This window comes from Pristiophorus japonicus, chromosome 18 (genome assembly GCF_044704955.1).
Source record: "Pristiophorus japonicus isolate sPriJap1 chromosome 18, sPriJap1.hap1, whole genome shotgun sequence".
Classification (NCBI taxonomy): domain Eukaryota; kingdom Metazoa; phylum Chordata; class Chondrichthyes; family Pristiophoridae; genus Pristiophorus; species Pristiophorus japonicus.
The window spans coordinates 91,816,312-91,929,692 of record NC_091994.1 but is presented as its reverse complement, the minus strand read 5'-3'; the positions used below and the strand labels follow the sequence as shown (position 1 = coordinate 91,929,692).

The 113,381-nt window shown below is 45.1% G+C and overlaps 3 protein-coding genes across 6 annotated transcripts in view; 2 read left to right on the top strand and 1 right to left on the bottom strand.

The window, feature by feature from the left end:
* Positions 1 to 17,188: 17,188 nt before the first annotated feature.
* aldh4a1 (aldehyde dehydrogenase 4 family, member A1) lies at positions 17,189 to 52,428 on the top strand. Of its 2 annotated transcripts, XM_070860342.1 has the most exons (15): positions 17,189 to 17,352; positions 23,068 to 23,167; positions 26,928 to 27,020; positions 29,438 to 29,485; positions 31,856 to 32,011; positions 32,422 to 32,571; positions 32,985 to 33,059; positions 34,229 to 34,416; positions 37,462 to 37,535; positions 39,911 to 40,107; positions 45,566 to 45,613; positions 45,754 to 45,906; positions 46,079 to 46,200; positions 50,114 to 50,232; positions 51,268 to 52,428. In XM_070860342.1, exons 1-15 carry the CDS (start codon positions 17,303 to 17,305, stop codon positions 51,378 to 51,380), a joined length of 1,686 nt encoding a protein of 561 aa, XP_070716443.1. In that variant the 5' UTR covers positions 17,189 to 17,302; the 3' UTR covers positions 51,381 to 52,428. The 2 variants fall into 2 exon arrangements, with proteins under 2 accessions (XP_070716443.1, XP_070716444.1); XM_070860343.1 differs by lacking the exon at positions 45,566 to 45,613.
* An 11,574-nt stretch (positions 52,429 to 64,002) lies between these two features.
* Positions 64,003 to 81,592, top strand: aurkaip1 (aurora kinase A interacting protein 1). Of its 3 annotated transcripts, none has more exons than XM_070860340.1 (4): positions 64,003 to 64,153; positions 64,318 to 64,415; positions 75,229 to 75,686; positions 78,314 to 81,592. In XM_070860340.1, the coding sequence occupies exons 2-4, from the start codon at positions 64,355 to 64,357 to the stop codon at positions 78,428 to 78,430; spliced, it is 636 nt and encodes a 211-aa protein (XP_070716441.1). In that variant the 5' UTR covers positions 64,003 to 64,153; positions 64,318 to 64,354; the 3' UTR covers positions 78,431 to 81,592. The 3 variants fall into 3 exon arrangements, with proteins under 3 accessions (XP_070716441.1, XP_070716439.1, XP_070716442.1); XM_070860341.1 differs by lacking the exon at positions 64,003 to 64,153 and adding an exon at positions 64,171 to 64,188; XM_070860338.1 differs by lacking the exon at positions 64,003 to 64,153 and having other exon boundaries at positions 64,160 to 64,415.
* A 19,709-nt stretch (positions 81,593 to 101,301) lies between these two features.
* The window catches only part of acap3a (ArfGAP with coiled-coil, ankyrin repeat and PH domains 3a), a 355,855-nt gene continuing 343,775 nt past the window's right edge, over positions 101,302 to 113,381 (bottom strand). Inside the window, exons 16-24 of the mRNA XM_070860337.1 lie at positions 112,942 to 113,011; positions 112,753 to 112,847; positions 111,424 to 111,638; positions 109,832 to 109,930; positions 109,513 to 109,605; positions 107,997 to 108,217; positions 107,080 to 107,189; positions 103,677 to 103,787; positions 101,302 to 101,966 (exon numbers count right to left, since the gene is read on the bottom strand). Coding sequence (XP_070716438.1) covers positions 101,819 to 101,966; positions 103,677 to 103,787; positions 107,080 to 107,189; positions 107,997 to 108,217; positions 109,513 to 109,605; positions 109,832 to 109,930; positions 111,424 to 111,638; positions 112,753 to 112,847; positions 112,942 to 113,011 — 1,162 coding nt within the window. The 3' untranslated portion in view covers positions 101,302 to 101,818. The remainder of the gene's footprint in view (positions 101,967 to 103,676; positions 103,788 to 107,079; positions 107,190 to 107,996; positions 108,218 to 109,512; positions 109,606 to 109,831; positions 109,931 to 111,423; positions 111,639 to 112,752; positions 112,848 to 112,941; positions 113,012 to 113,381) is intronic.

The following is a 113,381-nucleotide window of genomic DNA, read 5'->3' as shown; positions in this document are numbered from 1 at the left end:
ATTCTTCATCATCCTCCGACACTGTATTGTCGGAGGATTCAGAAACCGTATCTATTCCTCGGTCGTGTCTTCGGGTTTGCGCTTTTAATTTATCCAAACATGGGTACCCTGGGAATTGATCAATACATTTTCCTTTTCCTATTACTGTCTCTTGACCTAATGATTTTTTCCATTCTTTAATTTCACCTTTAAGATCTTTAACTTCCGCTTCCAGCTTTTCAAGTTCAAGCTTTTTCTGTCGCAGCTGTGCACAAACTACTTGCAATTGATCCTTTGTACTGGTCAGTTCTCGATCATGTTGGAACGCATTATAATTTCATTCCGGTTCTGGCCCATAACCACTAGGGACCATCTAGTTCGCTCTTTATTTTTGATACGGGTCGCTTTTCCCCAGACCCTTTTAATCTCGTCCAAGGACCATTGTCCTTTGGAGGTTCCGTACTTTTGTTCGATCTTAATACAGGTTTTAGATAAGTTGAATTGTTGCTCTATGTATTCTTTCAACTGTTCGAGAATTAAATCTAGCGAAACTTCAGGTGGTGCCTGCCCACCTTTAACAGTTGTAGGCAATTCTTTGCTCTTATCTCCTGCTGCCATTTCTTTACTGGGGTCTCGAGTCGTAGGCTTTTAGCTGATCAATAGGTCGGTGATTAATTAACTAACACACCGCCGAAGTTTAGACGTCTATGGGACCTCGAGCCGACTACCAACCGGAGGGTTCGCAAACCGGAGGCTTTCGGAATCGCGTAGAAGGAGAGGCGAATTTAGACTTTTGACCGAGGACTTTTTTTTAAAAAAGAGGTGTCCTTACCTCAGTATGTAGGTCCGATGTCCAAAATTCAGTTTCTTTCCTCAGCATTCCTGTTCACAGCGCCAAAATTGTTAGATCTCTTAATTTTAATGAAATACGAACTCCGATGGTAGTTTTAACTTTTTGATCTTGGCAGAGAGTAACAAGTTGCTGGCTGATTGCCAGTTTCTTTGTCTTACTGAGACACATGGTCAAAATGGCTGTATTTTACACCGGGTTCAATTTACAGAAAAGAACTCGCCTTCTTTGACCTTATTGGCTCACTACCCAAGGTCCGAAAATGTCAAGTTGATTGATGACTTAACGCAATGTGGCTGAAATGCATGTAGCATCTCTGACTTGTTGTCTGTGAATTTTCACAGCCTGTCTAAATGCAGCCTGTTTGAATTCTCTATCACTGGTTACCACATTACAGGAAAGATGTGATTGCACTAGAGAGAGTACAGAGGAGATTTACGAGGATATTGCCAGGACTGGAACATTTTAGCTATGAGGAAAGAGTGGATAGGCTGGGATTGTTTTCTTTGAAACAGAGGAGGCTGAGAGAAGATTTAATTGAGGTGTATAAAATTAAGAGGGGCCTAGATGGAGTGGATAGGAAGAAATTAGGGATGCATGCAATAAAGGTACAGCAGTTATCATGGGTGACTTTAATCTACATATTGATTGGGCTAACCAAACTGGTAGCAATGCAGTGTGGAGAAGGATTTCCTGGTGTGTATTAGGGATGGTTTTCTGGACCAATATGTCGAGGAACCAACTAGGGAGCTGGCCATCTTAGACTGGGTGATGTGTAATGAGAAAGGGCTAATTAGCAATCTTGTTGTGCGAGGCCCCTTGGGGAAGAGTGACCATAACATGGTAGAATTCTTTATTAAGATGCAGAGTGACACAATTAATTCAGAAACTAGGGTCCTGAACTTAAGGAAAGGTAACTTAGATGGTTTGAGGCGTGAATTGGCTAGAATAGACTGGCAAATGATACTTAAAGGGTTGACGGTGGATAGGAAATGGCAAACATTTAAAGATCACATGGATGAACTTCAGCAATTGTACATCCCTGTCTGGAGTAAAAATAAAACGGGGAAGGTGGCTCAACCGTGGCTAACAAGGGAAATTAAGGATAGTGTTTAATCCAAGGAAGAGGCATATAAATTGGCCAGAAAAAGCAACAAACCTGAGGACTGGGAGAAATTTAGAATTCAGCAGAGGAGGACAAAGGGTTTAATTAAGAGGTGGAAAATAAAGTATGAGAAGAAGCATGCCGGGAACATAAAAACTGACTGCAAAAGCTTCTATAGATATGTGAAGAGAAAAAGATTAGTGAAGACAAACGTAGGTCCCTTGCAGTCGGATTCAGGCGAATTTATAATGGGGAACAAAGAAATGGCAGACCAATTGTACATATACTTTGGTTCAGTCTTCATGAAGGAAGACACAAATAACCTTCCGGAAGTACTAGGGGACCGAGAGTCTAGTGAGAAGGAGGAACTGAAGGATATCCTTATTAGGTGGGAAATTGATGGGATTGAAGGCCGATAAATCCCCGGGGCCTGATAGTCTGCATCCCAGAGTCCTTAAGGAAGTGGCCCTGGAAATAGTGGATGCATTGGTGATCATTTTCCAACAGTCTATCGACTCTGACTCAATTCCTATGGACGGGAGGGTAGCTAATGTAACACCACTTTTTAAAAAAAGAGGGAGAAAGAAAGCAGGTAATTATAGACCGGTTAGCCTGATATTAGTCGTGGGAAAAATGTTGGAATCAATTATTAAGGATGAAATAGCAGCGCAGTTGGAAAGCAGTGACAGATTGGTCCAAGTCAGCATGGATTTATGAAGGAGAAATCATGCTTGACAAATCTTCTGGAATTTTTTGAGGACGTAACTTGTAGAGTGGACAAGGGAGAACCAGTGGATGTGGTGTATTTGGACTTTCAAAAGGCTTTTGACAAAGTCCCACACAAGAGCTTGGTGTGCAAAATCAAAGCACATGCTATTGGGGGTAATATAATGTCGTGGATCGAGACCTGGTTGGCAGACAGGAAGCAGAGAGTCAGGATAAACGGGTCCTTTTCAAAATGGCAGGCAGTGGCGAGTGGAGTGCCACAAGGCTCAGTGCTGGGACCCCAGCTCTTTACAATATACATCAATGATTTGGATGAAGGAATTGAGTGTAATATCTCCAAGTTTGCAGATGACACTAAACTGGGTGGTGATGTGAGCTGTGAGGGGGACGCTAGGAGGCTGCAGGGTGACTTGGACAGGTTAGGTGAGTGGGCAAATGCAAGGCAGATGCAGTATAATGTGGATAAATGTAAGGTTATCTATTTTGGGAGCAAAAACACGAAGACAGAATATTATCTGAATGGCGGCAGATTAGGAAAAAGGGAGGTGCAACGAGACTTGGGTGTCATGGTTCATCAGTCATTGAAAGTTGGCATACAGGTACAGCAGGCGGTGAAGAAGGCAAATGGTATGTTGGCCTTCATAGCTAGGGGATTTAAGTATAGGAGCAGGGAGATCCTACTGCAGTTGTACAGAGCTTTGGTGAGGCCTCACCTGGAATATTGTGTTCAGTTTTGGTCTCCTAATCTGAGGAAGGACGTTCTTGCTATTGCGGGAGTGCAGCGAAGGTTCACCAGACTGATTCCCGGGATGGCAGGACTGATGTATGAGGAGAGACTGGATCAACTGGGCCTTTATACATTGGAGTTTAGAAGGATGAAAGGGAATCTCATAGAAACATATAACATTCTGACGGGACGGGACAGGTTAGATGCGGGTAGAATGTTCCCGATGTTGGGGAAGTCCAGAACCAGGGGACACAGTCTTAGGATAAGGGGTAGGCCATTTAGGACTGAGATGAGGAGAAACTTCTTCACTCAGAGAGTTGTTAAGCTGTGGAATTCCCTGCCGCATAGAGTTGTTGATGCCAGTTCATTGGATATATTCAAGAGGGAGTTAGATATGGCCCTTACGGCTAAGGGGATCAAGGGGTATGGAGAGAAAGCAGGAAAGGGGTACTGAGGTGAATGATCAGCCATGATCTTATTAATGGTGGTGCAGGCTCGAAGGGCCGAATGGCCTATTCCTGCATCTATTTTCTATGTTTCTATGTTTCTATGACCTATTTCCCTTAGCAGACGGGTCAATAACCAGGGGGCATAGATTTAAAGGAGTTGGCAGAATGATTAGAGGGGAGATTAGGAAAAAAAATGTCACCCAAAGGTGGTGGGGGTCTGGAACTCACTGCCTGAAAGAGTGATAGAGGCAGAAACTCTCATAACATTTAAAAAGTACTTGGATGTGCAGTTAAAGAGCCATATCCTACAGAGCTACGGACCTAATGCTAGAAGGTGGGACTAGGTTAGGTGGCTCTTTTTCGACTGGCACGGGCACAATGGGCTGAATGGCCTCCTGTGTCGTAATTTTTCTATGATTCAATGACATCCATAGACACCCGCCTATCTACCACGTTAATTATTAGGTTAGGGCTTTCTTGCGCTACTGAATAGACTTGAACATAAAAGAACACTTAATGACTCACCTTGTCTCGATGAGCAGGGTGAACCTGTTTGCTAGCACACAAATAGTGGAATCCCAGTTTAATTTTGGAGAATTTCAAGTCAGTTTCTACATTCAAGCGACTTATATACTTGATTTTGATGTAAGTAAACAAATTAAAACGCACTTCACACAGGTATGTGAGGCAAAAGTGAAGCCGCTCTTGGGACAACTCAGAAATCTTTTTGAGTTGAGAACCAGAACTGGTCAAGAGGCATGATATCAAACTTCTCTCTCCAGAGTCACTAGCAACCTCAATTAAATTCTCTTTTAGACTCATTGCACTCTTAGCCATTGCTATGAATTCCCCTGAAAATGGATTTTGAACTTGGGCAAAATCCTACAATTCATTCATCTCTTGGGTAAATATTTGCCTAAGTTTGTGCAAAACTGTGAGAAATGTTCCAGAATTACATCTTTAACTTCTAGAGCCATCCATAATGACGGGAACATTAGTTATATAGGGCTCAATTTTCCCGGGTCATTTGCGCCGTTTTTTGGGCATATTTTTTCCCAAGTTTCCCCCTGCGATTTGCGGTGGCGTACTGACTTAGTTACGATTTTTCTAGGCCAGTTTTTTTTTACGTCATGTCTACACTGGTTTTTATAATTTTTCGCAGTTTTGCCAACATTTTTTCCTCCTAGGTCGACGTATCTGGTCACTCCCGAAAAACCTTCTGGGCACTTAAGAAAACCAGCGCACATTGACAAAGCGCACAGCGCACAAAGACACCATTGTTTTCAAATCGAAGATTTTGGAGGGGATCAAGAACACTGTAAAAACCAATAATAAAGTTAAACTTTTTTTACCTGTCAACGTAGTAAATGGAAGTTTGTTGGATTTCAGAAGTTTTCTCTTTTTTTATGCACATGCCACCACCGAACGCCTTGAAGCAGGGCTGGTGGGTCATAGCTTTGGCCGCACCGGGACACGAGCTCGGGGCTCGGCTAGAAAACAAACCGTGGGGGCGGGGGTGGGTGGAAGGAGAGAGAGAGGGAGCGAGGTGCCGATAGGAGGGCTTTGAGCCTGGGGAGCGAGGTGCCAATCGGAAGGTTTCTGAAGACTGCAATGAGTTGGGGGGGGGGGGTGCGGGAGAGAGAGAAGGGGAGAAGTTACAAGACTGCAATTAGTTAAGTGGGGGGGAAAGAGGAAAAGTCACAAGACTGCAATTAGTTAAGGGAGGAGGAAAGAGAAGTCAAGTCATAAGACCTTGGGTGTGGTCCATCCATACAGACCTTGGGGAGAGAGAACTGTGAACCTGTCCTGTCTACTGTCCTGCAGTTTTTAGCTTCTTTCAAAGGTTAAATTTAAGTCGGGGGGCAATACTGACAATGCCATAGCTTGTGCGAGCCTTCTGCATCATGGTGCTACGTAGGAGACAATTGATTCGATGTCAGCGCATCAGGAACAACAGAGCCCGTAGGGTGCTGGGCAGGAGGCCTTACCCAGCTCGGGTATATCGAGACAGATGTTCGTACCTGCACCTGAGTGATGTAGACTGTGTCAGAAGACTGCGTTTCTGCAAAGAGGTTGTAACTGAGATCTGTGAGTTGGTCAAAGCAAACCTGCAACCTAGAAGCATCAGGAGGACTGCTTTGTCAGTTGAAGTGAAGGTTACAGTTGCACATTCATTCTATGCATCCGGCTCATTTCAAGCTACAACTGGGGATGTGTGCGCCATCTCTCAACATGCAACACATGTCTGCATTCGCCAGGTGACAGCTGCATTGTATGCGCAGAGGAATGACTTCATAAAGTTCCCCATGACCACCCAAGTAATCCATGATAGGGCTGTGGGCTTCTCCAAGATTGCTGGTTTCCCAAAGGTACAGGGCTGCATTGATTGTACCCACATCGCCTTGCGAGCACCTTTGAAGGATTCTGAGATGTACAGAACAGAAAAGGCTTCCCCTCCATTAATGTACAGCTTGTATGTGACGCTATGCATCGTATCATGTCAGTCGATGCAAGATACCCTGGGAGCACCCATGATGCGTTCATCCTACACGACGGTGTTAGATCGGCCATGTTTCAGCAGCAACCAGAAGGGCAGAGCTGGCTACTGGGAGACAAAGGGTATGGCCTCGCCACCTGGCTCATGATGCCCTACGCGTAACCCGGACGGAAGCTGACCGTGAACATAGCATGACGCGCAGCATCATAGAGACAACCATTGGCATCTTGAAACAGCGTTTCCTATGCCTGAACCATTCCGGAGGCTACTTGCTGTACTCCCCTGAGATTGTTGGTCAGTTCACTGTTGTGTGATGCATGCTGCATAACTTAGCCATCATGAGGCAGCAGCACCTGGTAGTGGAAGACCCACCTGCGGTGAGAGTGGCTGATGATAATGATGCAGAAGATGTAGATGACGAGCAGGAGGAGGACGAGGAGGAGGAGGACGACGAGGATGAGGAAGCCATGCAAGTGCCTGAGGCTGGAGCACGACGGCAGAGGAGGGTGGGCCATCATGCCCCTTTGATAGAGTATTCAAACAGGCTCATTTGGACAGACTGTGAAAATTTCACAGACCCCCAAGTCAAGGCTGCTACATGCAGTTCGGCATGTTGCATTAACTCATCAATCAACTTGACATTTTCGGACCTTGGGTAGCGAGCCAATTAAAACGTTAAAAGACTTTCAACTGAGCCAATAAGGTCAAAGAAGGCGAGTTCTTTTCTGTAAATTGATCCAGGTATAAAATACAGCCATTTTGACCATGTGTCTCAGTAAGACAAAGAAACTGGCAATCAGCCAGCAGCTTGTTACTCTCTGCCAAGATTAAAAAAGTTAAAACTACCATCGGAGTTTGTATTTCATTGGAAATTAAGAGATCTAACACCCTTTAACGATTGCTCGAGCCTTGTGCCAGCAGCTCATCCATGAATGCTTTACTGATGCCTGAGGGCTCAGCAACAACTATTCCACATGGACCATGTTTACTGTTTGGAGCTGTTCCATAATGTTGTGCTATGTTAATGGAACAAACAATGGAAATTATTCAATTCAATTTTAATGTAAAATATATTTTATTCAAAAGTTTAACAAACAAAGTTTGTTTAACAAAGTTTGCACTTAACTTTAATAACATTATTCTTGTATCAAACTTTACTTTAAGATCAGTCTTTAAGATCACTTAAAAACTTTAAGATCACTTACAAACTTTTAAACTTGTAAATTTGCATAACTTACAAAAAACGTTTAATTTGAAACAGTTACAACAGTAACAACAATAATAACAACAACAACAACTGCAAAGAAAGGCTGCACCCACCCATCTCTCCTCCACCTTACTCTAAGACTGCCTGCTGCGCATGGTCTTGAACATGCCACCGCCCCTGCCCACAGGCGGTGGCGCAGTGTTTCTGGGCTTGGTACCAATACCAAGCTTATTCTTTCTAAGATCTTGGGTACTGCGCACCTGTTGAGGTGGGGGTGGGAGGGGTGGGGCTTTGGCAATCGGCAAATTGGAGGGCCCGGCTTTGGGCTCTTTAGAGGCTGGTGTTGGGATTGGAGTGGGAGTGACGTTGATTCTGTCAATGGGCACGGGATCTGGGCGTGTTCCGTTATTGCAGCAGCTAACTCCAACATGTCTTCCCTCATGCGCCCTGACAGTGTCTCAACGACCCGCAACATTCCCTCCCTCATGTTGAGCAAAACTGTCTGAACTACCTGCAACATTCCCTCCCTCATGGTCAGTGACGTGGTTTGCACTACCTCTGACATTCCCTCCCTGATGGTAACTGACAGCGCATCAGCTACCTCTGAAATTCCCTCCCTCATGGCCACTATTCCCTCACTGATGGTCCCGGACATCGTTCCCATTTCTCGTGTCATTGCTATTACTTCTCCCGACAGTCCCGCCACCTCATCACTCACCCCACAGATGGCATCCAGGAGTGATTGGGTAAGGTCAATGCTCTCCACACTCAATGACATCATCTGAACCACATCTGTTAGATTCTGCACCTCAGGAGAGCCCAGCCGAGCTCTCCTTCCCCTCCTCCCCATGGGTGTGGCTTGCACCCGACCACTGGGACCCGCAACCTCGGAAGGTGGGAAACCATGGAATGGCCCACCAGCACTCAAACCACGTCACGGAAGGGAGTGTCACCACAATAAGCGGCACCTTCTCCAAAGTCAATAAAATAGTGGGGGCTCCATCCAACTCCATCCCCTCCCCCCCCCCCCCCCCCCTCCATGTTCTTGGTCTGGAGGGTTGGATTGGAAGATGTTCTCTTCAGGCTTGTCCGCGTCTGAATCTTCTTCTGCATCGTCAGGGTTGGCCTCAAGTTCTGCAAAATATAACAGAACAGTTAAATGGTTAGCAGCAGAGGAGGGGGCAGGGTGGGTGGCATGAGTAGGCTCACATAGCGCAGGCCAGGCAACAGGCAGATTTGAAGGACCACAATGAATTTTCAGGACTTACCCTCTCCCTCGAGTGTGGGCCCAGCTTGTGCAGTGGTGATTGCTTTTCTCCAGGCAGGACCCATCAAAGCAGCGACCCTCTCTTCCAATGGTGTCAGTGGGTGCAGATTTGCCGGGCCTCCTCCTGATCAAGTTCTTTCCCTTTTATTATGTACCACCTTCCTTTGCAAAGATGAAAACCTAACTTTTTAAGAGAGGGTGTCTTTCTGCTAGGTGGGACATATATAGATGGTCACATTTACAATTGCAATTCCAGTTAATAAATGAACTGCTTGACCAAGGTCCTGCCACTTCTTTTTAAACTGGCCTCCAGATCTCATGGTGGTCACCATTGCACAGTAATCTTCTGCAACTTGGTTCCAGTGTTTCTTCATTTCTTTTGGTGGAACTTTTATGTGACCTCTGCTGGTGTCCAGCTCCTGCCATCTGTTCTCAATCACAGTAACTAGTGCCTCCACTTCTCCCTGTAAGAAATTCTTGGTCCTTGAACCGCGTTGCATCTTGTACTATTGCAGCTGTGATTTTTCCAATGTTCTCACACAGCACTCAACGTTCTCACACACACAACTGGCTCTTTAAAAATGGCCGATTGCCAACTCGGAGCTGTACAGTGCGTCCATTGCAACGATGTCAGAAACTTAACTTTTTTTTCCTGCGCATGCGCAGAAGGTGCGGCATTGTATTTCGGTGCAGACAGCAGGCTCCATCCCGAGGCGACTGGATATGATGTGTGGTACCAAATTCGAATTATAAATCGGGAAAACATTGGCAAATTATTTCCGGCGCATTTCTGGCCTAGAAAAACGGGCGTAACTCTGGCAAAACACCAGAAAATGGGCTTGGGCAAAATTGAGCTCAAAGTCTTGTAGCAAAAGTTTTTGGGGAAAAGCTCTGTACTTTTTAATGCTTAATGAAAATGTTACAGTTCTTAGCTTGCACAGGAAGGTTACGTTCACTGAACTTGTCAAACATGTCGGCCAAATAGCCCTGTAAAACCTGGAAGCGCAGTTGAGGAGGCGATGAACTGGTGATTCAGAGTCAATCAAAAACATATGGCACTCCTAGTTTGCAGATTCTTGCCAAAACTTTATCATGAGACAGCCACCGAACATTTGAATGAAACAGAAGTTGCCAGTGTAAGTGTTACATCTGTAATACACTTATGAATGACTCCACGAGGCAATGTGTTGCACTCAAACTGTAGTGACCTTGGTCCTTCATTCGTAACTCCAGAGTGAGGCACAAGCATGGTGGGCAGCCTTTTATACTGGGTCCTGCACACCTATGCAGGTGACCCTCAGATCTCCCACTGCAGTACCCTCTGGTGGACAGCCTCTCCACAGGGGCAGGAAAACCCCGGTCTCCACCAGTTGCACCCTCTAGTGGTGCCAGCATAAAATATACTCAGTGTAAACCTTATTCATCGTACATTAGGTAACAAGTCTCCATCTTATGCAACAATAGAGTGACTACACAGAGAGTATATCAGTCTGCATATATAACAGTAAGGATCCCATTTCTTCATATTGCATTGAGAAGAGGCATGAGTTCAGTGGTCAAGCTTTTATGTGGTTCACAACTTCAATAGCAGCAATTTTGACAGACAGATCTTTTGACGTGGTATTTGCAGTTAGCGTCTCCCTGTGTATACTACAATCTTCTTAGGCAGTCCCCCAAAGTCAAGGATGACTTGTTTCCACACTAATGTGAGTTCTAAGTTGACTAATGAGTCCAATGCGGAATCTACAGACTCTGTCACAGGTGGGGCAGGTGGTGGTTTAAGGGATGGGTGGGTGGGGTGTTTGATTTGTCGTGCGCTCCTTCCGCTGCTTATACTTGGCTCCTGCGTGCTCCCGGCGGAGAAACTCGAAATGTTCGGCGCCATCTCGAATGCTTTTCTTCCACTTTGAGTGGCTCTTGGGCCAGGGATTCCCACAAGTCAGTGGGGATGTTACATTTTTCAAGGAAGCTTTGAAGGCGTCCTTGAAGCGTTTTCTCTGCTCTACTGAGACTCGCTTGCCGTGACAGAGCTCGGAGTAGAGTGCTTGTTTCGGGAGCCTTGTATCGGGTATGCGGACAGTGTGGCCCATCCATCAGAGCTGATTGAGCATGATTAATGCCTCGATGCTGGGTATTTTGGCCTAAGAGAGAACACTGATGTTGGTACGCCTATCCTGCCAAAGGATTTGCAGGATTTTGCGGAGGCAGCGTTGATGGTACAGAGGGGACAGAGTGTAGTGTAACAAAATTTGCAGATGACACAAAGATTAGTGGGAAAGCGGGTTGTGTAGAGGACACAGAGAGGCTGCAAAGAGATTTAGATAGGTTCAGCGAATGGGCTAAGGTTTGGCAGATGGAATACAATGTCGGAAAGTGTGAGGTCATCCACCTTGGGAAAAAAAAACAGTAAAAGGGAATATTATTTGAATGGGGAGAAATTACAACATGCTGCGGTGCAGAGGGACCTGGGGGTCTTTGTGCATGAATTCCAAAAAGTTAGTTTGCAGGTGCAGCAGGTAATCAGGAAGGCGAATGGAATGTTGGCCTTCATTGCGAGAGGGATGGAGTACAAAAGCAGGGAGGTCCTGCTGCAACTGTACAGGGTATTGGTGAGGCCGCACCTAGAGTACTGCGTGCAGTTTTGATCATCTTACTTAACGAAGGATATACTAGCTTTGGAGGGGGTACAGAGACGATTCACTAGGCTGATTCCGGAGATGAGGGGATTACCTTATGATGATAGATTGAGTAAACTGGGTCTTTACTCGTTGGAGTTCAGAAGGATGAGGGGGGATCTTATAGAAACATTTAAAATAATGAAAGAGATAGACAAGATAGAGGCAGAGAGGTTGTTTCCACTGGTCGGGGAGACTAGAACTAGGGGGCACAGCCTCAAAATACGGGGGAGCCAATTTAAAACCTAGTTGAGAAGGAATTTCTTCTCCCAGAGGGTTGTAAATCTGTGGAATTCTCTGCCCAAGGAAGCAGTTGAGGCTAGCTCATTGAATGTATTCAAGTCACAGATAGATAGATTTTTAACCAATAAGGGAATTAAGGGTTACGGGGAGCGGGCGGGTAAGTGGAGCTGAGTCCACGGCCAGATCAGCCATGATCTTGTTGTATGGCGGAGCAGGCCGAGGGGCTAGATGGCCTACTCCTGTTCCTAATTCTTATGTTCTTATGTACTTCTCCAGTGCTTTGAGGTGCCCACTGTATGTATACAACAGGAGCACTATACCCAGTGCAGTGCAACAGTTTTCACCTGAACAACAAGTCCACTGTTGAGGTTAGTCATGGCTTTTGCTCTCAATGTTTTTATCTGTCATGTTGCCATAAAATTTTGAACTATTGCTCAGTAGCAAACTAAAGTGTTGTCTTTGATTTGATGAGCTGATTTATTGAACAAAAACCATCATTTGTGTTACACTGGACCAGTCATTACTCTTAAATTTGGAGTGCGAAGAAAGGGCTTTGCATCGCTGCTTCGACTTACTGCTCCTCGACATCTGCTATATCAGGAATTTTGCGGCTAACCGTGTTGTCAAATAGTGGGATGAGACTTAGGTGATCATCAACTTTTCTTCCACATACATTCGATGCCATTTCAATCTCTGCTGGCAGTACAAGACTATCACCAATTGTATGACATTTTCCACTTCTTGGTATTTGACATGAGACAGCATAGGATGCTTCAAGTGCTTAGGCAGGGTGCTTTGATTGCACTTTGATTTTTTTAAATTCCTTCTGGGATGTGGGCATCGCTGGCAAGGCCAGCATTTATTGCCCATCCCTAATTTCCCTTGAGAAGGTGGTGATGAGTTGTCTTCGTGAACCACTGCAGTCTGTGAGGTGAAGGTCCTCCCACAGTGCTGTTAGGGAGGGAGTTCCAGGATTTTGACCCAGCGACAATGAAGGAATGGTGATATATTTCCAAGGCAGGATGGTGTGTAACTTGGAGGAGAACTTTCAGGGATGGTGTTCCCATGCCCCTGCTGCCCTTGGCCTTCTAGGCGGTAGAGGTCGTGGGTTTGGAAGCTGCTATCGAAGAAGCTGTGGTGAGTTTCTGCAGTGCATCTTGCAGATGGTACACACTGCAGCCATGGTGTGCCGGTGGTGGAGGGAGTGAATATTTAAGGTGGTGGATGGGGTGCCAATCAAGTGGGCTGCTTGTTCGTGGATGGTGTTGAGCTTCTTGAGTGTAGTTGGGGCTGCACTCATCCAGGCAAGTGGAGAGTATTCCACCACACTCCTGTTTTGTGCCTTGTAGATGGTGGGAAGGCTTTGGGGAGTCAGGAGGTGTGACACTCGCCACAGAATACCCAGCCTCTGACCTGCACTTGTTGCCATAGTATTTATGTGGCTGGTCCAGATTAAGTTTCTGGTCAATGGTGACCCCCAGGATGTTGATGATTGGGGATTCGGTGATGGTAATGCCGGTGGTTAGATGCTCACTTGTTAGATTTGATCATTGCCTGGCACTTATGTGGCACAAATATTACTTGCCACTTATCAGCCCAAGCCTGAATGTTGTCCAGGTCTTGCTGCATGCGGGCACGGACTGCTTCATTATCTGGGGAGTAGCGAATGGAACTGAACTCTGTGCAATCATCAGTGAACATCCCCACTTCTGACCTTGTAATGGAGGGAAGTTCATTGATGAAGCAGCTGAAGATAGTTGGGCCGAGGACACTGCCCTGAGGGACTCCTGCAGCGATGTCCTGGGGTGGGATGATTGACCTCCAACCACCACAACCATCTTCCTTTGTGCTAGGTATGACTCCAGCCAGTGGAGAGCTTCCCCCCACCCCCCCCCCCCCCCACCTTCTGATTCCCATTGACTTCAATTTTACCAGTGCTCCTTGATGACACACTCAGTCAAATGCTGCTTTGATGTCAAGGGCAGTCATTCTCACCTCATCTCTGGAATTCAGTTCTTTTGTCCCTGTTTGAACCAAGGCTGTAATGAGGTCTGGAGCTGAATGGTCCTGGCGGAACCTAAGCTGAGCATCAGTGAGCAGGTTATTGGTAAGTGCTGCTCGATAGCACTGTCAATGGCACCTTCCATCACTTTGCTGATAATTGAGAGTAGACTGATGGAGTGGTAATTGGCTGGATTGAATTTGTCCTGCATTTTGTGGGACAGGACATACCTGGGCAGTTTTCCACATTGTCACGTAGATGCCAATATTGTACTGGAACAGCTTGGTTAGAGGCACAGCTAGTTCTGGAGCACAAGTCTTCAGCACGACAGCCGGGATGTTGTCAGGACCCGTAGCCTTTGCTGTATCCAATGCGCTGAGCCATTTCTTGATTTTTAAAAAAATGTCAAAATATACTTTATTCATATAAAAATTTGTACAGTACATTCAAAAGCAGTTCAGTACATTTAGCTGCGGTCAGCAATCCCAACGGCAGTTCCGTTCGATACATTTCCTTGCTTTTCATTTCAAGTACAATTTGGTACAATATGGGATACATTGTAGTACATTCGACAAATTACATTACATGTGTCACTATACAGTACACGGAATGGGTAACGATACATTTACATTTTTTCTTTTCAACGTGCATTACGAAACAGACCTTGCAATGTACATGGCACTACATAGGTGTTTACTGATCATGGTGCTCCATGTACACAAAAAAGAAGTTACAAGTACAGCCCGAGGGGAGTTTTGTACTGCTTCCTGCCCCAGGGTTTACCGTGGCAGAAGGGCTTTAAACTGTGGCCCTTCCCCACCGTGCCTTTGCGGCGGCTGCACCAATTTTAAGTGCGTCCCTCAGCACGTAATCCTGGATCTTGGATTGCGCCAGTCTGCAACATGCAGACGTGGACACCTCCTTGCTCTGGAAGACCAGCAAGTTTCGGCAAGACCAAAGAACGTCTTTGACCATTTCTTGATATCACATGAGTGAATTGAATTGGCTGAAGACTGGCTTCTGTGACGGTGGGGACCTCAGGAGGAGGCTGATATGGATCATCCACTCGGTACGACTGGCTGAAGTTGAAAGAAATTTGAAAAAAATGTCATGTTTTTTTCTTTGAGGTCAGGATATTTGTTTTAAATTTAACAATTTGACATTAATATATTTGTATATCAGGGTTCTCATTTCTAATTGCAGTGTTGCATTCAAATGAGAATAAATATGATTTTTCCTTTTAATGCATTATTGGAACAGTTGAGCTTCAACAAAAAAGTTCTTCATTCATCGAAAACGCGATTTGTCTCTCGCAGAGACACAGGCTGACAAATACTTTATGAATTGTACAGAGACTTTCAAGAAGCACTATGGGGTTAAGATGATGAGAGTGCAGAAGTAAAATGTTGCCAATATTCCAGAAACCAATTTGTTGGTTTCACCTAAAATGCTATATATCTCCTCAATCTTAAGCTTTATACCAACTGGCACTGCTACTGTAATTTACTAAAAGGAAGAAAGCAACTCAAATGATAGAAATACATCAATTCCATTTCACCAGATTCTGAACCCTCCAATGCAATGGCACCCACTGATGCATCAAACTCTTCCCAACATTAACAGTATAGTTGGGGTTAAATCAGTGTTCTCCTGTCCTACTTCCAGAAGTCACCATCCCCATTGCTGAAACTAGGATTTCTCATGCGTGCAACTTTGTTCAATGTCTCTTATAGGCACTGCCTTTGATAACCATGGCTCTTGTACAATGGTAAATGTTGTGGGTGATTTTTTTTGTTAGATTTGTTTTATTGACTGTTGTAATCTTGATTTAGATAATAAATTGATTAAATGGATATGATTTCTAATTATATGTATAAAAACTAATGTTGTACCAAGGCATTACCCCATCATTGAAAGTCTGAGGTGCACAGCAGGTGCATCTTATCTATCTTTATCAGAACACTTGTATTTATATAGCGCCTTTAACGTAGTAAAACACCTGAGACACTTCATTATAGGCAGTCGCTCGAAATCGAGGAAGACTTGCTTCCAATCTAAAAGTGAGTTCTCAGATGACTGTACTGTCCAATACGGGAATGACAGTCTCTGTCACAGGTGGGACAGACAGTCGTTGAAGGAAAGGGTTGGTGGGGAGTCTGGTTTGCCGCACGCTCCTTCCATTGCCTGCGCTTGTTTTCTGCATGCTCTCGAGGTGCTCAGCGCCTGCCCGGATGCTCTTCCTCCACTTAGGGTGGTCTTTGGCCAGGGACTCCCAGGTGTCAGTGGGGATGTTGCACTTTATCAGGGAGGCTTTGAGAGTATCCTTGAAACGTTTCCTCTGCCCACCTGGGGCTCGCTTGCCATGTAGGAGTTCTGAGTAGAGCGTTTGCTTTGGGAGTCTTGTGTCGGGCATGTGGACAGTGTGGCCCGCCCAACGGAGCTGGTCGAGTGTGGTCAGTGCTTCGATGCTGGGGATGTTAGCCTGATCGAGAACACTGACGTTGGTGCGTCTGTCCTCCCTGGGGATTTGCAGGATCTTGCGGAGGCATCATTGGTCCTATTTCTCCAGCGATTTGAGGTGTCTACTGTATAGGGTCCACGTCTCTGAACCATACAGAAGGGCAGGTATCACTACAGCCCTGTAGTCCATAAGCTTGGTGCCAGATTTGAGAGCCTGATCCTCGAGCACTCTCTTCCTCAGGTGACCGAAGGCTGTGCTGGCACACTGGAGGCAGTGTTGGACCTTGTTGTCAATGTCTGCCCTTGCTGACACTAGGCTCCCAAGGTATGGAAAGTGGTCCACGTTGTCCAAGGCCGTGCCGTGGATTTTAACTACATCATCGTTCTAGCGAGGGATTGCAAGGACATACACAACACCCGCACCATGACAGGAGCCAAGGCGCTTCATAAGTGCGTTCTCAAACAAAATTTGACACCAAGCCACATTAAGTAGCTATCAGGACAGAAAGTCTTGATATCAGGAAGTGTGTCTTAAAGGAGGAACGAGAGATAGAAATGCGAAGCGGTTTAAGGAGGGAATTCCAGAGCGTAGGGCCGAGGCTGCTGAAGGCACGGCAGCAGAGTTTTGGGTGAGCTCCAGTTTACATAAGGTGAAAGCTGGGAGGTCGGGCAGGAGAGCGCTAGAATGGTCAAGGGAAGAGATAACCAAAGGCATGGAGGAAGGTTTCAGCAGCGGATAGGCTGAGGCAGCAGCAGGGTCGCGCTTCCCATTGGTCGGGTCCGGGTCCGCGCTTCCCATTGGTCGGGTCCGGGTCCGGGTCCGCGCTTCCCATTGGTCGGGTCCGGGTCCAGCGCTCCCACCCGCTCGGTGACTTTCTGACCCACTGAGGGCGGCGGGTTTTGTATCCGCGTTTCTTATTGGCTGCTGATATGAAAACGCGAATTCTATTGGTCGATGCGATTCGGCCCTCAATGCACGTGTTTCCGCATTTATCACGCGGGGCGGCGTCTAAATATAATCGGCGTCAAAAACAATTGGTAACCTGAGGGAGTGAAGGACTGACCCCGACAGTCGCTGTCTTCCCGGCCTGTGAGTTAACTCCCGACCAACCGCAATGGCCACCATGCTGAGTCTCAGGCGGCTTCTAGCTAGGAGCCACGCGGGGTGAGTCTCTGGTCCGCGGGTGCTGGGAGTAGGCGGCGGGCCGGTCAGCGGGCGCTGGGAGCAGGCGGCGGGCCGGTCAGCGGGCGGGAAAGGAATAGGTCCTCTCCCAGAACCATGTTCCGGTGCGGGCAGTGGGGAATCCACTCGCTACAGGGAGATACTGGGAAGTTGCACCACGGGAAGGACCGGCCATTCGGCCCAACCAGTCGCTGCCAGCATTTACCCTTCACTGAGCTCCCACCAGCCCTGCTCCCAGATCTCAAGGTCGTACACAGAAGCACAGCCAAAACACGGACACTGAGCCAACAAAAGTGATCTTTGGAGGAGTGATGGAAAGTTTGGTCGAAGAGGAATTTCATGGAGGACCGAATGGCGTGGGAGGGAATTTAAATGTGTGGCTGGCGGGTGGGTCGAGAGGTCAGATTCTGTGGGAAGGAGTGTTATGGATGGAGGGAGATAGGGGAAAAGAAAAATATTTGCATTTATATAGTGCCTTTCTTGACCACCGGTTGTCCCAAAGTGCTTTAAAGCTAACGATGAACTTTTTTTTGACGGTAGTCACTTGTAATGTAGGAAATGGACAGCCTGCGTCTGCACACATATAGAGGCCGCAATCCAGGACATAGTCGACGTATTTATTGAGGCATCCGAAAGCATGGGCCTTACGCTAAACATCCATAAGAGAAAGGTCCTCCACCAGCCTGTCCTCACCACACAGCACTGCCCCCCCCCCCCCCCCAGTCATCACGATCCACGGCGCGGCCCTGGACACCGTGGACCACTTCCCATATCTCGAGCCTCCTATCAACAAGAGCAGGCATCGACGACGAGATCCAACACTGCCTCCAGTGCGCCAGTGCAGCCTTCAGTCGCCTGAGGAAAAGAGTGTTTGAAGACCAGACCCTCCAAACTGCCACCAAGCTCATGGTCTACCGGGCTGTAGTAATACCTGCTGGGCTGTAGTAATACCTGCCCTCCTGTATGGCTCAGAGACATGGACCATGTACAGTAGACACCTCCAGTTGCTGGAGAAATATCACCAAAGATATCTCTAAGATCCTACAAATCCCTTGGGAGGACAGGCACACCAACATCAGCATCCTCACTCCGGCCAACATCCCCAGCATTGAAGCTCTGACCACACTCGATCAGCTCCGCTGGGCAGGCCACATAGTCTGCATGACAGACACGAGACTCCCAAAGCAAGTGCTCTACTCTGAGCTCCTTCATGGCAAACAAGCCAAAGGTGGGCAGCAGAAACGCTACAAGGACACCCTCAAAGCCTCACTGATAAAGTGCAACATCCCCACTGACACCTGGGACTCCCTGGCCCAAGACCGCCCTAAGTGGGGGAAGTGCATCCGAGATGGCGCTGAGCAACTCTAGTTTCAACGCCGAGAGCATGCAGAAATTAAGCGCAGGCAGTGGAAAGAGCGTGTGGCAAACCTGTCCCACCTGTGACAGAGTCTGTGGCTCTCGTATTGGACTATTCAGCCACCAAAGAACTCACTTCAGGAGTGGAAAAATGTCTTCCTCGATTCTGAGGGACTGCCTATGATTGGATTGAGGAAATGGAAGGGTAAAACCACAAGTTTTAAATATGATGTGAATTTTAAAATTTGAGTTGTTAGGGGGCCAATGTAGATCAGTGAGGGTGGGTGAGCGGGAATTGACGTGGGTTAGGACACGGGCAGTGAGTGTTGAATGAGCTGAAGTTTATGGTGATGGGAGGATGGCCAGGAGAGCGTTGGAATAGTCGGGGTCAAATAGGGTGCTGAGATTGCAAACAGTCTGGTTTAACTTGAGACTTTCTGGGAGGGGGGGGGATAGAATCAGTGGCAAGGGTAAGGAGTTTTTGTGGAGGCCAAAGATGATGGCTTCCGCCTTCCCAATGTTTATACGGAGCGGATTGGGGCTCTTCCAAGACTGGGGAGGAGTCCCGAGAAGTGTGCGGTAGAGTTCGGTGTCAATGTATATGTGGAAGCTGACCCTAATGTCTTCAGATGTTGTTACTAATGATGAAGAGGATTGGACAAAGCCTAGACCTTGGTGTGACTCTGGAGGTAATGGTGTGGAAGAGAAGTCATTGCTGTTGATACTCTGGCTACGATTTGATGGGTAAGAGTTGAATCAAGCGAGGGCAGTCCCGCTCAGCTGTACAGCGTGAGGAGAATCTGTCGAAAGCTGCAGAGCGGACCAGGAGGGAAAGGGCACCACACTCCGCCACAGTATGTCCTTTTGTGAATTTGATTGGAGCCACTACAGTGTTGGGGCAGAGCTGAAAATCTGATTTTTTTTTTAGAGATTCAAATGTGGAGTTGGGGGAACGATGGATACTGATTTGGGAGGTGATCATTTGTTCAGGAGCTTTGCAGAGGAAAGGAGGTTGGAAATGGGTGGTATTGTACAAAGACAGGTCAGCTTTTTTTGATCTGACGGCTGCTGTTTTGAAAGGGAAACATTTACAATGTCAGCCAGCATGCAGGTGTGGAAGGAAAGTTGGGTAGTTAGCAGTTTAAAGGGAATGGGGTCATGGAAACGGGTCCCCTGATGAGCTCAAAGAGGGCATATGGGGAAATAGGTGAGAAACTTGGAGGGCAGGGGGAAGCCTGGGGGAGGTTTGGCTTTCTGGTCCAGGGGTGAAGTGGCATGGGGCAGCTGAACAGTGTCTCAATGTTAGTTTTTTTTTAAAAAGCTGACATGCTCTTGTTGGAGTTGAGTGGAGAGTGTAAGGGAGAGGATTTTAAGGACATGGCTGGGAGTTATCTTTGCTCTCCAGGAAAGTCCTGGAATAGAGGGTGGTTTTGGCAGAGAATGAGGCCTGATAGTGCTTGATGTGGTTCAATCTGATATGGCAAAGAATTGCTAAACATGTGTGCCAAATAAGCTTGGGTCGGTGTCCCTTGGATTTGAGGAAGCGAAGATGGATCACTCCTTTCTTGATCACTGTTGTCCCATTGTCGAGGAAATTTTTAAGTTAAATTAACTCGGGCGGAGGCTTTCAGAGTCGTGCTTCGAGAGAATTTTATTTTAAAAAGCGAGATATCTCGGAGAGCCTGCTTGGACCGTACCAAGGCAGAAAACTCTCCTGTACAAGCAAATTGTCCCTATCTTTATACAGAAATAGAATACAGAAATAGAAAAGGAATCTTATTCATTAGTTCCGTGAGTACAAAGGTCGTCTCGGGAGGCACACACTCTATCTGTCCTTGCATAGTTTCTCCCTGTTCACAGTCTGATAAGCAGAATATCAGGAGACTCCCTTTTAATACCGGATAGCCATTTAATTACATTTCTAAGTTTCAAGACTAAAAAGTGTGGGTGTTGTTCTAGTCCTATTATTTCTTTAAATATAGCAAAAACAGAATTTAACCCTTCCCTTTACCATAAGCCATGGATTCATAGATTCTTTCTTCCACACCCATTTAAGTGAACAGTAAGAAATATTTTTTCAATGTGCAAGACCATAACCCCTTTGCCAGTTGTGTTTAGGCTCTTATAACTATAGTGAAAAAGAAGCTGTTGCTACACAGCAACTTGTATTTATATAGCGCCTTTAATGTAGTGGTCCTGTGAAGTGTCAAGCCGCTTCACAAGAGCATTATAAAGCAAAATTCGACAACATGGAGAGGGGGAGCGCGAGAGCGAGAGTGAATCATAGGTGCTCAATGCTCAAGAGGCCGGAGTTCGGGGGGGAAGGTGGAGGTCGGGTGAGGTCACAGAGGAATTTAAAAACGAGGATGAGAATTTTAAAATCCAGGTATTGCTTAACTGGGAGCCAATGTAAGCCAACCAGCACAGGGGTGATGGGTGAACAGGACTTGGTTCGAGTTAGGACACAGACTGCTGAGTTTTGGCTGGCATCAATGATTGGATGTTATCTGGTTAATAATTCAACCTAAGAGTGAACTAATCAATATATGATGCTTTTAAAATCGGTCGTAAAATGAAATGACCAGCTTTGATGTTTAGCAGACAACATTTCCAGGCATTTTGATATTGGGGCTGAAGAGCAGTGTTTAAAATGAAGGATGGGATTGACTAGATAGAAATCGACTGTTTCCAGAAACTGAGGGGTCTAGAACGAGTAGACACAGATATAAGATTCAGTATAAAAGGTTTGTGACCAAGTGGTGAGGCATGTGTGACGCACTCCCAAAATCAGTGGGTGAAGCAGAGAGCATGTCTGCGATTTAGATGGGTGGTTGAAGGAGAGGGGTATAAAGGGACATGGGGATGGGACAGGCATGTGGGATTCAAACACTGTTCATTTGAAGGATACACACCAACATGGCTTGTTTCCATGTTGTAATTTCTATGTAAAACAATCTGACCCAGCAAGAAACCAATTGGTTAGGTGATGAGCAGTTAGGTGGACTTTATAGTGATGACTGGGACCAATGCATGGTCCTGAAATAATAGAGATGCACCTTCTGAAAGCTTGACCAGTGTGTCAAAATTTTAGAGAGTAAAGCTGCCTATGCTTGTAATCATCATCATCATCATCATCATGGGCAGTCCCTGGGAATCGAGGAAGACTTGCTTCCATTCCTGAAATGAGTTCTTTGGTGACTGAACAGTCCAATACGAGAGTCACAGGTGGGACAGATAGTCATTGAGGGAAGAGGTGGGTGGGACTGGTATGCCGCACGCTCTTTCTGCTGCCTGCGCTTGATTTCTGCATGCTCTCCGGTGTTGAGACTCGAAGTGCTCAGCGCCCTCCCGGATGCACTTTCTCCACTTAGGGCGGTCTTTAGCCAGGGACTCCCAGGTGTCAGTGGGGATGTTGCACTTTATCAGGGAGGCTTTGAGGGTGTTCTCGTAACGTAACGTTTCCTCTGCCCACCTTTGGCTCATTTGCCGTGAAGGAGCTCCGCGTCGCGCACTTGCTTTGGGAGTCTCGTGTCTGTCATGCGAACTATGTGGCCTGATCGAGTGTGGTCAGTGCTTTAATGCAGGGGATGTTAGCCAATCGAGACTCTGCCTTTGACTCGAATGTTCTCGACTCCATCCCGCAGCATGCGACCCGCCACCACCTCAGTGGAACCCCAATGTTGCATGAGGTAGGAAAAGCCATAAGACAGCTCAAGGACAACAAGGCTATGGGAGCGGATGGAATCCCTGCTAAAGTGCTAAAGTATGGCGGAGAGGCGCTGTTGTCACGGATCCATGACCTCATCTCTCTCATCTGGAGGAAGGAGAGCATGCCGGGAGATCTCAGAGATGCAGTGATCATGACCATCTTTAAAAAAGAGGACAAGTCCGACTGCAGCAATTCGAGGAATCTCCCTATCATCAGCCACTGGGAAAGTTGACGCTAGAGTCGTCCTCAACTGTCTTCTCACTGTGGCCGAGGAGCTCCTCCCGGGGTCACCGTGTGGATTTCGTCCCCTACAGGGCACAATGGACATGAGCTTTGCAGGGTGACAGCTGCAGGAAAAATGCAGGGAGCAGCGCCAACCTTACAAAGGTCTTTGACACTCAACCGCGAGGGTCTATGGAGCTTGTATTATCAGTGCCTCGCTGTTCATCTGTATATAAAGAAAAATAATTGAACAGTTCAAGTATCCAATGCAGATAAAGCTGTACAACTGGTCTTTCATAGTATTTACTTTGTGATATGGAGCTGAGTTCATTTTGTTTTTTTGTTTAAATGTTAATGATTGGCCTATGGTTTGATATTTTTAAAAAAAAATCTGTAACTGTTTGTTGCAGGTTCCGGTTCCAGTTCCAACACACGGCTGCCGTAGCTGTGAAGAATGAACCGATCCTGGAATTCAAAGCAGGAAGCTCCGAACGGCAAGCCCTAGAGAAGGTCTGGTCATAAGCTTTACTTAACAAAAATAATCATGTATTCATTCTTCTTTGCAAATGTTTTACAAGTCCAACAAGAAGTACAAAAACTGCTTCAATATTGCAGCCAGATGAACAAAGCGATAAGCCGAACAATGGTACTGCTTTCAGAAAGAGATGCATCTTCGCACACTGACCTGAATAAATGTATATGCGGATCTGTGAACCTTCTCATGGTCAGCCTCTTGGCATCAATGCCGTCGGTCCAGCAGGGTTTACTGCAGCATTGTCCGCAATGGATTTTTACGCTATCGTCATTACACTGGGTGTTTTTTTTTTTACTAGTTCTGGGAATTTAGGTGTTGCTGGGAAGGCTGCATTTTATTACCCATCCCTAGTTTCCCCGTGAAGATGTCAGTGGGCTGCCTTCTTGAAGCGCTGCAGTCTGTATGGCGATGGTGCTCTTGTCACTGCTAATTCTTTTTCCCTATTTTTGAACACTGGAATGACTGGCACTTCAGAGAACATTTAGAGTCAACCGTGTAGGGTGGGAGTGGTCCCCTGTCGGAACCGCATTTGTTGGGTGTTTGAGAAGACAGCGCATGTCACGATTCTTGGTCTGGTACTGACCCACAAGTTAAATCCATTTTCACAACTTGCCGTTCTAAGTTGATAGTCCACTGCCATAGCCGCTACATGACCATATCAGATTATTTCTGCTGCATTCTGTTTTTCTAATTTTATGATTGATGCTCAAGATGCCTCCCATCCCACAGCTTCCAAAAGTCAGTTGAGTAGGACTGTCTGAGTGAGCTCATTTCCAATGGGCAGTGCTTAGAATCACATTTTACAGCAAGAGGTAGGCTATTGGATCCATCGGGCTTGTGCTGACTATCCACTTCGTTCCATTCTCCTGTACTTTCCTTATACCCTTTTTCAAATAATTATCTACTTCCCTTTTGGAAGCTTTTATGGATTCTGCTTCCACTGTTCCTGGCACCACATTCCTTGACTTAACAACTTCCTGTGTATGAAAAGAAAAATTCTCCTAACTGCTTCCCTTCATCCCTTTAGTGAGCACGAAACCATTTATTTCTCCCAACTGTCGTCAATTCTACTTAATGAGCCACCAAGAAAATGTATGGTCACGGTGGGAAGGCCAATCCTTTCTCACTCCCCACCCCCACCAGCTGTGGTGCCCTCGAGACATAGTGCTGTATCTGGTTGTTGATTTATTATTGCACTTTAATAGAAGGAACTTATTGATGTGCAGCCCTGGAACGCTCAACAAAGTACTTGGAAGATGGGTTGTCTTTTGTTTTGCTGCTTAAGGATTGTTACTTATTTCTTTGCTACCAAAAAACTCCAGGCTCCCCTGCACCACACTCCATTCTCCAAGCAACAAGCAGGTGACCACTCTTTCTAACAGTCATTGCTGGCATTGCCTGGTTCATTCATCAACTGACTCTCACCCATGCCCAAAAGATAGTTATTTTAGATCTCTAGACAGTAGCAGTCTTCATGGCTCTGATTTCTGCTTCTCTGCGGATTGAAACTGGTCTCGTAAAATACCAGATGTAACTCTGAGCATGTCGATGGCCCAATAATGAACGGTTTGGAAACCAATGACCTCCCCATAGTCATTTTTATAGATCTTCCAAATAGATATTACCAACAATCTGCTCCCAATAACCAGATGACTAACCAACTCTGCCAAAAAAAAAAACCCCTCCATTTGTAGAGCCACCAGATTAAAACTGAACCATGCAACTATTTGTCATGACATACTATTGGGGTGTTAGCAGCCAGCATTTTGCTCTTGAAAGCATTACACTTGTAGTATAGTGCCATGACAAATTGGTTGGCTTTGCTGACGTGCTGTGCATTAGAAGCTGACTACACCGAAATCCCCTGACCTCTTGAGAGTATTACAACCTTAGTGCTGCTCCTCAGAGAGATTGGTTGAAATTGCTAGGGAATGGATGTTCTTGCTTGCAAGTTTATAAGTATTTCCTCAAGCTAATAGAATTCAAAGGTATTTATTGTCTTTTGTTGGAATTAAGAATACAATGCCAACTATTAAAATTACACACACACACTTGCAGTACAAGATACTGGAGAATTAAAACGTTGCAGTTCTCAAGCTCGAAGGGTTAATGGCTGGTGAGGCCTTGTCAAATTTTGAAATATCTATTCTAACATGCCCACCAACCTTTCTTTCACTCTGATTATGAGAATCTGCAGGTTCCACATTATCTTGTCTAATTAGCTGCAATAACTTCAGTTTTTAAACAAGAATCACTCCCCAAGCCTTCACCCTGAATGAACTGTCAAATCAAGTCATTCAACTGGAGACAGTTACAGGAAACAAATGCTCTCTCCAGGGGCATTACACAGCTTTCCTTGGAGGAGCCACTGTCTGAAGCTATGGCTTTTTGATTGTCAAAATGTGTCCATAGATATCTCATTGCTGAGAGATCCATGATAGCTTTCAAATATGAGGGAACAAAGACAGTTATCAGAAAGTAGATGAAATCTGCGGACTATATTGCTAATGTATTATAATAGAAGAAACTCGAATTCCTCGTGGTTTCTTGGTATTGGAAATTTTTGATGGTGATTTCCAATAGGATTGCCTCTGTTGACAAAGCCAACTTATGTTGCTGTTGGTTGTGAACAAAGTTCCCTTGTTTTGGTGCATGGGTCCTTTAGTTGGCTGCGCAGCCCATTCACATTTTCGCAGAAGTATGGTTTCTCCTGTATAAACGGCAGTGAGCGGCCTGCGCAGGATCTCCATACGGCTGCTCAGCTTAGCTGAAACATTGGTTGTGAGTTGCCTTCCTTGGAATTCCTGATCACTGTTGCCAGCAAAAGGAGGAGCTGCAAGGTAATGTGACAATCCTATCTCCTGGCCAAGTGGAAAGCAAAGAAGAATAATTATTGGTATACACTGTAGTCAGCTAACCCTATACAGCACAAATAATTATGCTGTAAACTTATTCCAGTTCAACAACAGCATCTTTGTCCCCTACCATCAATTCTGCTCTTTTGGCATTGACTCTATCCTCCTCTTGGGCATCGTCTTAGGCTGAACAACATTGTTCACAGTCTTGGGATACTATTCAATCCTAAGCTGAGCTCTGAACATCACGTCCTCTCTGTTATCAATGTCACTTCTACCTCGCAACATTGCCTGCCTCTATCTCCGTGCTTCCACTGCTGAAACTCTTTTACGTGCCAATGTTTCCTCCGCATTCAACTAATCTTAACGCTGTCCTTGCTAGCCTTCCCTTTCAGCAACCTGCATTAATTCCAACTTGTTTAAGACTCTGCTGCACATATCCTGTGCTGTAATAAGTTCTGTTCACCCATCGCACTGTCCTCACTGACCTACGTTGGCTCCACCAGGAGTTAGGCAAGGTAACTGAGGACATGGTCGAGAAGTTTTGAAGAGATTTTTGAAGGTAGCAAGAGATGTGGCAAGTTGTAGGTGTTTAGGAAGAGAATTTCAGAGTGCAGGGCCATGATGGCTGAGGGTCCTGTAATTGATGATGGAATAGCGAGCAGGGGAGGAAATGCAGAGTAGGTAAGAATCAGACGACTAGGTGCCGGGGGCGGGTGGGGGGGGGCTGCTGAACTGGGATGCAAGGCTGGATTAGGTTGCAGATTTGAGGTGGCGCTTTTTGTTCCTGTGTGAAGTGCAACAATCTCCGATTTGGGTATGAGATGTGTGCTATCCCATGCTCTGTCCTTTGAATTTGATGAGATTGTCTTTTTGTCAGGTTCTGAATGATCTGAAGGGACAGACACTTGAGGTCCCCTGTGTGGTTGGTGGAGAAACTGTCTGGACCAATGAGATACGGTACCAGCTATGTGTAAGTACCTGTATCAAAGGATTAACATTGTATTTAATGTGAATGAAACATTTTTTCAAAGAACGACTGAAATTTATCGTAGAACTTGCTTCACTCTGCAGCAACTCCACTAAAATTCTTTCTGTTGTATTCTATATAAATTTGAACTGTTTGATCTTAGAACTCGTATGAACTTAACTGAGAAACCTCCAATATTTAATTTATTCAATCAAATATTTTATTTTTCTTGATATTCTTTACCAAACACTCTGGAGCAGGTTGAAAGGATGCCTGGGTCATCTTGGTCCTCCTGATGGTTTCTCAATATCTCCTGTATGGGAAACCTTGGGGCATTTAACTGGAACTCAATATGACTCCTGCAAATGTACACTGTGTTGCATTAATAACCAGACAAAGACTGATAACTCATTAAGAGAAATGTGAACGTGATTGTCATCTTTTACTGGCATTTGATTCTGATCCTTGAAGTGCTGAGATATACAGGCCTGCCTTCTACCTTTTTACACGTTTTTTTTTCCATACACTCATTTACTGTCAATCAGTAAGTGAAATGCCTCCACTCTGATCTGAAATTGGAATCTTTTGATGTCTGTCATTCTGAGCTGCGATACCTTGGGTCTAATGAATAATACATTGCTTACTGGAGTTCAGTTAGAATTCCCACTATCTCTTCAGTCTCTGACACCAACTTAGTGCAGGCTATAGTAGTTAATCGAATTTATTTAGAAATGAAATTATTTACAGTCGCAAAAATATTGGGCAAATGCTATATAGCGCAAGTAGTATTCCTGGCGTACTATTGAAATGATAGTCTCTTGTCTTGATTGTAAAATTTTATGAGTTTTTTGAAGTGGTTGATTGCATAAAGGGAATGCAGTAGATGAAGTGTATATGGATTTTCAGAGGTTTATTACAAAAATAATCGGGTATGGTGTAAGGAAACGTAGCAGCATGGGTAGAAAGTTGATTGGTTGACTGGGAACAAAGAGTTAAGGTAATGAATGTTGCTCAGATTGGAGAAAGGTTGGAAGTGGTATACCTTCAGGGTATACTGGTTTCACACTTGTTTTTGATGCATAGATGATTTGGACTTGCGCATAGGGCGCATGTTCTCAAAACTTGTTGCTGACACTAAAGTAGAGGTTTGGCAAACAGTGGCAAGGACATGGGTTAGTTAAATGGTCAGACAGGTGGCAGATGTCATTCAATACAGAGGAATGTGAGGTGATGCATTTTGGGAGGAGAAAGAAGGAACGGGATATACACTCAATGGAAAGACCCTGAAAGGTACGGATAAACAGAGACCTAGAGGTTCAAATACATAATTCATTAAGTGCGGGTAGATAGAGCAATTAATTAAAAAAAAATAACGGGATACTCTAGCTGGTCTAACCATTGCTTTGTACAAATGTATTACCCATTTACTCTTGAACTCAGTGTCCTGATATTGGCTGCTTTTTTTTAAAAAGTACATTAAAGCTGTATCGTATACACTGTAGACTTTCCAGAATGATACCAGGGCTGAGAAACTATTAAATCTTGCACTCATACAACGAGCAATTAGATGCTGAAATGGAGGGGCTATAGGGACTTTCTGGATGGATGAATTAAAATGGCCATCGTCCTTCATAATTATCTTATGCAATCTCCACTTGGCCTTCTCTGCTCCAGTGGAAATAGTCTCCTGGTATGCCATTAGTCCCTTGAGCCTGTTCTGCCACTCGAGGCGATCATGCTGATCTGTACCACAACTCCATTTACCCACCTTTGATCTGCATCCCTTGATACTCTGGCCTAATAAACAATCTGTCGATCTCCGTATTGAAAATTTCAATTGTCCCAACATCTGTGGACTTTTGCGGAAGAGAATCCAAGATTTCCACTACTTTGTGGAAAAAGTGCTTCCTGATTGCACTTTTAAATGGCCTAACTCTAATTTTAAAGTTATGCTCCCTTCCTCGGGGCTCTCCCACCAGAGGAAATCGTTACTTCATATCTATCCGACCTTCTGTGGTAGTGAGTATGGTGACTAAATCAAATTTTGTTTGCAGTTTGTTGATAGAGGAGATGAAGTAAGGTGGGAGGAGGCAAGCATGGAGCATAATGTGAGCATAGACTGTTTGGGCCTGGTGCTGTGCTATCATTTCTACGTAATACACCTGGATTCATACCTCTGTTTCAGGATCAAATTCCACATTTCAATTTTTCATTATCTGAAATGACAGCCTTGATGATTGCTTTTGACTGGACTCGCTCATGTGTATGAATGTTGCAGGAAATATCTGATTTCTTTTACATTGGTATGAATCAGAAATGTCCTTGTTTTCTTTCTTTTGACCATTTATTCTTTTACTTAGTTTTACACAGCTACAGAACATAGTCTTCGTATGAATTGAGAATGTCTTTTTTTGTTTTAGCCATTTAACCATTCACACAAAGTGGCCAAGTTCTGCTACGCTGATAAGGTAAGCTGACCATGTTTTGTTGACTTTGGAAGTTACTGTATTAAGATCTATCTCGTGAGTAGCACTCTCGCCTCTGGAGTCAGAATATTGTGGGTTCAGGCCCCACTCCAGAGACTTGAGCCCAAATTCCAGGCTGACGCTCCCCATGCAGTACTGAGCGAGTGCTGCGCTGTCAGAGGTGCCGTCTTTTGATGAGATGTTAGACCAACTCCCCCCCCCCCCCCTGCCGCTGATGGATGTAAAAGATCCATTTATGACTTCCCTTCTGTTTCTTGGCCAATATTTATCCCTCAACCAACCACATTTTCAAAACCAAAGGAAGCCTTTTATTTGGTCATTTGTCTCATTGTTTTTGGGACCTTGCGCTGTGCAAATTGGCTGCCACATTTCCGGACATTACAACAGTATCAAAAAGTACTTTGTTGACTGTGAAGTGCTTTGGAACATACGGAGGTTGTAAAAGGCACTATATAAATGCACGCCTGTTCTTTATTGCATTAGAATGCCTCTTTGGGATACATTCATCCCCAAATTCCAGAGGTGATGTGAGAGTGACTGCCCTTGACATCAAGGCAGCGTTTGACCGAGTGTGACATCAAGGAGCCCTAGTAAAATTGAAGTCTATGGGAATCGGGGTGGGGGGGGGGGGGAACTCTCCACTGGCTGGAGTCATACCTAGCACAAGCAAAGGTGGTTGTGGTTGTTGGAGGCCAATTATCACAGCCCCATGCCATTGCTGCAGGAGTTCCTCGGGGCAGTGTCTTAGGCCCAACCATCTTCGGCTGCTTCCCTCCATCATAAAGTCAGAAGTGGGGATGTTTGCTGATGATTGCAGTATTCAGTTCCATTCGCTACTCCCCAGATAATGAAACAGTCCATGCTTGCATACAGCAAGATGACGTTCAGGCTTGGGCTGATAAGTGGCAAGTAACATTCGTGCCAGGCAACGACTTATCTCTGACAAGCAAGAGTCTAACCACCAGCACCCTGACATTCAACGGCATTACCATTAACGAATCCCCCACCATCAACATTTGGGGGTTGGGTCACCATTGACCAGAAACATAACTGGACCAGCCATATAAATGCTCTGGCCACGAGCAGGTCAGAGGCTGGGTATTCTGCGACGAGTGTCTCGCCTCCTGACTCCCCAAAGACTTTCCACCATCTACGAGGCACATATCAGGAGTGTGATGGAATACTCCCCACTTGCCTGGATGAGTGCAGCTCCAACAGCACTACGAAAGCTCAACACCATCCAGGGCACAGCAGCCAGCTTGATTGGTACCCCATCCACCATCTTAAACATTCACTGTCTCTATCACTGGCACACCATCCACATGATGCATTGCAGCAACGCTCCAAGGTTGCTTCGACAGCACCTCCCAAATCCGTGATCTCTACCACCTAGGACAAGGGCAGTAGGCACATGGGAACATCGTCTGCAAATTTCCCTCCAAGTTGCATGCAATCCTACTGTGGAAATTTACCACTGGGTCAAAATTCTGGAACTCCCTAACAGCACCCTGGGAGTACCTTCACACTGACTGCAGTGGTTCAAGAAGGTGGCTCCCCACCACCTTCTCGAGGGCAATTGGGGATGGGTAATAAATGCTGGCCTTGCCCATGCCCCAGGAATGAAGTATTTAAAAAAAAAAAAAAAAAAAAAAAATTTTTTTTAAATCTCTTGCCTTAACTGAATTTAGATAATTTTCTTCAATATTGTCTGATCCGTAGTAAAATGTCCAGGGTTTGGGAGAGCTGATGTTCATTGGGAAGGATGCCATCTGTTAGATCAAAGTAGAAGAGTAGACTCAAACTCGTTTCTTACACTGGCCTTTGCTAGTCCTGGTTCCATAGGCCATTGGTAGAGTATGCATTGCTGTTAAAATTTCTCTGGCTGTTTTGTAAAGCATTGACCAGCAGTAAATGGTATGCAACTGTTTTCAATGTTCTGGTTAGTGGGTAGTAACCATGGTCCACTAGCAGAACGGATGACCTTGACTATATTCAAAGATTTATTCGTGAAGAAATGAGTATCTGAGAATGTCTGTCTGGAGTAGTACCACTCAAAATGAGGGAACTGGTCCAGACCTACAGGAGACCAAATTGAACCAGAGGCTGAATGCAAGGTTGTTGAGCCGAGGTGGTCATTGCTCACTTCCTTATTTCAAACATTCGGATTAATCCTTTGCAATCATGGCACGTCAGTAAAATAGTCGTTTCTGAATCTGGAATGCAAGAATTTTGTTTTCTTCAATTGATTGCTGTTTAGCTTAAAATAAATGTACATGCAAGTGATATTGATCATTTGTATTTGTTATTTTCACTCTGAAATAGAAACTAATTCTCCTCCTCTCCTTTTTACAGGATTTGATTAACAAAGCGATTAATGCAGCACTGTCTGCCCACAGAGAATGGGATCTTAAACCTGTCGAGGATCGAGCACAAATATTCTTTAAAGCTGCTGACTTGATTAGTGGGTCGAGACGTGCAGACCTATTGGCCAGGACTATGTTTGGACAGGTATGTAGATTAGACTCCCATCAGTAGGAAAATAAAGAACGTTCATTTCTATAGCACCTCTCGGGATGTCCCAAAGAGCTTTCCAACCAATGAGGTACTTTTTTTTTGTAAGTGTAGTCATTGTTGTAATGTAGGAAATGTGGCAGACAATTTGCGCACAGCAAGGTCCCATAAAATAGTCAACGAGATAATGACCAGATAATTTGGTTTAGTTCTATTAGTTGAGGCATAAATATTGTCCATGACACCAGGAGAGCTCCACTGCTTTGAATTCGTGCCATGGGATCTTGTACATCCACTTGAGGGCAGACAAGGTCCTCGGTTTAACGTCTCCTCTGAAAGACGGTAATCTTTACAAATTTCTAATGATGGAATACACTAATATTGGACATTTGTTTTTGTTTCTTCAGGGTAAAACAGTAATTCAAGCAGAGATTGATGCAGCAGCAGAACTAATCGACTTCTTTCGATTCAATGCTAAATACGCGGTGGAACTTCAACATGAACAGCCGATCAGTGAATCACCAAGCACCAACACAACACTGTACCGGAGCCTGGAGGTGAGTGTATGTGAGGGTAAGGTGAAAGGAGAGACTGGCACAAGAGATTGTCTTTTTTTTTTTAAAAACATATCAAATCGTAGGGGGTAATATATATCTTCATTTCTTATGCAGTAAACTGGCAGTGTGTCGTGGCCAGCCCATTCTCAAACCCACTGTCTGCCCGCCTGTTCTAGAGCTCATCTGATTTTAATTTCTATTGATTTCAATGGAGATGAAATTGGGGCAGGTTCTATAATGAGATTGGTGGTCTGCTTCACCAGTTTGCTGCACATGTGATGGTGAAAATCACCCAACCGTGTCTGGCTGAGATCAGCACATGTATAGCAGTAAGTGATCAATAATGGTATTTAATGCATTGAGTTCCGATACTGCACTTTTATCACTTTATTTTTTTAATCCTCTTCTTCCAGGGCTTTGTAGCAGCTGTTTCTCCATTTAACTTCACTGCAATAGGTGGAAACCTGGCAGGAGCTCCAGCACTAATGGTGAGAAACAAAGATCAGCAATTTCTTTTTTTTTAACTTTACAAAGTGGATCGGGCTCCGTATAAGGGAATCTCCTGTGGACAGATCCAAAGAGCTTTCATAAATATCAGTTCCATAAAAATCAATGGATGGATTTGTTAACTTTTGAAGAACTGAGTCACAAGCAGTAATGTAATCTAACTGAACCCAAGGGATTATTTCCTGTTGCAATTGGTCATCGGGTTTATTTATGCCTCAACTAATAGAACTAAACCAAATTATCTGGCCATTATCTCATTGACTATTTTGTGGGACCTTGCTGTGTGCAAATTGTCTGCCACATTTCCTACATTACAACAGTGACTACACTTACAAAAAAAAAGTACCTCATTGGTTGGAAAGCTCTTTGGGACATCCCGAGTGGTGCTATAGAAATGAACGTTCTTTATTTTCCTACTGATGGGAATCTAATCTACATACCTGTCCAAACATAGTCCTGGCCAATAGGTCTGCACGTCTCGACCCACTAATCAAGTCAGCAGCTTTAAAGAATATTCTGAGTTGGTAATGGTTTAAAGTTCCCTTGTTTGTAAATGTCCGGATCTACTTCCAGCTGGGAATTAATCATTCAAGGTGTTACCGAAGGTGGAGGTGTGGAGCAGTTGAACTCAGTCCCATACAGGGCTTGGGTCACCAGTTAGACCAAATAATACCACCGGAGTTGAGTCCTTTGCTCGGTGATGTAGACGTCGTGTTTGCTAAAGAAGAATTATAAGAGTGAAATTGATTAGAATGCTGTCCTATCATTGGAGACATGGCTTTGAATTCAGCTTGGATTCAGGTTAACTTGTTAGTGGATATGATCGGACAGCAGCGAACTATCCAAAATCAGCACTAAATTCAGATCCTTGCTCACCGGTCACAGGAATGGCTGGTGTGGAGCATGTCCACATTGCTGAAGTACTGGTGCTTTTCCATGGTTGGTGTAGCATACAGCAATTTTACTCTACATTTATCCTGTGCCATGCCTGTCTTGGAACTCTCAAAATGACACCCATGTTATTAAAAAAATATATATATTGCCATGGGTTGATGTCTATCACTTTGAGCATATCCACATTCTATTTCTTTTGTGTATTGTAGTGTTGTGAATTTCCAGCAGAATAGCAATCTGTTGGGTATTGCTTTAGGGTAACGTGGTGCTCTGGAAACCCAGCGACACTGCTATGGCTGCGAGTTACACTGTGTACAAAATACTTCTTGAAGCCGGACTGCCGCCGAATGTCATCCAATTCGTTCCAGCTGATGGGCCAATGTTTGGAGATACCGTTACGGACTCTGAGCACTTAGCAGGAATCAACTTCACCGGCAGTGTCCCGTAAGTAATGACAACAGCAACTTGCATTTATATAGTGGCTTTAAGTAGTAAAACGTCCAAAGGTGCTTCAACGGAGTGTTATCAGACACCATTTGACACCAAGCCAAAGGAGACATTAGGACAGGTGACTAACAGCTTGATGAAAGAGAGAGGTTTTCAGGAGCTGCTTAATGGAGAGGTTTGGGGAGGGAATTCCAGAGAGTTGGGCCACGGCAGCTTTAGGTGTGCCCTCCAATGATATGAAGAGAGTGGTGGATGCACAAAAGGCCAGAATTGGAGGAGCGCAGAGCTCTGAGGATTGTGGGGCTGAAGGAGGATAGAGAGATTGGGAGAAGCCATGGAGGGATTTGAACACTAGGATGAGAATTTTAAAATCCAGGAGTTGCTAGACCGGGAGCCAATGTCGGTCAGCGAGCAGGGGTGATGGGTGAATGGCACGTTGTGAGTTAGGATGCAGGCAGCAGAATTTTGGATGAGCTTAAGTTTATGGAGGATAGAAGATGATGGTGGTCAGGCTGTGATTGCGCGGTATTGATAGCTGCAGAAGTATTGTGGCAAATGGAGGGCCAAAGGCTAGACAGCTGGGAGTTTGAAAGTGCTGCTGTAAGTGACTTGTTTTTTTTTCCTGGAGGGGGGGGGCGGGGAAGACACAAAATGAAGTTGGGTTGGAAGGGAAATGAGTGGAGAAGGATACAAAGAAGTGATCAGAGATGGCCTTATCTGTGATTGAGACGACAGTAGTAGAGAGGCCACATGAGATAGTGAGGTCAAGGGGGTGGCTGCGAAATATGGGTAGGAGAGTTTATATTAAGGGAGAGGTTGAAGGAGGGCAGTAAACTCAGGAGAGAGGGCAAAGTGAGTAGAGGTGGAGGTTGAAATCACCAAAGATGCGAAGTCACTCGGTGCAGATACTGAGGGAGGAAAGCAGAGAATATATGTGAAACTAGGCTTTGTACTTGCACGGGCAGTAGAGAACGGGGATTTTAAAGGCGATCCATGAAGGGTGGAACAAGGTAAGGTGCTCAAAGGAGAAGATACCAGAGGGAGGGGGGCAGATCAAAGTGGGATTTTGTGATAGCCACACTGCCACCGCGACGGTCTAGGCAGGGCAGGTAGTGGCAAGTACAGCCAAGCAGGGAGCCTTCAGTAAGGGGGAAGGTGTCATCATGTGAGCCAAGTTTCCATCAAGGCCATGATGTCGATGCCATCATCCATAATAACCTCTTTGTTAGCAAGGGCCTTACTCGAAAGTGAACAGAGAATCTAGAAGATGCCAAGAGGGTCAGTAATTGTTGATCCCCAAAGTCCTAGGGATCTGCGGTGGGAGGGATGAGTGGGACAGAAAGGAGGTTGGCAAGATTAGCCCCCATTGGGCTGGGTGGGAAGGTCGGTAGCGAGTAGGATGGGCAGTTGGGGCTGCTGCTCGTAAGGAGGTAGTGACGAGTGTCTCGATGGTCCCTTTAGAGAATGCCGATAAGAGGCACAAAGGGAATCTATGGACTTGTACACAAGAGATTGTGAAACTTTGGTTGGTGGCAGGAGAGTCAGAAGGTTGAGGAATAATGAAGGTTTGGGGTAGGGATTTGGGAGTGGGGGGGAAAAGTACCCGAGAGGGGAGAAATGAAAGGTGGCATGACCGGGTAACGGGAGGGGCAGGAGATGGGAGAGAAGGCACTGAGGGGTAGAGAGAAGGCACTGAGGGGTAAAGAGAAGAGAAAGAAAAAGGGAGGTGGAAGTAATGGCCTTGGCTCTGGAGCGGCAGCCGAAAGTAATAGAGCAGGTTACCAGCAACCAGGGCCACCATAATAGGGTGCAATTCTGAGACCATAACATTTCTGATCTTTAATATGGAACTTGATTTTCTTTTTAAAAAGATCTCCTCCCTGAAAATTGGAGCATCTGAATATGTATAAAGCACTTGTAAACTAATCTCCAAAAGGAGTATTATAATTTCCCATTTATATTAACTGTCCCAAGTAAGGGAATGGTAATATGTGGGGAAGCAAAAAGGTTGAGAACCCCCTGATTTAAAATATCCACCAGTATGGGACAGGGATGGGTAGTAGGTTTGTCAGCAGTTTTGTTGGAGTATGGTCAGAGGTTGTGGGGAACTTGGGAGAAGATTTGTCTGAGTGGGAAGGGGGAAAACAGCAGAGACAGCTGAATGGATAAAGGATGGCCTCAATCTTGGTGACCAAGAAGTCTATGAGCTCCTTGCACTTGAAGGTGAGGGGGCAGGGGAGAGGGGCTTAAGGAGATCCTGGAGTACTGGTTGGTTTTGGCAGAAGACAATGAGGCCCTTGATGTAGTCCAGTCAGATCTAGCTATGGATGGCTGAGCCAGATATGTTGAAGTCTCCGCCCCTTGGCATTGGAGGGAGTGAAGGCGAGGACCGTACGAGGGAAAACGACCAGGATGGGTGAGAGTAAAAGTTTTACTGCAGACCAGGTCATCGGTGGTGGAGACGAAGAAGTGCTTGAGCAGTTTGACAGCTGCAGAATTATTGTGGTGAATGGAAGGCCAAAGCCTAGGTAGTTGGCTGCTTGAAAGTGCAATTGTAAGTCACTTGGAGAATTTTTCCAGGGACAGATGCAGAAAGAATAATTGAATACTGAAGTGAATGTAGAAATGTGATGGGGTGGGGGTGGGGGGAGAATCTTCTTGTGGAGGATGACCGTACATAAATAATTATTTTGCGCCATTCTTTACAAATGATGTTAGAAGTGAGGATGAAGGTTACCAGAGGAGAGTGTAGAAAATTGTTTAGGATTTAGTTCTGAATAAAAATAGCCGAGCAAAACATTGAGTTCTGAGGACATGCACTTTAAGCTGTTGAACAAAGTCAGTGAGGAGATCCAGAGGCTCTTGACAGTTTATCTATCCTCAGATATGCAAATTGCAATGTGGAACTGGAGAGCAGCCAATGTAATATATTTGTTCAAGAAGGGAGAGAAGATTAACCTGACCCAAGTATCGAGCAGTTAGTCTAATATACATTGTTTTTTATGTATCTTTATCACTTGGCTATTTTCCCTCCTCCTTCAGAACATTTAGACATCTTTGGAAGCAGGTGGCTGAGAAACTGGATAAATACCGTACCTTTCCTCGCCTGATTGGAGGTAGGAACATCTTTCCCGAACTCTAACACACCCTAATCCTTCGACATTTGCAACACTTCCAAGTAAATCCACAGAACTAAATATTTTCCACACAAGGTATCTACATGGTCAAGTAAAAGTTGTATTCATAAAATCAGTTGTGGAAACTGAATTACAAATCTGTACTGACTGATTTCTCCTTCAGGGTAGATTTTATTTCAGGGAAATGTTATTGTATGTACAGTCCCACTAGAATAATGTGACGGCAGGCTCCTGGCCTGATTTGCTCTAAGCCATGTGAAATGTTCCTTCTCCTACATACGAACAACGATGGACAGGTAAACGCCCTCTAGTCCATCAAGCCTGTCCCGCACAATTGCGATACCTTGTGTATCACAATATATACACGCCACCTCACCTGAAACTATGTGATCTCCTGGGAGACATTGATAAAAACAGATTTTTAAAAAGGCCAATTTCGGGGAAAGAAATCTGGGAATTTCTCCCCAAACCCATCTATGCGATAAACTATTTCAGGAGATCACTGGCCTTGAATTCCCTGTCCCTACCTCTGCCCCATCCAGAAACGGGTCCATCTCTCGTTTGAAGGAATTCAGCAATCAGCATCCACTGCACGAGATGGCAGCCTGTTTCAGTGGTCCACTATTCTTTGGGAAAAGAACCACCTCCTGACATCTAAGCCAGATCTGGCCTTGTACAACTTAAATTTGTGACCCCTGGTCCTCCCTAACCTAATTACTTGGAACAAACTGTCAACTGGAATACAATCTATTCCCTTCATTATCAACACCCTATTTGCTCTAGCTATATCACTTTGTGGCATTGCTCTTGTACCTTTTAGAGATGTATGCACTAGAAATATCACCACCTTCTGTAATGCTTTTCCCTGAAGGGTGTATGAAGATTGAGCATTTGCCCTGTCCACATGTATTTATCCAATATATAAATCATTTGCCAGATATGAGCCCAATCTCCCTACTCTTTAAAATCTGCTTGAAGCAGTCGAGCATTCTCTACAGTGTTGACATTCGCACCGATCTTAATCATCTGCAGGTTTGTAGATCGTGTCCCCAACACCCATATCCAGATCATTAATAAAAATATAGAGCAACAGTCCCAACACCAATCCCTGCAGGACACCACTGGTGACTGGTCTCCAAATAGATCCAAATCCATCTATAACTAGTTTTTGCTATGCCAGTTCTCAATCCAGCCCACTATATTGCCACTACTGCCAGAGGCTTCAATCTTACGGATAAGCCTCTTGGGCGGTACCTTTTTATCAAAAGCTTTTTGGAAATCTAAGTAGACATTGTCTACTGGGCTTTCCCTCATCCACCAACTTTGTAACTTCTTCAAAAAATACATTTAGATTTGTAAGACATGACCTTTTTTTCATGAAGCCATGTTGGGTGTCCCTAATATGTATCCCTCCCCCCCCCCCCCATTCAAGCATTAATATATTGCAGGAGGTATCCCCTGGTAGTACACAAGGATAATGAAGAAAAATTCCAGCCCAAAGATAAACTGTTAAGTGCCCAATAGCACAATAGCATTTGCACAACGAATGGCTCAACTGAAAGTAGAGGCTAACACCACAGGAAAACATGAATTATGAAAGCTCGTAAACAATATAAAAGTGCTTGGGACTTGCTATGAGTTATTCCTCGATTGTGAACAATGACTCAAATCATGATGTGGTTCTTTAACTAACTAAAAGTCTGAATTATATCACTGCTGTGAAATTAGCATTGGTCACGCCTGCACCATAGGTGATGAAAGGTGCAACTACAAAAATTAGACTGGTGCTTTTTCTTTCAACTGTTTTTGGCGAAAGTTGGAAGGGAAAATATATTGAGGTCTGGTCAACATACAGAAAAGTTCTCGACCTCCTTTTTAAAAAAAAAAATGGTTGAATAGTGATCTCTCCTCTTAATGGCGTTAACAATGGGAGGCTCATTTGCTCAGTGTCGACAGTCTTAAAATGGGTGTTTTCACTTTATATCTGAGGTGATTATTTGCAAATTCTCAGTCTGTAAGATAGCTGGAGGTACTCTGATCCAGTTGTTATGCTTCAGAAATTATCACCCAGTGTTCTCTTCAGGAATCCCTCCTGCTTGAAAAGATGCAAACTTTAACCTGGCCTGCCTTTTTCCTTGCTTGCTGTTATTGCGCTACTTTTGTGTACCTGTCAGAAAATTTAAAACTGGAACCTCGTCAAACTGTAACCAAGGAGATTTTGTCTGCTGCCAGGTTGGAGGATCAGAATGATTTAAGATTTTTGTCCTAGTTGGCTAATCCTTGCCTGCTGGTCACTCACATTAGCAAGTCTCCAAAGCAAGTGTATTTCTAAAGGACAATTCTTGTTTTTACAGAATGTGGTGGTAAGAACTTTCACTTTGTGCATAAATCGGCTGATACTGTCAGTGTGGTAAATGGTACCATTCGGTCTGCCTTTGAGTATGGAGGGCAAAAATGTTCAGCATGTTCAAGGATGTATGTGCCTGATTCATTGTGGCCTGAAATTAAAAAGAATCTCTTAGAGGAGCAGAAGAAAATTAAAGTGGGAAATGTAAGTAAGACCAAGATAACATTCAAACAAATTTTCCTGTTTTTTTTTTAATAATTGAGAATCCCGAGCGAAAGGCCAAAGCCCATAATGCAGGGCACCAACAAGATTGGAAATAGTAACCGAGCACGAGGTAAATCACGAAGTAGTGATTAGATGAAACTAAGCGTGTGCTTTTAAAAGGCTTGTGGATTGTAGAAGGAAGGTTTAACGACACAAGTGCTTTTGCTTAGTTTTGGCTTCGTGGCTATACCTTGAGTCTCAAAACACCAGCTGCAGCCAGAAGCCATGTCATAACCTAAAGCAATGCAGATATTACACTTGTTTTGTTTGATTATCTCCAAGGTTACAGGCTTGAAAGAGAGGAAGCACTTTTTGGACTTTGAAATCTGCCTCATTGTTTGCAGATCACTCCATCCTACCCCTGCAACCTCCCTCACCCTATGTTCCACCTCTCTCAATCTGTTCTGAGTCTGGACTGTTGTGTCTCTCTTCCCCACCCCCTCCACCAGCTGAATGTGCGGGGCAGAGACTGAAACCATCACATCCCTGAACTCTGGAATTCTCTTCCAGAATTCCTCTACCTTGCCGTGTCTCCCCTCTCTTCAAAGGATCCTCAAAAGTTTGTTCATTGGTCACCCCTCATAATTTTTCTCCCAATTGCTGCTCGCTGTTGATCTGATCCCTTGAGATTCCTTGGATGTTTTGCTTCATTATTGGAACTTTATTTTAAAAAACTGATTTGGTAACTGCCTCCGGATATTGGAACATCCTGTGAGACTTAGCAATGTCCATGATTACTGTTTTTAAAAAAAAAAATGATCTAGTGTTATACGAGCAACCATTTCCAACCTTGTATTGATAAATAACTAAAACCAAAGACTCTCAGGTGTATTACACACTTCCAAAATCAAATAGAATAACATTTTAAAGCTCTCTGAATTCATAGATTATCAAACATTTGGGCAGAGATTGGATCTGTTCAAGTTAATTGCATAAATGCAAAACCAGATTGGCTTCATAAAGCTGCCCTAAATATAGGCCTCATGATCTGTGAAAACAAGAAGGAATACAGAAAGTTCAGTGGGACATAAGCTAACCTTCAGGTATACCCAACATTCCATCACTTTTACTGCAGGAGAAAAAGCCTGAAGTACAACGGTGTAAGTTTGTCGCAGCGGTGGATTCAAAACCTGCAGAAGGGTGATGTGAAGCTAACTGCATGAGATTGATTCTCTTGGGTGATCTGGGGACATCTCTAGAAAATTTTAATTTTGACACTTTATTTAATACTTTTTCTGACATTTTGGCACCTGCTGTCATTCTGCAGTGCAAGCCAAAACTAATTTCTCCTGGAAGGGTTTCGGGTATATAAATCAAAGTAAAAGTAGCCTTGGAGACTTCGCAACAGAACTTGACAACGATTCATAAATGTGACCCCATGTTAATTTATGAATTACAATCTTAGAACAAACAATTGCAATAATCCCAAGCAGCTATGTTCTATATGCAGAAAACAAACCGGCTCACTATCTGCCCCTGTCTCAATCCCATGCTAGCCCTGACATAGATGCAGGATTACATGAACTGTTTAGAATAAACTACTTTTATTTTTAAGTGGCTTCAGTGAGGAATAAAGATGCGTGTGCATCATTGAAACAGTGCGGTAGAACTGAGTTCTAATGAAGGGTCACACCCGAACATTAACCTGGCTTTTGCTCTCTTAGATGCTGATCAACCTCTTGTCTGTTTCAAACATTTTCTAATGTAAAGCTAGAAGTTACTGTTGGTGATAATAGCAGACAAATGCTTAACATTATTGTATAACATTCCTCTGTCCACTTTTTTTTTTAAACAGAGGAATTAACCTAATTAAAATGAGTGGAAGAATGCCCTGCATTAAAATATCAGACACAGGAATGTTGTATGAGCACAGTTAGCTATTACCACCAACAGTAATTATTGGTCTATATTACTGGACTCTTTGTACTGGAAGTAAAACTCATTATACATTGTAATCGCAAAACTAAAATTCACAAAAATATGGTTTGCACCATTTTAGAGGGCTGAATTTTATGCTCAGATTAACCTGACTGCAGTCTGGGATTTGCAATCTGTTATAATATTGATAATTTTCACATTTCTCCCTGGATGATGGCTGCTCTAATATGGATGACACAAGCTCGTTCCTCAATTACCACACAGCAACAAAGTGACCTTCGCCACAAATATATAAATCAATTGAAAACTGGTTTCAAAGATCCAGGCCCTAGTCGGCAACTCCAGCTCACCACAAACAGGTCAACATTAGAGTAGTAAGCTGTAGTAAAATCCTAAATATGTGGATATCCATGTAATCCTGTAAATGAAAACCATCTTGGTACCATTCCGACTCAAGTCCTCCTTTCCAATCACTGGTAATTCTGCACATGTAGCATCCAAAATACTGAAATAAAGCTAGTTAATGTATTCACAGCAGGAACAACCTCCTTGTCTCAAACTTCTGCTCATCGTGAAGAAAATAAACCTTCAGACAAGACAATTTTGGACATACTCATTTGAAGACCATTTAAATGCTTTAACTTCAAGGACAAACCCTAAAGCTCTGATTTTAACCCGCGTAGTGAGCACTGGGCCTAAGCAATTTTAACTCCCAGGCCTCATTCAAATAATCAACCCAACTCCCGGCATCAATGACCTGAAGCTGGTGGGCGGGAGTCTAGTGAGCGCGGCAGGCCAGCAATGGACCCGCGGGATTGGACCCAGTAAGTGGATCATTGAGAGGTGGTAAGTGATTGCAGTTGGTCGGAGGGAAGCTGGGGCAGGGGAGGCCCACGATTTCCTTCTCGACCACACGGAAGCCTTTAAAAACTCAATCATTTGCGTTCTATGCCGCGTTCTGGACCTGCTGTTCCTTGGCACTGGGTTTCACTGGCGAGGCCGGTACCAAGCGCCAACCTCCCCACGCAAAGTTAAAACAGCATTGAAGTCTGACCCCCACCGTTGCATCTCAATAGGCCCTTGCCAACCAAAATATCCCTGTGTAAAATGGCGTGAGGTCAGCAAGAAAACAGTAAGTGATTTGCTGCCGGGATCTTGATCCCCGCATCCGCTAATCTCGGGGGTTACATTAATACATCTGTAATTGCAAACCATTAGCTGATCTGAAAACATTTCTGCCTTCAGTTCATGTGGCTGGGGCTCTTTTTTTTTTCTAGAAAAGAGAAGACAGAGGTGACCTGATAAAAGTCTTTAAAATTAAGAAGGGGTCGACGTAGAGAAGGTGTTTCCACTTGCGGGTGAGACCAGAACTAGGGGCCATAAACATAAGATGGTCACTAATAAATTCAGGAGAAACTCCTTTACGCAGAAAGTAGTTAGCACATGGAGCTCACTACCACGGAGTAGTTGAGACGAATAGCGCAGATGCATTCGAGGGGAAGCTAGATAAGCACATGATAAAGGAATGGAAGGATATGTTGATGGGGTGAGATGGAGGGGTGGGATGAGGCTTGTGTGGAGTATAAACACCGGCATGGGCCTGTTGGGCCGAATGGCCTGTTTCTGTGCTGTCCATACTTTGTAATTTATTCTGTTTTTCCTCAAAAGTTGCAGTGCCTCAACCACTCCCTATGACAAAGCATTCCATGCTCCAACAACTCAAGACATTTCTCCTAACCTCTCTCCTTACACTCTTGATGATTTTAAGCTGATGACCTTTCATCACTTAACACCCCAACCAGAGAAAATAATCTCTTCCTATTATCAAAATGAGAGAAAAAGAAAAACTTGCATTTCTATAGCACCTTTTTATAGCCTCAGGATGTCCCAATGCATCTTGCAGCCAATTAAGTACTTTTGAAATGTGATCATAAGAACATAAGAATTAGGAACAGGAGTTAGGCCATCTAGCCCCTCGAGCCTGCTCCGCCATTCAACAAGATCATGGCTAATCTGGCCGTGGACTCAGCTCCACTTACCCGCCCGCTCCCCGTAACTCCTACATCACTGTTGTAGTGTCGGAAAAGTGGCAGCCAACTTGTGCACAGCAAGCTCCCACAAACAGCAATGAGATAATGTTTTTAGATGGTGATTGAGGGATAAATATTGGCCAGGACTCCTGGAGAGCTCCTCTTCGAAATAGTGATGGGGGATCTTTTACATCCACCTGTGCTTTTTTTTTTTGTGCTCCAATCTCCAGAATGGAACTTGAATGCACAACCTTCTGACTTCGAGGCGAGATTGCTACCACTAAGCCACAGCTGATCCTTTTTATTTATTCTCCTTTTCACCTTCCCTGCACCATTGAAAGTAATCCCAATGTCTCCAGTCACTCCTCATCGATGCATTTAAGGGGAAGCTAGATAAACACACGAGCGAGAAAGGAATCGAAGGATATGCTGATGAGGTTAGCTGATAGGGTTCGTGGGAGGAGGCTTTTGTGGAGCATAAACAACGGCATAGACCAGTTGGGCCAAATGGCCTGTTTGTGCTGTTAATTCTATGTAATAACCTTGCACTGATTTTCTGACCCCTGTCCTCTCTATCACACAAAGATCATCTAATTTCAGCTTATCTCCACGTGTATCTCAACCCATCTCCTGTTGCAACCTTCATCCATGCCTAGCTCACCTCCAGACTCGCCTATTCCAATGCTCTTCTGCCCAACCTTCCATCCTGCACCTTCCATAAACTTCAACTCATCCAAAACTCTGCTGCCTGTACCCTTTGCCACACAAAGTCCTACATATCTATCATCCCTGTCCTTGCTGATTTGCATTGGCTCCCGGTCTACCGGCCCCTCAAACTAGAAATTCTCATCCTTTGTGTTTAAATCCCTCTGGCCTCGCTCCTCCAGCCATACACCCACTCCAAGCGTTCTGCTCCTCCTGACTTTGGCCTCCTGCGCATCCCCTTCACCTCACCATTGGCAGCCATGCTGTCAGCCTCTGAAGCACCTTGGGGCGTTTTCTGCGTTAAGGGCACTATATAAATGCAAGTTGTAGTTGTAGTAATAGCATGCCCTAATTAACCTCCATAAAGCATCTCCTAATACACTAATGTAGCATTTCCAGTGGCCACACGAGCAATCCTGTGGTCTTTTCCATTTGACCGTGTCGCTGCTATAAATGACATTGGGGCTGTGCAAATAATTTTCATTTGGGACTCTTACAGTTGGCAAAGGGAGGGAGCTATAATTCTATTGGTCGAAGTTAGATCTAAACACACTCCTGGGGGAACGGTCAGTGTCGTAATCCGATCTTTTTCCCAACTGCCAGAGCCCAATAAACCATGTATAGAGATTTGCCAAATGATTTTTCTTCTTGCAGGACTGCAGTATTTCTGGGTCATGTTGCAATGTATGGTTCTTGCATTAGCTTTGCACTGCGAGTTGAATAATGAGCCAGATTGAGTTGCATTGTAGTATTAATCTGTACTTGATGTTTTTTGTTTCTTTTAGCCAGTTGATGACTTTGAAACATTCTTTTCCGCGGTCATTGATAACAAGGTAAAGACTATTACTAGCGGTACAATATGCCCCATTCTTAATCAATTAGAGAACATTTCACCCTTCATCTCTTCTGCTTCTGTCTTATTTGTTGCAACAAAATAATTTTCTTTTTAAAAAAAAAAAAAATTCTCTCTCAGTCCTTTGCTCGGAATAAGAAATGGATTGAACATGCACGGTCCTCCCCGAATCTAACAGTAATTGCAGGTGGGAAGTGTGATGATGGGGTTGGTTATTATGTGCAGCCATCAATTATAGAGACAAAAGACCCTCAGGATCCCATAATGAAAGAGGTAAGCGAGTCACCAAACATAGAATTTCTGTTACTAATAAGGAATAGCTGACTTTCAAAAGAAAGTTATGTAGTTGACATTGAGCCTCTTTAAACTGATTACATTGTTTATATCCCATATCAGGAAGAGCATAACTGAATTATAATTGAATTGCTTTTTGTTTTGTTTTCAGGAAATTTTTGGACCAATTGTGGCTATATACGTTTACCCTGAAAACAAGTACCAGGAAATTCTCCACTTGATTGACACAAGCACCCCTTATGGTCTCACTGGTGCTGTCTTTGCACAGGATAAGTGAGTTTTCATTAGACTGGAGAGCATATACAGGTGCAGCGTCCGAATCCAGACTTGGCGGGCGGCGAGGTCCGAAATCCAGCACGGATTCGGTCCTAATGATTCTGGATTTCAGACTTTGTACCTGTACTGATAATACGATCAATGCCAGTAAGCGTTCCAAGCGGTGTACAGATAGTAGCCTGTGCCAATCCTCATTGTTTAGAAAGCAGTATTTAAAATCACTGGCAAAAGTTTTATTTTTTAAATCTAGCGATATCTATGTTTTGAAATGCATCCGTCACATTTCGGACATTACACTTTTCAAACTTCAAAGAGGAAGCCAGTTATTTTTCTGCTAGTTTCTTCTGACCTGAGGGGTAGGGTTCCCACCCTCCTGGAATCGAGGGTTTTTCCACCCCAGCAGCCGGAAGGATCAGCAATTTAAATTTCTCACTGCTGTGCACCCAGGGCTTTGTGACATGTGGAGTGGTGTGGAATGTGTCTGAGCAATCGGGTGTATCGGTATTCGGAAAGTCTCGGAAAATGGGGGTTCCTCGATTTTCCCCTCTTAGTCTGCCCCCGGACGGTCTCCTTGTTGGAATCATAGAATGAAGCAGCACAGAATGAGGCCATTCAGCCCATCGTGCCTGTGCCGGCTTTCTGAAAGAGCTATCCAATTAGTCCCACCAATCGGCTCTTTCCCCACAGCCCTGTAAAGTTTTCCCTTTTGGAAGTTGTCTGCTTCCACCACCGTATTCTAGATCATAAACTCGCTGCGTAAAGAAAAAAATCCTCATATCGCTTCTAGTTCTTTTGCCACTGACTTGAACTCTGTGTCCTCTGGTCACTGACCGTTCAGCCACTGGAAACCATTTCTCCTAGTTTCTCGTTATACTCTGTCAAAACCATTCATGATTTTGAACACCCCATCAAACCTCTTGAGCTTCTCGGCTCAAAGGAGAACAACCCCAGTCTCTCCAGATAACTGAAGTTCCTCATCCCTGGCACTGTTCTAGTAAATCTCGTCTGCACCCTCTCTAAGGCCTTGACATCCTTCCTAAAATGTGGTACCCAGAATTCTCCAGTTGGGGTCTAATCAATGTTTGATAAAGGTTCAGAATATTTTCTTTCTTTTGTACTCTTTCTATTCATAAAGCTAAGGATCCCGTATCCTTTTTTTACCAACCATCTCAACTTGTCCCGCTACCTTCAAAGATTTGAATATGTACACTCCCAGGTCTCTCTCTTCCTGCACTCCCATTAAAATGATACCATTTAGTTTATATAGTATTTCGGTTTTTTTTTAATGATTGTTCCAAACTGTTTTGTGGGATCAGCAAAACACCATCATAAACTTTGAGGTGTTATACTTGGTTAAATATTAGGTTCAGTTTTATTTTGAGTACTGCCAATCTTAAGTACCTCCCCTTTATTTTTATCCTATCCAATATTGCAACTACCCCCTCCTTTACTGCTACATTGGCAGCATCCTCTTCTCTAGTGAAGGCAGATGTAAAGTAGTTATTTAGTATCTCAGCCGTGCCCTCTACCTTTTTGGTCCTTAATAGGCCTCACCCTTTGATTATATTTTTTTACTATTTATACTTTTGAGTTCTCTTCTGTTACGTGCTAATCCAGTCTCATACTCTCTCTTTGCCCCTTTTATTCATTTTTTTTAATCACCCCTATACTTTGTTCATTTTGGTTCTCTGCTATACCATCAGCCTTGCATTAGTTATAAGCCTCCTTTTTTCTATTTGAATCGGCCATGCAGCCTGTTATAGGGACTGTGCAACCCAAAAAAATGAGCGGGAACATTAGTCTCCATATTATAAAAAGGATATAGATGCACTGGAGAGAGTGCAAAAAAGATTTACTAGAATGATGCCAGAACTGATATATAACTATCAGGAATGATTGAACAGGCTGGGACTTTCTTCTTTTCTCTGGAAAAGAGAAGATACAGGGGTGACCTGAGATTATGAAAGGGTTTGTTAGGGTAGACGTACAGAAGATATTTCTACTTGTGGGCGAGACCAGAACTAGGGGCCATTAGTATAATATAGTCATTAATAAAGCCAATAGAACATTCAGGAGAAACATATTTTACCCAGAGAGTGGTTAGAATGTAGAACCCACTACCACAAAAAGTAGTTGAGGCAACTAGCATCGATGCATTCAAGAGGAAGCTGAATAAGCACATGATAGAGAAAGGAATAGAAGGATATGTTGATGGGATTTGATGAAGAGGAGGCTCGTGTGCAGCACAAACACCAGCATGGAGCTGTTGGCCCGAATATTTTGTACTTGATGTGATCACTATTCCCCAAATGCTCCCCAACTGAAACATGCTCCACTTGCCCCACTTCATTTCCCAGATCTAGATCCAGCACTGCTTCCATCCTCATTGGCCTAGAAACATGCTGATCAAGTCCTCCTGTACACATTTCAGGAATTCCTCCCCCCTCGCCCTTTACACTTGCCTAATCTATATTCCTCCCCCACACATCAGTGTTCAGCTCTATTCACTTAATAGTTTTACAGTCTAAATAATGTCCCCCATTATTACTACTCTATTCCTTTTACATCTTTACGAAATTTGCTCCTCTGTTTCCTTCCCCCTATAGCACACGCCTAGCAGCGTAACTGCTGCTGTTCTGCTTCTTAACGCTAACCAAATAGGTTCTATCTTTGAACTCTCAAGCACTTCATCCCTTTCCAGGGCTGCAACTGTATCTTTGATCAATACTGCTCTTATTTTTCTTTCCCTATGATTGAAATGGGAATTTAGACTGCAAAACTGTAGTGAATAGAGCTCAATACTGGTATGTGGGAGAGGGTTTCTTAGCATTGTTGCAGCTTATTAGGTGCTGATCATCTCAGCTGGTTTTTTAAGATTGTTGGGAACATTTTTACAGGGCATACAATGACCAATTTGGTAATAAGGACAGCTGATTTACAGATTTCACTGTACTTGATCAGTGGGAATGGTAAATTGGAGAGGGGGAGTTATGTGGGAACTTTGATTCAACTGTTGATTACAAAGAAGCAGTATTGAGATAAGAACCTTCTTGCCTGTCTTTGAGCTTGGTGACTAGTATAGGGAGAGCTTGTGTGGGAGTTAGTGTTTGTGATGCATGCAGATGTATTATTTATGAAGTTCTGCATCTGATGGAAATGCGACTGTCCCATAGTATATTCTAGAGTACTAAAATTCTAATTAAAATGTTATTTATACATTTGGACAACGTGGTTAGGAACGATTAAGAACAACCTGTAATTAATTTCCAATATAAATACATCAAGGTTAAGAAACAAAAACATTTCATATAACTTGCCAGTTACGAGTGATGCTAAAATAGATCTGCTAGTGTTGATAAATGGTGACTGTATGGCAAGACAATGTTAGGAGATCCCGGATTCAGGGCTGCTAACACCTTGGGGGCAATTTTAACTATTGACGGCAGTGCACAGCGGGCAATATCTGATCCACCGCACATTATACATCTCTCCCAATTTTTAATTTGCATCAACTTCAATCGGGAAAGATGTTTAATGCCCGTTTTACACTTGTCCAAAGTTAAAATGACCCTCCCCCTTTTCTTTTTCAATCTTCCCTGTAATTTATTTTTGGGTGCATGGCCCCTTTAATGGAGAGAGATTCTTGACCTTGTTGCAGCTGATTAGGTGCTGATCATAATCTCAGCTGGTTCTTCAAGATTTTTTTACAGGGCATACAATGACCAATTTGGTAATAAGAATACCTGCAAAAATAAAGACAGCTGATGCGCGGTTTCCCCATTGAGAAACCAGCAAGCGGCCTGTGCGGGAGCTTCAGACCGCTGCATGGCCGTGCAGATAAATGGAAACTTTGCCCCCTTTACTTTAATGCAAAAGCTGTTTTTTTTTTTATAAACCTGTTTTGTTACAGAAATGTTGTCGCTGAAGCGTGTAAAGTTCTGCGGTATTCTGCTGGAAACTTCTACATCAATGACAAGTCAACTGGCTCAGTTGTTGCACAGCAGCCATTTGGAGGAGCTCGTATCTCTGGTAAATAGATTGAGTTTAGCTGTTTGGCTAATTATGCCATATTTCTGTTGGACAGTCTTATCTCTATCTCTATCTCTATCTCTATCTCTTTTTGGTACTGAATCCTCTAAGGTTGCAGCCTGAATGTGGGTACACTGATCAGTCTACTCTGCACCTCGTTGAATTTGTTGTGGGGGTACTCCAGTTTTTACATACTGGAAACTATTTTTCTCACTCTTGACCAGTCTGTGCCTGCCCGCTGCTGCTTGCAAGGGTCTTTCCTGTTGCCTATCTCATTCAGCGTTAAAAGTTCCCCTAAACTTTTTTTAATTCTATAAAAGGGAATTACACAGACCTTTAAGACCTATCTACGATTGGGGATTTAAAAAAAATAAGAGAGACTTGTATTTATATAGTGTCTTTTACAACTACCGGACGTTCCAAAGCGCTTTGCAGCCAATTAAGTAATTTTGAAGTGTAGTGACTGTTGTAATGTAGGAAACACAGCAACGAATTTACGCTCACCAAGCTCCCACAAACAGCAATGTGATAATGGCCACATAATCTGTTTGTGCTGTTGATTGAGGGATAAATATTGGCCAGGACACTGGGGATAACTACCCTGCTCTTATTTGAAATAGTGCCATTGAATCTTTTACGTCCACCTGAGAGGGCAGACGGGGCCTCAGTTTAACGTCTCATCTGAAAGACAACACCTCTGACAGTGCAGCACTCCCTCAGTACTGCACTGAAGTGTCGGCCTAGATTTCTGCGCTCAAGTCTCTGAAGTGGGACTTGAACCCAATACCTTCTGACTCCGAGGCGCGAGTGCTGCCCACTGAGTCACTGGCTGACGTAAATAAATGTTTGTTTTAAATCTTGCAAATCAGATATTACTGGCAAAACAGAATTTAAACTTTATGCTAGCATTACACAGGCACACTCCACGGATACTTAGTAACTCCGCTCTGGTCTTCCAAGAGTTAGTAAACACCAATTGTGATAAAACAAATGGAGACACCATTAACTACGATGTTCTTCTTCTCCTTTTTCAAGGAACTAATGACAAGGCTGGAGGTCCCCACTACATCCTCCGTTGGACATCACCACAATCTGTAAAGGAGACGCACGTTCCCTTGACTGGATGGAGATACCCTTATATGAAATAAATATTCAAAGCAGTGTTAATATGTTCCAATGAACATTTTTACACCTGCAGCTGTTGAGCCACTACCTGAAGTTTATTTCCAACTGTGCATTTGGGAAGTGCTCCTTCTGACCACTGTCCTTTCTAGAATTTCTGTAAAAGACTACATTCTCAAAAGTCTGCTTCAGCAAAGGGCTAAACCAATGGCAAGGTTTTTAAATAAAAGACTGGAGAACATGTGAGAACAGTTTTTAAGAATTGTGCATGTATTTTTAATGAAACCCTGTGCATTATTATTTTATAGTTAAACTGTATTCACATTTAACAGCAAGATTTTATTGCAAACATTTCATCGGAAATGAAATCCAGTTCAATGCACTGACAAAAGGTATGAATACTTGTTTGTTTTTGATCTTATTTCTACTGTATAACTGCTCCACAAATCACAGTCTGCAAAAATCAGATGATTAATATAAATCTGCCACTCAAACTGCATTGTAGGGTACACTGTTACAATTATTGCAAGTGTATTTAATCATATGGATCACTAGAAATGTTGACATGGTTGTATAAGATTGGAGAGTAGTTCTGAAGGCAAACTAGCAATTTACTGACTTGAGAATATTGTTCATCGGTTGTCCTTTTTCTCTGATGAATTTTCAGTACACTTTCTTTTAGATTTGTGTAATTTGGTCTATTTCGATCTTTACTTAAAAGTACATTATTTTGTGCAGTCTGGAATCCTCAAGAAGGAGCAGTGTGTGAAAGTTATTTTAGAATTGATTTAACTTATTGTATGTCTGTGTGCTTTGTTAGCAATAACTAAAAGCACAGCAGAAATCTTGATTGCAAAAAAAATATTCAATTTGTAATATAGCCAAATGGTGATTCAGAATTAAAGTGCTTGACAGAAAAAATATTCAACAATGAATGTAAATTTCAGTTTAAAAGAACATGTGGTACTTGTTGTTTGTGTGAGAGAATGTGAAAATGATTGCATTGGGAAATAGCTAATCAACTGATGGTTATTTTCGTTGCTGACTGCGATTAAACATGATCTGAAATGGAAATCTCCTGCTTGTCTTGCATTCTTGACTCTGATGATCAAACCGAATTCAATCCCAACTTTTTCCTGTAAACACCATGTCTGGAAATGTAAGATTCTATAACCAGTGTACAGAATACCAATGGAATCTGCATGAATAAATCCCACTGTATTCTGTGTACATCAAGTAGAGAATACCACCATGTTCTAGCCCTGAAAGTCATGAGCTAGGGAGGAAAGGGTCATAACTACTTTTCCCAAACCTAAAGTGTCAATTTGTTACTTAAGACATACAAAGGATAGATCTATTTATTTAATACTAGGGTCTGTTTGTATTCTGTGCAGGATATATGTATTACAATCACTTTCTCATCTCTGCCTTTGATGTCCTTGTCCCCAGTAAAACCCTTGCTCTTTCCAGTTCTGATCATTCTCCTTGGTATGGTCCTCACCATCACTCCCAGTCCAAGTGGGCACAGACTTGGAACATATCAGATGCACAACACTTTTAGCATCCATTGCCAGATCTGGCTTTGAACATGTTGTCACCTCCTTAAACTGGCACCCATTTTTCCTACAACTGGAAAGATTCAAACAATCAGGTTTCTGTCCCTGCCACAACACTGAAACAGCCCTAATCAATGTCACAAATGAAATCTTTTGACTGTGACCGTGATGTACCATCCCTCCTAGTCCTTCTCAACCCCTCTGCAGCTTTTGACATGGTCAACAACACCATCCTCCTCCAACACCTCTCCATTGACCATCTGGGTGTGACTGCCCTTGCCTGGTTCCACTCATAGCTAGCCAATTGTAGCCAGAGCATGATCTCCAGCAATGATTTTTTTTTTGCCCTGCACTGTTACCTCAAGTCCCCCTAGAATTTATCCTTGGGGGTGGGGAGGCCCTTTTCCTCATCTGCATGCTGTCCTATAGTGACATCATCTGAAGACACAGGGCCATCTTCCACATAAAGGCTGGAGACACCCAGTTATACCTCCCCACCAACTCCTCCATTATCCCTGCTTGTCAGATATTCAGTCCTGGATGACCAGCAATTTCCTAGTTACATAGGATCTACAGCACAGAAACAGACCATTCAGCCCAAGTCCATGCTGACGTTTATGCTCCACTCGAGCCTCCTCTCATCTTTCCTCATCTAAATCTATCAGCATAACCCTCTATTCCCTTCTCCCTCATAGGCTTGTCTAGCCTTTCCTTAAATGCATCTACACGATTCGCTTCAACCACGCCCTGTGGTAGCGAGTTCCACATTCTCTCCACTCTGGGTGAAGAATTTTCTTCTGAATTCCCTATTGGATTTCTTGAAGACTGTCTTGTATTGATGGCCTCTAGTTATGCTCTTCCCTACAAGTGGCAATACTCTATCAATACCTTTTCATATTTTAAAGACCTTGATAAGGTCACTCCTCTGGCCCTCAAGAGAAAAGAGACCCAGTCTAACACTCCAGTGTATACCCTCGCATTTCTCGTATCATCCTTGTAAATCTTCTCCGCATCCTCTCCACTGCCTCTATATCCTTTTTATGATATGGCGACCAGAACTGTATGCAGTACTGTTAAGTGTGGTTAAACATTGGGAACTCTGAAGCCATTGTCTTTAGCCCCTGCCACACTCAGTATCCTCGCCACTGATTCAATGCCCTTCCTGACCACTGACTCAAGTTGAAGCTGACTGTTCATAACCCCCAGCAAAAAAGAAATACTTGCATTTATATAGCAATTTTTACATACACAGGATGCCCCAAAGTGTTTCACAGCCAATTAAGTACTTGAAGTGTAGTCACTGTTGTAGGAAATGGCAGCCAATTTATGCACAGCAAGGTCCCACAAACCATAATGTGATAATGACCAGATATGTCGTCTTGATGTTGGTTGAGGGATGAATATTGACCAGGACAGTGGGAGTATGCCCCTGTACTAATTCGAATAGTGTCATGGGATCTTTTATATCCATCTTTGAGGGCAGTCACCTCATCTGATAGTGAAGTACTCCCTCAGTACTGCACTGGAGTGTTAGCCTAGATTTTGTGCTCAAGTCTCTAGAGTGGGACTTGAACCCACAACCTTCTGACTCAGCTGCCAGAGTTCTCAGGCAGCAACCCATTGATGAGAGATGCTCATGAATGTTCTCTCCCTGCCCCAATGCACCAAACAATCCTTCCATCCACCTAACCCAGTTCTCACAACTACCATCTGAATAGCCTCATGCAGTCTAACTTCATGGATGTTGTCGTTGGATGACTATCAATAGTAACAGCAATCCAAGATAATGTTTTGGTGTACCAATGTACTTCACTCTTCAATTGAAAATAGCTTATAATGAATGTAGAAAACTAAAAATCACTGTCTTCTGTGCTCACTTACCTATTCTAGCGCTCCTATGAAGTGCATCCCTAGTGGCTACGGCAGGAGCAATGGAAAGCTGCTGAACCTCCATTGAGGAGTGTGGTGGGTGACCTCTGGCAGCTCTGGCCATAGAGGTCCCAGCTGCAGACTACAGTACCTCAGCAACAGCCGGGGCAGTCTGGCCCATCTTGCTCGCTGGCACCAACAAGGTGGAGAGTGACGGGGACCAGATGTAACGTCATCCTGAGAAAGGGCAGCCTCTGCCTCTCCCATTGAGCTAATGGCATTCTCATGGCTTCAGCACTCCAGCTGCTCTGCACGAAGACAGAGTGCAGAACTGATGAGACACATTCAAAGACCTAATCAACTCTGTCCTTCATGCCAAGATGGCAGTAGTCTGAGCTTTTGTCAGAGCTGCATTCGAGGTTCCATCGTTTTGGATCCCAATGCAGTGCTCATAGAGTTGACCACTTGTCTATAATTGATTGCATGGTCTGGATGCTGTGTGCAAACTAGTTGGAGTTGGACTGCCCATGCTCTCTGCCATTGTGTGGAAGCTCACAGGTAAGCTGCCCAGTACACTGCAGAGTTTGTGTTGTATCGCCAGCAGTTCTCTTCTGTAGGCTGAATCCTCAATGTCTTCATTGCCTCCCTCTGCAGCAGGGCTAAAATGCAAGATTGCCTCTCAGCAACATGCTTTTGCTTCTGTGCACATGAATCATAGAATATTACAGCACAGAAGGAACTATTCGGCCTGTCGTGCCTGTGCTGTGCTGTCCAATTTAGTCCTCTTCAAGTACATGTCCAACTGCCTTTTGAAAGTTCCTGTGGAATTTGATTCCAGGAAAGGGAAGGAGTGGGGGAGAGGGAGGGAGAAAAGGGAAAAGGAGGGAGAGAGAGGAAAGTGAAGGATTGGGAGGGATGAAAGGGAAGGAATAGGATGGAAGGAAGGGGGAGAGAGGGGGGAAAGAGAAAAGGATGGAGAGGGAGGAAAGGGAAAGGAGTAGGATGGAAGGAAGGGGGAAGAGAGGCACTGACGCTATTCCAGCCAGCGACAATGGCTTCCTAGTATCCGAGGTTTAATTACACTTATATGTGGACTTTTGATCCAAATGTAATGCCCCAAATAGTACCTAGCCTGGCAACCTTAACTTCTTTAAAACTTCTAATGCTCTTTTTTAGTAATGGATGACACATTAACAGAAATCAAAACATTGAACCAACAAATTTTACATGTTTTTAAATGTTGAAATCACTGATAGTCAGGGAGACACAGATTCAATGTCTGTGGAATCATTAGCAAAGGTAACCTCAGGTTACAGGACATTTTTTTGCACCATATTTGAAATATTTTTAGTTTTACTTTACTTGTCTTCATAATGTAGTCTATTTTAAAATCATTATTAATAATTGCACTCTATCAATACCATATGTTCTTTTCCCTTAGCAAGTGGGACTCCAGAATTCCCATACAATATTTCCCCAAAAGTATCATGCACAGTAAAAATACTTAGAAAATTAGAAAAAATATCTGTGAATCATTTTCTATTATTGGACTGGGGTAAGGCACTTTGGTTGGCCCTTGCTGTCTTCTGGGGAGCTCTGTCCTCTGTCGCTTCAGGAAGTCAAAGTGGATCGAGCTACAATTTGCAAAGTCAGTGAAACCTTGGGATGGGCGGATCCAGTTACACATTCCAGTGAAACTTCAGGGTGTGGCTTATCCTCCAAGGGGACCAGTCATAGACAAAGGTGGAGCACATGCCATTTTGGCAGTACAAATAAGCGCATCCGCACATTAATGGAGGGGGAGATATCGGCTGGGAGAAGCACACGAGTGCTCAGGAGCAGGCAGTGGGGTGAGGGAGTGAGGCATTAACTATTTCATATAAATATAATATATAAAAATTCTGTCCTAATATCTCCTTATGTGGCTTAGTGTCAAATTTTGTTTGATAACGCTCCTGTGAAGCTCCCTGGGATGTTTTACTACATTAAAAGCGCTATATAAATGCAAGTTGTTGTTGTCAATTGTGGCTTAAGTGGGAGGCAGAGAGGGAAACTGGGGAATGGGTTGGACGGGGGTCAATATTTTCTGCAGAGCTGGGAGAGGAGCAGCGATGTGGTGAGTGGGAGTGGTGCCGAGAGAGGGGCAGACAGTAAAGGGGCGAATGGAAGCGGCACTAAGACAGGGGTAGCCAGTAAAGGGGTGAGTGAAACCTGGGGCCCTTACTGTGGATATATAAACATCCCCAGCATCGAAGCACTGACCACACTTGATCAGCTCCGTTGGGCGGGCCACATTGTCCGCATGCCGGACACAAGACTCCCAAAGCAAGCGCTCTACTCGGAACTCCTTCACGGCAAGCGAGCCCCAGATGGGCAGAGGAAACGTTTCAAGGACACCTTCAAAGCCTCCTTGATAAAGTGCAACATCCCCACCGACACCTGGGAGTCCCTGGCCCAAGACCACCCTAAGTGGAGGAAGAGCATCTGGGAGGGCGCTGAGCACCTCAAGTCTCGTCATCGAGAGCATGCAGAAAACAAGCGCAGGCAGCGGAAGGAGCGTGCGGCAAACCAGACTCTCCACCCACCCTTTCCTCCAACGACTGTCTGTCCCACCTGCGACAGAGACTGTAATTCCCAAATTGGACTGTTCAGTCACCTGAGAACTCACTTTTGGAGTGGAAGCCCTCGATTTCGAGGGATTGCCTATGATGATGATGGTATTGGGTCAAGACCGAGAATTCCCACTGGACGAACCAAGGGGGAAGGGAGAGGATCTTGAACTCTGGGCCTTTAGTCCATGGAATGCTTCACCACAAGTGGCTATTGAGGCAAATTAAACCAAAATGTAAAAGGGAATGGGATAAACATTTAAAAAGGAGGAATATAAAGGGATCTAGGAGGGAATGGGGTTACAGGAAAGAGCACCAGGTCCAACAAAGGCCTCTCCCTGTGCTGTAATGTCTATCATTCTATGGAAATTTATCAAGTCCGAGTTCAGGCAGTGGGTTAGAAATGTTGATACTGAACTGAGTTACAGATGATGTGCCCTGTGACAAGTGCCCCAAACACTGGGCCCGCTGCCCTTTGTGCGATCTGTTCGTTCGGTTCAGTTTTACTGGACGGCTTTGATGTGTGACGTCCACGTACAGGTTCTGACTGAGGCTCGCAGCTCAGAGTTGTCATCTTCACACAGAACTCAAAGTCCAAGCAGATAGGCAGAGAGATCGGGCCTATTAAAAGTCAGAGTGTCTGTCGACACCACTATGGCAGCCGATGAGTTGAGATGGGGCGGGACTTACGGCAAACATGACCGAAACTGCAGTGACTTCTGCCGACATAAACAGGGTGATTTCGACAGCAAAATGCAGTGAGTGTATGATAGTTACATACAAATTATGTGCATAAAATTAATCCCGGTCATATACAGTAGTGAATTACCAAATCATCTTCATTCTGGCCGGAAATAGTGGTGTTATTATAGGCAGCCCTCAGCTCATCTACTGTTGAACCCTCATCCATGCCTTTGTTACCTCTAGACTTGACTATTCCAATGCACTCCTGCCCGGCCTCCCACCTTGTACCCACCGTAAACTGGAGCTCAACCAAAACTCTGCTACCCATATCCTGACTCGCACCAAGTCCCGTTCACCCATCACCACATGCTTGCTGACCTACATTGGCTCCATTTAAAAATTCTCATTCTCGTTTTCAAATCCCGCCATGGCCTCGCCCCTCCCTATCTCTGCAACCTCCTCCAACCCCATAACCCTCCGAGATCTCTGCGCTCCTCCAATTCTGGCCTCTTGCGCATCCACAATTTCCTCCCAACATTGGCGGCTGTGCCTTCAGCTGCCTAGGCCCGAAGCCCTGGAATTCCCTCCCTAAACCTCTCCACCTCTCTCTCCTCATTTAATGTGTTCCTTAAAACCTATCTCTTTGACCAAGCACCTCTCCTAATATCTCTTTATTTGGCTCGGTGTCAAATTTTGTTTGGTAATCGCTCCTGTGAAGCGCCTTGGGACGTTTTACTACATTAAAGGCACTATATTAATGCAAGTTGTTGTTGTTGTAGTTATTTATGAAATCAAAGTTCCTCCAACCTCTGGCTTTCCGTAGGTGAATTGCTCCCCCGCCCTCGGTTTCCCCTCTTCACCTGCTCACAGGCGGCCCCCTGTTGCTTGTACCTTCTCGCACAACAGTTAATGGCACGAAGCCATGAGCAAAAACACTCAACTACAGGGGACCCAATCTCGAGAAGGTAAATACAGTACCATTTGCAAATGCAACGTGATCAGATGACACGTGGTCAGCGTATCATGTGCCCGACCTCCACCTGAGTTAGGCGAGTGTTTCAAACGTCCGAGAAGCAGCAGCATTAAAAATGGCCACAAGTGATAAAAGTCACAGTAAATGTAACATTTGGGTTTTCAGTCCCATCGCGTCCCGTTTCATAAGAACATAAGAAATAGGAGCAGGATTAGGCCATTTGGCCCATCGAGCCTGCTACGCCATTCAATAAGATCATGGCTGATCTGATCCTGGACTCAGTTCTGTTGTGTATCTGTAAAGCATGCATTCCCATGTTCCGCAACCAGGGAGCGCATCCCCTGAAGTCCCAAGGGATCCCAGCATCCCTTGGGAGCACTGTATATAAGCTGGCCCCTAAGGCCTGTTACTCTGGAGTATCTTAATAAAGACTGAGGTCACTGTTACTTTAACCTCCCTGTGTGCAGTCTCATCTGTGTTGGGAACACAATAACTGGCGATGAGTACACGAATCCAACGCAAAGATGCAGCAAACTGTGGGCATCCTGGAGAAATTCTCGGAAGGTGAGGACTGGGAAGCCTAAGTCGAACGGTTAGACCAGTACTTTGCAGCCAACGAGCTGGACGGAGAAGGAAGTGTTGCAAAAAGGAGAGCGGTCCTCCTCACGGTCTGCGGGGCACCGACCTACAGCCTCATGAAGAATTTTTGGCTCCGGTGAAACCCACAGATAAGTCGTACGAGGAGCTGTGTACACTGGTTCGGGAGCATCTTAACCCAAGGGAAAGCGTGCTGATGGCAAGGTATCGGTTCCATACGTACCAGCGATCTGAAGGTCAGGAAGTGGTGAGCTACATCGCCAAGCTAAGGCGACTTGCAGGACAATGTGAGTTTGATGACTACCTGGAGCAAATGCTCAGAGACTTTTTGTACTGGGCACTGGCCACGAGACCATTCTACGAAAACTTTTGACTGTAGAGACACCGACCCTCAGTAAGGCCATTGCGATAGCACAGGCGTTTATGTCCACCAGTGATAACACCAAACAAATCTCTCAGCACACAAGTGCTAGCAATGTTCATAAATTAACTGGAACTGTGTTTGCGAGCAGAAATGTACAGGGCAGAAACCACGAGTCTGCAACTGCCAGCAGGCCTCAGGTGACCCAGATGACTCAGAGTCCGCAACAAAAGATGAATGCAAGGCAATTCACACCTTGTTGGCGTTGTGGAGGCTTCCATTCAGCCTATTCATGCCACTTCAAAGGGTATGTTTGCAAGAGCTGTGGAACAATGGGGCACCTCCAACGAGCTTGCAGCTCTGCTAACCACCACGTGGCAGAGGAAGATCGGTCCATGGTGGACCAAAGCAATTTTGAGCCTCAGAGAGAGGAGGCAGATGCTGAAGTACACAGGGTACACACATTTTCGACGAAATGTCCACCTATAATGCTAAATATAAAATTGAATGGCTTACCCGTAGCCATGGAACTGGACACTGGCGCTAGCTAATCCATCATGAGTAAAAAGATGTTTCAGAGACTGTGGTGCAACAAGGCACTCAGACCAGTCCTGAGCCCCATCCACACGACACTGAGAACGTACACCAAAGAGCTTATGACTACTGTCCTGGGCAGCGCCATGGTCAAGGTCAGCTGCAAGGGCACGGTGCATGAACTGCCACTCTGGATTGTCCCGGGCGATGGCCCCACACTGATTGGAATGAGCTGGCTGGGCAAAATCCGCTGGAACTGGGATGACATCCGAGGGCTATCACATGTCGATGAGGCCTCATGTACCCAGGTTCTTAAAATTTCCTTCCCTTTTTGAGCCAAGCATTGGAAACTTTTCCGGGGCGAAGGTGCGGATCCACTTGGTCTCAGAGACACGACCCATTCACCACAAGGTGCGAGCGATACCTCACATGATGAGGGAGAGAGTGGAAATCGAGCTGGACAGGCTGCAACGCGAAGGCATCATCTCCCCAGTGGAATTCAGCGAGTGGGCCAGCCCGATTGTTCCAGTACTCAAAAGTGATGGCACGGTCAGGATTTGCGGCGATTATAACGTAACTATTAATCGTTTCTCGCTACAGGACCAATACCTGCTACCTAAGGCAGACGACCTTTTTGCGGCGCTGGCAGGAGGCAAGACGTTCACCAAGCTCGACCTGACTTCGGCCTACATGACGCAGGAGCTGGAGGAGTCTTCGAAGGGCCTCACCTGCATCAACACGCACAAGGGACTGTTCATCGACAACAGTTGCCCGTTTGGAATTCGGACGGCTGCAGCGATCTTCCAGAGAAACATGGAGAGCCTACTCAAGTCAGTACCACACACGATGGTTTTTCAGGACGACATATTGGTCACGGGTCGGGACACCGTCGAGCACCTACAAAACCTGTAGGAGGTCCTCCAGCGACTGGATCGCGTAGGGCTGCGGCTGAAGAGGTCGAAATGCGTCTTCATGACAACAGAAGTGGAGTTTTTGGGGAGAAAGGTTGCGGCGGACGGCATTCGGCCCACAGACGCCAAGACAGAGGCTATCAGGAACGCGCCCAGGCCACAGAATGTTATGGAGCTGCGGTCTTTCCTGGGACTCCTCAACTATTTTGGTAACTTCCTACCGGGGTTAAGCACCCTCTTAAAGCTCCTACATGTGTTATTGCATAAAGGTGAGAACTAGGTATGGGGAAAAAAAACAAGTAATTGCTTTTGAGAAAGCCAGAAACATTTTATGCTCCAACAAGCTGCTTGTATTGTATAACCCGTGTAAAAGACTTGTGCTAGCATGTGATGTGTCGTCGTACGGAGTCGGGTGTGTATTACAACAAGCTAACGTTGCGGGGAAGTTGCAATTTGTCGCCTATGCTTCCAGGAGCTTGTCTAAGGCCGAGAGGGCTTACAGCATGATTGAGAAAGAAGCATTAGCGTGTGTGTTCGGGGTAAAGAAAATGCATCAGTACCTGTTTGGCCTCAAATTTGAGCTGGAAACCGATCACAAGCCCCTCATATCCCTGTTCGCTGAAAACAAGGGGATAAATAATAATGCCTCAGCCCGCATACAAAGGTGGGCACTCGCGCTATCAGCGTATAACTATACCATCCGCCACAGGCCAGGCACCGAGAACTGTGTGGATGCTCTCAGTCGGCTACCATTGCCCACCACTGGGGTGGAAATGGCGCAGCCTGCAAACTTGTTGATGGTGGCGCAGCCCGCAGACTTGTTGATGGTCATGGAAATGTTTGAAAATGATAAATCACCTGTCACGGCCCGCCAGATTAGGACTTGGACCAGCCAAGATCCTCTGCTGTCCCTAGTAAAAAAAACTGTGTACTGCATGGGAGCTGGGCCAGCATCCCCGTTGAAATGCAAGAGCTAATCAAGCCGTTCCAGTGGCGAAAGGACGAGCTGTCCATTCAGGCAGACTGCCTGTTGTGGGGTAACCGCGTAGTGTTACCCAAAAAGGGCAGGGAGACGTTCATCTCAGATCTCCACAGCACGCACCCGGGTATAGTAATGAAAGCGATAGCCAGATCCCATGTGTGGTGGCCCGGTATCGACTCTGACTTAGAGTCCTGTGTACGGCAATGCAGCGTGTGTGCTCAGTTGAGCAACACGCCCAGAGAGGCACCACTAAGTTTGTGGTCCTGGCCCTCCAGACCATGGTCGAGGATCCATGTCGACTATGCGGGCCTGTTTCTCGGTAAAATGTTCCTGGTGGGTGATGGATGCTTTTTCAAAATGGATTGAATATGAAATAATGTCGGGAAGCACCGCCACCGCCACCATTGAAAGCCTGAGGGCCATGTTTGCCACCCACGGCCTGCCTGATATACTGGTCAGTGACAACGGGCCATGTTTCACCAGTGCCGAATTTAAAGAATTCATGACCCACAATGGGATCAAACATGTCACCTCGGCCCCATTCAAACCAGTCTCCAATGGGCAGGCACAGCGGGCAGTACAAACAATCAAACAGAGCCTCAAATGAGTCACAGAAGGCTCACTCCAAACCAGCCTGTCCCGAGTACTGCTCAGCTACCGCATGAGACCCCACTCGCTCACAAGGGTGTCCCCGGCTGAGCTGCTCATGAAAAGGACACTTAAAACCAGACTCTCGCTGGTAAACCCCAATCTGCATGATCAGGTAGAGAGCAGGCGGCAGCAACAAAATGTAAACGATGGTCGCGCCACTGTGTCACGGGAAATTGATCTGAATGACCCTGTTTATGTGCTAAACAATGGACATGGTCCCAAATGGATTGTGGGAACGGTGATAGCTAAAGAAGGGAGTATGGTGTTTGTAGTGAAACTAGACAATGGACAAATTTGCAGAAAGCACCTGGACCAAACGAGGCTGCGGTTCACAGACTGCCCTGAACAACCCACAGCAGACACCACCTTTTTCAAGCCCACAACACACACCCAAAGGATCAATGACACCACCCCATACCAGGAAATCGAACCCATCATGCCCAGCACGGCCAGGCTCACCCAACAGCCCTGCAGGGCCAACAACACACCGGCCCAGCGAGGGCACAGCCAACACACCAGAACAGACATTTGTACCGAGGCGGTCCACCAGGGAAAGAAAGGCTCCCGACCGCCTCACCTTGTAAATAGTGTTCACTTTGACTTTGGTGGGGGGGGAGTGATGTTGTGTATCTGTAAAGCATACACTCCCATGTTTCGCTACCAGGGAGTGCACCCCTGAAGTCCCAAGGGATCCCAGCATCCCTTGGGAGCACTGTATATAAGCCAGCCCCTAAGGCCTGTTCCTCACTCTGGAGTGTCTTATTAAAGACTGAGATCACTGTTACTCTAACCTCCCTGTGTGCAGGCTCATCTGTGTTGGGAACACAATAAGTTCCACTTCTCTCCCTGCTCCCCGTAACCCTTTACTCCGTTATCGCTCAGTTTTTTTCTAGGCGTAGAGGGTTGATACTGCCCCTGGGCGGAGAACAATATTGGGCCTGGAGATTTTGTGGCCCGTGTCTGCGCCCATGAAGAAAATCTGGTTTGTGAAGCGGAACCTTCGCTCCGGGACCGCGGATCCGGGGGATGAGTTTGCGCGTTGTTACCGGAAGTGCGGGATGTTCTGGATTGGGTGAGTTACCGGGAGGCCCGGAGCCCCGAGGCCCAGTATGGTTTATCCGTCGGTCTGAACTCGGGTTCTCACCGCGACCTGGCCACTTCCCCTCCCCCCAGGGTGTATCTGCAAGAAATGATCTTTCAGAGGGACTGAGACTAATTGACACTTTCTTTTTTCAGATACATCTGAGGATTCTCTACACTTGCTCCTGAATGAATGAGTATAATGTTTCTGTCACGATTGGCTTTGCAACTAGCGAAAGCGCCCAGATTTCCAGGTAAGCTGAAGTTTAATAGAATCAGAGACATTTTAGGACAGAAGGGAGCCATTTGATCCGTCAGGACTGTGCTAGTTCTATAACCACAGAACCAAGGACATTTACACTTGGCTCTTTTCTGAAATGAATCTCACTGCTCCACTCTCCCCATCGCCCAGTATATTTTCTGTCACAGACATTTCTGTGGCAAAAAATATAATGCTCCAACTCTTTGTAAAGTCAGAGCCGATTTTGTCTCCCTGACCATCAGTATCCAATGGGGTGTTGCCTCCCAGGTGTTGGGGTAAGAGACATCATGAGAGTGAAAAATATTCTGAAAAGGGAGGGAAACCAACCAGAAATTGTGGTTCATATAAAAGCCAATGACATAGGAAAGAGTAGCAGGCAGATATTAAGGACTTTGGTTCCAGATTAATTTGTGAGGCATTGATGGTAATCTCAGGATTACTCCCAGTGCCACATGCTGGGCTAGTTAGGGAGAACAGATTAGGCATGTCACTATATGACTAGAAAGATGTTGCAGAAGAAAAAATTTCAGATTTCTAAGATATTGGGACACTTTCTCGATAGAGGCAAACTGCACAGAAGGAACATGCTTTACCTGAATCAGAGAGGTACCTTATTGAGAGGGTAAATAAGGAAGGTGGAGATGCAAAACAGCAGACCTAGAAAGCGGGAAAACAAAGAGTGATGGGGAATATTTGAGAGACTATGATCCTGAAAAAAAATTAATTGCCACTTGAAAATTTTATAACTGAATGAAAGTCAGTATGGATTTGTTAAAGATCAATCATGTTTGACTAACTTGATTAAGTTCTTTGAAGTAACGGAGAAGTTGAATGAGGGTAGTGCAGTTGATGTTGTGTATATGGACTTTCAAAAGGTGTTTGATGAAGTGCCACATAACATACTGGTTAGCAAAATTAAAGCCAATGGGATCAAAGTGTCTGTGTGGATACGAAATTGGATAAGGGACAGAAAGCAGAGAGTAATGGTGAATGGTTGGTTTTCAGACTGGAGTGGTGTTCCTCAGGGCCACTACTCTTGACCTGCACTTGGGTATACAGGGCATAGTTTCGAAGTTTGCACATGACACGAATCTCGAAAATGTAGTAAACAATGAGGAGGACATAGATAGACTGGTGAAATGGGCAGACACATGGCAATTGAAATTTAAAGCAGAGAAGTGTGAAGTGATGCACTTTGGTGGGAAGAATGAGGAGAGGCAATATAAGCTAAATGATACAGTTTTAAAGGGGGGACGGAGAGACCTGGGGGTTGTAAGTTTCTCGAACTTGACACCATTTCTTCGTTGCAAATAATCTTCAGTTCGACTGAGTTATGACACATGCAATGTCTTAAGTCGTACAGTGAAATAAACAATATTATCCCTTTCTGTCTGCATAGAGACAAAACATCATCGATTCTTTCGTTCTTGTCTCTCTGAATTGTGAAGAAAAGCTTAAGATCTTTATAGGACTGTAGTCAATACACTCATTCCTTGTAACCTTGATGAATCATTGGTGTGATAAAAGTTTTTTTCAGTTTTCCGAACTAATCTGTTGATCATTTTCTTGTTTGTTTGTAATTTAGGTTACCCTCTTATCGGGAAGTCTGTGACCCCTTATTTAAGCATTATTGCTAACAAAAGACCTCTTCTTACTGACAAGGTTTTTTCTTGCTAAATGTCATCCATATCCTGAAGCATTCTGGGAATGAGCAACTTGACCATTTTATTATTTCTAGCTACAAATGGGGAACAAAGAAATGGCAGACCAATTGAACAAATACTTTGGTTCTGTCTTCACGAAGGAAGACACAACTAACGTTCCAGAAATACTAGGGGACCGAGGGTCTAGCGAGAAGGAAGAACTGAAGGAAATCCTTATTAGCCAGGAAATTGTGTTTGGGAAATTGATGGGATTGAAGGCCGATAAATCCCCAGGGCCTGATAGTTTGCAGCCCAGAGTGCTTAAGGAAGTGGCCCTAGAAATAGTGGATGCATTGGTGATCATTTTCTACATTCTATTGACTCTGGATCAGTTCCTATGGACTGAAGGGTAGCTAATGTAACATCACTTTTTAAAAAAGGAGGGAGAGAAAAAAAAGGGAATTATAGACCGGTTAGCCTGACATCAGTAGTGGGGAAAATGTTGGAATCAATTATTAAAGGTAAAATAGCACATTTGGAAAGCAGTGACAGGATCGGTCCAAGTCAGCATGCATTTATGAAAGGGAAATCATGCTTGACAAATCTTCTAGAATTTTTTGAGGATGTAACTAATAGAGTAGACAAGGGAGAACCAGTGGATGTGGTGTATTTGGACTTTCAAAGGGCTTTTGACAAAATCCCACACAAGAGATTAGTGTGCAAAATCAAAGCGCATGGTATTGGGGGTAATGTATTGATATGGATAGAGAACTGGTTGGTAGACAGGAAGCAGAGAGTCGGGATAAATGGGTCCTTTTCAGAATGGCAGGCAGTGACTAGTGGGGTGCAGCAGGGCTCAGTGCTGGGATCCCAGCTATTTACAATATACATCAATGATTTAGATGAAGGAATTGAATGTAATATCTCCAAGTTTGCAGATGACACTAAACTGGGTGGCGGTGTGAGCTGCGAGGAAGATGCTAAGAGGCTGCAGGGTGACTTGGACAAGGTTAGGTGAGTGGGCAAATGCATGGCAGATGCAGTATAATGTGGATAAATGTGAGGTTATCCACTTTGGTGGCAAAAACATGAAGGCAGAATATTATCTGAATGGCGGAAGATTAGGAAAAGGGGAGGTGCAGCGAGACCTGGGTGTCATGGTACATCAGTCATTGAAAGTTGGCATGCAGGTGCAGCAGGCGGTGAAGGCAGCAAATGGCATGTTGGCCTTCATAGCTAGAGGATTTGAGTATAGGAGCAGGGAGGTCTTGCTGCAGCTATACAGGGCCTTGGTGAGGCCTCACCTGGAATATTGTGTTCAGTTTTGGTCTCCTAATCTGAGGAAGGACGTTCTTGCTATTGAGGGAGTGCAGCGAAGGTTTACCAGACTGATGCCCGGGATGGCAGGACTGACATATGAGGAGAGACTGGATCGACTGGGCCTGTATTCACTGGAGCTTAAAAGAATGAGAGGGGATCTCATAGAAACATATAAAATTCTGATGTTGGGGGAGTCCAGAACCAGGGGTCACAGTCTAAGGATTAAGGATAAGGGGTAAGCCATTTCGGACCAAGATGCGGATAAACTTCTTCACTCAGAGAGTTGTTAACCTGTGGAATTCTCTTCCGCAGAGATTTGTTGATGCCGGTTCGTTAGATATATTCAAGAGGGAGTTGGATATGGCCCTTACGGCTAAAGGGATCAATGGGTATGGAGAGAAAGCAGGAAAGGGGTACTGAGGTGAATGATCAGCCATGATCTTATTGAATGGTGGTGCAGGCTCGAAGGGCCGAATGGCCTAGTCCTGCACCTCTTTTGTATGTTTCTATGTTACAAGCTATTTATAAGTGAAAAGAAAGCAAAACCTTAATCATATGAGATTAAATCCTAATCCTATGTATATATGTATATAGGAATAGAGTTTTTTTTTTTACAGGGTGTATGCACACAATTCTTTGGTGCAGGGAAGGTTTAGAAGGCTGTTTTTATTTAACTTTAGGCCTTAGAGACGGTGCAGAAGGATGAGGGACCAGCTATGTGGAGAAGCTGGGGGCTTTCTCCTTGGAGCAGAGGCGATCAAGAGGAGATTTGATAGAGGTGTTCAAAATCATGAATGGTTTTGATAGTAAATAAGGAGAAACAGTTTCCAGTGGCAGAAGGGTCGGTAACCAGAGGACACAGATTTAAGGTGATATGCAAAAGAACCTGAGGCATCATGAGTAAACTTTTTTTTTATGCAACAAGTTGTTGTGATCTGGAATGCACTGCCTGACGGTGGTCGAAGTAGATTCGACAGTAACTTTCAAATTGGAATTGGAGAAATACTTGAAGGGGAAACAAATTACAGGACTATAGGGAAAGAGCAGGCGAGGGGGACTAATTGGACAACTCTTTCAAAGACCTGGCACAGGCATGATGGGCCGAATGGCCTCCTCTGTGCTGCATCATTGTATGATTCTATACGCTCCTGCATTCTCCTTCTGAGCCTGGCCAAATCTTGTCCCCTCAGCTTTCTGTTTAAAGCCCGTCTCTGTCCCTATCTTTAATCTCCCTGTGTTCACAAGCACAGTGCCTGGGACCTTCCAGTGTGAGATATTTATCAATTACCAAAACAGACCAGCAAATTGAATATTATTTGTAGTTTTTGGGCGGAAATAGACATTTTAACCACTTTTTGTCTCTGCCTTTTTTCAAAAAAAGCTAATGGAATTCTAGGTTTTACCACAAGAACATAAAAACCAAGCGGTGATGATGAGTCTTAATAAAACCTAAGTTAGAATATGGTTCAGTATTGGGCTTCACGCTATAGGAAGGATATTGTGGCTTTAGGGATGGTACCATGCTGCCCGGTATGATGAAATACAAAGACTTTAGAACAACATGGATTATGGGGAGAAATATTAGAGGTGTTTAAAATTATGGAAGGATGGGACAGGGTTTCAGCATTAGTGGTTGAGACAGAAGAAGAAAGAAAAAAGAGCTTGCGTTTACGTAGCGCCTTTCATAGAAACATAGAAATTTACAGCGCATAAGGAGGCCATTTCGGCCCATTGTGTCTGCGCCGGCTGAGAAAGCCACACTTGGTCAGCAGCCCTAAAGGTTACAATGACGGAAAGGCAAAGAGCACCCAGCCCAAACAGTCCGCCTCACACAACTGCGACACCTCTTATACTGAAATATTCTACACTCCACCCCAACTGGAGCCATGTTATCTCCTGGGAGAGGCAAAACCAGATAAAGACCCAGGCCAATTTAGGGAGAAAAAAACCTGGGAAAATTCCTCTGCAACCCATCCAGGCGATCGAAACCAGTCCAGGAGATCACCCTGGCCGTATTCTATTCCCTGCAGTACTAACCATTATATCTGTGCCGTCCAACAAAAGGTCATCCAGTCTAATCCCAATTACCAACTCTAGGTCCTGCAGGTTACTGCACTTTAAGTGCCTGTCCAATCATCTCTTAAAAGTGGTGAGGGTTTCTGCATCCACCACTCTTCCAGGCAGCGAGTTCCAGATCCCCACAATCCTCTGCGTAAAGAAGTCCCCCCTCAAATCCTCTCTAAACCTTTCACCAACCACCTTAAAACTATGCCCCCTCGTAATAGACCCCTCCATCAATGGAAATAGACCGTTACTATTCACTATGTCCAGGCTCCTCAATATTTTGTACACCTCAATGAGGTCTCCTCTCAACCTCCTCTGTTCCAATGAGAACAAACCCAGCCTATCCAATCTGTCCTCATAACTAAAATTCTCCATTCTCAGGCAGCATTCTAGTAAATCTCCTCTGCACCCTCTCTTGTGCAATCACGTCCTTCCTATAATACGGCGACCAGAACTGCATGCAGTACTCCAGCTGTGGCCTAACCAAAGTATTATACAATTTAAGCAAACCTCCCTGCTCTTGTATTCTATGCCTCGGCCAATAAAGGCAAGCATTCCGTATGCCTTCTTAATCACCTTATCCACCTGGCCTGCTACTTTCAGGGATCTGTGGGTTCAGTCCCACACTCCTGATCTTTGGGCACCCTGTGCGGAGGGGAGCGGGTAGGTCCGAGGGCCTCCTCGTAGGACTGCTCCTGGGCACGGCCAAGGGTGCCATCAGCCGGTCCAGGCAGCGGGCGGTCGAGGGGGTTGTTCAACCTGACTGCCTGCCTCTCTTCCGCGCGTACATCCGCGCCAGGGTGTCCTTGGAGATGGCGCACGCGGTGTCCACCGGTACGCTCGCGGCCTTCCGCGAGAGATGGGCACCGGAGGGACTGGAGTGCATCGTCACGCCCGGCAACCAAATTTTAATTTGATTTTATGTTTTAAAGTTTAATTTGTTTTAATTGCCGGTATTTTTAGTGTCCCCCTCCCCTTTTATAGGGGGCACTTGGAGAAAAAAAAATATCTGATTTTAGTGCCCCAAAAAAAACTTTAAAAAAAACAAAAACACAAAAAAAAACACAAAAAAAGGGCCTTGGAAATGTTTGGTGCGCCCCCCAGATCGGCGGGACACGATTTAATGATTTAATGTTTTAATTTTCTCACAAAGAGTTCTGTGGACAAGCACTCCAAGGTCCCTTTGTTCATCTACACTATTAAGTGGCCGCCTGCTTAATGTGTATACCTTTTTCTTATTAGCCCTCCCAAAGTACATCACCTCACTTCTCTGAATTAAAATCCATTTGCCACTGCTGTGCCCACCTGACCAGTAGATTGATATCCTCCTGCAGCCCATGACTTTCCTCTTCATTATCAACAACACAGCCAATTTTAGTGTTGTCTGCAAACTTTTTCTTAATCATACTCCCGATATTCAAATCTAAATCGTTGATGATATATGCCACAAAAAGCAAGGGACCCAGTACTGAGCCCTGCGGAACCCTACTGGAAACATCCTTCCAGTCACAAAAACATCCATCAATCATTACCCTTTGCTTCCTACCTCCAAGCCAATTTTGGATCCAACTTGCCACTTTACCCTGTATTCCATGGGCTTTAACCTTCATGACCAGTCTACCATGCGGGACCTTATCAGAATTCTTGCTAAAGCCCATAGATACTACATCGTGCATATTACCCTCATCGACCCTCTTGGTTACCTCCTCAAAAAATTCAATCAGGTTAGTCAAACACGATCTTCCCTGAACAAATCCGTGCTGGCTGTCCCTAATTAATCCTTGCCTATCCAAATGCAGATTTATCCTGTCTTTCAGGATTTTTTTCCAATAATTTTCCCACCATTGAGGTTAGGCTGATAGGCCTATAATTACTCAGCCTATTCCTTTTTCCCTTCTTAAACAAGGGTACTACATTAGCAGTCCTTCAGTCCTCTGTCACCATGCCCAGATCCAAAGATGACTGGAAAATTATGGTCAAGGCCTCTGCTATTTCCTCTCTTACTTCGTTCAGCAGCCTGGAATGCATTTCATCCGGGCCTGGGGACTTATCTACTTTCAAAGCTGCTAAATGTCTTGATACTTCCTCTCTCACTATATTTATTTCATCCAGAATATCGCACTCCTCCTCGATAGCAGTATCTGCATTACCTCTTTCCTTTGTGAAAACAGATGTAAAGTATTCGTTAAGAACCCTACCAACATCATCTGCCTCCACACAAAGATTACCCTCATGGTCTCTAATAGGCCCTACCCTTTCTTTAGTTACCCTGTTACTCTTAATATATTTATAGAACATCTTAGGGTTTTCCTTAATTTTACTGGCCAAAAATTTCTCGTGCTCTCTCTTAGCATTCCTAATATCCTTTTTGATTTTGCCTCTTAACTTCCTATATTCCTCTAAAGATTCTAAAGTATTTAGCCATTGGTATATGACATAAGTGTCCCTTTTTTTCTTAATCCTCCCCTGTAAGTACGTAGACATCCAGGGGGTTCTAGAATTATTTTTCCCAGCCTTTTTCTAAAGGGCACATGTTTGGTCTGAGCCTTCCCGATCTCCTCCTTGAATGCCTTCCACTGTTCCGACAAGTAGTTGGTTTCAGTCCACTATAGCCAAATCACTCCTTAACTTAGCAAAATTAGCTTTTCTCCAATTTGGAACTTTTATTCCAGGCCTATTCTTGTCCTTATCCATAAACAACTTGAATCTGACTGAATTATGGTCACTGGCACCCAAGTGCTCTCCCACTGCCCAGCTTCATTCCCCAAAACTAAATCCAAGACCGCCTCCTCTTGTGTTGGACTTGCTACATACTGACTAAAAAAGTTCTCTTGATTGTATTTCACACTATACCCTTCACACTAAATTTGTCCCAATCAATATTTGGACAGTTCCCTACTGTTACTACCCTATGGTTTTTGGACTTCACAGCAATTTGCCTACATATTTGCTCCTCTATCTCCCTCCCACTGTTTGGGGGTCTATAATACACGCCCAGCAGTGTGATCACCCCTTTTTTATTTTTCATTTCGGCCCATATGGCCTCATTTGATAATCCCTCCAACATATCATCCCTCCTCACCGCTGTAATAGTTTCTTTAATCAGTACCGCAACCCACCCCCCCCCTTTTTACCCCCCTCTCTGTCTTGTCTAAGAATCCTGTAGCCAGGAATATTGATCTGCCAAACCTGCCCCTCTTTCAGCCATGTTTCTGTAATGGCTATAATGTCATACTTCCAAGTGTCTACCTGTGCTCTTCCGCCTTATTTGCTATACTCCTTGCATTAAAGTATATACCATTCATCACAGGACGACCTGTGCTTACTACATACTAAGCCCTGTTTCCTCTGTCTTACAGATTCGCTTTCTAGATTCTTGCTATCCAATTTCTGCTTTACTTCCTTCCCTTTTGAATTTGGACTCTGGTTCCCATCCCCCTGCCAAGCTAGTTTAAACTCTCCCTAACAGCATTAGCAAAACTCCGAGGATATTGGTCCCGGCGCTGTTGAGGTGCAACCCGTCCGGTTTGTACAGATCCCATCTCCCCCAGAAACAGTCCCAATGCCTCAAGAATTTAAAACCCTCCCTCCTACACCAACTTTCCAGCCATGTGTTCATCCTCTCTATCCTTCTATTCTTATACTCATTAGCACGTGGCACCAGTAGTAACCCTGAGATTACTACCTTTGAGGTCCTACCCTTTAATTGTCTTCCTAGCTCCCTGACCTCACGACCTCAAGAAGTCTCAAAGTGCTTTATAGCTAATTAAGTACTTTTGAAGTATAGTCACTGTTATAATATGGGAAACGTGACAGCCAATTTAAACACAGCAAGCTCCTCCAAACAGCAATGAGATATATGAACTCCCCTGCTCCTCTTCACATAATGCCGTGGGATCTTGTATGCTCACCTGCGAGGGTAGTCGGAGCCACGGATTAATGTTTCATCCAAAAGATGGCGACAGTGCACAGAAGTGCTTGCCTCGATTATGTGCTCAAGCCTCTTGAGTGGGACTTGAACTCTCAATCCCTGACTCAGAAATGAGGGTACTACCACTCGGCCAAGGCTGACCCCGTATTATGTGATGCACTATTAGAAATCATGTCAACGTTCAGGATTAGATCAGATAGGTGGATGAAGGAAAAGGGAATAAAGAGATGCAGGAACAGGGCAGGTGAATGAGATTGGGACTATTTTTTCGTGTGAAGGGTAAACGCCCACACACGCTGGTTGGGCCAAATGACCTGTTTCCATGTTGTAGCTTCTGTGCATTTCTATGCAGACTAAGTTCCAGAGTCTTTTGCAAAAATTCTATCGTGTACTTCCTTCAGATTGTGCCAGCGATTGTTTGCCATTTTGCAATAACAAATTTGAATTTGATAACCATTAACTACCAATCACACAAGATTTCCAAGTCAGCATTTGCAATGAGCAATAATCTGCTGAAATCTAGACCATGACTAGTTAATATTGGGAGTGTCAGTGGTTCAATACATGTATTGTAATAAGATGCAGTTCCCTGTTTTGCACAACTGCACATGTTACACCAGTGTTGCAGTTGTTTTATTCACAATTTGTCTCTGACAAGTATGTAAAATGTTAGCACTTTTAAAAGCTCTCGTTCATGGTCTTGGTGTAATCAACTAGTGAAACATTCTTGTGCTCGTTTTTAAAACCACATGACTTTCAGGAGATTGTATCAGCTCCACACCATGTCTGTCACTGAACTCTTCAGCTCACAGAATAGTACTTCAGAAACTGCTTATTCAGATGTTATCCAATTCATGCAAATATGCAGCCTTTTCCTGTGTAAATTATTAATGTTTCAACCAAGAAAGTTCAGTAACAGAAGCATTGGAAATTTCCAGTGGTTATGTCTCCTTTGCTTTTTGGGGACAGCAAAAAAAGATTTTTTTCTCTGAGCCAACTTGTGACATTTTATTTAAACAGTATTAAATAAAAAATGTAGTGGGAATAAGCGTTTCGACAGCAGGAAACAATGCATTGATAGATTTTCTGAATACACACGTGGCAAAAAAAGGCACACATTAAAAAATATTGCAAAGAAACAGGTCGTTTGGCCCATTTTGCCACTGAGATTAGCAGAAAAGCTGTCTGGAGCAAAGGCTTCACAAAATGGCCAGCCTCTGTTTATTTTCAGACTAATGAGTTAATTGTGTCTCGTAGTAAGAAGGAATTTTGCATAGAATCTTGTTACGGCACAGAAGGGTGCCATTCAGCCTATCATCCCTGTGCTGGCTGAAAAAGAGCTATCCAGCCTAATCCCACTTTCCAGCTCTTGGTCCGTAGTTGTAGGTTTCGGCACTTCATGTGCATATCCAAATACTTTTTAAATGTGATGAGGGTTTCTGCCTCTACCACCCTTTTCAGGCAGTGAGTTCCAGACCCCCACCACCCTCTGAGATTTTTAATTCTATTTTATATTTAAGTCTTTTGTATTTTCTGTAGAATTTTATTTTTCCTATTCCTTTCCCAATGATGCTCCTGTCATTGGACAGAAGGGGAAAATACATTGTGGATTTTGATGCTGGCACTTATGGGCTTGACCAAGGTGCAGTAGTAAGAAGGTGCTTTTGAGCAGTGCAGTAACAAAATCTTCAATGTCTGTTTGTCCTTCTTCCCTGGCTTCATGCCTGAAATTGTCACCATTTCTCGAACAGTCAAAACTCGGACTTGAAATGGGCTCTTCAATCAGTTCAGTGCTCTTCCAGAAGACTTATTTAGATTTTATACAAACTTTATTCTTTCTTTTTTAGGGACGCAATCTCTCTTTAGCTCTGCTATTCAGCAATGCAGTGCATTATCCAGAGATTGCTACACACAGCCTCGTCAAAGTAAAGTGAAACCACAACGTTGGTGTGCAGTGGATCATGAGCTGGAGGAGCTCCTCATTCCACGGAAATTGTCCATTAGTCCATTAGAAAGTTGGCTAACAGTTCGATACCGTGTACCCAGATTGGATCCAAACCGTGAACAAAGTATCGGAATAATTCTGTGGCAGCCTTCTCAGCAGTATGACTGCCCTTCTACTGAGGGAACTCTACATATTGGAGAAAATGGAGAAGCAATGAACTACAATATAGACATAATCCAATGTAAAAACGTACTAAAGATTCGCAGGAGAAAGATGAACAGACACAAGTACAAAAAATTGCTAAAACGTACAAAGTTTTTACGTAGACGGATCAAGGACAATCGCAGACGAAGGCGGCAGGTAAGTTGGCCTTATAGTGGTTACCCATATCTAAAATGTCTGGCGTTTGTCTACAAGGCACCTGGTTGGATTGGGATAATTCCTGTGTGTGAGCAGGGTTTAAAAGACATTTTAAGCAAGCATTTTAAGGATGAATTTTATGCATACCTAATAGTTTCATGTTATGTACACATTTTATATCGCTGCGTAAGTGAATTAAAGTGCATTATTGTACCACTATTGAAGCATGTACATACTTTCCATAACATGTTGGGTGCAATAAGCCATGCTCCTCTTGATAAATGTGTTTAAAAAAAAAAAATGAATGGACACACAAGTATGTTCCCCCGCCCACAGTTTTCTCCTGCCACCTCCTCTCTTTGTCCTGGCGACAGTGGGGTGGTATTTCATGGATGGCAACAGACCTCCAGCATCGCAGACAAATGGCCATTCTTCATGTGTCAAACTGGACTGAGAGTTGTGGCTGGATTATTTGAATGTTTGTGATAAGCACATTTATCAAGACGAGCATTGGCTTATTGCACCCACCATCATCATCATAGGCAGTCTCTCAGAATCGAGGAAGACTTGCTTCCACTCCTGAAGTGAGTTCTTTGGTGGCTGAACAGTCCAATACAAGAGCCACAGACTCTGTCACAGGTGGGACAGATAGTCATTGAGGGAAGGAGTGGGTGGGACTAGTTTGCCGCACGCTCTTTCCGCTGCCTGCGCTTGATTTCTGCATGCTCTCGGTGTTGAGACTCGAGGTGCTCAGCGCCCTCCCGGATGCACTTTCTCCACTTGGGGCGGTCTTTGGCCAGGGACTCCCAAGTGTCAGTGGGGATGCCGCACTTGATCAGGGAGGCTTTGAGGGTGTCCTTGTAATGTTTCAGCTGCCCACCTTTGGCTCGTTTGCCGTGAAGGAGCTCCACGTAGAGCACTTGCTTTGGGAGTCTCTTGTCTGTCATGCAAACTATGTGGCCTGCCCAGCGGAGCTGATCGAGTGTGGTCAATGCTTCAATGCTGGGGATGTTAGCCTGGACGAGGATGCTGATGTTGGTGCGTCTGTCCTCCCAGGAGATTTGTAGGATCTTGCCGAGACAGCATGTTATGGAAAGTTTTTTGGGAGAGGGAAGGGACCACATCTTCACTTAACCTTATGCTCACCTGATGTGCATACAGTTACTGCCATGTGCCATTGGATAGCAGTTAGAAGCAGGGGCGTTAGATCAACCATCCCTCCATTTTCTAAGGCCAGTTTACTTCCCACCTGAGGTCAGCTAAAGCAGTCCAGACCAGCGTTTGAATTTCATATACATGGCTGCCTGTGTCCTAACTTGCACCAAGTCAGGCTCACCCATCACCCCTGTGCTCGCTGACCTACATTGGCTCCCGGTTAAGCAACGCCTCGATTTCAAAATTCTCATCCTTGTTTACAAATCCCTCCATGGCCTTGCCCCTCCCTTTCTCTGTAATCGTTTTCAGCCCCACAACCCCCGCTCCCCCCCCCGCAAGATTCCGCGCTCCTCTAATTTTGTCCTCTTGAGCATCCCTGATTATAATTGCTCAAACATTGGTGGCCATGCCTTCTATTGCCTAGGCCCTAAGCTCTGGAATTCCCTGCCTAAACCGCTCCACCTCTCTACCTCTCTTTCCTCCTACAAGACGCTCCTTAAAATATATCTCCTTGACTGAGCTTTTGGTCACCTGCCCTAATTTCTCCTTCTGTGACTCTGTCAAATCTTTTGTCTCCTAATACTCTTGTGAATACTCACTACGTTCAAGGCGCTATATAAATACAAGTTGTTATTCCTGCCCTGACCGGCATGGCTCAGTACTAAACCAGGTGTTGCGGTTGCCCCGTAAGCATCAGCAGCGTCCAGTGTATTTTTAAAACCTTTGGGAAAGAAGTTTTTTAATTTTTGTAAGCAATCATATTTATATTGTGCCCATAGATATACTGTCATTTTTTTTAAATAAAGTTTGGAAGCAATTTCAAACATCATATGTGTTTCTCTTAACGTCCAGTGTAGTTCATCATCATAGGCAGTCCCTCGAAATCGAAGACTTGTTTCCACCGTAAAAGTGAGTTCTCAGGTGGCTGAACAGTCCAATATGGGAATTACAGTCTCTGTCACAGGTGGGACAGACAGTGGTTGAAGGAAAGGGTGGGTGGGGAGTCTGGTTTGCCGCATGCGCCTTCCGCTGCCTGCACTTGTTTTCTGCATGCTCTCAGTGACAAGACTCGAGATGCTCAGCGCCCTTCCAGATGCTTTTCCTCCACTTAGGGCGGTCTTTGGCCAGGGATTCCCAGGTGTCGATGCACTTTATCAAGGAGGCTTTGAGGGTGTCCTTGAAACGTTTCCTCTGCCCACCTGGGCCTCACCTGCCATGTAGGAGTTCAGAGTAGAATTCTTGCTTTGGGAGTCTTGTGTCAGGCATGCGAACAATGTGGCCCGCCCAGCAGAGCTGGTCGAATGTGGTCAGTGCTTCGATGTTGACCTGATCGAGAACATTGACATTGGTGCGTCTGTCCTCCCAGAGGATTTGCAGGATCTTGTAGTTGAGGAGAGCACATACCTGTGATTAAATTACAATTTTCTATCCTGAAGTTTTAGACATAATTTTATTGCTCTGTGTTTTCACAGATACAGTTTGAGAGGGATTTGAAACAAATCTGGAAGAAAGCTGGACTGAAGAAACCACCAGAAGGCTGGCAGGCACCAAAGATATTTGTGAAACGATACCATGGAAAATCTGAATGACATTGGAAACAAAGCAGCTGTGTTCTATATAGAGTGAAGCAAAATGTTTTGACGAATAGCTGTCTGGAGTCTTATTTTAGATAAATAATCTAATGATTCGTATTGCTTTTGTGTAAAGAGGAAATTGGTCACCTATAAGATACAATACATGTATGACTAACAAGTTAAACCTTGAATTTAGGAGTTAGTTCTTAGCCTCAAATATTGATGTATTCATAACAACAACATGCATTTATAAAGCGCCTTTTGAAGTAGTAAAATGTCCCAGGGTGCTTCACAGAACCATTATCACACAATTTGACACCGATCCACATAAGGAGAAATTAGAACAGGTGACCAAAAGCTTCGACACAGAGGTAGGTTTTTTAAGGAGCATCTTAAAGGAGGATAGAGAGAGGTTTAGAAAGGGAATTCCAGAGTTCCAGTCCCTTCTGTTGGATATGCACTGCAAGTGTGAGAGACTGGATTCAGTGCTGTGAGAATCTGTCCAGTAGTCACAAAATTGAGTCTCTATTAGCTGTAGGAGTGGGTTCCTGCAGAAATAGCTTCAATATTTTGGTTCTATAAATTCAGGTTCCAATAACGGTCAAGGTGTGGAATTGAACAACGGTTTTAAATTAGGAGGAAATATTTATAATTGTGGAGAGGCTTCATTGAAGAGTTTATTTCATGTAATTTTGACCTTGTACTGAGACCGTTCTGTAAATCTTACTACCTGGTACAAGGCCACATCCACATTGAATAAACCCTTCAGGATTGGTATGCTTATTGCAATTGCTTTCTACACACTATTATTAAACTCTCGTGATTTAAACGGATGTTGCATTTATACATCAGGTTTGCAGTCAGGGACCCAATCGTACAAAATTAAATAACTAAGTGCTTTCTAGAAGATTACTCTTTGAAAAGTATTGCCAGCCCTCTGGTTCCTTGCCATGAAGATATCCTCATGTGAGCCTGGCCAATGAGCACTTGGCATCCCAGCCACATCCCAATCTTGGCCTTGTGATCTTTACACACATGAACTTTCCCAGAGGTGTCACTGGATATTCATCTGGAATTGAAAAGGAGTCTTTCTGAAACTCAAGGAAATAGTTCTTTGAGGCCCCCAAGATTGAAGGGAACTCTTATTGTGGTGCAGTAAAAGAAAGACTTAGATTTATATAGCGCCTTTCATGACAACCGGACGTCTCAAAGCGCTTTACAGCCAATTCAGTACTTTTGGAGTGTAGTCACTGTTGTAATGTAGGAATCGTAACTACTGTACCATGAAGATCAAGCAAGTTCTGGGTTCAGTTCTGACCTGGGTTGAGTTAGCAAATCTCGGCCAGAGTGCAGTGAGATTATAATTGTTTTTGATGTTCTGAGGCTTTAGTGATGAAAAATCAGCCACATTTCTTACTTGTAAGAATCCAGTGGCAATCTGCCTGCAGGCAGCATTTACTTTCCCTTATTGTCACTGAAATGGCACTGAATGTGTTTTCATGCTACACAATGAATCTCACACTCCAGTTTATGATTCTGTTAAGATGCATTGTCAGTAGAATGGTGGGCTCCTGGACGTTAAAGCTGCCAAAGTCTTTAGATATAAGAACAGAAGAAATAGGAGCAGGGGTAGGCCAATCAGCCCCTCAAGCCTGCTCTGCCATTCAATAAGATCATGGCTGATCTACCTCAACAATTTCCTGCACTATTCCCATATCCCATGATATGTTGAACTTTGATTCCTTTTGACATGGCTACCAATTCCTTAGCGTGCTGCTCAGTCTTTGTGTTTGGAAGTCAGTGTTACCTGGTTCTTGTACTGGTCCCAATGCAATCTTGCCACATCCAGTTGTGAATGGTGGTGGTCAGTTAAACAGCTAACAGGAGGAGGCAGCGCCCGTGAACATCCCCATCCTTGACGATGGCAGAGCACGTGAGTACACTACCGTAAACATTCACTCCCTCGACCACTGTGGCTGCAGTGTGTACCATCTACAAGATGCACTGCAGCAACTCGCCAAGGCTTCTTCCACAGCATCCCCCAAACATGCAACCTCTACCACCTAGAAGGATAAGGATAGCATAGGAACACCTCCAACTCACACACCATCCTGACTTGCACATAGATCGCTGTTCCTTCATGGTTGATGGTGAGAGTCACTGGTGATAGGGACATGTGAGCAGGGGTGCTATTGTACCTGATTTTTAAGTAACGAGATAGTAGAGCAGGTCAGAGTCAGAGAACCCTGGTGACAATCGTGGCGTTTATGTTGGGTTGAAGAGGGAAAAGAGAATACCATGGAAATATTCAACCTCAGAAAGGCAGATTGTGAGATGATGATGGAAACTGCACTGACAGCACTCAGGGCAAAAGTGTGAGAATGTAGGAACAGGAGGAGGCCATTCAGCCCATCGAGCTTGTTTTAACATTCAATTAGATAATGGCTGATCTGTATCCTAACTCCATGTACCTGCCTTGGCTCCGTATCTCTTAATATCCTTAAATAGGAAAATCTATCCATCTCGGATTTAAAATTATTAATTGAGCTAGAAAAGTGCATCATGTTTAGATATATTACACAGAGTACATAACATACTGTTAGGGAAGGTGGATGAAGTAATGCGAGGAAGAAAAGGAAAAACATTCTGATGTCCATTTAATGTACTAATTGTAATGATAGAAAATTCACGGGTTGGGAGTGAGCAATTCTGCATGTTGCAGGAGTGGGTGCATCGGAGTTTTTGGCCCATGCATTGTCCTACAGGTAGCACAATGGACAAAGACACACATAACATCCAGGCTAAAGAGCTTAAGAAACTGGTCAGACGAGCTCAGACAGGAGCAGGAAGGCTCGCCCTCACCACCATCCGCAATTTGGGCTGGATTTCATATCTGACTGGATATGGGTTCTGCCCCAAATTTCAGCATCTGCCTGCCCTGTGCCCTCCCCCAGCCCTGGAATTTCAACTAAACAGCTATTCTGCGAAGGCCGTGCTCCCATTATTTCAAAAGAACATCTCAACATCGGTAAGGAGAAAGAGTCAGCAGTTGGAATGTATTGTTATTGTAAGTGGCAACTGTCAGATCAGACACACAACATGTACAACACAAAAACACACCAACACTGGTGTTTTACAACAAATCAGTATTATTAAAGAATGTCTATGGATTCTCTATACACGTTGCAATGTTTTATATGAATCACTTTTGTACATAGAATAACAGAATTTTACTGCACAGGAATGGGCCATTCGGCCCAACAGGTCTATGCCGGTGTTTATGCTCCACACGAGATTTTCATTAAAAATACTACTTCCTACTTCCTAAACTGCATGTACATTATGTACAAGGTTGGATTTATAATTGGCAAACTGCACTTTCAATCCTTCATAATACACCAACTGCCCTGTAGCATGCTGCAAAAAGGCAAAAAAAATCTGAGAAGTATTAGTCCCTTAAATCATAGAACCATAGAACTTTACAGCACAGAAGGAGGCCATTTGGCCCATCGTGACTGCCAGCCGAAAAAGCTATGCAGCCTAATCCCACTTTCCAGCTCTTGGTCCGTAGCCCTGTGGGTTACGGCAATTCAAGTGCGTATTTAAGTATTTTTTAAATGCTGTGAGGGTTTCTGCCTCTACCACCCTTTCAGGCAGTGAGTTCCAGACCCCCACCACCCTCTGGGTGAAAAAGAATTCTCCTCAAATCTCCTCTAAACTTCCTACCACTTTAAATCTATGCATATATAAATAAGAGTTTATAATAAATAATATTTTATTTAGAAATCCATCAGAAAGTGCTGAACAACAATGTTATTCATCCAAAACAAACAACACATCTCCCTCCTCTCCCCTTTCTCCCTGCTAATTCCTTCCCCTTTTCTCCCCTCCCATCACAACAATAACGTATGTTGGAGTCGAGCTCCACCAACAATCCTCTGAGTCCACAGTCAACGAGCCATTGTTCATGAATTGTGGCAAGAATGTTCAACCGCACAGGTCATTAGAGTGTAACCCAACCCTGTTCTCGCCTGAAATACTCTTTGCAGTGGGATTCATTGTTAAAGGTGACCAGGAATGGGAAGCCCTAACAGGTTTTCCTCCTCTCTAGTCCAGAGGTGCTGAGGCCAATTGTAGCTGCCACATCTGGCCTTCAGCACGGATCAGGGAACAAGCCTGGGACCTGCCTGTGGCCCAGAGTCGTTACCAACAGAGCTAGAGGGAACGTTTTAACTTTCAAGTGTCAGTAATGTCTTAAACTCTAACAGACAACAATTGAGTTAGAATCTGCTTAATAAGGTTGCTGTTTTGCTTTGACAGGGAGGGGATTGAGTACATTGGCATTGTCCGTCCAAGCTCATTGGAATGGGTAATACTCATTGAGAAGCTACAGACAGTCCTGCCTGTTCTACCTTAACAAGTGGAGGCAGATGGTCTGGCATGGGGAAGAGCTGGGTGAGGGAGGAGGAGAGTATAAACCTCACTTAGGACTAATACAGCTGGAGGCAGCTTGATATGTCGACCATGTTTCAACGGGATGGCCTCTACCTAAACCAAACCTGCATGACATGATCATTTTAGAGATTACACACTTTTACAAATATTACACAGTATTGCACAAGTATTACAGAGAGTCAATACAATAGAATACAACATAAGATGAGGATTGGTATAAAATCACCAGTATATACCAGAAACTTTGCATCATTAAACATCTTTACCCACCCAAAACATCACTGTACCACAAGGACTACCCTTGGATTGGGTTAGTTGGGGGGGAGGAGAACTCACAGTTCTATAGAATCAAGAACGCTGGGTTATCATGTCAGCTTAAATTATGTTCCTCCAATTTTCTCCCCTAAAGCTGTTGGCGCCTGCTGGGGTCTGGTTCAATGGCTGACAGCCTCTCATTTCTCTCTTCCACCTCACCCAAATAGCTATTCTTTAGAGGTGAGTCTAGACAGAGAGTTTCAGCCGGCTATTGGGAGGCATCGCAGCCACCATCATCATCATAGGCTGTCTCTCAGAGTCGAGGATGACTTGCTTCCACTCTAAAAGTGAGTTCTCAGGTGACTGAGGAGTCCAATGCGGAACCTACAGTCTCTGTTACATGTGGGGCAGACAGTGGTTGAAGGAAAGGGTGGTCAGGGAGCTTGGGTTGACGCAAGCTCCTTCCGCTGTCTATGCTTGATTTCTGTGTGTTCTCGGCGAAGGGACTCGAGATGCTCAGCTCCCTCCGGGATGCTTTTCCTCCACTTTGGGCGCTTTTGGGCCAGGAATTCCCAGGAGTCGGTGGGGATATTGCACTTTGTCAAGGAGGCTTTGAGGGTGTCCTTGAAGCATTTCCTCTGCCCACCTGGGGCTCGCTTGCCGGGTCGAAGCTCCGCCTAGAGCGCTTGCTTTGGGAGTCTCGTGTTGGGCATGCGGACGATGTGGCCCATCCAGCAGAGCTGATCGAGCGTGGTCAGTGCTTCGATGCTGGGGATGTTGGCCTGAGCAAGAACACTGATGTTTGTGCGTCTGTCCTGCCAATGAATTTGCAGGATCTTGCAGAGGCGTTTTGAGGTGTCTGCTGTATATAGTCCACGTCTCTGAGCAATATAGGAGGTCGGGTATTATTACTGCACTGTGGGCCATGAGCTTGGTGCCGGATTTGAGGTCCTAGCCTTTGAACACTCTCTTCCTCAGGCGACCGAAGGCTGCACTAGCACACTGAAGGCGGTGTTGGACCTCATCGTCGATGTCTGCTCTTGCTGACAGTAGGCTCCCGAGGTATGGAATATGGTCCACGTTGTCCAAGGCCTCATCGTGGATTTTGATAATCAGGGGGCATTGCAGCCAAGCATAATCCCACCCTCACCTGACCTCGTGGCCATTGGCTAACAGGAGCTGCGAGATGGTGATCAGAAAGAGGAGCCTTGTACTCCACCTAGCCCAGGACAAAGACCTTGGCTATAACTAGTCAATCCAACATGAATTGAACCTGAGAACTTCCTGAATGGTTCAGTTCCACACCAAATGGTGCATGTATCAACTAAGACAAGAAGGGGTGAGGTGGGAAAGCTCATCTATAAACATCTTTTACTTCTGTTTTACATCTGAAAGCTACAAGTTGTGGTGCTTCTGGGAAAAATATAAAAATTGTCAAGTGCTCTGGGTCCCACCAGGAGCCTGGAATATATCCATGTGTCCCCAGGGCCTCGGACATGGATCACATTTTCTAACCGAGTGACCGTCCCGGTCAGCGGGCGAGCAGCGTGCGAGTCTCCGGGGAACCTGCTCGCAGGCTGGAGGAACAACTTCCCGAGTTATCTGCAGGAATGGCTGGCATGGAAACTTCTCCTGTTGAGTTTCTCAGGATTGTTGGATGCCATGTGGGAAAATTCCCTAAAAATGTCATGATAGGTTTCATCACCTGCAAGAAGAACAAATGCACTTAGAATTAAGAGATGGAATGAGATCATAAGAGGTACTGATAGATTTTTATAAGGTGATGGTTAGGCCACAATTCGAGTACCACGTGCCGTTTAAATGCTCCATTATTGATAGGACATTAGCGCCATAGTAAGCATACAGCATCGATTCATCAGGATGATGCCAGCGATGGGAGACTTGAGATAGTGAGACTAGTTCAAACTTGAGCAGTGCGAGCTCAGAGGAGATTTAATAAATGTTTTTTTTAATTATGAAAGGCTTTAATAGACCCAATAGGAAAACATTATTTACACTGGTTGGCGAGTCAGTGACAAGAGGTCATCTATTTAAAACTGTTACTAAAGGAGTGAGGGGCGAGATTAGGAGAAATTTATTTACACAGAGAGTTGTTGGAGCGTGCAATTTTTACCAACAGGGAATAGTTAGGCAGAGATTATTGCATCTTGTAAAGGGAAAGTGAAGCAGAAGAAGATACCTGGCTGTGGGGAAAGAGAGCAGATGGGTGAGGTTAGTTTTTTGTTTCTGCATCAAAGAGCCAGCACAGAAGAAGTTGGGTTGAATGGCCTTCTTCAGTGCTGTAAAAGTCTCTGGTCCTGACAGTAAGCAGTGTTCTGTTTCATAAACATGTCTTCCAGTTTTTTCCCTTCCAGGGGCACTGGATAGCAAGGTGAGGTATGGTTCCAGAGACACTGGATACCAAGATGAGATATGGTTGCAGAGGCACTGGATATGGAGATGAGGTATGGTTCCAGAGGCACTGGATAGCAAGGTGAGGTATGGTTCCAGAGACACTGGATACCAGGGTGAGGTATGGTTCCAGAGGCACGGGATATGGAGATGAGGTATGGTTCCAGAGGCACTGGATATGGAGATGAGGTATGGTTCCAGAGACACTGGATATGGAGATGAGGTATGGTTCCAGAGTCACTGGATATGGAGATGAGGTATGGTTCCAGAGGCACTGGATACCAAGATGAGATATGGTTCCAGAGGCACTGGATACCAAGGTGAGGTATGGTTCCAGAGGCACTGGATATGGAGATGAGGTATGGTTCCAGAGGCACTGGATACCATTGTGGTCCCCTCTGGTACCTCACTCAAGCTCAGTGGATGATTACCCAAAGTAGCCACCATTACTTAGCATTAATGTGGCACAAATGGTATCTGACAATGTCAGCCCCGTTTCAATAGCACTGAGGTCGATTCCTAGATGTTGTCCAGAATGAGATCTATTAACCCAGCCCAGTTCTTTTAGCTCTCCTCTCCATTTGTTAGCTCAAATTTCTGTCATGAACCCTAATCTCGGCCCTGCAGTTAGTGGTGAACTGCAGTCTTGTCCTAAGCTCTGACACCTGTGTTATTCTGCTGACTGAGCAGCAGGGGGCAGCATTTACTCATCTGCTGCTGATCGACAAAGAGCAGCCCACAATTTACACAATACAAGAGAAATATAACACAAGCAGAGACAAAACAGTAAGTATGTTTTTCCCCTGGTGCCTCAACTGTGCTATGGCACATGACACGAGAAGATCGACTCTGGGGAACGGGGAGAAAGTAAATTTTTTCAAACTCCATTTACAGGCTCAATTATGTTTTAGTACCAACTGTGTCTTAAATTAACTTGTTATAAATGGCCTCTTGTGCCAGGCAGGAGGTAATCGGGCAGCTTTCCTGCTCCTGTCGCTGTCTAATTGCCCTTGCAGGAAAGCATGTATTTGTAGATGAGGGCAGCATGGGGCTGGGCTGTGCTGCACCTCAAGGCCGAACAACCTGCTGATACTCGAGGGGGTCATTTTAACCAAATGGAATGACATGGAACACTGGTTTTACAGCCCCTGCCCAATACATAGAAAATAGGTGCAGGAATAGGCCATTCGGCCCTTCGAGCCCGCACCACCACTCAATATGATCATGGCTGATCATTTTTGCAACCTTAGTACTCCAATCCTGCTTTCTCTCCATACCCCTTGATCCCTTTAGCCATAAGGGCCACATCTAACTCCCTTTTGAATATATCTAATGACCTGGCCTCAACAACTTTCTGTGGTAGAGAATTCCACAGGTTCACAATTCTCTGAGTGAAGAAGTTTCTCCTCGTCTCAGTCCTAAATGGCTTACTCCTTATCCTTAGACTGTGATCTCTGGTTCTGGACTTCCCCAACATCGGGAACATTCTTCCTGCATCTAACCTGTCCAATCCCGTCAGAATTTTATATGTTTCTATGAGATCCCCTTTCATTCTTCTAAATTCCAGTGAATATAAGCCTAGTTGATTTAGTCTTTATTCATATGTCAGTCCTGCCATCCTGGGAATGAGTCTGGTGAACCTTCGCTGCACTCCCTCAATAGCAAGACTGACTTTGATGGAGAGTAAAATCGGGTGGGGTGTAAGTCCAGTGCAGCAGCCACTCCCATTAGTATACCAAAAGATGGATTGGATTAAAATTGCCCCCCCGAGGCTCACACATGAAGAATAGGTACTAGGGCCCAATACCACAGGGCAGCCAGCACTCCTGGGAGCTATTCTGCAGCATGAGCCAGCACCTTACAGTGATAGATTTGGTGGAAACAGATGTCACAATGCCTAGAGATGAGAAGGATGGAGTTAGCCTCATGCTGTTAGGACCAGACAGCAGCTGTGGGAGAGGCTGTGACTGTCCACATGCTGCAGGTAAACCCTACTGAGCACCAACTGGAAGATCCGGCCTGTAAATCCGCTCGGTTCCTCACACTGTTGGGTTCAGTTGCCCAGTGATGTCATTAACACTCACTATTAAACAAAACTATTTAAAAGAGAAACTGGAGAGAGAAAGGAGTAAAATGGTGTTGAAGCTAATGATCATTGATTTTGAAATGATCCGCTACTGGTGATGCTCAGAGTTTGATTACTTGTGAAAATGTTGAATTAATTCAGGTGGTTATGTGTGACCAAAGCACCACCACCACCGGCACACCATGGTTGCAGTGTGTACTATCGACAAGATGCACCACAGCAAATCGCCAAGGTTTCTTCAACAGCACCTCCCAAACCTGTGACCTCTACCGGCTAGACGGACAAGGGCAGCAGGTGCATGGGAACACCACCACCTCCAAGTTCCCCTCCAAGTCACACATCACCCTGACTTGGAAATATATCGCCGTTCCTTCATCATTGCTGGGTCAAAATCCTGGAACTCCCTCCCTAACAGCAATGTGGTAGTATCTTCACCACACGGACTGGAGCAGTTCAAGGTGGCAGCTCACGTTCTCGAGGGCAATTAGGGATGGGCAATAAATGCCGGCCTTGCCAGCAATGCCCACATCCCATGAACGAATAAAAGAAAAAAGGTGTCCAGCAACATTGTAATGTGATTTAAATTACAAACTATCTTATGTGACTTGTCAGAATTCTTCCATTCCTTTAATGTGGGCAATGGACAATTTGGAGACTGAAGACCTGTGGACAGTCTGAATGACCGGCTTTCTCCCATGGATCAATGGGCAAATGCCTGGTATCATAGAATCACAGAAATTTACAGCACGGAAGGAGGCCATTTCGGCCCATTGTGTCCACGCCGTCCGACCAAGAGCTATCCAGCCTAATCCCACTTTCCAGCTCTTGGTCCGTAGCCCTGTACATTATGGCACTTTAAGTGCACATCCAAGTATCTTTTAAATGTGGTGAGGGTTTCTGCCTCTACCACCCTTTCAGGCAGTGAGTTCCAGTCTCCCATCACCCCTCTGGGTGAAGACATTTCCTCTCATATCTCCTCTAAACCATCCCCCAATTACTTTAAATCTATGCCCCCTGGTTGTTGACCCCTTTGCCAAGAGAAATAGGTCCTTCCTAGCCACTCTATCCAGGCCCCTCATAATTTTATACACCTCAATCAGGTCTCCCCTTAGCCTCCTCTGTTCCACAGATAACAGACTCAGCAACTCCAATCTTTCCTCATAGCCCAATGGTATGATAGTGAGTTAAAAGGATCAGCAAGGTCCCAGATGAGTATATGCTGCGTTATCTGATTTCAGGCACGGGCATGACCCCTGGCCTTGGGAGGGGGAATTGAAGCAACCATTGAGGGCATTCAGTCGCCCCCTGGTGGAAAGTATGTGTGTGGGTGAGGAGTGAGCAGGACCAGGCTCGGCGGTGGTATCATTCAGGGTTGAAGAGCCTGCTGAAACCCACCGTGTGATTCACACATGTGTCGTCAGTTTGGCAAAGTCCTGGAGGGTCTGCAAGCAGATAGAGAACGATAGCCTGGCAAGATTCAGGGCCTGCAGGAGCGGACCGGACTAGGAGAGAATATTGGAGATTCTGGATGGGAGTGACTTTAGATCAGCGAGAAACTGAACAGATTCGGGTCCTGAGAGCTAACAGAGATAAACTACAGAGAACAAGCCAGAATACGTTTGCGCTTAAAGTACAGACTTTAAGGGTGGTGGAGGCGGTTTCAATTGTGCCTTTAAAAAGAAAATTGGCTAAGTACCCGAAGGAAATAATTTGTAGGGATGTGGGGAAAGGGCGGGGCAGTGGCACTCGCTGAAGTGGTCGAGCAGAGAGCCGGCACGGGCTCGACGGGCTGAATGGCCTCCTTCTGTGCTATAACCATCCTATAATTCTATTTATTGATAGATTCATGCAAAGATTTAACAGTAATACTTTAATTGTAAAGTGCACCTCAGTAACTCTGTCCATTGCCTTCTGAATATATAACAAGACACTTGCTAGCACTGCTGCACTGGGTTACAATATATTTTGCAACGTGACATCTCAAGATATCACCAGTTTAATATGTCAAACTTCATTTAATTTTTGCTTCCTGTCTGTTTCTCGTTTAACTAGGTAGATTTTGTTTACCACAAGCTTCTTAGCTATTCATTATTTTGCAGTTTCCCTTTTTAATGCCTCTTCAGCATGAGGTTTGCGGCCAGCCCCTGCAGTGATACCCGAACAGCCAGCGACAAGCCTGAAACACTCGAGTCCAGGCCCTCTCCCCCAGCCCAGCAGTAAAGTCAAACATGGCTCAGCTCCAACTTTTCACTTTGTAAGTACCCAGCAAAGATCACTTCTGGCCTACTGCCACCAAACAGACCAAATCTGACGGGTTCTGAGTCAAGCCCGGCCTCTGGTTTCCATGACTACCATCACCTACGATGCTTTCATTCAGCCAACATCAGGTGCTTTCCCTAGTGGACCAGGCGAGCAGCCTTACAACGCGCAGTTTCCCATCGACCAACTGCCTGAGAAATTTGCCGCATTTGAGGTGAAATCATTTTAAACAGGAAGGTCCCGTCACCTCTCACAGAGATGTTTTTGTTCTTGGTCGACCCCACAAGCTTTGCGATAGAGGCCAATCTATAAACCGTTTGGAAAAGGAGAAGGGAATGTTTCATTTTGATTTACAGTCTTGTGATACTGGGACTGGGCAGCATATGGCGCAGCTCTGTGTACATGCTGAAAATGCTGGGGGAATGCACAGGGTCTGAAAGAGAAAGAAAGGTTAATGCATGAGGTGTAACCCATCAGCAGATCTGGCACAGTCAGAAACAGACCCTTTATAGGACTGACAAAGACTAGTCAAGGTTCACTGCATTCAAATCAAGACTCAACGCCCCATCACCTACACTCATACTTTCCCAGGACCTGTAAACCGTGGAACCCCTTACCCCGCTCCACCCCTCGCCTTTTGGTTCTTCTTTTCTGCTACAAACGACAGGCTTAACGTCACCGAATCACTACTTGCTGATCTATCTGGGCCTCTGTGTCCACTCGATGTCCTGCATTGTGGCCTCTTTGCTCTCCACCGAGGTTTCTCAATGAAAAGGCGCCATCTCCAACTCCCCACACCGCGGAAACATTATGTTATCTTTCTGTTAGTTGCTGACAGACCTGTTGTGGATTCTCGCACTTTTTTTTGTTCCAGTCTCAGATTTCAAACATTCGTGGTTCTTTTCAGAAAACCGGCACAGGCACGATGGGTTGAATGGCCTCCTCTGAGCCGCAGACTTCGATGATCCAGTATCACACATATTGTTTCAGGATTGATATGATTTCAATGCTTCTTCCATCTGAATCTGAGCCAACTGGGGTCAGCACTGGATTCCAGGAGCGGGACGAGGCCATTCGGCCCCTCGAGCCTGCATCACCATTCAATATGATCATGGCTGATCCTCTATCTCAACACCATATTCCCGCATTCTCCCCATACCCCTTGATGCCTTTTTTTGTCTAGAAATCTATCTATCTCCTTCTTAAATATATTCAGTGACTTGGCCTCCACAGTCTTTTGTGGTAGAGAATTCCACAGGTTCACCACCCTCTGAGTGAAGAAATTTCTCCTCATCTCAATCCTAAATTTCCTATCCTGACTTCTAGACTTCCCAGCCAGGGGAAACATCCTCCCCGCATCCAGTCTGTCCAACCCTGTCAGAATTTTGTACGTTTCAATGAGACCCCCCTCTCATTCTTCTAAACTCTAGTGAATACAGGCCTCATCGACCCAATCAATTGAGCCTACTGGTCATTGGCTATCAACTCCATTAGTTCTAAAATCATCGTTTGCATCTTAATGGCAGAAGTGCCATTACCATCTCATTTTTGCCCATCATCCCTTTTGTCTCTCTAATCTCTCCTGCCTTCCACCCTATCACAGACCTTCCCTTTTGGTCCTCCCTCCCCTCTCCCTTTCACTGGCCCTGCACTTCCTTAAGAATCTGTTATATCTCGAATTTTTCCAGTTCTGACGAAGGGTCACAGACCTGAAACGTTAACTCTGTTTCTCTCCACAGATGCTGCCTTACGTGCTGAGATTTCCAGCATTATTTGTTTTTATTTCAGATTCCAGCATCCGCAGTATTTTGCTTTTCCATGAGTTCTCTGTTGACTTGCGCGTGCTACCTTGGGAGATGAAAAGGGGGAGGAACCTGACATTTTATTGATTTCATTCTTTAGTACCTGTAATGTGCTTTATGTTGCCGTCTTTTACAAAGTATCATTGGTCCCAGAAACTATAGAGCCATGTGGAGACTGGATTCATGACGAATTTCTAAGTGAGGCAAAATGAGGAATATCTATCGGGATGGATGAGTTTAAAGGAGACTAAATTCAGTTAAAGACTCGCATTTATAGCACCTTTCACGACCACCGGACGCCTCAAAGCCTTTTGCAGCTAATGAAGTGCTTTTGAAGTGTGGTCACTGTTGTAATGTGGGAAACGCTGCAGCCAATTTGCGCACAGCAAGCTCCCACAAACAGCAATGTGATAATGACGAGATAATCTGTTTTTTTGTTATATTGATTGAGGGATAAATATTGGCCAGGACACCGGGTCCCCTGCTCTTCTTCAAAATAGTGCCATGGGGATCTTTTACGTCCACCTGAGAGAGCTTAACTTCTCATCTGAAAGAAGGCACCTCCGACAGTGCAGCGCTCCCTCAGCACTGAGTGTCAGCCAACCATGGAGTAGGACTTAAACCTACAACCTTCTGACTCAGAGGCGAGTGTGCTGCCCACTGAGCCACAGCTGACACTACCCACACCAGATGTGAATTCAAATCACAACGGGAGGCAATTTAGGCCCAACATAACCTCAAGTAGCAGTATCTCTTCTCCCTCCTGGCGCTCAGCCCCTGGTTTGATCACAGACTTCAGATATTTGCTGTCTGCTCTACTTTTATGCTGTTTTTTTTCCCCAATAGCATTCACATTCAGCTCGTTCCCTGCTGATCTGGACCCGTGTCTTTCCAATGCCTTTGTCTTCCGAATGGCGGCATATCTAACCTCTGTCTGAGATCAACTTTGTACCGAGTACAACACCGTGTACCTCTGTCCAATATCTTAATCTATCAATAGGCCACCAAACACATTCGCTGCATCATTGTGCACGTAGATTTGAACTCTTGATCTCTACGCTGGAAGGACCTCTTGCGCGCGAGAATATGGGGGTCAATCTATCCAGGGTTTGGGGTCAATCTGTCCAGGGTTTGGGGTCAATATGTCCAGGGTTTGGGATCAATCTGTCCAGGGTTTGGGGTCAATATGTCCAGGGTTGGGGGTCAATATGTCCAGGGTTTGGGGTCAATCTGTCCAGGGTTTGGGATCAATCTATCTCGGGTTTGGGGTCAATCTGTCCAGGGTTTGGGGTCAATCTATTCAGGGTTTGGGGTCAATATGTCCAGGGTTGGGGATCAATCTGTCCAGGGTTTGGGGTCAATCTGTCCAGGGTTTGGGGTCAATCTGTCCAGGGTTTAGGATCAATCTGTCCAAGGTTTGGGGTCAATCTATCCAGGGTTTGGGATCAATCTGTCCAGGGTTTGGAGTCAATCTGTTCAGGGTTTGGGGACATCTGAAACGGAATATATTTTTTTAAATACTGCATAAAATAGGACTGGTGTGAATTTTTTTTTACAAAAATATTCTGTATTTTAAATTGTTTGAAGCGATTTACAGGGCATAGCCTCCGAGTCCCCATGCACTGGATCAGGAGGCACCCAACAGCGTGCTGTCTCATCCGACTCTTCACCGAGCGAGGTGAGACCGCGAGCAACCGATGCCTGGCGCACTGATACCAACACCTGGTGTTTGGAGTCCAAATGGTGTCTATGTTCACACCAAGCTTCTAATGTCTTATTGATCTGCAGTTTGGTGGAACCCCGTGTATTTCACACCTTGCACACTTCAACCTGTCAAGTCGGATTGGAGTGTTTGCGAAGCCAGTGAGTGAAGCAGCTAAGGGTGGCCGAGTTACATAAAACCCCGTGCATTTCACTCCTCGCTCACCGCAGGCGCAGCTGAAGTGCGCTCGGTGTGAAGCTCATGGTGTTTGGAGAGCTGCAGATTGATGGGGATTATGTCACCCAACAGAGCACCAGTAATGGCTCCACAGGGAAAACAGCTTGGCGAGAAAAAAAACCTTACATTTATATAGCGTCTTTCACGACCTAAGGACGCCCCAAAGCGCTTTACACCCAATTACGTATTTTTGAAGTGTAGTCACTGCTGTAATGTAGGAAACACAGCAGCCAATGTGTGCACAGCATGCTCCCACAACCTGCAACGTGATAATGAGCAGGTAATCTCTTTTCGTGATGTTGATTGAGGGATAAATATTGGCCAGGACACCGGGAGAATTCCTCTGCACTTCTTCTAAAAGATGACACCTCTGACAGTGCAGCGCTCCCTCAGTACTGCACTGGAGTGTCAGCCTAGTTTTAATGCTCAAGTCTCTGGAGTGGGACGATGCACACACAACCTTCTGACTCAGGCCAGATTGCTGCCACGGTTGATAGGCAAATGAAAAGGGGAAAATGGCAGGGGGGAAATTCTGCAGCTGCAAATTGTGGATCACCCAGGGCCTCAGTGTGCCAGTGCAGCCTTCGGTAGCCTGAGGAAGAGAGTGTTTGAAGACCAGGATCTCAAACCCGGCACCGAGCTCATGGTCTACAGGGCAGTGGTGATACCCGCACTCCTATGTGGCTCAGAGACATGGATTATGTACAGTAGGCACCTCAAAACACTGGAGAAGTATCACCAACGCTGCCTTTGCAAGATTCTGCAAATCCATTGGCAGGATAGGTGCACCAACGTCAGTGTTCTCACTTAGGCCAACATCCTCAGCATCAAAGAATTGGCCACACTCCATCAGCTCTGTTGGGCGGGCCACATCATCCGCATGCCTGACACGAGGCTCCCAAAACAAGCACTCTACTCGGAGCTCTGACACGGCAAGCGAGCCCCAGGGGGCAGAGGAAATGCTTCAAGGATACCCTCAAAGCCTTCTTGAAAAAGTGAAACGTCCCCACCGACACCTGGGAATCCCGGGCTCAAAACCGCCCTAAGTGGAGAAAAAGCATCTGGGAAGGCACTGAACATCTCGAGTCTCTTCGCTGAGAGCAAGCTGAAGCCACGCATCGACAACGGAAGGAGCGCGTGGCAACCCAGGCACCCCAACCCCCCATTCCTCCAACCACCGCCTGCCCCACCTGTGACAGAGACTGTGGGTCCCGCATTGGACTCTTCAGGCACTTGAGGACTCATTTTTAGTGTGGAAGCAAGTCATCCTCGACTCCGAGGGACTGCCTAAGATGATGACCCAGGGCCTGAATGTTGACAGTGATCCAGAGAGATGAGGGAGGGAGGGCTTTGACCCTAGAGTTCACGCAAGAGCAGTAGAATGAGTTAGTCACTGTATTCAGACAATACCGAGGGGCTTCCGTCCTGGTGCAATGTGTTGAGGAGGGGTTGCGATAACAAACGTGCACACAATTGTAAGGAGGAAATCTGGAGTGAAGTGAGCTGGGAAGAGAAAGCGGAGAGCACCAGTTGAGGTTAGGATTTCAAACCGAGTTTATTAACAGTATTTCAAAAGACAATAAGAAAGCAGACACAAGGCAACAGTCAAAAGTGTAAATTGTACAAAGATATTCAGCTCCAGAATGGATCAGTCTGAGTACAACATTCAGTACAGACAAGAGAAAGCTAGCACAAGCTCATGACAAAGCAGGCAGTGACAGGGTTAAGTTGCGTAGCATATTTACAGCTGTACAGCAAGACTCCGTCCTACAGCATTTCTACATACTTTTCACAATAACTTTACTTAAAATGCAGGTTTGCACTTTCTGCAATATCTAACACACACACACACACACACACATAAGTAGCTGTCGTGTTTTGCCAATTCACCTTTTGGCATTAACTTCTGACTATCCATTTGGTTTCCCCATCCCTACCTCCCCCCTCCCCCCTCTCCCCGCAGTATCTTCCCTCCTGAAGACACCGACTCGCGGGCTACATGGTGCTGCCTGCCAGCCCAGCCCTTCGCCCGTCCGTCAAGTGAGTGCTCGCCGGGCTATTCAACCGGGGAGTGCGACGGCTCAGCCTGATCCTGTCGTCGCCCAATGCCCAGCTGCCTTTTTACAGCAGGGGTCACTGGCCAGTGATCAGGAGGGAGAATTCGTACTCCTCCCCACTCACCCCCTCCTCCCTCCCCGCCTCCCACCAGAACCGAGGCCCAACTCTGGCACCCAACCACTGAAAATGAGTCAACTCCGGCTTGAACCTGGACATTCCTGCTCCGAATGGCTCGGTTCCACACGGGGCGGTACGTTTACAAATTGAGCCAGCAGGGGAGGGGGGAATCCAGCCTTTAAATCTGAACTTTCTTTCCGTTAATTCAGTAGCAGATCCAGCTGTCTATTTATTTACATTATTTGTGTCTTTCTCCAGTCTTTTGGCAGGAAGTAACAGTCTCGCCAATTGTGGCGCGAAGTAAATAAATGATTGTTAGAATAAAACCATTAAAAATAGTGTATTTTAAACCTGCAGCAGTTAATTCCCAATAATAAGCCCATTTTCAGGGTGTGGTATTGTGGCTCGTTCTGGCGTGGAAGAAAAAGTGACATAAAATTCCAACACTTGGTCTTTTAAAAAAAAAACGCTAAGCTTACAAATGGTAGTGCGATGATAACGAAGCTGTGTGGGTTCCTGTGTAAGTGCGTACACTACATTCACCCTGACCCCTGCAGGCAGGTTGTAGCTGGGCACTAGGTGATCCAGTGCCTTAGACACGGGCCTTTCACTTCCTGATGCAGTCCAGCACTGCTGAGGTGAAAGTCTCTCTTTGTCAAGGTCCTATTGTGGAAGAAATGTGAGCAGGCCCATTGAACTGCCCACGTCACCCATTCGCTCGCTCGCAGACAGCTTGGGTGCAGTATGGTGGGGCAGTGTCTCCATGTGAGGTGGGGGCAGGGTGGGGAGCGTTTGCCGATTCCGAACTGTTCTGTTCCTGGCCTGAGTGTGCTTGGTCGGGACAGTGGGTGTCGGAAAATGAGAAAGTGTCCTATTCCCCACCTTGATGAGCATAACATTTATAGGAGCAAAACAAGTTTGAATGTTGCATCTATGTCAGAATTGGGCCTCCAAACACGAGCAGACCTATACTGAGCGAAAATTGCAAGTTGTGGTGGAGCAGCTCAGAGGGCAGCATGTGACCAGTGCTGTGCAGAGTATAAATTGTGCCCGGCTCAAACCTTCCTGTCCCTTTCACCTCGGACGACTGTACTACTAACTCCAACGCAAACAGCCGTATCCCATTTTGGACAAAATCTATTCCTGCTTCTAAAATGATTATTTGCAAGTTGAGAGTAAAGGGTGGTTGCAGGAGAATGTTTTAAATTGATTGGTTTCTGTGATATAGTGAGAAGGTGCAAAAGAGACGAAACTATACTTGGTCAGCGGGTCCATTCAGCAGATTCTCACCTCAGACAACACACTCGCAAGCACACTGCATTCCTCCTACTCATTCAAACAAGCTGGTCAGTATTTCTGACCATACTGTACACAAGTTGTGCTATCTTCTTTCTAAGCCCGTGCAGGATAAATATTAACACAATCTGAATGAAAATTGTTAAGCCTCAGCAAAACAGATGGTTCTCAAGGGTGAAAGAGCAAGTTTTTCCCCTTAGAATTGTGCAGCTCACTCTAGAGGAGAGCATGCACTCCATCATTGCTCAAACCTATAATCACCGATACAGCGCCCCTATTACCCATTACCCAGACGGCTTTAACAACAGCCGCTCAGGGGGCCTTCCCTGCAGTGGCTGGAGGCACAAGTGCTGCCCTCATTTATTACAGTTTGAGATCTGTCTCTGGTGGCAGCACAGAATGTAAATGTTGCACGCGGCGTGTTTGAAGAGGCTTGGCTCTGGGCCAATGGTTTCCGCCAGAGAGAGAGGGAAAAAAAGAGAATTATTTGCATCTTGACAGCACTACCCATCAGCCTGATGAATAAACAGAAACTCCTTAATCTCAGCACAACAGATGCTGGTGAGACGCGTGCTTTGGGTCAGAGACCAGGAGGTCCCTCGCTAGACTGTCAGGGACTTGGAGGCGGCACTATTGTAATCAGCTTGACTCTTTCCTTGTCAAATGAAATTATTTGATCAGATCATTAGATTTTTGGGCCTCATAGTTCGGGGTAGCTTTGATTGTGATTTTCAGTCACACATCCAGCACTCAATCACATTGCCAGCCAGACTCATGTTGAAAACTCAAAAAAGATTCTTGCATTAAGGGTGAAATTTGAAATATTATTAGGACACTAGATACATTACAATTCATTGCTAAGATTAAACCTCATGGAAAAGAAGGAAAGGTGATATAGCCAACAGCAGGCAATGAAACACAGGGACTTCAATAAGTGTAGAGGCTTAAAAATACAGTCTCAGAAATAGTTGGGAGGATTCAGAAAAAAAGACCAGTTTGGTTTAAAATGAACCCCATAAGAGGTGCATCCAGCTTGTAAGTACAGTACTGCAGCTTTGAGAGAGCAAAGGAACTGGTCACTCTCACTAACAGGTACACATGCCAGTGTTACAAAGGCAGGCAGGTCAGAATTTCTGAATCAGGATCAATATTCCTGAAAGTGCATTGTTTGAAGTCTGAGGCCTACTGATTGTCCACTCCAGGTACATTTCTGCCTAACGATCCCGTGTGGATGACCAAATGAAATGATTTCTTGACATGCTGAATTTTGGAACAGTCGTGAAGTAGTGCAACTTCGGCAGGGTCTGATGTGTGTGTAGAATCAACGGCTGGCTGCATGAGTGCCATGTGACCATTGCATCAAAGTTACTCGCTGACATTTTGTCAAAGGGCCACAATCCCGATCAGTTTCTCATTCAGATACCCCGGGTCCAGCATGCTGTACTGCAGTGTGAGAAGGTGGGAGTCTGCAACCAAGATTGCTCACATGGCGAGTCCTTGGGTTCAAAGGTGGGAGGTTTCTGTTTGTGCGATTGATCCCAGCACCATCTCCTAACAGCATCTACTTGCTTTGCTCTCAGTGGAGAGCAAGCGGGGGACAGGAAACAGTGCTGAATTCCAGCTCTGCCAATTCTTACAGCTCTGACTGAACACCCAGAGACACATGGAGCAGTAAGTGGGCTGAGGTCCATGGGCGAGGGGAGACGGTTATAATCAGTGTCAGCGCTTTATACTGTTGCTTTCTGCCCAAAGACACACCACCAGCTTGTAAGCATCTTGCATTAGACTACGAAACCTTGTTATGCACAGCGTTTAATTAGAGATGTCGGGTATCACAAATCAGTTTGAAAACGTTGCTCCATACACAAAAAGGACAAGATAAAAATTTCAAAATGAAAACATTTTTTTTGTTGCTTTTTTTTTTGTTGAAACTGTACCTGTCGGGATCCCGTAGACCCAGGCTTTGTTGCAAATCAAACAGCTTTCACAAAACGCAGTAAAATTGACCTATTGAGAACTTGCCGTGTGCTCTAGTGATCTACGCTAAACAAAGCGGTAGAAATCTGCACAGGTGCGTCACACTAAATAAAAGCTCAGAGACATTTTATGCCTGTACTGTGCCGATACAAAACAAAGTGTGTCAATTTAAAAAAATACACTCTATGGTGTTACCAAAAAAAACACAAATCTCCAACAATAAACACAGTTACCTGTATTGATTTTTTTTTCATTGCACTATTCCTCTGGGCAAGTCATATAAATAAACACTTAAAACAATACTTCCACTGTTGAGAGAATTCACAAAGTGTAACAGAAAACAATACTGTAGGTAGGAAAAGTGCACAAAGTTGTTTTATACATATAATCTAATTCATATTCTATTTCATTTTAAATAAATTGTCCCAACCAGAACAAAACTCCATTTTAATATTTACAGAACTCTTTTTTCCCCTAAAACGTGTGATTCTGTTTCGAGAAACAGAGACTTGTAACCAACCAGCTTTTTGTTTTAAAACCAAGCAATACAAATCAATAAACAACACTTACTGTACAGGCACAAGGCCAGAATTCGTCCTACACTTTGACCCCAGCTCACCTGGTCTGATTTTAATAATTACCATCAAGATTAAACATAAGGTCAGTGTTACCATGGAACCCAATCAACTGCCTTCCCAACTGCTCAGGTTGCAGCATCTTAATAAAGCAATGTCTGATTGGTCAAAAGATCAAAGTAGTTCATATGGCTCAACACTTAGCTATTCCATTGAATTTCTTCGCTGTAGAAAAGTCAAATATAGTATAAAGTAATGTTTAGTTGCCATTTCAAGTTATTTAATAGTCATTCATCGAGAAGCTAAAACTGGCTGTTTAGAAACTGCTGATGTTATTAAAGTGAGCCCCATGGGACGATATCCTGCTTGGCATGCACTTGCTGTTTAATCTTCCCAATGTGCCTGAATGGATTTTTTTCTCTGTAACCGAGGCAACGAGTTCTGCAGCACCAAATGCAAAAACCAAATCTGAGCACACGACTTCTGGGTTTCTCATCTAAACCTAACAGACAGCCTCAGACATAGTTAGCCCTGTACAGTGATATCACGGCATTGGTGAAAGCAGAGAAGGGTTTGCTCATAATTTAATTGGTTTATTTGGTGGCTTGTGTAACAATCTCCATTAGAAACAAAGGATTCGGAATAAGTCTAATTTTCCACTGACAGGCTTGGTTGCTAAATGCCAATTATCTTCATTAACCTCCTCCCCTCCGCCCGTGCTTTAAAAAAAAAATCTTTATTTCATTGTAATGTACTCCCAAATGAGCTTCCTGGGACATACTTCTTGGACTCAGCTTAGAGATCGACTCGTAAGCAGGGTTGTATCCATGGCAACTACCAATGCCCATCTCCGGCCAGCAGAAGCTGCTGAAGGAAACCCTCAGCCAAACATCTCAATTTTCCCTGGTATCATAAGAAATAGGAGCAGGAGTAGGCCATTTGGCCCCTCGAGCCTGTATTACCAAAACTCTCAATCTCCACCTCCTTTGGTGCCATCGTGAGAGTCCCACTTGGGACACTGATCTGGACTCCCCGTCGAGAATCATGAATATTGGCCACACCGCTTGCCTGCAGATGGCAAGGCAGCTGACCTGGGTAAGATTGGTAATGCATCGTGTCAAGTGAGGGTGTGAACATTAGCCTTGGCTGATGTTCACACCCAGTCCGCCCGCTCCGCAGGGTATCAACAGAATCTTATCGAAAGGAGCCAAGGAAAATGACATTAAAAATGGTGATCTTTTAAAAACCCAGCTATTAAGAAATGACCAATTCTTCATCATGGGCAATAATGTAAAGACTATTTAGGATTTTATATAAAAACATTAGGTTGTTGACTTGTGCTCCAGGCCAGTAGTCTACAGCACTCAAACTCAACTTAGCATCACCACTCTTAATTGGAGCGAAGGAGATTCCCTTCTGATTTGAAGACTGTTCAATGAACTCTCGATCCCCCTCGCAGTTTCCTTTCCTTCCCTTCTCCCCACCCACCCCCCCCCCCCGCCCCGCCCCCCCACACACACCCTTCCTCTCTAGAAGTCACTGACTCATGACATACAGTTCCACAGCTGCCAGCAACTCTCTGACGATGGGTGTTGGCAGAACTCTGAACAGGTTGGGGCATCAATGCCGAGCCCAATCCTGTCCATGACCCAACATCTACAGCACTTCCTAGCAGGGGGGTCACTAGGTAGCCAGCAGGAAAGGGGACCCTGGTTGAATGCCCCCCTTCCTAGCCCAGAGGGATTGAGACCGATTGTAGCACCTCTACTCGGACCTAGTGAGATCAGCCTGTTCAGTAAAGACTTGGAAGCTGCTGGTCTTTATGGGTCAGTATCATGCAATGGAGTACATTCACCCACCGAGCCACCAAGGGTGCTCCATTACTAACCCATACGAGAGTGTGGAATGTTTGTGAATTACTAATTAGTTCCATGCTTTACAGAAATCACATTAAAACTGAAAAATGTTAAGAAAGGATAGCCACCTGTTCACACTAAATAAATGTTAAGCACTGTCCTTTTCCTCTTTCACCATCAATGCCAGCTGTACACACAGTCATAAAGAAAATAGCTCATTGCCCTCCAAAACACCATCCACAAGAGAAATGTATCATCAAAAGAGGCCCAGTTATCATCCCTACATGACCCGGTCAGGATATTTAGGGCTGTTTTCCTAGCATTCATCTATCTTAAGGCTGATAAACTCCTGTATGCACTTCCTGTACTGAAGCTCAGTGGGACTGCTGCTAGGATATTGACCTGGCTGGCCAAACGGGCCTTCGGTCTCCCGCATCTCTTCATTCATTCTTGCCAGTCGCAATCTGTGGGCAAAGAGATAGTAAGTTAGCATTTCTCAAGTACAACACAGGCGAGGATGGCGACACAGTTCTTCAGAGGGAAAAACGTCAAATCCTCCCAAGGTGAACGTTATCATCTTAATTTGGGGACCTGGGTGGCAGCGTGGGTTAGAGGATCACCCTTCCCCTATGAAACCTGGGCTCAAATCTGGCTCAGATTAATTGAATGAAAGTAGAAACATAGAAAAATAGGAGCAGGAGTAGGCCATTCGGCCCCTCGAGCCTGCACCGCCATTCAATATGATCATGGCTGATCCTCTATCTCAACATCATAGTTCCGCTTTCTCCCCATACCCCTTGATGCCTTTTTTGTCTAGAAATCTATCTATCTCCTTCTTAAATATATTCAGTGACTTGGCCCCCACAACCTTCTGTGGTAGAGAATTTCACAGGTTCACCACCCTCTGAGTGAAGACATTTCTGCTCATCTCGGTCCTAAATTTCCTACCCGGTATCCTGAGACTGTGACCCCTTGTTCTAGACTTCCCAGCCAGGCGAAACACCCTCCCCGCATCCAGTCTGTCCAGCCCCGTCAGAATTTTATACGTTTCAATGAGATCCCCTCTCATTCTTCTAAACTCTAGTGAATACAGGCCTAGTCGACCCAATCTCTCCTCATACGACAATCCTGTCGCCCCAGGAATCAGTCTCGTCTCCCTGCTTTGTGAAATCTTTGGATAGTCTCAATTGAGTTTTTGAGGGGGGGACAAAACTGCCTAATTGGCCTTCTCATCTAATAGGCTATTCCTTGTACATTAGCCTAGACCATGAAGGGCTGATTTTAACCTTCAACAGTGGCAGAAAACAAGTAGCTGGCCATTATACATCACACCCAGTTTCCCTCTCCATTGGAGTCAATAGAAAGGTGAGGAATATAACCAGCAGTTGATCACCGACCGCCTACTCTCTGCCACCGCTGGAAGTTCGAATCAACCCGAGTGTCAATAGCCATTTGACTGCGGAAAGCCTCAGAGCCAAGCCTGATCCCGCCCTTCACCACCTGTCCACACGCATCCTTTCCAGTCCTCCTATACAGTCGGATTTAGGAATTTAGGCTGCGCTTCAGGAAGACCCCGCTGGCGAAGGGCCCAAAATTCCACTCGGGCCCTGGGCGCATCTCCACGGCAACTGCCAAAAGGGGGCAGCAAGAAAATGAGGCAGGGGCTGGCTGGGCCGAGAGGAGATATCCGCAGGAAATTCCGATAGGGAGGGAGGAGGCAGATCTGCCACCTGTGCCCTCTGACCATGCCTCAAAAGGGTAATTCCTGGGCCTCCCGGAGAAATTTGGCTCAGTATGCCTCCTGATAGGCTTGAGGGAACTGTGCCTGCAGGTAACTATGTTAAACAGATAACCTCAATAGAGTGCCCAATCTGGGTGCATTGTGAGATACTGCAGGGATCCATCAGAGGTCACTGCACCAACAGTAGAACAATGGGAAATGTGGAACTTGGAAAGTATTGCACAATTCACCAACTTTCACTTGGTCATAAGCAGCACTTTTTAACACTTGATAATAGTAACCATTGTTGCTGAGTCAAATAAAATTGGAAATGAGGATTTTCAAAGTGGAAACAGTTACAATGGCTCTTAACTATAAACAATCTAAAATGCAGGTTAGAAGCATGGTAACTGTTCCCAAACAGCGGGAGTGAAGGCAGGAGAAAGATACTCACAGTGTCACTATGTCCGCGTTGGCTGCTTGCACAGCAATGCTGAGTGGATCCTGTCCGTCATCATCCACTGCGTTCTGACTGGCTCCTCGTTTGAGAAAGAGGCAAACCTGGCTGTAAGGAGAGTTATACAGGGTGAGAAAACGCTGCTTCACATTTACCCTCAGCAACAACAACTTACATTTATATAGCATCTTTAACGCAATAAAACATCCCAAGGTGCGCGGCACGCAAGTTTACGGCTCTGAGAGAGTCCAGAACAAAGGGGCAGGCTGAGGGGCGATCTCATTGAGGTGTATAAAATTATGAGGCGCCGAGATATAATGGATAGAAAGGGCCTATTTCCCTTAGCAGAGGGGTCAACAAGCAGGGGGCATAAATTTAAAGTAATTGGTAGAAGGTTTAGAGGGGATTTGAGGGGAAATTTCTTCACGCCAGAGGGTTGTGGGGGTTTGGAACTCACTGCCTGAAAGGGTGGTAGAGACAGAAACCCTCACCACATTTAAAAAGTACTTGGATGTGCACCTGAAGTGTCGTAACTTGCAGGGTTACAGACTTAGAGCTGGAAAGTGGGATTAGACTGGATAGCCTCTTGTTGGCCGGCACGGACACGATGGGCCGAAATGGCCTCCTTCCGTGCTGTAAGCTTCTATGACTCTATAACCTTTAAAACTAGAGTGAGGCTTTCCGGGAGTGATGTCAACGACAAGTATTTCTTCACACAAAGGGTAGTGGAAACCTGGAACTCTTCCCCCCCCCCAAAAAAAGCTGTTGAGGCTGGGGGGTCAATTGAAAATTTCAAATCTGAGATCGATGGATTTTTGTTCGGCAAGGGTATCGAGGGATATGGAATCAAGGCGGGTAAATGGAGTTAAGGTATAGAACAGTCATGATGTAAGTGAATGGCGGAACAGGCTCAAGGGGCGGAATGGCCTTCTCCTGTTCTTATGAGGTTATATTTATTAGTCTGTAGCCGTTTTCCGATTGACACATAAAAGTGTGTCACGGATTGACCATGTCAGTCTTGGGCTCTTTGAAAGAGCTGGAGCTGGCACAGACTCGATGGGCCGAATGGCCTCCTTCCGTGCTGCAGTAATTCTATGATTCTATGATACTTGGGCTGAAAAAAAAAAGAGTGTTTCGAGTCCAAATTACAATTTTTCATATTTATTCTCCCCTCCAAAACTGGAGGCTGGAGCAAGAGGTCAGAAAAAGTTATGTGAAAAAGATTTAAACTTAGAAAAAGTAGAAAATAAAAGTTAAAAAGTAGAAATGTAACAAAGAGCAAATAAAGGAGAGGATAGGAGGGGGGAAGACAACAGTTCAAACACAGGGAAAGCATACATTTCATTACACACTATCTTGACTGCTTTATTCTGGTTAATATTACAGTTTATAAAGCTGTCTCTGATGTTTGAGCTCTATGACTGTAATGTCATCGTCACAGCACAAAAGCTGAAATCCGACAAATCTGATTGGCCTAAAGAGACAAGAATTTTATGAATCTGTTGCCAGGCTACAACAACAACATCAACTTGCATTGATCAAGTGCCTTTAATGTCGCAAAACATCCAGGGAACTTCACAGAAACACGAGGAAAAGAGAATAACAGAGACTAAGCTGAAGAAAAAGGCATTAAAGGGGGGTGATCGAAAGATTTGTGTCAAGCACGTGGGTTTAGAGGAAGAAGGGCAGGTGGGAAGGCGACGAGGCAGAGAGGGTTAATTCCACTGCTTGGGAGCTAGGCGCCTGAAGGCTCGACAGCCAATGAAAGGGGGGGGGGGGGTGGTACACAAACAATGTTCTCGCTAAGCTGCGTGCACGCGCAATCATCTGCAAGGTCCCGCACGGGCCGCACACCGGCTTTTATATTGTAAATACCGCACCGCGCAGAAATTTAAAGGGACCGCGCATTGAAACAGGCCACGCAGAACAACGCACAAATGACAAGGGAGCACTGTACACAAGGCCAGAATCAGGGGGATGGGGAGAGGGTTGCAGGGCTGGAGGTGGGTACAGTGATAGAGGGAATTCATCGCAAGAATGAGACACCAGGAGACAGTGGAGATCAATGAGGGTAGGGGTGATGAACGAACGTAACTTAGTGCGGTGGCTGGGGGGGGGGGGGGGGGGAAGGATGCGGGCAGCCGAGTTTTGAATGAGCTGAAGTTTGTGGAGAGCGGAGGGTGGGAGGTCGGCCAGGAGAGCGTTGAAGTTATCGAGTCTGGAGGTGACAAAGGCCTATGTGAGGTTTCAGTGCTGGATGGGCTGAGGTAGGGGTGAGTGGTCTCCGTGATGGAAAGGATAGAGTGTCAGAAGCTGTTTGGGGTCGAACAGGATGCTGAGGTTATGAACAGTCTGATTCAGCCTTGTAATGTATGCACTTGTGAGTATGCTCACAGGTTTGTAGAGTTGTTGAGTTGTGAGTGGCTTAGCCAGTCACATGATGTTCACAAGACTCAATAAAATCCCAGCTGTACAGGGTATTGGTGAGGGCACACCTGGAGTACTGCGTACAGTTTTGGTCTCCATATTTAAGGAAGGATATACTTGCATTGGAGGCTGTTCAGAGAAGGTTCACTAGGTTGATTCCGGAGATTAGGGGGTTGACTTATGAGGATAGGTTGAGTAGGTTGGGCCTGTACTCATTAGAATTCAGAACAATGAGAGGTGAACTCATTGAAACTTATAAGATTATGAGGGGGCTCGACAAGATGGATGCAGAGAGAATATTTCCACTCATAGGGGAAACTAAAACTAGGAGACATAGTCTTAGAATAAGGGGCCGCCCATTTAAAACTGAGGTGAGGAGAAATTTCTTCTCTCAGAGGGTTGTAAATCTATGGAATTCTCTGCCCCAGAGAGCTGTGGAGGCTGGGTCATTGAATATATTTAAGGCGGAGATAGATAGATTTTTGAGTGCTAAGCGAGTAAAGGGTTATGTAGAGCGGGCAGGGAAGTGGCGCTGAGTCCATGATCAGATCAGCCATGATCTTATTGAATGGCGGAGCAGGCTCGAGGGGCCAAATGGCCTACTCCTGCTCCTAATTCTTATGTTCTTATTAGTTGGGTTCAGGGGATCCACGATGAGTCAGGTGGTTGTGAGCCTGGTGGATGAACTGGTAATGTGTAGTGTGATTGTTAAACCTTTGCTAATAAACCAACTAGTTCTTAATAGCAATGTGTTACTATGAATTCTTAAGCAAAGAACCGATGAAGCAAATACATTACAAGCCTGAAGACAGTGAGGGGGATGGAGTCATTGGAAAGAGAGTTTCTGGCCTCAGTCTTCCCAGTGGTTAATTGGAGGATGTTATGGCTCAGCCAGGACTGGGTGAGAGGCTGAAAGTGACTGAAGGTCAAAAATGTCTCCACAGCCTCAGAGAGTGTCGCACATGTTCCTTACCCAGTGTGCCCCAGATAGGTGGCATGGTGGATCGGGCCACGGCCCCGAATGTCTTTCTGATTGACATCAGCCCCATTCTGAAGTAGAAATTCACAAGCGACAAGGGAACCCTGTTGAAGACGCACAAAGTAAGAAAGATATTCTGATGAAGGACTGTCGATCCAAGTTGAAACAAACCAGGAAAGGCAATCTCGGTCTTGTACAGATTGAATGGAATGGTCAAAATGTCCGTGTCTATTTCCTCTCCTCTTCTGAATGCCAATGCACGATCTTACAGGCACCCTCACCCTCCTTCAGCAGCACCTTGCAATCCCGTGGCCTCTACCACCTAGAAGGACAAGGGCAGCAGGCGCATGGGAACACCATCTGAAAGTTCCCCTCCAAGTCACACGCCATCCTGATTTGGACATTTATCGCCGTTCCATCTCAGTTCATCGTCACTGGGTCAAAATCCAAGAGGTCCCTCCCTAATAGCACTGTGGGAGCGGCTTCACCACACGGACCGCAGCGGTTCAAGGGAAACTTGGGATGAGCAATAAATGCTGTCCTTGCCAGAGACTTCCACATTCAAGAATAAATAATAATTTAAACCCTTCCCCCTCACCCCTGTACTTAACCTAAGTCCACCATTCTTCATCTGTGACCCAGGGCAGAGAGAGCTGAAAGGTTGTCTGTCCTTCAGTGCTTCACAACCGCGACCAATCCTATCCCTATCTGTCACCCATACATGTACTGACACGCACATTAGTGCTCAAAAACCACCCAATTCATGGCACTCAGTATCAGCGCTATAACACATCGCCTGTCTCTAAATTATTTGTTTAACTTCCGTTATCCTGTTCCCAAACTGCGCAATGATCTCGAACACGCGCATAATACTTGCTTAAAATACAGTGAGGAAAAGCGCTATAACCCACCCCAATGACCGCTTGGATTAATGGAGTTTTATTTTCATCCTCGTCATTGACCCAGTTGACATCAGCGCCATGCGCCAAGGCCTCAGCCATGACTGCCAGATTGCGAGCATGTGCGGCCTTGTATACAAGGATCCCTGGGTGCAGTTCGCGCAGATCCTCGGAGTCGGAGGCCTCTGGCTCAATCTCCGCCTCCCCACTCGATTCCTCCGAAACCTCGCTCACTGCAAACAGTAAAACCACAGTCAGCCATTTTCCATACCCACAGCCCGGAGCCGAACCTCTCGATGAAATTACTCTGCTGGGTGATTAGATCACACACACTTCGCAGGGCACAGTATGCTATGTATGGGCGGAGGTTCAACACAATGTGGAATGAATCACCTCCACCTTCTCAACGATAATACAACCCAAATGTCGGGTGAGCAAAATCCTGAATGTGCCAACCTGCAATCTGCAGAGATCATTTATGGACACTGGGCTATCTGCGTGAAGCCTTGTCTACAGGCGACACACAGCAGAAACCCGGGCCCTCGCTCCACCAAATCATTTCAATCAATGGTTAGAAAATCCTCAGTTCAGTCCAGAAATTCCAGCACGTGCTTTGGGCGGGGAGCCTGAAGTTGAATGTTACTCCTCATATCGTACCACGGACTGACCACGTGTGTAAATTCTGTACAACTCATTTATAAAGACAGAATTTGCGTTCCAGGTCTTGCTGCACGCAGGCACAGACTGTTTCATTATCTAATCAAGGTGTTCAAAGCGGTGAGGGGTCTATACAGAGGAGATAGAGGGAGGCTGTTCCCATTGGCGGAAGGGTCAAGAACCAGAGGACACGGATTTAAGACGATCGGCAGAAAGGCGACATGAAGGAAAACTTTTTTACGCAGCGAGTGGTTAGGATCTACGATGCACTGCCTGAAAGGGTGGTGGAGGCAGTCTCAATCGTGGCTTTCAAAAGGGAGTTGGATATGTACCCGAAGGAATTTTTGTTGCAGGGTGACGGGGAAAGGGCAGGGGAGTGGGACTAGCTGGAGTGCACTTGCAGAGAGCCGGCACAGACTCAATGGCCGAATGGCCTCCTTCTGTGCTGTAACCATTCTCTGATTCCGTAATAGGAGCAACTTCTTTTTTTTTAATATAAAGGTTTTTTTTCCCTCTCCCAAAGATGCTGACCCACACTGGATGTCATTCCACAGGGGCCAGCAACTCTCTCTGATACACTGTCCTAGTAGCCAGTCTTCTTTGTGTAGCATGGACAGCGAGTGTTGACAGGCTATTTGACCTTGGGGTGCATCACAACCTAGCTTTACCCTGTCATCGTGTAAAATTCGCACGTGTACACTTTTCAGCAGGGGGTCACTGGACAGTGATCGGGAATGGGGACCAGACCTGATCATATTTTAATTCTTCAAGGCCATTTCGAGAGCCAAATTTAAGAGAATCTCGGTATATGGCGCATGTTGCCGAAGGGAGACAAACCTGGGGGTGGGGAGAAATTGGAAACAGGACTCACCTTCTTCGGTGACACTGTCCACAACCGTGCCGAAGACCAGGATGTCGGTGCTGCCGTCGGTGCTGCCGCCCAGTCCGCTGTCGCTGCTTAAACCTGCAGGGCCAGCAGGCAGAGAACAAGACAAAGTTCAGCACCTTTACACTGGCAGGTATGTCAAGAAAACAAGCGATGGGGAGCGCGGGGCAGGCAGTGAAACAACTCGCTGGGTGTCATCACAACACTGGAGTACAACCATTAAAACTGTAGTCTGTGCCGTGTATTCAGTCAGTGGCATTTGTGTGAGCAACACTGCGCGGCTAATTCATGAGAATATACTTACTACGAGGCCCAGCTGTTGTGTCAAAGTAGGAAAACAGCGAGTCGAGTTCATCAGGACAAAACAGGGAGTCTCTTCGGAATTTTCTCTCCAGTGCAGCCGCTGCATTTTTCCATTGTGGCAAACATAGGACGGAAAGCAGCCATTAGCCAAGCAGCAAATCAGAGGGAGGACCAAAACTAACACGACCAATCGCTCCTCTATTTGCACTCCGGTTATCCTCCTGCTCTCCTGAAGGGGGCGCGCTCCCGTGGGGTACAACTCCATGGGAGCTCATCACCCTTCAGCAATTCACCCGTGGCCAGTCTTCATGTGGGAGTCACAGGCAGTGAGTATTCGACCACGTGGGGAATCACAGCCTTGCCCTGATCTTGTCCATACACATGCTTTCTTCCAGAAGTGGTCACTAAATAACAATTGGGAGTGGGAAGCCTGTCCCGATTTTTTCCCCTCTTCCTGGTACAGGGGTGCTGAGGCCAAACGTACTGCCTCAGCTGCCAACCCAGCTGAGATCGGTCAATTCAGACATGAGTGATTGGTCTGTAGGGTTCAGTGCTTTCAATTATCCTTTTGAGTCCACTAACATCATTTAGAACAATCCATTTTACAGTATCATTTTTTGGAGTATTGTTATTTGTATTATAGGTACAATGTCGTATCTTAGACTAGATTACTTTGAAACTATTGTCACCAAGATGGCTTACAAAGGACTGGATAAAAACAAATTACTATGATGGGAGAGTCATTCAGAGCAAAGGAGCCACAGTGCCCCCAGTGGCCTGGGTGGTTAGGTGCACCCTCAGGTGTGGTCCACGGCCTTACAGAGGAAGAGTCCAGGTTGGATCTCTGTGCCAAGTTAATGGTTAGCAATCAGGATGAACAGAGACACTACACTTTGCTTCAGTACGCGTGGCTAGGGATGGGGGAAAAATCAGGTAGGGTTCATGATCCTATCGCTAACTAGAGTCTTGTTCGAGATGAAATAGAAGGATGTGCGGATAGGGTGAGATGATGACGTTGGGAGGAGGCTGGTGTGAAGCATAAATAACGACATCGACCAGTTTGGGCCGATGTGCTGTAGACTCGATGAGATGCACACTGACTTGAACATCAGGGATGGACAGCTTTCAAGGTTGGCTACAATGTATTTGTGCTCAGACTGCTTGGACTGTCTAGATTGACACATAAAGAATGGCCACTCCAGCAATGTTTGGAGGCCTGCCCATTCCTGTGGAACCACACCTCAGCCCGAGTCACATCTTCAGATGAGCAGAGAACAAAGGTGTAATGTGTGCCCCTGTGAGCATGCTCACAGGTCTGTGGAGCTGTTGCACTGTGAGTGGCTTAGCCAGGTCACGTGATGGTCACAAGACTCAATAAAACCCCAGCCAGTTGGGTCTAGGTCATCCACGATGAGGTGTGCAATTGTGAGCCGTGTGGATGAACTGGTAATGTGTAGTGTGATTGTTAAATCTTTGTTAATAAAGCAACTAGTTCTTAATAGCAATGTGTTGCTATGGATTCTTAAGCAAAGAACCCAGGAAGAAGATACATTACAAAAGGAATAAAAACGAATGGAATAATTTGTCTTTTACCTGCTGCAAATGTTGCTGGTGACACACTGCCAGTGTCCTGCCGGTACCTCCGGCGGGCTGTCGGAGCTTTGGTGGAACTGTTGTGCCGTCGGCATTTCTTGACACTCCATCGCCGCGGTTTCCGCTCGGTATCCGCAAGTGCTTCAGCGTTTGGCAGCTTTTTGAGGAACTTCTTTTCTACATATTTGGCCTTGATCCAGGTTTCCTTCTGCTGCCTAAAACATTTTGTACATTCAAAATGTTAGAAACAAGCTGACCCCCCACTAACTCTTCTCATACAGAGGGTCTGAACATGAACGTCACAGAGCCGAGAACATTAAACTTTTTTCCAAAGGGCTTTCTGTAGCTCCCTCCAGCAGCTCAGTTGTTACACATACATGCTGGTGTGACACTGAGCCACACAGACCTGGAAAATCTCAGGTTCAATTCCCAGTATGCCCTCAATGAATTAATCACTGCCAGGGCATCAGTGGGGGCACAATGCCTCTCTTCAGTGCCCTGGGCTATGGAAAAAAAAAAAATCAGACATTGGGTACAGACAGTAAGTGATGGCCCTCGCCCAGGATCAAGTATTCACTGTCTAGGTTTACACGTGACTGGCCACTTGGGTGAGGTAGGAAATTTAGGACCGAGATGAGGAGAAATTTTTTCATTCAGAGGGTGGTGAACCTGTGGAATTCTCGACCACAGAAGGCTGTGGAGGCCAAGTCACTGAATATATTTAAGAGGGCGATAGATAGATTTCTAAATACAAAAGACATCAAGGTCTATGGGGGAAAAGCGGGAATATGGTGTTGAGATAGAGGATCAGCCATGATCATATTGAATGGTGGTGCAGACTCAAAGGGCCAAATGGTTTACTACTGCTCTTGTTTTCTATGTTTCTATGTTAACGGACAAGATTCATCTTCTGCAGAACTTGCCCTCAGCAGAAGGCAGCATCTTCAGGAGCAAGTGGAGAATATTTGAACCCAAAATAACAAAAAAAAGAGAGTCCAGTAAGATGACATTTCTGTTCACCACAGGCCGCAGGCTTCTCCACAGCTACCGCCAAACTTTTCTCTGTTACAGAAGGGTAGCTTGTAGCAGGACATGATGGATAATGACAACTATTGCCCCTCGCACTGAGCCGGAGGTGGATCAATGCAATTCTGGAAGCACCCAAGAGCTGAAAGCGTGATCAACAGATCCCCAGGGCGGCAAACAGATTCAAGTCAGGCCATCTGGCGGAGAAGCCGACTCCATAATCACCAGTCCACCGGGAACACGACCAACATTCTTAATGAGGTATGGAACAGTTTTGGACTTGGAGAATTATTTCAACTTGACCTTGTGCTCACTGGTTGCGGTTTCTTCAGTCCGTGTTCCCCACATCTTCCCTCGTAAATATGATTAATGGCATTGTTGCCAAGCTCGCACATCAACTGGAAGAAAAATAAAACATTAAGCTGCAGAACATTATTCAAAATAAAAAGTTGAATAAATGTGAATATCAGCAAGTGTCAAAATTCATGCTACCTTAAGTAGTTCTGGCTCCCAGGAGTCCAATGTGAGAGAACGGACCTTGGAACACTGCACCCCCAGGCTCCTTTAGAGAAACAAGATAGTAATCAAAAAAACATAATTGTTGATGTCTGTGAAGGCAAAACACAGCACTGTAGGGTGCGATTTTTGCAATCTCGGTCAAGAACACGCAGCGGGAATTTAGGTGGGGAGGTCAGAGGTTCTTCAGTGTTTTCTGTCCACAATGATTGGAAAGTCCTGAGGGCTCACTGACCTGTTGGTCAGATTTCCTTCTCTGCGTTCTCAGTGCGCTGGGACCGTGAACTGGTACAATCTACACTTGGAACTTTACATTTGGTGATTGTAAAGCTACGCACTGAACACAGGGTACGCAGCTGCAAAGAGCAACCCACTCAGTTAGGCGGTGAGCTTTGGAAATGAACCAAATTGATTAA

Excerpts from the sequence above, each read along its gene's own strand:
- aldh4a1 (XM_070860342.1), top strand. The coding sequence starts at position 17,303 with ATGGCCACCATGCTGAGTCTCAGGCGGCTTCTAGCTAGGAGCCACGCG. Across the intron at positions 34,417-37,461 it reads AACTTCACCGGCAGTGTCCC|AACATTTAGACATCTTTGGA; the intron begins GTAAGTAATGAC and ends CTCCTCCTTCAG. Across the intron at positions 37,536-39,910 it reads CTTTCCTCGCCTGATTGGAG|AATGTGGTGGTAAGAACTTT; the intron begins GTAGGAACATCT and ends TTGTTTTTACAG.
- aurkaip1 (XM_070860340.1), top strand. The coding sequence starts at position 64,355 with ATGAGTATAATGTTTCTGTCACGATTGGCTTTGCAACTAGCGAAAGCG. Across the intron at positions 64,416-75,228 it reads GAAAGCGCCCAGATTTCCAG|GGACGCAATCTCTCTTTAGC; the intron begins GTAAGCTGAAGT and ends TTTCTTTTTTAG. Across the intron at positions 75,687-78,313 it reads ATCGCAGACGAAGGCGGCAG|ATACAGTTTGAGAGGGATTT; the intron begins GTAAGTTGGCCT and ends GTGTTTTCACAG.